At 43.0% G+C, this 144,179-nt stretch overlaps 5 protein-coding genes across 5 annotated transcripts; all 5 read right to left on the minus strand.

Annotated features, from left to right (window-relative positions):
- Window positions 1-8,684: 8,684 nt before the first annotated feature.
- Window positions 8,685-17,068, minus strand: LOC140909302 (interstitial collagenase-like). Its single transcript, XM_073338295.1, has 10 exons — window positions 16,845-17,068; window positions 15,741-15,985; window positions 15,250-15,398; window positions 15,030-15,155; window positions 13,417-13,578; window positions 12,876-12,993; window positions 11,955-12,088; window positions 10,430-10,589; window positions 9,268-9,371; window positions 8,685-9,031 (listed from the first exon to the last, which is right to left on the minus strand). The coding sequence occupies exons 1-10, from the start codon at window positions 16,947-16,949 to the stop codon at window positions 8,931-8,933; spliced, it is 1,404 nt and encodes a 467-aa protein (XP_073194396.1). The 5' UTR covers window positions 16,950-17,068; the 3' UTR covers window positions 8,685-8,930.
- Window positions 17,069-24,838: 7,770 nt separating this feature from the next.
- Window positions 24,839-34,174, minus strand: LOC140901115 (stromelysin-1-like). Its single transcript, XM_073319423.1, has 10 exons — window positions 34,022-34,174; window positions 33,619-33,863; window positions 33,152-33,300; window positions 32,932-33,057; window positions 30,612-30,773; window positions 29,621-29,765; window positions 28,201-28,334; window positions 27,449-27,608; window positions 25,272-25,375; window positions 24,839-25,081 (listed from the first exon to the last, which is right to left on the minus strand). Exons 1-10 carry the CDS (start codon window positions 34,127-34,129, stop codon window positions 24,978-24,980), a joined length of 1,437 nt encoding a protein of 478 aa, XP_073175524.1. The 5' UTR covers window positions 34,130-34,174; the 3' UTR covers window positions 24,839-24,977.
- A 16,541-nt stretch (window positions 34,175-50,715) lies between these two features.
- LOC140909315 (interstitial collagenase-like) lies at window positions 50,716-54,707 on the minus strand. Its single transcript, XM_073338337.1, has 4 exons — window positions 54,577-54,707; window positions 53,046-53,205; window positions 51,224-51,327; window positions 50,716-50,987 (listed from the first exon to the last, which is right to left on the minus strand). The coding sequence occupies exons 1-4, from the start codon at window positions 54,683-54,685 to the stop codon at window positions 50,887-50,889; spliced, it is 474 nt and encodes a 157-aa protein (XP_073194438.1). The 5' UTR covers window positions 54,686-54,707; the 3' UTR covers window positions 50,716-50,886.
- Window positions 54,708-65,847: 11,140 nt separating this feature from the next.
- Window positions 65,848-74,640, minus strand: LOC140909305 (stromelysin-1-like). The gene is made up of 10 exons (XM_073338310.1): window positions 74,474-74,640; window positions 73,184-73,428; window positions 72,923-73,071; window positions 71,783-71,908; window positions 71,129-71,290; window positions 70,785-70,941; window positions 68,932-69,065; window positions 68,196-68,355; window positions 66,637-66,737; window positions 65,848-66,140 (listed from the first exon to the last, which is right to left on the minus strand). The coding sequence occupies exons 1-10, from the start codon at window positions 74,570-74,572 to the stop codon at window positions 66,040-66,042; spliced, it is 1,434 nt and encodes a 477-aa protein (XP_073194411.1). The 5' UTR covers window positions 74,573-74,640; the 3' UTR covers window positions 65,848-66,039.
- Window positions 74,641-79,476: 4,836 nt separating this feature from the next.
- On the minus strand, window positions 79,477-88,447 carry LOC140901166 (stromelysin-1-like). Its single transcript, XM_073319555.1, has 10 exons — window positions 88,297-88,447; window positions 87,894-88,138; window positions 87,427-87,575; window positions 87,207-87,332; window positions 84,700-84,861; window positions 83,706-83,850; window positions 82,495-82,628; window positions 81,730-81,889; window positions 79,860-79,963; window positions 79,477-79,669 (listed from the first exon to the last, which is right to left on the minus strand). The coding sequence occupies exons 1-10, from the start codon at window positions 88,402-88,404 to the stop codon at window positions 79,566-79,568; spliced, it is 1,437 nt and encodes a 478-aa protein (XP_073175656.1). The 5' UTR covers window positions 88,405-88,447; the 3' UTR covers window positions 79,477-79,565.
- Window positions 88,448-144,179: the final 55,732 nt, after the last annotated feature.

Genomic DNA, 144,179 nt, shown 5'->3' on the forward strand with positions numbered 1-144,179 from the left:
GCAGGAGCTTATGAGAGCACCTAGTAAGGGATGACTCCTCTACCCCATGCCCCATGACGGGCTAGGAGAGGACAAAAAGTAGAAATGTGAGCTGGCGACGAGTTATAGCTCCTTGATTCTTTGTGTCAGGCCCAGCGCAGGTGAGAGTTGCCGCAACAGTGCTCTAATTTGTGCCAGCCCGCTGTGGTCCCAGTATCTGGGTACGTAACAACATGTATACTAAAATAGAAAAAAGAAAAGGAGTACTTGTGGCACCTTAGAGACTAACAAATTTATTTGAGCATAAGCTTTCGTGAGCTACAGCTCACTTCATGAAAGCTTATGCTCAAATAAATTTGTTAGTCTCTAAGGTGCCACAAGTACTCCTTTTCTTTTTGTGAATACAGATGAACACGGCTGCTACTCTGAAACTAAAATCAAAAACACCCTATCAAAACTAGACGCCACTGCACACACTTCTCCCCAATATGTTGCCTGCATCTGGGGCTGCCCAGAGAGGACCAGAATCAGACTATGCTGTGAGTGAACCTTACTTCAGTATCAGGAAAATTAGTTAAAAAAACAATTAAATATAAAAACACCTAGATGAACTTGATGTGATAGGGACAAATGAATATGAATTCTGCAAAAGAAAATCATGCCACTCCAATCTACTAGAATTTTTGGGGTATAGTCAACAAACACTGGATTCTGGAGAAATGGTTGAAACAATTTATTTGAACTTTCACAAAACTTTTGGCAAAATTCTTCCTAAGAGACTCTTGAGTTATTGAAAGGTTTCAGTGGTATCTGTGTTAGTCTGTATCAGCAAAAAAAAAGAAGAGTCCTGAGGGCACCTCAGAGACTCTAAGCCCTGGTCTACACTAGGACTTTAGGTCGAATTTAGCAGCGTTAAATCGATGTAAACCTGCACCCGTCCACACAATGAAGCCCTTTATTTCGACTTAAAGGGCTCTTAAAATCGATTTCCTTACTCCACCCCTGACAAGTGGATTAGCGCTTAAATCGACCTTGCCGGCTCGAATTTGGGGTACTGTGGACACAATTCGATGGTATTGGCCTCCGGGAGCTATCCCAGAGTGCTCCATTATGACCGCTCTGGACAGCACTCTCAACTCAGATGCACTGGCCGGGTAGACAGGAAAAGAACCGCGAACTTTTGAATCTCATTTCCTGTTTGGCCAGCGTGGCAAGCTGCAGGTAACCATGCAGAGCTCATCAGCACAGGTGACCATGATGGAGTCCCAGAATAGCAAAAGAGCTCCAGCATGGACCGAACGGGAGGTACGGGATCTGATCGCTGTTTGGGGAGAGGAATCCGTGCTATCAGAGCTCCGTTCCAGTTTTCGAAATGCCAAAACCTTTGTGAAAATCTCCCAGGGCATGAAGGACAGAGGCCATAACAGGGACCCGAAGCAGTGCCGCGTGAAACTTAAGGAGCTGAGGCAAGCCTACCAGAAAACCAGAGAGGCGAACAGCCGCTCTGGGTCAGAGCCCCAAACATGCCGCTTCTATGATGAGCTGCATGCCATTTTAGGGGGTTCAGCCACCACTACCCCAGCCGTGTTGTTTGACTCCTTCAATGGAGATGGGGGCAATATGGAAGCAGGTTTTGGGGACGAAGAAGATGATGATGATGAGGAGGTTGTAGATAGCTCACAGCAAGCAAGCGGAGAAACCGGTTTTCCCGACAGCCAGGAACTGTTTCTCACCCTAGACCTGGAGCCAGTACCCCCCAAACCCACCCAAGGCTGCCTCCTGGACCCAGCAGGTGGAGAAGGGACCTCTGGTGAGTGTACCTTTTAAAATACTATACATGGTTTAAAAGCAAGCATGTGAAAGGATTACTTTGCCCTGGCATTTGCGGTTCTCCTAGATGTAGTCCTAAAGCCTTTGCAAAAGGTTTCTGGGGAGGGCAGCCTTATTGCGTCCTTCATGGTAGGACACTTTACCACTCCAGGCCAGTAACACGTACTCGGGAAACATTGTAGAACACAGCATTGCAGTGTATGTTTGCTGGCATTCAAACAACATCCATTCTTTATCTCTCTGTGTTATCCTCAGGAGAGTGAGATATAATTCATGGTCACCTGGTTGAAATAGAGTGCTTTTCTTCAGGGGACACTCAGAGGAGCCCATTCCTGCTGGGCTGTTTGCCTGTGGCTAAACAGAAATGTTCCCCGCTGTTAGCCACAGGGAGGGGGGAAGGTTGAGGGGGTAGTCATGCGGTGGGAGGAGGCAAAATGCGACCTTGTAACGAAAGCACATGTGCTATGTATGTAATGTTAACAGCAAGGTTTACCCTGAAAGAGTGTAGCGACTGTTTTATAAAATGTGTCTTTTTAAATACCGCTGTCCCTTTTTTTTTCTCCACCAGCTGCATGTGTTTCAATGATCACAGGATCTTCTCCTTCCCAGAGGCTAGTGAAGCTTAGAAAGAAAAAAAAACGCACTCGTGATGAAATGTTCTCCGAGCTCATGCTGTCCTCCCACACTGACAGAGCACAGACGAATGCATGGAGGCAAATAATGTCAGAGTGCAGGAAAGCACAAAATGACCGGGAGGAGAGGTGGCGGGCTGAAGAGAGTAAGTGGCGGGCTGAAGACAGGGCTGAAGCTCAAGTGTGGCAGCAGCGTGATGAGAGGAGGCAGGATTCAATGCTGAGGCTGCTGCAGGACCAAACCAGTATGCTCCAGTGTATGGTTGAGCTGCAGCAAAGGCAGCTGGAGCACAGACTGCCACTGCTGCCCCTCTGTAACCAACCGCCCTCCTCCCCAAGTTCCATAGCCTCCACACCCAGATGCCCAAGAACGTGGTGGGGGGGCCTCCGGCCAACCAGCCACTCCACCACAGAGGATTGCCCAAAAAAAAGAAGGCTGTCATTCAATAAATTTTAAAGTTGTAAACTTTTAAAGTGCTGTGCTTAAAGTGCTGTGTGGCATTTTCCTTCCCTCCTCCACCACCCCTCCTGGGCTACCTTGGTAGTCATCCCCCTATTTGTGTGATGAATGAATAAAGAATGCATGAATGTGAAGCAACAATGACTTTATTGCCTCTGCAAGCGATGATTGAAGGGAGGAGAGGCGGGTGGTTAGCTTACAGGGAAGTAGAGTGAACCAAGGGGCGGGGGGTTTCATCAAGGAGAAACAAACAGAACTTTCACACCGTAGCCTGGCCAGTCATGAAACTGGTTTTCAAAGCTTCTCTGATGCGTACCGTGCCCTCCTGTGCTCTTCTAACCGCCCTGGTGTCTGGCTGTGCATAACCAGCAGCCAGGCGATTTGCCTCAACCTCCCACCCCGCCATAAACGTCTCCCCCTTACTCTCACAGATATTGTGGAGCACACAGCAAGCAGTAATAACAGTGGGAATATTGGTTTCGCTGAGGTCTAAGCGAGTCAGTAAACTGCGCCAGCGCGCCTTTAAACATCCAAATGCACATTCTACGACTATTCTGCAGTTGCTCAGCCTGTAGTTGAACAGCTCCTGACTACTGTCCAGGCTGCCTGTGTATGGCTTCATGAGCCATGGCATTAAGGGGTAGGCTGGGTCCCCAAGGATACATATAGGCATTTCAACATCCCCAACAGTTATTTTCTGGTCTGGGAATAAAGTCCCTTCCTGCAGCTTTTGAAACAGACCAGAGTTCCTGAAGATGCGAGCATCATGCACCTTTCCCGGCCATCCCACGTTGATGTTGGTGAAACATCCCTTGTGATCCACCAGAGCTTGCAGCACTATCGAAAAGTACCCCTTGCGGTTTATGTACTCGGCGGCTTGGTGCTCCGGTGCCAAGATAGGGATATGGGTTCCGTCTATAGCCCCACCACAGTTAGGGAATCCCATTGCAGCAAAGCCATCCACTATGACCTGCACATTTCCCAGGATCACTACCCTTGATATCAGCAGATCTTTGATTGCGTGGGCTACTTGCATCACAGCAGCCCCCACAGTAGATTTGCCCACTCCAAGTTGATTCCCAACTGACCGGTAGCTGTCTGGCGTTGCAAGCTTCCACAGGGCTATCACCACTCGTTTCTCAACTGTGAGGGCTGCTCTCATCTTGGTATTCATGCGCATCAGGGCAGGGGAAAGCAAGTCACAAAGTTCCATGAAAGTGCCCTTACGTATGCGAAAGTTTCGCAGCCACTGGGAATCGTCCCAGACCTGCAACACTATGCGGTCCCACCAGTCTGTACTTGTTTCCCGAGCCCAGAATCGGCATTCCACAGCATGAACCTGCCCCATTAGCACCATGATGCATGCATTGGCAGGGCCCATGCTTTCAGAGAAATCTGTGTCCATGTCCTGATCACTCACGTGACCGCGCTGACGTCGCCTCCTCGCCTGGTATCACTTTGCCAGGTTCTGGTGCTGCATATACTGCTGGATAATGCGTGTGGTGTTTAATGTGCTCCTAATTGCCAAAGTGAGCTGAGCGGCCTCCATGCTTGCCTTGGTATGGCATCTGCACAGAAAAAAGGCGCGGAACGATTGTCTGCCGTTGCTCTGATGGAGGGAGGGGCGACTGACAACACGGCTTACAGGGTTGGCTTCAGGGAGCTAAAATCAACAAAGGGGGTGCCTGTACATCAAAGAGTATTTCAGGCAGGACTGCATGGAGGGTTCCAATAAGAAATGGTGCACCTAAGTTATCGTTGTTATTGGAACAAGGAGGTTAGCCTGGCCTCTGATTGATACATGGCTAGATTTACCTCGCTGCACCTTCTCTGTGAGTGACTGCAGTGTGATCTAGAGGAATGAGTCCCCTAGACAGGGGAGGAGGCAAATGAGTACAAAACAAATCTGGTCTATTTCTTGTTTTGATCCACTCCATCTATCTTTTACATCTTTGGCTGGCAGCAGACGGTGCAGAAGGACTGCATGCCATCCACATCTCATGGCTGCTCGGCAGAAGATGGTACAGTACGACTGCTAGCAGTCCGTATCGCCTGCCCGCTCACCATAAGACGGTTCAATAGGACTGACTGCAGGACTAAAGAGAATGACCTGGTCAAGTCACTCCAAATTTAGTCCCTGCGCCCATGTCTGCCCAGGCGCTCCCAGCCGACGTGGCCAGGAGCACCTCGGACATGACGATGACGGCTACCAGTCGTACTGTACCGTCTGCTGCCACAAGGCAAGGGGTTGCTGCTACTGTGTAGCAATGCCGTACCGCGTCTGCCAGCACCCAGGAGACATAGGGTGACGGTTACCTGAGTGGGCTCCATGCTTGCAGTGGTATGGTGTCTGCACAGGTAACTCAGGAAAAAAGGCGCGAAATGATTGTCTGCCCTTGCTTTCACGGAGGGAGGGAGGGAACGGGGGCCTGACGATATGTACCCAGAACCACCCGCAACAATGTTTTAGCCCCATCAGGCATTGGGATCTCAACCCAGAATTCCAATGGGCAGCGGAGACTGCGGGAACTGTGGGATAGCTACCCACAGTGCAACGCTCCGGAAGTCGACTCTAGCCTCGGTACTGTGGAAGTGCTCCGCCGAGTTAATGCACTTAATGCACTTAGAGCATTTTCTGTGGGGACACACACACTCGAATATATAAAACCGATTTCTAAAAAACCGACTTCTATAAATTCGACCTTATTCCGTAGTGTAGACATACCCTAAGGTGCCACAAGAACTCCTCTTTTTTTGAGTTATTGAAGTAGTCAGTGGCTGTGAGTTAAAGTACTGTCATGGGTTAGATTTGACTAAGACAGACAACAAAGAGTAAGAATAAATGGTTAATTTTCAACATGGAAAGGTTAGCAGAGGGGTGCCTGAAATTCCATAGTAGGACCCGTGAGTTTTCTTTATTAATGATCTGGAAAGGGTGGGTGTGCTAGTGATTTGGTAGAACTTGCACAAAATTATTTAGAAAAGACTAAAAGAAAAGGAGTACTTGTGGCACCTTAGAGACTAACCAATTTATTAGAGCATAAGCTTTCATGAGCTACAGCTCACTTCCTCAGATGCATATCGTGGAAACTGCAGCAGGCTTTATATATACACAGAGAATATGAAACAATACCTCCTCCCACCCCACTGTCCTGCTGGTAATAGCTTAGAGCATAAGCTTTCGTGAGCTACAGCTCACTTCCTCAGATGCATATCGTGGAAACTGCAGCAGGCTTTATATATACACAGAGAATATGAAACAATACCTCCTCCCACCCCAGCAGGACAGTGGGGTGGGAGGAGGTATTGTTTCATATTCTCTGTGTATATATAAAGCCTGCTGCAGTTTCCACGATATGCATCTGAGGAAGTGAGCTGTAGCTCACGAAAGCTTATGCTCTAATAAATTGGTTAGTCTCTAAGCTGCCACAAGTACTCCTTTTCTTTTTGCGAATACAGACTAACACGGCTGTTACTCTGAAACCTTAGAAAAGACTGTCAGGCATGTGAGAAGGACTTTTCAATGCTAGAAAAACAGGCAGCAAAGTGGCAGATGAAAGTAATTGTGAATCAGTACAAAGTAGCATAAAGAATTAACTGTTGACAAAGTATCCTGCATTGGAATAAATAATTCCACACACAGATAGATTCTGAAATCCTGGTTCTACTAAAATCAGTGGAAGTTTTGTTATTGACTTCAGTGAGGCCAGGATTTGATCCCTGGCCAGCAGTACTGGCAGTTCAATATCCTCTTCTTAGTGTGAAGCAGTGGCCAAAAAATTAAATAAAATATTAGGGTGCATAAAACAAGATGGAAATTAATATGGAAAAATATAGTATAAGATAAATCAGTCATTAAATATGTACTTGGGTTAATGTGTGGTATTTGTGTTTGAAATCCAGAAAGTAAGGCAATTTTGAACTGAGTTGATACTTTAGTAAGCAAGTAACAGTTTACATTTCTGAGTTTTTAAAATAACTTTTGGTTTAATCGTTAATGAGATTTTTTTATAATATTTGTTGATTTGCAAATTGATAAAGATCTCTATTAAGGATCCATAGTTAGACCTAAATCAACTCCTCAAGACAGGAGAGAAATAGGATTAAAATAAATTTACATCTTTGTGATAAAGGGCTTTAATTTATTGCAGTTTGATAAGTTTTTACATACTATGTTAAATTAATTCATTAATATTTTTACACACTTGCAGATCACTATCTTTGTTTTGATTTCTGTAATTTCTTTTTTATTTCTAAATTCTATTTTGATTAATGAAAACATGTAAATCTATGAGAATTCTTTTAATGTGAAACTCGAAAAATCCTTGAGAAACATACTATAGATAGCTGAGTAAATAAAGCTGCTTAACCAATCTATGTTTTACTCACTTAACAGTACTGTTCTCAAAGGAAGAAGAACATCCATTTTTACAATGTATTTTAAAAAAATATAGCCCTCATGCTTCAGGACATATGGCAGTCCCAAGCTGCCTGAAATTAGGAAGAAATTCATCTTATGTGCAACTTATTCCATAAATGAGACATGAATCACTACTTTGATTTGGTGTAGTAATTCCTACATGTCTTATGTTTATAAGTAGAACTGGTAAAATACTGCAAATTCAGTGAGTGTTCCCTCAAATGCTGAGTGACTGTTCATTTTCACTAAGGCGGGTCGAAAACTTCCATCTAAACTATTTTTCAATGGAAAACTGGCCTTTCAATTACATAACATTTTTAATGGAAAGCGATTTTTCACAGAAAGTGGCTTTTGGCTACAAATTCACAGTTTTTTGACCAAAACAAAGAGAAGAAATTTGCACTTGGAAAAAGCTCCTATTTTCCAGTCAGCTCTAATTTCAACCATTTGTTATTTATTTGCTAGCGTTCTTGTGCAAGATTTCACTCCTATCCAGGAGGAACGGCTACTCTTTTTATGAATACTCATAGTGCATGCAAAGAAAAGTATGCATGTAAACAAGAATATTAACTATTTATTCATCATCTGTTATTCATTACTCTCCCATTTTAAAAATTACATATGCAGTTTTGAGGGCAACTATATCACAGAAACATCTTCTGTAGCCCAGTATTGTAGAATTAGGCTCTGGGCCACTTGGTTTGCCTGAATTGGCTACTTTTGTGACTTTTCTGTGGAATCTTCTCCTCCTATTGCTTTATGTCTGTCCAGTGCTTAAATCCCATCACTGATATGCTCTCCAACTGAATCAAGTTTAAGCTACTGGTTCTCCCTTTCATGCCTTTGCACATCTCTGTTTCACCTTAACTGGAAAATGAATGGATGAATGTGTAATATGTAGGTGGCTATACAGCATCAAGCTCTCCAGTTATGTTGCCATTTTGTTTTCTAGTTTTAAAATGTGGATTCTCTTAGGAATTAATTCTGAGCTGTAAATCTTCCTGAATGTAGAAGGAGTAATGCAGCTCCACTGTAGGACAAAAAGGATGCTATAAAGTTCAGAGAAGCAGAGCTCAGCAGATGGCCATGGAGAGAAATCTGGGTCTTGGGTGGGCTGGGAAGGGGAGAGGTTTGAGTATGACTAATGGATTGATGAGAGAGGGGATATATTGGCTCCACAGAAATTTTCCAGTGGGCCATGGATGGTAATGCAGCCTAGAGCAATGTGGCTGCTCCATTCTCTGCTTTTGAGTTGGGGGAAGATTTTTATACCTTAAGACTCCGTGTAATTTCCTTGTGCACAGTCCATTTACTCAGCTTGTGCTTGGGAGCAGAGTGTAGCTCTTGAGAAGTGGCAATGATCACAAGACACAGGAAGTGGTAGGACAAATATAATATACTTTATGGGTAATTGAAAGTCCAGCCTATAATAATACAATAATTTACATCATGACAGTACTATAACATTCTGTAGTTATTCAGACAGAACTCCCAGAGGATCAGGCCAGAGAACAGTACAATTTTTTTGATTTTTTAAGATCTATTAATAGATTAATAACACTGCATATAAAACAATTGCAACACGCAAGAAGGAAATCAATGGAATTAATCAGCAATTAAACCAGCTATTGCTTTTCATGACACTGACAACTCTCTTGATGTTAGGATCAAACTGGAACTGTCTTGTTCCTTGGAAGAAATAGATATATCCTAGAAATAAAAATAAATTGAATGTTATATTTTATAGGTGAAATGTTTTCCAACAAATATTTCTATAAAGCAAAATATAACATTGACAGTACCTACATATTCATTTGTGTTAATTTCTGATCTTAGTACAGTAGTGAAAATATGAATAATGATTGTCTTTTAAAAGATTTCTTCAACCTAGAGAAGCACAAATATTCTAGCATAGTAAACTGTTTTTAAAGGTTTGTTTTACTTACTACCATGCTGGAAAGCAGCATCAATTTTTTTGCTAATTCCTCGGAAGTCATTGATTATCTTCTTTGGATAACCCTGATCCATGGACCGACTGTTTTCATCGTATCTGAACAGAAGAAATATATTTATAATGTATGGTAAATAAATGACATTTAAAAAGTCGAAAACAAACCCTGACACATAAATGAGTCTATTCTTGGTAGAAAATCCATTAAGAATGAGCTAAACTAACTGAACTCTTAAAATCCTTGCTATTATGTTTTCAGGTTTGCGTGCATATGAGAGAGTCTAGAGGTGGAAATTCTGGCCCCATTGAACTCAGTGGCAAAACTTCCATTGAGCTTTCACCTCAGGAGTGTGTGTGTGCACGTGTACAGGAGTTTTGGCTGAATGGGCAGGGACAGGCAGGAACTGCATGTGTGGTAAAGATAAGCTAGAGACTGAGCTGGTGAGTTTGCTGGACAGTTTTGCAAGGCTGCCCCAAAGGAATAAAACTCTTCTTGCCTATATACAGCTTTGGCCACCACATCCTAGCCAATCAGTGTTTCCTGGGAAAGTGGAGCTCCAGCACGGGGAAGCAGAAGCCCTGTATGTGTAACTCTGAAATCATATTTGTCTTAGTGTCAACTGCTCAACAGATATATAATTTATTAATTAAAAGTCTTCTGTATCTTTGAGGGGTTTACTGTTATATTATGCAAGGGTGGCACCAGCTCCCAGTGGAGGGGCTGAGGTGGGCCAAACAGAAAATTGCCTCAAGGCCCTGCCCCCTCCGTGGCACTGCCCTGGGGCCTGGTCAGAGGCTGGAAGCCAGAGCTGGGCAGTGCAGGGTGCTGGCTGCTCGCAACTGGTAAGAGCTGCCCAGGCAGGGAACCCAGCTCGGGGGCTGGCAGAGCCCTTAGGGAGCAGCAACTGTGGGGGGCTGGAAACAGAAGCCCAGGCCAGAGCGGTTCAGTCTGGGCTTCTGTGGGGTTCAGTCTGGGGTAGCTCTGTGCAGCGTGCCCCAGCAGGCAGGGACACAGGCTGGGGACTGCTCTCAGGCACCCCAGTACCCCTCCAGGGCTTACTTCTCCGCTGCTGCTGGAGCTATTTTATGTTTCCATATTAACCCTCCAAGCCTAAAGAGAGAAATATATCTTAAGTCTGTTGAACATTAAATCTTACCTCCAGTACTTGTCACTTACAAAGAAGTATGTTTTCCCTGTATTCTCATCACTGAAAGCTGCATTAATTCTCTTAACATTTTTTGGGAAGCCAAAGTCATAGATGCTTTTTGGGCGGTTATACACTAAGTCATACCCACTGAGGACCCAATACTTGTTCTCTGCGAAGAAAAAATAGAATTAAAGTTTTCACCAGCAGCTTCTGCTCATACTAAACAACATCTGATCATGGCTTCTGGCTTAGTACTTTCATTACAATGATGATAACAAAGCAACTTCATTTTCAACAGACATGTACAGCTGAGATTTCATTCTCCCCTTTACTTCCAGTAAAATAAGGAATGGCACTGATCGTTGTATTTTAAACATAGTGTAAAGCCCAGAGGAGATGTCCTTCATATTTCTGAATTAGACCTTGGAGCAATGAGTCCAAGAAGAACCCTTCCCGTACACTTATACACTTTATACATTTTGGGAGAAGACTCCTTGAATTCTACAAATTGTTAAGTAATCCACCAAGAATTGTTTACTGGGATGCAGAAGATTAACAATACTTGGGTTGTGTTCAGATACTTTGGTGATGGAGGCGTATACATGTCTAAATAGTTAGATGTATATACAGAAATTTAACTATTAATAAGAGCATATGTCTTATCTAAATGATTAGGTGATCTTATGTAGATAACCCTGTTCTTTTCTCTCTCTCCCTCTCTCCACTTCAGTATATAGTTACAAGAGCTGGTTGAACTATTTTGAACAGACAGTTATTTTCATCAACAAACGGCCTATTTATGAAAACAAAACTTTTCACAAACGAGTGTCAGCATTAGCAACATTTTGGGTGGAAAATTTTGTATCCCTTTTGATATTCTTATCAAAATTTGTAACACAAATAGTATTGAAATGCTTCTTAAAATGTTTGCTTACCAAAAGTGATCTCTCTTAAACACTTCCAAAGAGAAACAGTTTTTAAATTTTTCACATACATAGGTTTTCATTTTTTAACTACCTCCAGTAATTACCCCCATCTGTATGTCCTGTCTTCACCTAGATTCTAAGATCTCTGGAGGTCTTTTGTTCCCTGTGTTCCAAAGGTGCCTGGCAGACCTTCGGATGTGTCATCAATAATTAACCAATACTCTGCTGAATGCTTTTCAAAACAGCTGCTAGTTCTTTGACTTAATACTGATCATTAGTGTATTAATTCAAGGCCGCTAGTGATCTAGTCCACAGCAGATTTTGAATCTAGTCAAAGTTCTTCTTAATAGCCATATGTTATTTCCTATGATAAAACTGGATTTGACAGAAAAGTGAAGCCATTTTCATATCTTGCTTTTCAGAACATTTACATTAAATAGATAAGCGACCTTTAATTTCGCTATTCACACATTTTGGGGGCTTTTGTAATTTGAACATTTGAGTTGTTTCATGCAGTGTCATCTAAGGAGAATTGCACGTTCTGTGGAGCAAAGTATTCCCAGTAAATTCATATGTCAGAAGAACTAACACATTTTGGATTCCATTACCTTTAAAAAGAAAAACTTGATCCCTTTCAACATTTTCATAAGCAGCTTGAATTCCAGATGGCAGATTTGGCCAGAATAAAGAAATGAAATTGAGGTCGACCTCTGTCATCTGAGGATGCTTGCGCCAGAAATACCTGGTTTAAATAAAATTGGCATATTATAAACTGTTCCTGCACATGCCATAAATGTAATACAAAGGTGAAGTGTGTCTAATTCTGTCTCCCTTTAGAGTTTGATCCACAGTGAGGAATTGAGTCTGCTATGACTGATACCTACTAGAGCTAATCTTTTAGTAGTTTTGGTGCCGGAGGGCACAGGTTCTATCCCTGCCAATGAGCTACAATGTGGTGGGGTCATGACAAAGGAGTGTCCCAGTGTGTCACATAAACATACCAATTGCAAAACATGAGTTTGCAGCTGCCCTCTTTTTAACTGAATGTAGAGTGGTAACAAACCTATCATTCCACTGATTACAGCGGCAGAGTAGTTGGAATAGAATCTAGGGGGCAGTCCTGACTTACCTTCACCAGCCTTAGCCAGTAGACCACAAACATTTAAGTTCCTCTCCTCTGATCAGAGCTGCGTATAGCAGAATCTGGGTCAGAGTTCCCATTGAAAAGAATTAGAATTCCTTAGAAACTACAGTACAATGGTTGGTGCCCTATAGCCATCTCACCATTTGATGCAGCCACTTTGGAAACAGCTAAAGCATTTTGTCATGCCTGAGAGAAATGTTAGGTAAAGCTAGGCACCCATCGTCAGAGAATTTGGTCCTCCTTTTGTATGTGATTTTTATTGTTAGCGCTACATTTCTAAATTACTGTTTCTCCTCATGTCTCATGGGAATTAAATGATCTGAAATATTGTTTCCTTTTAAGTACTGCAGTTCAAAGAAGTAACTCAGAAGTTCTTTGCTGTTACCTGCCCTTAAAGAACAGCAGTTCTCCACGCATGGTAGCGACGGCATCAAAAGTCAATTTGCGGTCACAAGTTACTGGCGTTGTGGGTCCGGTTGGTTGAATGGGGTTATCTGACTGTCCTGCATGAAGATTAAAGAAAAATTGGCATTGTATAATATGGAGAAATACAGCTGAAAACCAACGTTATGAAGGACTTGGTGGACACACAAAACCTTCTCCTGAAAAACTGTGCTGGTGGTCATTAATCAGGGTTCTACTAGGTAACTTCAGGTCTGTAACGCTCCTAAACTCAGCAGAGGTGAGGCTCTAACTACTAAAGTCTGCAAGAATGGGCATGCAGAGGAGCTGAACTTCAGTGAAACCACCTTCAGGGCCATTGCACACCTCTAGTTAACAGGAGCTCAGCAAAACTGGAATTGCTCTGTGCAGCAACACTAGAATGTTTCTAGAATTAGTAGAATGTTTCGTAAAATACACATGTATTATTGGCTAATCAGCATTCTGCATAACCCAGCATATGACTAAACATTTATTTTTCTTACCATAGACCTTTTGAATGCCGTTAATGTCATCCTGAGGAAGATGAAATTCCTTCGGCTCAGTGTAGGAATAGGTGGGGTACATCAGGGCACCAGGATCAGTAGAATGAGACAGACCCAGTGAATGACCAAGTTCATGGGCAGCGACAAAGAACAAGTTGTATCCTGAGGAATTAAAAAAAAATGTACATTTAATATAAGTGAACTGTGTTTGAATCTATAATACATCTGTCTAAGTAGGAAATACCTATACATGCCAGCCCAAAGCACATTAGAGACACTCATGATTCTTTCAGTAATTCTGCAAAAATAATATGAAGAAATGTAGAAAGAGAAGATTTTTTATATGGACATACAGACCAATCAGGCCCCAGTCACTGCTTCCTTTGCCCTTATTGTAACCCCCCAACCCTTCAAAAAATGCCCCAAATTTCCTTCTTAGACTGCTGTAAATCAGGAATAATTCCATTGAAATAAATGGAGAGTCACTGACTTTAATAAAATTATTCCTTATTTACATGAAAACATATGAGAGGAGAATTGCAGTGGTCCCCAAAGACCCCAGTCAGTATCAAACCCATTGTGCTCGTCCTGGGCACAGAAAGGCACTGTCCCTGTCCTGAAGAGTTTGTGATAATTTCAGCATGGACTGATGTTTCCTCGCTGCCAAAGAAAACTAACTTTTCTAAGCACCACAATTTCTTTCGCAAAACCCATCATAAAACGTGCCAGACTGAAACAACCCAATCTGAACCTCACCAAAACATGTCATCCTACAGAGTCGTTTCCCTCAGATACGTTTGTTGAAGAAGCGAGGGAGGAAAAACCAGTCAGAGTGCCAGATTCGGCTACCCTCATTCACACAGGGTAATACCTGACATCAAAGGAACAGCTCGTGGAGTAAGGCTCAGGTCCATGTAAGGACTTAGGTGCCTAATTCCCACTTTAGAAATCTAAATGTCACTAGGATCCTCAAAATCCCTGTTCAGCTGCCACTTAACTCTGTAGGCACCTAAGTTCCCCCAGCACCTAGATTTTCACTGTAAAAGTCCCCCGGACAGCCAATGTTTCTACCTCTGGGCAGGCACAGTACTGCCTCAGGCAGGTGCCCAGACACTTGTTTCACATCTAAGCCCCAAGCATGATCCTTAAACAGGTGAAACTAGGTGTTCCTCCACCAATCCAGTCTGTGGGGGCCAATCCAGTAGATGTGCTCAGAACATGCCTAATGCCACACAAAATGGCCAGCGAGAGAGGAGGAGGCAGAATCTTCCCAGAGAAGTTTTATCCCTGTGATTAGGGCATTCACTCAGGAGGTGAAAGATGCTGATTCAATTCCCTCCTCTGCCTGATGAGAAGGGATTTGAACATGGGCTTCCCACCTCTGTGGTGAGTGCCTGAACCACTGGACTGTAGTCATGCTCCTTCACCCTCTCACCCAATTAATATTTAATTATTTATACACAGTGGATCATCTTCAACAGGGGAGATTGAAAGAGAGTCAGAATATCCTATAACCCAGTCTTTTGTGGGTCTGAGCCTAAGTTACAACTTAGCGTGAGCAAAGATTGCACAATGTGATCCTGTATAAACAGGGGTAGTAATGAATCTCCTACCATTTGAGCCTTTTGTCCAATTTTCCTCCTCATCAAAGTGGACATCTCCACCTATACCATTGCCAGGCTGAAAGGCATGAGCCAGGAGTCCATTAGGTCCATCAAAGGGAGAATTGTCACGATGATCTAAAAATAAAAAAGGATAATTAACTTAATTCTTATTGCAAAGCTCTTCTATAACTGATGATGGCTAATATTTGTATTTGTATAACGTTCTTACCTCCAGTTTCAAAAGACATCATTATATCTGCATTGCCATCATAGATCCTTTTGAATGTTAGTGGTGACACGTTGCTCCAAAGTTTAAACGCCTTTTGGATTGCTTTGTCCACATCTGCTGGATTCATATCTGGTGTGTAGTTCACAATCCTAAAATAACCCATAAAGTAAGATACACATTTTGGTATCTACACTTGTAGTTTATGTAGAATATATTGGTTTAGGCAAAAATATTTCAAATTTGGTGCCTAAAGTTAGACACCTTAAAGCCACATTTTGGCAGCATATTAAGTGACTTGATTGTCAAATTCTGAGTATTTACAACTCCCACAGACTTTAACGTTGGTTGCATACTCCCTTTAAAAACAGAACACTTTTTAATCTTGGTGCCTAAATATGGAATTAAGTGTCTAACTTTGGAACTTTTGGCAAATCATATGAAAATTTTGGCCTTAACTCTTTTGCTCAATAAATTCTTTAGAAAAATGTTACCTGTACGTCAGATTCTTTCTTTCCCATTTTGGATTCCCATCAGTGAGGACATACTGACCAATATCAGGTACACCACACCTGGGCTTCTTCATCACCTCCAAAGTGTCAACATCTGGTTTCCCAGTCACCTTCAGCCCAAAGAATGCCTGCATTTCCTTGAGTTTTTCAGTTACAGGGTCAATGTTTTTATTCTTAAAGAGAGACTCCTTGTCTGTTTCAAGCTTGTAGAAATTTCGTAGATAAGTCTGACAAAAACAAGAGCAGAGCTTTGGGTCATTTGTATTCATTAAGTCATGCAAAACAGTTTAAACATTTACAATATTACACCCATGTGCCTGGGGTCTGTGTTTTCCAGGAGTCAAGACAGATCGCTTTCTGCAGGGATTTATTTAAACAGTAAGAGATAATATAGTATAGTTTTCCTACTGACCTCTAGATTTCCTGTTTTACAATGAAAGCTTTTGCAAAATGTATCTTTAAAAATCTAAAATTTACTCTTCAGTTATTTACTCTAAATTGGTATATTGCAACGTCTTCCCACAGCCCTTTATTATATGAGTAATCCAATTGACTTCTCCGGGGCTGCTCAAATCAGTAAAGGCTAATAAGATCTGTCCCTCCGCCACTACTCAGTTATGATTCTCAGTGAAACCAATGGAGGATTCTGGATGCTCAGCACTTTTGAAGCCATCTATTTATCAACCAAATATGGATTTAGAAGCCTGACAATGAGACTATTTATGAGCTTAAAGTTAGGTACAGAGTTAAGTACCTTGCTGAATTGGGGCGTACATTTTTATAGATCAACACAATCTGGTTGCTAGATAACATAATTAATGCCATGTTTCTGTAGTATTTTATTACTTTATTATATCGTTTCTGACAGTCATTATCATAATTCAGACAAAACTAAACTGCTGCCAAAGGGAAATATTTCCCTTAAAACTTCTGCAACTTGATACCTCTTAACATCAGGACTGTTTCTAAAACATAAGAAATACAACTGCAGTTTGACAATTATAAGGTAAAATTTTGTAAAACTGATAAGAAGGCTCCTTCTTGCCATTTAATTTAGAGTGTCTGAAATTCATAGTAAATATTTACCTCCACAAACTGGACGTTTTTGTCTTCATCTTTTGTCTCTGGAGCCAAAGGAAAAGCAGAGGAGGATGCTACATATAATAACAGCAGAAGCAGAAGGGTCTTCATTCCTATTGTCACTTCTGTGCCTTGTTACACTAACACTGCTTATTCTATAGCTGCTACATACATGTCTCTCAGATAGCCCTGTTTATATAGCAGCTGTGGACATCAGTTATGATCTGACTCATTGTGTAGAACTTCCCCTGATTAGCAAGAAAACCGATACCTAACAATAGTTTCATCATCAAGGGGTGACACAACTAACAGAACTCCCTCCCCCTATTTTCACAATCAGATAATATGATTAATAAGAAAGGAAGAGGTTTTCAAATGAAAGAGTATGATGATTCCAAATTCCTTTCCTTCCTCATTTAGATTGTGTCCCATCCAAGTGCTCCCACTTTTTCAGAAAATTCAGAAAAACATTATAGTAGCCCTAGTTATGAAAATAAACACAGCAACCTCCATCTAGAACAGTGGTGGGCAAACATTTTGGCCCGAGGGCCACATCTGGGTGTGGAAATTGTATGGAGGGCCATGAATACTCATGAAATTGGGGCTGGACCCAGGGCCTCTTCCTCTCAGGGGATCCTGCCCTTTCTCCCCCCGACCCCCCGCCTGCAACATCCCGACAAAACAAGGCAGGAGAAATTCCTCAAGGGCAGCCACATTGGGGTTTCCTCCTTCTGCGGGTTTTCCTTCATGAGGGGGAAATTTGGCCCGTAGTTTTTCCATTTATACCATTTTTTAGTACTATGAAAATTAAGAACAATAATTTGCAATTCAAAGAGCTGGTTTTAACAATTTCAGCATTTGCTGTGGCAAGAGCTATAGTCAGTTATACCTTTCCACCAGTAGGTGGCACTAGCAAGTTCTGTATTTGTTCTAAGAGGACAAATTGTACCTTTATGTGCAAACATCTTGCACTGCCATTTGTTCCCTAACGGGGTCTGCTTTTCATCTCTTCTGAAGCAATAAAAAGTAATGTCTTCATGCAAAATAATGTTATGCTGAAACAAGCTTTTTTGCTAATGAGTCACTTTTTTATGCACAAAGTTGAACACAAAAGCCATACACTGTGCTATTGTATATCAGTGTTGTATATCATGCTTTCTTTAACCGCTAGAAAATTCACACTGGGGCCCTGCACATTTTGATACTAACTTGAGAAAAAGGAGGCCTCCCCATGAAATTTGTCTCTTTAAGACTTCATACAAGCTCTTGATGTGTGTTATCGTAAATGAGGTGATAGCTAATGTTGGACATTTTCTTTAACCAAACAGTGTAGATTCTGCTTTAGGAGAATTATCTATCAATCAATCAATCAATCAGATAAAACAAACAAAATGCCCAGTTTCACCCAAAAGTCATGACTTCTGTGACGTCGGCTCAGGCCATCAGCAAAGCCAGGAGGCTCATATTCCCTCAATTCAGAGAGGTGAGGAGAGGGCAGGGGAGGAGGGATAAATGCTGAGTTAGTATAATTAGTCAGTTGTATTTAAACAGTAACACTCTGACAGGTGATAGATGGGGCCAGCTCCTGAGTTACATCTCAGTGACTTGCCCAGTCTCAGACGTAACGTCATCAACTGAAATCAGTTGGATTCTATTTTAAGGATAGGCAAAGGAGTGCCACCTTTAGAAGCCAATAAACTGTTTCCTGAGTACAAAAACAATATGGGACAGATTAATCATTCTTGCAGGCACACCGCTCTGTGCCAGCCTGGACTGCTGAATCCCAGGCTGGAAGTTACTTGGGAAGGGAAGACTGGTTGGGATCCCCTGGTGCAGTTTCCATCAGAGTCATACACTTTGTTTGCCACTCCGCTTCACAGATATCCCCTGATTTGTATAGATTCCAGGGAATCTACAGGAAATATGAGCCACACTCTTTATCTATTACTCCCTCTGGAATACCCACTGCATCAAAAAGAAGATCACTGCCATCTCTCTGAGATCTGGATAACCTTCTGTGAGCCTGCATCTACACTTACTGATGTGATACTTCTTTTCCTTACATCCCTAACCCGAAATCATCCCCAAAGAACTACAATAGGGGCCACTTGACTCCTCCCATCCCTCCTCCACTCCATTTGACTCTAACCTCCTGACAGCTTCTCCAGTCAACATCTCTGCACCTTTCCCTACCACATCCTCAAAGCCCTTCCTGAGCTGGTCTGCAAAGCTGAAATTTTATGTGTTGTTTAGGAAAATGTAAAGCATTGTAAAATGTTGACATTTAACTCATTGTCATTAGGCTTCAGAGTTAATCTCTATTGAGTCAAATGACAGCAATATATTATCTTTTAGAGCTACTGCTTCTGCCCATAATTATATTCAGACAGGTCTGCACTGGGTTCCATCTGGGAGGTCTTCTTCACCAGCAGCAAGGCCAGAAAAGGAATTTTAATTACAACTTAAATCCTATAGACAGTGAAGGGGCCACCAAACCATTCATGAACGGCATATTGGCCAATACTGACTCAACCATACACATTCCTTCTATAGGGGAGAATATACAGTGTGAATCCCTGACCCACTCAGGTCAATGGCAAATCTTTCATTAACTTCAGCGGGGCCAGGATTTCATCCTTAATAGTGAGTACTTTTGAAAATCAAAATGGTTACTCAATTTATGTTCTTGTTTTCTTTTTTCTTGCTTCTATGATGAATGTAGACATAATTTAACATTGCCATGAACAGATGCATTTGATTGTCAGCACAATCGACAAAGGAAAAATACTATTTTATGTTGGGTTTTTAAAATTGTTTTGGTTGTTGCAGTAAATCATCATTGCAAGTTAGTGTTTGAATGGACAAAGGTGCAAAATAAGACCAACCTTTTTAATAGTGCGGGTGTTTTATCCCTGGAACAGTTTACCAAGTAAAGCGGTCAATGCATCCTCAGCTGGAGTCTTTAATTCAATGACTGGATGTCTTTATCAAAGGTATGGCCTACTTCAGCCACAAGTTATTGTGCCTAATAGTGCTCAGTTATGTAGTAGGAAACATAATTCCCTCCATTGCAGCATAAACTGGGTAAAATGTTATGGCCTGTGTTATGCAGGAGGCAAACTAGATGATCACAGTGGTTTTGCATCCAAGGATCGCATTAGTCCTTTTGGCCAAAACGTCCCACTGGGAGCTCGTGTTCATTTCCCCAAATCTTTTTTAAAGTCACTGTTTTCTCGGATAAAGTCCTTGGAATATAGACTACATTCTTTGTTCCAACATGTATAGCTTTACATTTAGTCATATTAAAACACATATTGTTTGCTTCCTCCCTGCTTACCAAGCGAGCCAGATCACTCTGAATCAGTGACTCGTTCCCTTGATAATTTACCACTCTCCCAATATTGGTGTCATCTGCAAACTTAATCAGGGATGGTTCTATGTTTTCTTCCAGGTCATTGATAAAAACAGTTAAATAGCACAGGACCAAGAACCGATCACTGAGACCCCACTAGCAACACACCTGCTCAGTGATAATTCCCCATTTACAATTACATTTTGAGATTTATCAAGCTTTTAATCCATGCCATGTTAATTTTATCATTCTACTTTTTTAATCAAAATGTCATGTGATACCAAGTCAAATGCCTTAGAGTTGTCTAGAGAGACAAGATGGATGAGGTAATATCGTTTTTTGGGTCAACTTCTGTTGGTAAGAGACGCAAGCTTTTAAGTTTACACAGAGCTCTTCTTCAGGTCTGGGAAATGTACTCAGGGTATGGCTACACTTGCAGACGTAGAGCGCCGGGAATTAAACCAGCCCTCAGAGACAGCAGCAGGGGAAGCGCTGCCTTGTGTTTACACTGTCAGCTTGAAGCTCACTGGCATGGCCACATTAGCAGCTCTTGCACACCACAGAGAGCAGTGCATTGTGGTAGCTATCCCAGTGTGCAAGTGGCTGCACCGTGTTTTTCAAAAGGGGGGGCGGAGTGTGACAGGGAGTGTGTTGTGTGTATGTGGGGGAGAGACAGTGTGTTTTGGGGAGCAGAGAGTGTGTCAGCATGCTATCTTGTAAGTTCAGACAGCAGCAGGGGGAAACTCTGACATGAGCACCCCCGCCCTCCGCACACAAGCCTGCCTCCACAGCAGCAGCATTCCACAGTAATGGTTTCCTTTGTCCCGGAGCAACTAAGCAGCTGGCTGTCAGAAAAGGAGCTTTGGAAGGGGATATCCGCATACCTGCAGCCGAGTTCAAAACAATGACAAGAGTGGCCACTTGCAGTAATGCAACACGTCGTCCACACTGTCACCCAGGTGTTTCAGCCGGGGCGGAGCAAGCGTTATGCCTCTCGTGGAGGTGGATTACCAGGATCGCTCCAGCTGCAGAGTCCAGGCGCTCCAAGTACCTTGCCAGTGTGGACACCTCAGGAGTTAGGCCATCCAGGGCTGATTTAATGTGCTCTAACTTGCAAGTGAAGCCAATGCCTCAGAGTGTAACAGCTAAATACAAGGTGGAACAAATTATTTAATGTAAGTAGTTAACACATATTTGAAGGGACCATTCAAGGTAAAGTGGCCTCTTAACACCTCTCTAGTCATAGGGGGAAAAGGGAGAAAAAAAATCTGTTCCAGGTTATTTTTGTAGACAACTGAAACAAGTGTCTTCCACAGTCACATGGATTTTGGGAGAAATCTCATTGTTACTATAGTGCCATAATCTGCTCACCTTACCCATTGGAATAGTCCTTGTGCGGTAAGACACTGAAAAATCAGTGCTGACTATTTGCATCACTTCCAGGTTATCTTTAATAAGGTTCTTAGCTCTATTGGAACCACCCATGCCTCTCTCCGCCCATTGCTCCTACCTGTACTACCAAGCAACAATCCTACGCAGCAATTAAAACTTGATTCTCAGGCCTGGTTAAGCTAAACTGAATGCAGGAATTGGGGATGGGGTAAAGGACTGTTGCACCACAATCTTAATTCTGGAGACAGCGAAGGAACAGAACAATAAAAGCTAGAACAGTCCTTAGGAGCTGGTCTATCTTACACTATGCTGAACATTGTACAGAATAGCAGGAATGTACTGTGCTCTGACTATATCTCTCCTTCAACATGTCCCCCCATAATCCACCACCACACCCCTGGTGCTCCCTTACACTGGGGGCTGTTAGGGGAGTGATATGGGAATGTCCTGCTGGCTCTATTTTACCAGAATCTCCCTTATGCCAGGGGTGATGCCCAAGTGGCCAGTTCTGCCTCCTTTGTGGCCCTGGTGTACCAGCAAAGCCCAAGTACTGAGCCACCACAGAGCCCAGAATCCGGGCCTAGCTCTTATGCTTTGGATAATATGTTCTCCACTATTGGTCAGGAAACTTTCTCTCTGCTTCATATGGCGCATGCACCAATCAGCAGCAGCATCCTGGATATTGGGCATGAGGCCTTAGAAAGTCCCCCCAAAATTCATAAGTTCAAATTCTTCACTAATGGTTTAACACCATCATTTCCACCTCAGAGTGGAGAATTATCTTTTCTTTCATTCTCCATCACAAGGGGCACAGGCTGCCACAGGAAGCAGGCAGAGGGACCTCCATTCAAAATATAGTGAGGGATGGCAATAGCAGAGATTTCTGAAAGGAGAGGTACATACATTAGAGAGACATTTGCTGAATTATTTCCCTTTGGGACACATCAATGGAAACCATCAGAAAGGAGCCCCAGGAGATAGCTGTCATGATGAAGTCTCAAGTATCTGCTTTCTCCCCCCTGGATGGTTGGTTGGTCTTGTTGAAACAGGACACAGGACGGAGATTCAGGAGGAAGCAGACACTTGGTCATGGGGCCTAAATTTTCCATACTCATCATTGTTTGTATTTGAGTGCTCATCCACAGGGGCACTGGGAAGGTTTTAGTGAGGTTGTTGTGGTTCTTCGATTGGCAGGACTCAGCAACATTGTCAAGTATGCCCTGTTGCTAACTTTTGCCATCTTATTCTGTTCCTTCTTCCCCCCTCCCTCCCCCCCAGTTTCTTGGTGCTGTCGATCACCCACTAAAATCATTCACTTTTCTTAGTATATCATCCCATGTAGAAACTTTCATAGCCGCAGAGGTGTTTTTTGAAGCCTTGCCCATGAAGAGATCGAACCTAGAAATGATCTCCATAATGAGAATCTCTTGTTCTTCCACAGAGATTTGACTTGCTGATTGCTACACCCTCCTTTCTCAAAGCCTCTCTCTCAGGAAAGTCTCATACCATTGTCTGGCCCTTGCTATGCCAGGGTTGATAACCCCACAGGCAGCATTCCCTTGGCCAGAGCCCCTAGTAGGAACACCAGAAGAAGACATCATCCTCCTGTGGGCACAATGCTGAGTAGAAATCTCAAAATTTGACCCCTGAGGCTAGTGTGTATAAATATGGAGCCATAGGTATGTATGATGTTGCTGAGGATGCCAGCCGCAGGGGGAGAGGCTTGTACCCCTTTTCTGACAGCTGCATAATGACAACTCATATGAATCAGATAGTCTTTGTTTAATGGCAGGGCTTGCTGTCTTAGTTGTGCTTTCTGTGTGGCTCCTGGTGGGTCTCCCTTCCTTTCCAGCCTAGGGTGTGTGTTCCTCCCAGAAGCCTAATCTACCATAATTTCCTCTTCGACAATAAGGATGCTGGATCCACTAACATCCCTTTGTGCAGGAATCACTTCCAGGTCAGACTCAATTCATTTGAAAATCTCCATGCATGTGTGTCTATCTAGAGAGGGGACTGAACACTGCCAGGCGGGGCAACGATGGAGCTGAATTTCCAAATCCTCTGAACATTCATCTCCTATTCAGGCCATGCGAGAGCATTCTTTTCTCCAGCAGGGAGGTCCACACTGCACCTCCTCTGGAAATTGCCTGCTAGGAGCATTATAACTTGTGTTTCTCTTTCCTATGAAGCAACACATTGGCCACTGCTGCATACTGGACTATACTGAACAATGATCTGATTGTTGATGGAAAATCTCGACTGTGTACACGCATTTGTGACAGTAATAAGCAATGAGATACATTCTCACAGTGTGTGTTTATTCAGGGCCTGATACTACTCTGAATGCAGTCATTAGGTTTGCACATAACTTTTGGCATCAGTGAGAGCAGGGTTGGGCTCACACACCATAGCTGAGATTTTCAAATGTGATTGGTGATCGTGGGTGCCTCGGATTTTGGGTGCTCAATTTAAGACACCATAAAGGGACCTGATTTGGGTAAGGGCTCAGTGCTCTATCTATGAACAATTTGCACCTGGTGCTGACATAGCTATATCCAGTTCCAGTCACCAACAATTGAATCATAGAATCATAGGACTGGAAGGGAACATGGGTGTGACTGCCCTCTACTGGATGGAATCAGGACTACTCAACTGCTTGTCATAGGCCCTGTAGAAAATAGCTCATGTAGTCGAAATATGCTTTAGGAGTAAACATACTTGTGCGCTATCACCAGAGCGCAGTGAACTTCCACATGGTCAGTGTCCAGCATAATGCATGACAATGTCTTAGATGGCTTATAGGTATCTTAGAACTATCAACTCTTATGAAGCAGGGAGTGAACGTCTAGTGCTGTGCTTTTATCTTCTTCTTCTTCTAATATCTATCCCCTTCCCTTAAGATCATTTCCCCTTGCTTCTACCCTGGAGCTGCCCATTTACTTCTGCCTCCTGCTCTGCCTCTCCTCTACAGTGAATGGAGTCTCTTAAAGTCATCATATTGTCTGAAAGGCTGAGCTGGGAGTTCAGACTGCAGTGCAATTAAATTAAATGGCCCCTTCACTCGTACTGCTGACCAGAAAGACCATGAGTCTGGACCAAAAGAAACAAAGACTGTTATATACACAAACATAAAATAGCTTTATTGCTCAGTGACAAATAGATTAATAAATAGCCTAAATACAATATGAAGATAAGTTAAAACTATATATATTATATTTAACATTTTTCTGTTATTTAAACTAATATTTATCCGGGATTGCAGCTCTTATGTGACTCTGACATAAAGTAAAAGATGAATAACACTGATTAAAAACAAAAAATCTATGAAACGCCATCTGTAACGCATACAAAATTGGGTTCTGTTTCTTTTGCACCATCACCTTGTGTGTCTGCTCTTATTTGCAACCAAACCAACTATTGCTCTTCATTTCACGAATAACTTTCTTGGACTTGGTGTCTATTTCATACTGCTTTGATCCATGGAAAAAATAGAAATGTCCTAGAAATAGAAACAAAATGAATAATTACTTTGTACAAATGAATATTCATTCTCTTTCCACAAACACTGCTGCAAATTAAAATGTGTACACCTAAAGAAACACCCTTACTAATTTCTGTAATGATTCTTGAGTCTATGGAAATGCAAATTTTCCAGTATATTCAACTATCAATGTATTTTTTTTATTTACCTTTTTCCTGAAAAGCAGCATCGACCTTATTGCCAATTCTTGGAAAGTCAACTGATATGCGTCTTGGATAACCCTTTTCCATGGATTCAGTGACTTCATCATAACTGAATGAAGAAAGGAAATGAAAATAATACATGAACATGTGATATTTAATATTGAGTCCAACTGACCTTTACAACAAGTAAGTCCTGCCCTTAGCTAAAACTCACTAACCATGAGCTACTGTAACTCATTGAATTGTTTAAATCCATACTATATGAATACTTCCACCTTGACTAATCGATGCACAGTCGTCCTCAGCTAGTCTGACTAAAAAGTTTGTTTTTCCTACTTGATTGCTGTAGGAGGAGTGGTGTGGGGCCCAAGTGTGCAACCTTGACATCTGGGCCCTCATCCTGCAAAGACATTTCTGTACATGACTTGCTTTATGAGTTGTCAATGGGACTAGTCACGTGAGTGAAGCTAAGCATATGCATAAGACTTTGCAAGTGAGCCCTTAGTTATGTGATAACTTCTTCACCCAAGAAGAAATAGGGGTGCTTTGGGGGGGGGAGTGGTTACAAAACCCGTCTATTTGTAGAACTATTTTCTTAATTTAATTTTAGAAACTGCTTGAGTGCAGTTCCCCACTGCACGGGACAGCAGCAGTGCTGTAAAGGCCAGCCTTGCCCCAGCCCTGATCAGGTAGGGGTTGAAACAAGAGGAGGGGCTGGTCTTTCCACCCTCACACAGCTACTGGTGGCTATAGAGCTGATAGGAAATCCCACCTGCTACTGTAACACCGACAGGCCCTGGTCATAGGGATCAAACCTGAGACCTCTGGAGCTAAATGCATGAGTCTCTACTGCATGAGCTAAAAGCCACGTGGCCCTTAGCTAAGGCTGTAGAGCAAACTCATTGATCTCTCTCTAAGTGGTCTCAGTGCCACTGGATGCACCCGGGAGGTGTGTGGGTTACATACTTCTCCTAGCTGAGGAAGCGCATCCTGAGCTTCAGAGACTTCCCAGCTGAAATCCCAGATGAGCCCCACCCTGTAATACCAACAGACCCTGGTCGTCAGTGGGTGGGATTGAACCTGGGACCTCTGGAGCTAAAAGCCATATGGCCGTTAGCTAAGGCTGTAGAGCAAACTCATTGATCTCTCTCTGCGAGGTTCGGTGCCGCTCAATGGGACAGAGCACCACACCCAGGAGGTGTGTGGGTTACATTACCAGCTCTCCTACCACTGGAGGTGGGGCATACCACCTGGGGGAGACCGCTCACGGTAGTCATGAGCTGCAGGGACACCAGAGGCACAAACAGAGAACTCAGCCAGGGCTGGGTGATGGGCACAAGGAGCAGCCAAAACATGAGGTCCCTACAGGCCTGCATCACACACAAGAATCAGCCAATGCTCAAAAGGAGGGGGGTACCTTAAACTTGGACTAAGAACAGAGACTGGAAGGGTAGTCGAGATTTTTACTGCTGGGTTTATGATGCTCTCCTATTAACTGTTCTTTGCAATGACACCAGGGCTCAGCGTCTGCTAATAAAGGTGCTGGGATGGAACTTTGCGTAGAGCATTGGTCACAAGAAAGAGAAAACAAAAATGACAAGAAACAAGTGTGCTGCCTCCTCCCTCAGGTGCCACCCCCGCAGCTCCCATTGGCCAAGGTTTCTGGCCAATGGCAGCTGCGGAGCAGGCACTTGGGGTAGGGCAGGGGCAGAGCACGGAGCTACCTAGCTACGCCTCCACGTAGGAACAGTAGGGACAGGTTGCTACTTGTGAGGAGACGTCTGAGGTGAGTGCCCTCCGGATCCGGCACCCCGCACCCCCTCCCGTGTCCCAGCCCCTCACCCTCTCCCACACGCAAACTCCCTTCCTCTTAGTTAACTGGAATTTTTCACTTACCACACCCCCCATTCCCCCAACATGCTGGATAAAAAAGCTTTTACTGTACTAGCAACGAATGGAAAATTTTCTGTAACTTGAGTGTTTTAAGGAAGAGGAAAGGAAAAGGAAGAGCTGAGTTCTACCTCTGTTGTCATTGACATTCAGCTTACAATGGGGTGTGCAATAGATGAGTCATGAAATCCTACTCAAGGGAGCCACACATTTGTCCTAATTCCAAATGTAAAGGGTTAATAAGGCTTTAAAGAAGCTGCATGGATTATTTGCTGGGAGAATTTAATCTTACCTCCAATACTTGTCACCTACAAAGAAGTACGTTTTTTTGGTATTCCCATCAAAAACAGCGGCATCAATTTTCTTAACGTATCTTGGAAAGCCCAGGGCATGGATGTTCCTAGGAAAACCTGGCTGTACAAACTCTCCTTTGACAACCCAGTATTGGTTGCCTGTCAAGAAAAACAAGATAGAAAAGCTTGATAGGGACTTCTGATGAGATTAAGCAGTATTTAATTGAAACTTTAAAGGAAACTTTTATGTTCCCTGCGGGGTGAATTCCATTAGATAGCATTGAATTTGAAGACATTCCTTTCCTGCAAGGCAGCTGGAATGTTTAATGTTTCAGGACATTTGGATCTTTTGCTTTATAAATTCATTACAGTAGTTAAAAAAAAAAACATTTTCCCTCCATGGGAGCTGGGATTGTTCAGCACCTCTGAAAATCAGGCCACTTAGTTAGGTGCCTAAATATGAATTTAGCTGACTAAATGTAAGCACTCCATTTTAAACACTTTAGCTCAAATATATAACTGATCCTCTCCTCTACCTTAAGCACATCAGTTAACTTCACTCTCAGTTTTCCTGATTATGAAATAGGCATATTTCACAGGACTGTTGTGAGGTTTATTTAGTTAATGACTGTGAAACAGCACTTTGAAGGTGAAAAGTTATGTCAGTGCTAGGTGGTGGTGTTGTTATTAATAATAATTGCTTCTTCATTTCCACATGTAAGAAGAATATCTAGAAATTCAATAGAAATACCTTTAAAAAGAAACACTTGATCCTTCTTGTAAATTTCATAAGCGGCTTGAAAGCCAGATGGTAGAGTTGGCCAGAAGGAAGAAATTAAATCCTGCTCAATACCTGGGAAATAAGGACTCTTGCGCCAGATGTACCTGATTGAAAAGACAAGTTGCTTGTTTATATAATTATATGTTACCATTAATTCATGAGATCATCAACAGGGAAATTTAATAAAAATTCCTACTACATGAGCTGTACATTTGTTCACTAGCTGCTGGCGGTGGGACATGCCCCCAACCCACAGATCAGGTCCACTTGGAGATGCAATGCCCATTTGGTAGTGCCCTCTTCAGTGCTACAGAGAAATCCTGTCCCATTTATTTGCACTGGGGTTCTTCCACCCTGCCCTTTTACCTCACTCTTTCCCTCCCATTCCTTTGGTCTCCAGTAAGGCACAGGGAAGAGCTGGGTCAGGAGGAATCCTTTTGCCCACCATGTAAATGCAGCCATCTCTTCGGTGCAATGTGTCAGCTCTTTGGTAGTGCACAGCAACACTAAACTGCACTTTTTAGGAGGGAAATTTAAGAGTAATTTCTTCATTTGAACCTTCAGGGGGCATTTATGTAGGCAGAATGTCATTCCCTGAGTTGGTATTTGCTCAAAACCCTGGGGATGCCGCTTTTATTCCATCTTCCAAGAAGTGCATTGGGATCTTTAAATGACCCATTAAAGAGTTAAGTATCAGATGTCATTGAAAAGATGGGTTTCAGAGTAGCAGCCATGTTAGTCTGTATCCGCAAAAAGAACAGAAGGACTTGTGGCACCTTAGCAACTAACAAGTTTATTAGAGCATAACCTTTCGTGAGCTACAGCTCATCCGATGAAGTGAGCTGTAGCTCACGAAAGCTGCTGCTCTAATAAATTTGCTCTAAGGTGCCACAAGTACTCCTATTCTTTTTATCGAAAAGATGGCGCCTCTAACAGTAGAATGTCGCCAAGCACTGCAGCTGGGGCCTGGGTTCAATGCTCTCTGGAGGCTAGGAATGCCACCTACTGAATCACCAACAACACTTTTTATAGCCCCATAGTTTTCCCTTTCGATCTGCCATCCATAGCCTGACACCAGTCTGTCAAGAACAATGCTTCATGTGATATGGCTGCAGGCCAAAGTGCTCTGATTGCTCTGATTGCACAATTGCCATGGAAATGTAACAGACCGTGCACAGGATGACTAAGGATGATTTAAAATATTATTATTTACTCACCCTCAGAAAGCCCAGTTACTTCGCCCAGGTTGCATGGGCAAGTAGAAATTTGTGAGGTTGTGTTGACTATACATTTGGAAGGAAATCCCCCTTCTTGAACTAATTGTCAAAGCATTGCCATTACAAGTGTAATCTAAGCAAAACTTGATGTTGACAAAACAGAAATAATTTACCTGTCTTTAAAGAATATTATTTCCCCACGGAGAGTGGTGATGGCATCAAAAGTCATGTGAGGGTCACAGCTGTCTGTTGCTGATGTTTCTGTTGGTGTTTCTGTGGATGGTATGGAAGCTGGTGGCTCAGTAGAGGTTGGGGGTCCTTAGGGAAGAGGTTAAAAGCAGAATTGGAAGGTCAGTTAGTATTGCTATTACAGAGCTTGGAGAACAGCATTACTGGGCCAAATTCTCAGTGGGTTTGAAACAGTGTTTTCCCATTCTATCAAGGTAATTATATATATGGCCACCACAGCCATATTATCTGAGCTCTTCACAGTCTTTAATGTATATATCCTCACAACACCCCTGTGGGGTAGGACAATGCTATTATCCCCTTTTTACAGATGAAGGAACTGAGAGGATAAGTGACACAGACGCTCTATGGCAAAGCAAGAAATTGAAGCCGGGTTTCTGGAGTCCTAGCTTAGTGCCCTCACCAATGCCTCTCTGAACTCCTCCTTGACATTAATGGAGCTGTGCCAATTCACATCTGCTCAGGAGCTGGCACAAGACCATCACAAAGTTTCATACAGAAACATATTTAAACCTTTCGGATTAGTGATGCCCAGGAAGCACTCACCTCTACAGGGAGGGGGGTGCCTAATATGCATGAAGAAGGGGACACACTATGTACTCCTCGTCACAGGTAGCCAGCTGAGCTGGCTCGTGCAGATGGAGATAGAGTGAGCCATGGCCTTACCTGCTTCTCATCCCTTTCGCTATGATTAGCACCCAAACGGACAGAAGAGGGAACACAGTCCCTGTGTAAAGGTAAGAGCAAGGACTGCAATTACAGCCAGCCCCTGTACACTGCTCTAAGGGTGAGGCTCCTTACCCCCTTCACACCCCACACAAGTCGGCCACAGTTGATCTTGATTACAAATTCTCATCAAATTTTTTGTAACCTGTAGGAGAGAAACTTTAAAAAAAAGTGATGTTTCCTCCTTACCATATAGGGTCTGAATGCCATCAACATCATCCTGAGGGAGCCTGTAGTTTCTGGTCTCTGTCTGCAGATAGGCTGGATACATCAAGGAGCCGAGGATATTTGAATGACCAAGACCCAGTGAGTGGCCAAACTCATGAGCAGCAACAAGGAACAAGTTGAATCCTAAAAATATAAAAAGCATAGCATGCATGTAAATTAAATACATGTCCCCGTAAAACAACAGGAAAGGACAGGTGAGGTCCCAGAGGAGTGGAGAAGGGCAAACATAGTAGCTATCTTTAAAAAAGGGAAACAAAGGGCATGTCTACACTGCACTGTAAATTTGGCTCTGTAGGACCTGGGACTGAGAATGCAATGTCGCCAAGCCCATGCTTAAGCATCCATTCTGCATTGTAAACCCAGGTCTCACAGCCATATTAGCGCATCCATATGGCACTACACACACCTTCTGACTCTGGTCTGCAACTTGAGCTGTGTTCACACTGCAAAATGTCAGGGCTTGGATCCAGGTCACAGTGGGACTCAGGCTCTGAACCACCACCACCCCGTCTCCTCCCACCTCCTCCCCTCCGCCACACACAGCAGAGTCCTAGGACCCAGTCCTGGAGCACGCACGGGGAAAATTTGGTGGGTGCAGAGAACCCACCGGCAGCTCCTCGCCCCAGCTCACCTCACCTCCGCTCCGCCTCCTCCCCTGAACGTGCTGCCCCGCTCTGTTCTCCACACCCCCACCCCCGGTTTCCCGTGAATCAGCTGTTCTGGGGGGAAGCCGGGGAGGGCTGAGAAGCAGGCGGCGGCTTCCCACTCAGGCCGAGGGTGGCGGAGGTGAGCTGGGGCGGGGAGCGCTTCCCCTGTGACCCTTCCCGTTTACCTGCTGTGGCATGGGCAGCCCTTCTCGTGCCCCCGCCCCAGCTCACCTCCGCGTCCCTGGGCCTGAGCGGGAAGCCGCGGCCTACTTCTCAGCCTGCCCCGGCTTCCTGCGCGAACAGGGGGAAGCGGGGGGGAGGGGTGGCAGAGAAGCAGAGCGGGGAGGCGTGTTCAGTGGCAGAGGCGGACCAGAGTGGAGCTGGGGCTGGAGCTGGGGCTGGGGCTGGGGTGCTCTGCACCCACCAAATTTTCCCCTTGGGTGTTCCAGGGCTGGAGCACCATGGAGTCAGCACCTAAGGCACCACTTTTGGCCTGTTAAATTTAGTTTGGCCTGTTTAGTTTTTTTAATTTGGCCTGTTAAATTGTCCCTCGCGGAACAACCGGTTCTGAAAGGGCTTCTAAATTTAACAACCGGTTCTAGCGAACCGGTGTGAACCGGCTCCAGCTCACCGCTGGTCATATGTAAGACACAAGAGGGAATTGTGCTTCTTGTGAGGCATCAGCTGGAGTACTGTGTCCAGTTTTGGGTGCCACAGTTTAAGAAAGATGTGGAAAAATCAGAAAGCATCCAGAGCAGAGAAACCAAAATGATAACAGGTTTACAAAACATGACCTGTGAGGAAAAGTTAAAAAAAGATTGTGAAAAGAATTCCTTTTGGACTATGTAGGCCTGGTTATTACTTTTTTTTTCCTTCAAGGAAACAAATCTGAGGCCAGCCACCATGAAAGCATCTGTTCATACTGCAGAAATATCCCTCCTTACATATAATCAAGGTTTTGTTAATATTGATGAGTTCAGAGGCCAGAAGAGGCTATTATGATTGTCTCGACTGACTTTCTGAATAACACAGGCCATGGAATTTCACTCCGTAATTCCTGCATTGAATCCTATAGCTTGTGATCTCACAATATATTCCACGATAAAGCACATTAGACAGAAGCACTCAACATGCACCACAAATACACTCATCCACTGAACACACATGGTTTTCCCTGCACAAGGTCGTTAAAAGTTATCATCACTTTAATACTTTTTTTTATTTAAAACGTGGTGAGTTCAGTATTTTACAACTGCTAAGAGCCTCACCCTGAGGGCACAGTGTCATGCCATATTGTCTAACTCAGTAATGCCTATTGTCTAACTCAGTCAAACCAGTCCACTTCCAGGGTAATTCCAGTCACTCCACGGGAGCCACAGTTGTAGTCAGTGCATTGACTTCAGTGGCATTACTATGGATTGTCATGGGTGTCATTGAGACCAGAATCTGAACCACTGATTTCAAGGAGAACTCTGCTGAGAAGTACAGCAGGTTCCCACCCTGTATATGTAGTTATTGCTAAGCTGCATTACTTTTGCGCCCCCATCTCTTTCCAGTGTAAAAATGAGCAAATAGCTCTTAAAATCAAATACTGCACAGTGGAGAATGCTAGTGAAATAGTAAGGGATTCCTACCTTTCAAATCTTTTGTCCAGTATTCATCCTCATCAAAGTGGGCATCTCCACCAATACCTTCGCCAGGTGCATAGGCATGAGCGAGAGTTCCACCCACTCCATCAAAGGAATAGAAGTCACCATGAACTAGAAAAGGATACATAAAAAGTATGATTCTTCTCAATTGGGACTGTAAGTAAATGTGTCAATACTTATCATGGACATATGGGGATTCTCTTACATCCAGCCACAAAGGAGATCATTATATCTGCGTCGCCTTCGTAAACTCTGGTGAATTTCAGTGGGGTCACGCTGCTCCAGACGTTCCAAGCCTTCTCAATCGCTTCATCTACATCAGCGGGTGCCATGTCTGGTGTATAGTTCAAAATCCTTTAAATACATAATAAGGAAATAAAGGTAGGCAATTAAAAATGCAACTGAGAAGACATGTACTTCAAGTTAAACATTTTGCTTCCTTGTTGTCTGTATATTACTATTTGTATCTCTTGTCTTTTTAGGCAATATACTCCTTGATACACAACATATGTCTATCTCTGTGTTTGTTTAGTACCTACTACAATAGGGCTGTGATCCTGATTCAGGCTCCTAGGTGCTACCATAATGATAAGAATAAATAATAATAAACATAGAAAACTAATTCCTTCTGTAATTCCCAGTGGCACTCAAGGAAACACACTGAAATATTACCTATATTTCAGATCTGTTTTTGTCCATCTAGGAGACCGTGGAAAGGTGCTGAACTGACCGACATCAGGTATTCCACACCTGGGCTGCTTCATCACCTCCAGAGTATTGGAATCCAGTTCCCCAGTCACTTTCAGCCCAAAGAATGCCTGCATTTCTTGGATTTTGTCACTTATGGTTTTTCTGTTCTTCATTTTAAAGATAGGTTCCGCCTCTGTTTTAAGTTTATAGTACTTTTCCAGATATTTCTGATGGGAAAAAACACCCACATTTTATGACATTCATGTTTCTTTTAGAATGTATAGAATAATCTTAATAGTTATACAATTATTCCTGTGATCTTAATATAATAAAAGACTAATTCTTCCTATCAGCTTTAATCATATATACTGTCTACAACCGTTACCTCAGCAAATTGCATGTCTTCTTCATTTTTCTTCTCCATTTCTGGAACTACTGGAAAAGCATAAGAAAATGCTACACAGAGTAAGATCTGGAATGCAAGATTCTTCATTTTCAACGTCACTTCTTTATCCTACCACTAGTTTAACAAAACCTCTCAGTCTCTAGCTTTTCTGTGCATGTCTCTTCAGTGTCGCAGTATATATATCACTTGGGTGCTCTGTAAAGTCAACAGTGACATGACTCACAGTTTATAACATCCTCTGATTTTCCACAAAACATACACAAAGCTACTTTTAGCAGACGTATGACACACTACAGGTGACCTCGTCTGAAACCCCCTGATTTTGCAATATTGTCAGAGGCTGTCCGGGATACTTTCCTGTTCCTTTCCTTCCCATTTTTCCCCCTTTCCTTCCTAAATTAGGCCAACATTTTCAAACTTGAGTTCAGCACCAAAAGTCATACCTAGGTATTTGCATAAAAGTAGTCTGATTTTTCAGAGGTGCTGAAGTGTGAGAAAAAACATTATGTTAGCAAATGTTAGACTTGTCTTAATCAATTAAATTGTTCCAGTTTGTTGTCAGTAGTTGTCTTGTTTCATAAGCTAAAATTGTAATATGAAATTGTTTTGCTTTAAAATCATTTTGTATTGTTACAAGTCTTGTCTGCTTGTTAAAAGATTGTTTAACTGTTCCCTTTGCTGTTCCCTTTAATTGCTCGTTAGAACATTGTTTAGCCTTTCTTTGTGTGAGTGAGGATGCAAGTGTGTGAGTAAATAAGAAGAGATGCCAGCAGCAGATGGGCATAATCACCAAAGAGGGAGTGAAGAAACAAAGACGCCAGTATTATCTTGTCCTCACGGCCAAAAAGTGCAGATTAACAACCCTAAAGTACAAAGGTATCCACCCAAAAACAAGAACAAAATGCCATAGGAAAAGATGATTATGTATACAGCCAGCCTTAGTCTTTGCTATTGATTTCAGCAATAGAGGCTGCCACGCCAGTTAAGCTGCGTGTGCGTACATGGCCCTTAGCATACAGTCTGGGGCAGATGTGCCTGGAGTCTGGGGGAGAGGAATCCTCTCTCGGGGTATCCCTACACAGCATTTTGGAGCAAGCCTCCCTGCCTGCATCAGCTGACTCGAGCTAGCAGGCCTTGCAATAGCGCTCTAAAACAGTGGTATAGGGAGCATTTTGAAATTGCAGCTCAGGGATCCTAAGCCCGCCCCTCTACCTAGGCCGAAGATCCCGAGTTCCAGTTCAAGCTGCCACTTCAAAGCACTGTCTGTACAGCAATTTTTAGAGCGTGAGCATGAGCCCCACTAGTCCGAGACTCTTGACGAGGTTGGGTGGCTTGCTCCATAATGCTATGTAAACATACCCTACGGGGGCTTCAGCTAACCCAAAGGCTGGAGTAGACTCTGCTGCCCCCTTTTGTGGCAACAGTGAATTTTTGGCTCTGTCTCCTGGCCCACCCATATCCCCCCCCACACACACCCCTCACACACAATGACATTTAAGGGGCCTCAGCAGAGCACCCCAGAACCACACTGGCCCCCTGCCCAGGGAGTCTCCACGTCTATGGAGGAAGGGACTGATGAGCTGAGTGAAAAATCTGTGTGTGCTCAGTATGTGGTTTTCAAATGTGCCTAACTAGGTCAAATCAAGACCAGTTTCCTTCGGAACAAGCCAGATGTCAGCTTGCAGATCTCAGCCACTGTGGTATTAGGATTGTTTTTAAAAGGCTGTAAGAAATTTGCTGTTGCTGAAAAAGTGTTTCCTTTCTTTCTTTCTCTCTCTCCCCTTTCTCCCCCCCCATTCAAAAATGGCTAACTTGTTTTTCAGATCAAATTTCCACTCCCACCCTCTCCTTCCCAAACCATGTTTGTGCACAAACTAACTACGGGAAATGTCAGCTTCCAAAAGGGAACGTTTCAGAAAGATGCAAGCAACTAACGACAGGACTAAAATGGAAATCGTTGTGCAACATTAACTCTGGAGCAACATGATTGGCACCCCACTATAAATAATTATATCCCCTCTGGAAGGAGCAAGCATGTCTAATAGTGGGTGTTGCCACAGTAGGCTCTGGTATGAGTATCCATATCATAATCTTATCCCAGTTTGATTGCTAATACATGGGCCCTACCATAGGACTTTATGAGGGAGAGTAGGACTGTGACCTCACTTTTTTCCTGCCTCTCCACAATGCTTGAAATGCTGTATCTCATTCAATGGCATTTGACACATGGGACCATAATGTTCTTATCTGTAAACTTCAGTCCATAGGATTGGCAACTGAACATGTTAGTAACTAAAAAATTACAGACCAGATTGTGCCTGGCTCTCGCCCAGGGCTCTCAGAAGGGTGAGGTAGGGAAATGAACAAGTTCAGTTGCCAAACCCTGCAGATTTACAAGCTTACAGATAATGATTTTATGGTTCTGCATATCATTTGTGATGAACTGAGAATCGACATGACTGTGAAGGCCAGATATGCAAGCCAGGTCAAATTTACAGCCACAGAGGTGAGTTCTGCAGGTTGTCAGAGAGCAGTTCACACATTTCTAAGTAATTGTACAGGAACCATGACAGGGGTATTCAGGAGGCATTGTGACTCAAATCATCTCTCTGAGGCAGTGGTTTTCAAACTTTTTTTCTGGCAACCCAGTTGAAGAAAATTGTTGATGCTCGGAACCCAGTGGAGCTGGGGATGAGGGGTTTGGGGTGTGGGAGGGGCTCAGGGCTGGGAATGAGGGGTTCAGGCTGTGGGAGGGGGCTCTGGGCAGAGTGTTGGGGTGTGGGAGGGGGTCAGGGCTCTGAACTGGGGCTGCAGGCACTGGGGTGGGGCCGGGGATGAGGGGGTTGGGGTACAGGAAGGGGCTCCAGATTTGGGAGTACTCAGGGCTGGGGCAGGGGATTGGGCAGCCGTGACCCAGTGCCTTCCATTCCACAACCCAGTACTGGATCGCAACCCACAGTTTGAAAACCCCTGCTCTGAAGCACAGTTCCTTCTTTGCTTTCCCCTTGCTCTGGGAGTAGACAGGGAGAGATAAGAAATCTGCTACTGGCCTATACCAATAACACCATTACAATTGACTGCACTGCCTGGTGTGTGTGTCGGGGGTGGGGGGGAAGCCCAGGAGCCACCCACCTGCTCCGGATGGGAGATATACATTGTTTAAAACATATATTTGTATAATATAGAAGTGAAAAAGCAGAAATCCCTACAGCATCAGTGACAGGCTTTCAGGAAGCAGTGCCCACTGCTACAGAAGGGACTTTCAGTGATCTCGCTCAGTTACTTATATTAATCACTAGAGTGACTGAACATCTCACAATCCTTAATATATTCATCCTCCCAGCACCCCTCTGAGGTAGAGAAATGCTATTATCCTAATTTGATAGATGGGGAACTGAAGCACAGAGAGGCTAAGTGACTTGCTCACGGTCTGTAGCAGAGCTAGGAATTAAACTGAGGTCTCCTGAGTCCTCAGGCTAATGTCCGAACTGCTGGACCATCATTCAGCTCTCCTGCACCATCCTTCCAGTATTGTGGATCACCACTAGTGCAACATATTTCTCCAGTCCAATTCACATGGTTGTCTGAGGTCTCAAAATGTCACTTTTAATTAAATTTCAACAGTACTAAATTTTTCTGCAGATCATCAACATCCCAGTGCTAGCTGGAAATTTTGTGGTTTCTTAATTACAGATATTTGAAATTCTACCCAGAAGTAGAATTTGGCACTTCGGCAATTTTGGTTTATGGAGAGAAGGAAAGGAAAGATAAATTAACAATCGGAAACAATCACACTCACAATCACACTCATATCTTGACTTTAGTAAGGCTTTTGATACTGTCTCGCATAATCTTTTCATAAACAAACTAGGAAAATACAACCCAGCTACTATAAGGTGGGTGCATAACTTGTTGGAAAACTGTTCCCAGAGAGTAATTAGTGATTCACAATTAAGCTGGAAGAGCATATCAAGTGGGGTCCTGCAGGGAACAGTTCTGGGTCCAGTTCTATTCAATATCTTCATCAATTATTTAGATAATGACATAGAGAGTACACTTATAAAGTTTGTGGATGATACAAAGCTGGAAAGGGTTGCAAGTGCTTTGGAGGATAGGATGAAAATTCCAAATGATGTGGACAAACTGAAGTAAATAGGATGAAATTCAATAAGGACAAATGCCAAGTACTCCACTTAGAAAAGAGCAATCAGTTGCACACATACAAAATAGGAGATGGCTGCCGAGGAAGGAGCACTGCGGAAAGGGATCTGGGGATCATAGTGGGTTACAAGCTAAATATGAATCAACAGTGTAACACTGTTGCAAAAAAAGCAAACATAATTCTGGGATATATTATGCGTGTTGTAAGCAAGATATGTGAATTAATTCTGCTCTATTCCATGCTGATTAGGCCTCAGCTGGAGTACTGTGTCCAGTTCTGGGCGCCACATTTTAGGAAAAAGAAAAAGCAATAGAAGAATCATAGAATCATAGAATATCAGGGTTGGAAGGGACCCCAGAAGGTCATCTAGTCCAACCCCCTGCTCGAAGCAGGACCAATTCCCAGTTAAATCATCCCAGCCAGGGCTTTGTCAAGCCTGACCTTAAAAACCTCTAAGGAAGGAGATTCTACCACCTCCCTAGGTAACGCATTCCAGTGTTTCACCACCCTCTTAGTGAAAAAGTTTTTCCTAATATCCAATCTAAACCTCCCCCACTGCAACTTGAGACCATTACTCCTCGTTCTGTCATCTGCTACCATTGAGAACAGTCTAGAGCCATCCTCTTTGGAACCCCCTTTCAAGTAGTTGAAAGCAGCTATCAAATCCCCCCTCATTCTTCTCTTCTGCAGGCTAAACAATCCAAGCTCCCTCAGCCTCTCCTCATAAGTCATGTGTTCCAGACCCCTAATCATTTTTGTTGCCCTTCGCTGGACTCTCTCCAATTTATCCACATCCTTCTTGTAGTGTGGGGCCCAAAACTGGACACAGTACTCCAGATGAGGCCTCACCAATGTCGAATAGAGGGGAACGATCACGTCCCTTGATCTGCTGGCAATGCCCCTACTTATACATCCCAAAATGCCACTGGCCTTCTTGGCAACAAGGGCACACTGCTGACTCATATCCAGCTTCTCATCCACTGTCACCCCTAGGTCCTTTTCCGCAGAACTGCTGCCTAGCCATTCGGTCCCTAGTCTGTAGCGGTGCATTGGGTTCTTCTGTCCTAAGTGCAGGACCCTGCACTTATCCTTATTGAACCTCATCAGATTTCTTTTGGCCCAATCCTCCAATTTGTCTAGGTCCTTCTGTATCCTATCCCTCCCCTCCAGCGTATCTACCACTCCTCCCAGTTTAGTATCATCCGCAAATTTGCTGAGAGTGCAATCCACACCATCCTCCAGATCACTTATGAAGATATTGAACAAAACCGGCCCCAGGACCGACCCTTGGGGCACTCCACTTGATACCGGCTGCCAACTAGACATGGAGCCATTGATCACTACCCGTTGAGCCCGACAATCTAGCCAGCTTTCTACCCACCTTATAGTGCATTCATCCAGCCCATACTTCCTTAACTTGCTGACAAGAATACTGTGGGAGACCGTGTCAAAAGCTTTGCTAAAGTCAAGAACCAATACATCCACTGCTTTCCCTTCATCCACAGAACCAGTAATCTCATCATAAAAGGCGATTAGATTAGTCAGGCATGACCTTCCCTTGGTGAATCCATGCTGGCTGTTCCTGATCACTTTCCTCTCATGCAAGTGCTTCAGGATTGATTCTTTGAGGACCTGCTCCATGATTTTTCCAGGGACTGAGGTGAGGCTGACTGGCCTGTAGTTCCCAGGATCCTCCTTCTTCCCTTTTTTAAAGATTGGCACTACATTAGCCTTTTTCCAGTCATCCGGGACTTCCCCGGTTCGCCACGAGTTTTCAAAGATAATGGCCAATGGCTCTGCAACCACAGCTGCCAATTCCTTCAGCACTCTCGGATGCAACTCGTCCGGCCCCATGGACTTGTGCACGTCCAGCTTTTCTAAATAGTCCCTAACCGCCTCTATCTCCACAGAGGGCTGGCCATCTCTTCCCCATTTTGTGATGCCCAGCGCAGCAGTCTGGGAGCTGACCTTGTTAGTGAAAACAGAGGCAAAAAAAGCATTGAGTACATTAGCTTTTTCCACATCCTCCATCACTAGGTTGCCTCCCTCATTCAGTAAGGGGCCCACACTTTCCTTGGCTTTCTTCTTGTTGCCAACATACCTGAAGAAACCCTTCTTGTTACTCTTAACATCTCTGGCTAGCTGCAGCTCCAGGTGCGATTTGGCCCTCCTGATATCATTCCTACATGCCCGAGCAATATTTTTATATTCTTCCCTGGTCATATGTCCAACCTTCCACTTCTTGTAAGCTTCTTTTTTATGTTTAAGATCCGCTAGGATTTCACCATTAAGCCAAGCTGGTCGCCTGCCATATTTACTATTCTTTCGACTCATCGGGATGGTTTGTCCCTGTAACCTCAACAGGGATTCCTTGAAATACAGCCAGCTCTCCTGGACTCCTTTCCCCTTCAAGTTAGTCCCCCAGGGGATCCTGGCCATCCGTTCCCTGAGGGAGTCGAAGTCTGCTTTCCTGAAGTCCAGGGTCCGTATCCTGTTGCTTACCTTTCTTCCCTGTGTCAGGATCCTGAACTCAACCAACTCATGGTCACTGCCTCCCAGATTCCCATCCACTTTTGCTTCCCCCACTAATTCTACCCGGTTTGTGAGCAGCAGGTCAAGAAAAGCGCCCCCCCAGTTGGCTCCTCTGGCACTTGCACCAAGAAATTGTCCCCTACGCTTTCCAAAAACTTCCTGGATTGTCTATGCACCGCTGTATTGCTCTCCCAGCAGATATCAGGAAAATTAAAGTCACCCATGAGAATCAGGGCATGCGATCTAGTAGCTTCCGTGAGCTGCCGGAAGAAAGCCTCATCTACCTCATCCCCCTGGTCCGGTGGTCTATAGCAGACTCCCACCACTACATCACTCTTGTTGCACACACTTCTAATCTTAATCCAGAGACACTCAGGTTTTTCTGCAGTTTCGTACCGGAGCTCTGAGCAGTCATACTGCTCCCTTACATACAGTGCTACTCCCCCACCTTTTCTGCCCTGCCTGTCCTTCCTGAACAGTTTATAACCATCCATGACAGTACTCCAGTCATGTGAGTTATCCCACCAAGTCTCTGTTATTCCGATCACGTCATAGTTCCTTGACATCACCAGGACCTCCAGTTCTCCTTGCTTGTTTCCAAGGCTTTGTGCATTTGTATATAAGCACTTGAGATAACCTGTTGATCGCCCCTCATTCCCAGTATGAGGCAGGAGCCCTCCCCTCACAGACATTCCTGCCTGTGCTTCCTCCTGGTATCCCGCTTTCCCACTTACCTCAGGGCTTTGGTCTCCTTCCCCCGGTGAACCTAGTTTAAAGCCCTCCTCACTAGGTTAGCCAGCCTGCTGGCAAAGATGCTCTTCCCTCTCTTCGTAAGATGGAGCCCGTCTCTGCCTAGCACTCCTCCTTCATGGAACACCATCCCATGGTCAAAGAATCCAAAGCCTTCTCTCCGACACCACCTGCGTAGCCATTCGTTGACTTCCACGATTCGATGGTCCCTACCTAGGCCTTTTCCTTCCACGGGAAAGAGCAATAAAAATAATTAAAGGTCTAGAAAACATGACCTATGAAGGAAGATTGAAAAAAAGGGGTTTGTTTAGTCTCGAGAAGAGACGATTGAGAAGGGACTTCTTGTTACAAGGAGGAGGGAGAAGAATTGTTCTTCTTAACCTCTGAGGATAGGACAAGAAGCAATGGGCTTAGCTTGCAGCAAGGGCAGTTTAGGTTGGACATTAGGAAAAACTTCCTGTCAGGGTGGTTAAGCACTGGAATAAATTGCCTAGCAAGGTTGTGGAATCTCCATCATTGGAGATTTTTAAGAACAGATTAGACAAACACCTGTCAGGGAGGGTCTAGATCAGGGGTGGGCAAACTTTTTGGCCTGAGGGCCGCATCGGGTTTCAGAAATTGTACGGAGGGCCGGGTAGGGGAAGCTGTGCCTCCCCAAACAGCCGGGTGTGGCCCGGCTCCTGCCCCCTATCTGACCCCCTTGCTTCTCGCCCCCTGTCGGCCCCTCTGGGACCTCTGCCCCATCCACCCCCCCGCTCTCTGTCCCCTGACCACCCCCAGATCCCCTGCCCCTAACTGCACCCCACCGCCCATCCAACCTCTGCCCCCCTCCATCCTGACTGCCCCCCGGGACCTCTGCCCCATCCACCCCCCCTGCTCTCTGACCGCCCCAGGAACTCCTTACCCCATTCAACCCCCCTGTTCCCCGACTTCTGACTACCCTGACCCCTATCCACACCCCTGCTCCCTGCCTCTTTACCGTGCTGCCTGGAGCACCGGTGGCTGGTGGTACGGCTGTACCACGCAGCACAGAGCACCGGGTCAGGCTGGGCTCTGCAGCTGCGCTGCCCTAGGAGCTCGCAGCCCCGCTGCCCAGAGCACTGTGCTGGCGATGCAGTGAGCTGAGGCTGAGGGTCGGGGGAGGACAGGACGGGACGGGACAGCCTCCTGGGCCAGGAGCTCAGGGGCCAGGCAGAATGGAGTCCCACAGTCCGGATGTGGCCTGCAGGCCGTAGTTTGCCCACCTCTGGTCTAGATAATACTTAGTCCTGCTATGAGTGCAAGGGACTGGATTAGATAATGTCTTGAGGTTCCTTCCAGTCCCACAATTCTATGATTCTATGATTTGTAATTTATTGTATACACAGATGCACATCATGTCCAGTGGGCATAGGAAAGATCAAGAGCATATGCACTCTAGTTCCTCTTCTGGAAATGCTAAAGCGATCTATTATGGCTCCTGCCCTCCTTTCTTCACCCTTTATCCCCCACCCTAGGATCTGGCTAACACAGAGAGCCAAGCTGAAGAATCAAGGCCTTGGCAGGCCTAAGGATGGCAGAAGTAGCTCGGTCTTTTCACTCTGTAGGAGCAGGTGGTGGTCTATATGAGGACAAGTTCCCATTGCTTTAGTGTTGTTTCTACTTACTGGGTATGGGGTGAAATCACACAGGTTTTGAATGACCAGAAACTCTGGCTGCCCACCTGGTGAGACAGACCCATCCTGCCATTATGCAGCCAGATTCCAAAGACCCTGCAGATGACTGAGGTGTCCAAAAGGACAGGGACAATTTTTATGTTTATTGGAACCTATAGAGGACCTCCACCAGGTCTCACAGTTCTCTCTCTACACACAATCTCCTCTACCCTATATAATGGTGTCTTCCTGCCGGGAAGGTGGACTATCACCTTCTTCTGTATCTTCTTTGGAGCAAGGACTGTGCTTCCCTCCAAAGTTTTTGAGAAATGCTAAGCAGGACCACTGCCCGCCTACAATCCCAAGGGATGGAGATAATCTGCTCTCTCCACCAGACTGCAGCCTGAGGGAAATGGATCACCCTACCACCACCACCAACCATTGTTGCTGGCTATTTGAGAGAGAACACACTAAATGCAGCCACTCCATCAGAGGAAATGAATCAAAATGTCTTTATCTATTTGTCCTGCTGACTGCGTAGGGTAGACTCACCCAGTCAGGAAAACAGAGCCAATACCATGCGGCAACAATGAAGACCAACTAGCCCAGTGCAAAATTTGAAAAAGCAGTCTGAAATTTTGTTTCTAGTGCACAGAAATTTTCAAGTTTCTGAAAAATGGCTACTCATTTGGTAAAGGTTCCATAAAATTCAAACACAGATACATCTTAATAAAACAGTCTGATGTCAAAGAGACTACAGCTGGAAAAATCATCCACTGTAAGTAAATTACCTGATGAATTAAACACTTTTTCTGTGTGTTTGAGAATTTTGTGTGAACAAATTCTGATTTCTGCAAATATTTTAGCTATTCACAAATATGACCCAAAGAGGTGGAATTAACATGTGCCAGGCTATGGCTTGCTTGCAAACCCTTCATTTTAACTACCCATTCCTTGTCATGTGAGACTGGTCCGCTGTCACATGGCATCATTTCAGCTTCCTAATTGGTTGACTGAGACTTTAATGGGGCAGTGTTTCTACCCACCTGAAAAGAGCTGAAAATCACTGAGAGCTGAAATCACTTAAGACAGGGTAGCGTTTCTGCCCAGTCTGCAAAGAGCTGAAAATCATTAAGAGGCTGATGTATACCACTCACAGCAGAAAGGCAGGTGGCAACAGAAGGTGACTGACAGTCAGCCGGCAAATGAGTGGCTGGAGAGACGCAGCGAGTGGCCAGCAGGGCGGCTGGTGGAGAGGCACAGGGAGTAAAGTGCCTCCTTATTTCCACCCAGGGTGGGAGGTGAACTCTGCAGCTGTACCTCTGAACTCTAGCTCCACACTGACCAAGGTCTCTCTCACCAACAGAAGTTATTCCAATGAAAGGTACTAAGTTAACCACCTTGTCTCTCTAATTTCTTAGATAGTCATCATTAAAAAAAGTTGAAGAATGAGTGAGGATTTTGTTTCTCTACCCACACAGAGCTAGGATGAAGAACAAATCCATGACTTTTAGCTTCTATTATTGCACATGCTTCAAAGTAGCCAAAGAATATTTGTTAGGGTGATTTTTGTGGCTGAAGAAAGCTGACTCACTTTCTGTCTGTCTGTGGTACTGTGACTATCCCAAAATTCAGCCTCAAATTAGTATTGGTCTGAATTCCAGCCAAAACTCGAACACCCAGCTTTAGGTAAATACATTTTTCAGCACCTGTTTGAAACTGAATAGTAAGGAGGTAGCACAACTTAGTCCCTGTGAAGACTAAGAAAGGAAGCTAGCAGACTGAAAGGAAGCTGTGTGGGAGGGGAAAGAGACTATTTGAAATGGAAAGATGGCCTATGATAAAACCAATGGTGTGGAAGTCAAGATCTGGGCTCCATTTCTGCCGAACTGCCTGCATCACCATGGGCCACTCTCTCAGTCTTTCTATGCATGGATTCCCATGTATAAAAGGGGGATAATAATAATTCCTTTCTCTTGCAAGCATTTGCGGACAGGAACTATATTTTACTATGGATTTGTACTTCCTCAATGATAGCTTGAGCCTCTCAATGCCATTCTAATAGTAAAGAGCGATATTAATGTTTTGTATGTTTTCAAATTCCAGTGGGCATATAGGCCAGGTTTCATTGTAATGAAACATAGAAAAATGATCCACTTGACTATCAGTGGCTGATCTCAATTATTAGGGATGAATTCCCAGCATTGTCTTGTAAAGTCAGTTTCCTCTCCTCAAATGACAGCAACAGTAACAAAGATTAAAGCAGTTCCATATTTGTATTTAGTGGACATGTATAAACAAATTACTTTAGCCACATTTCATTTCCCAGCAGGAATGTTTAATCAGGAGGTTTTTTTCCCCAAATATGTGATCTTAAGTAGTTTTATAATTTGTTGTGATTATGTCATGACTCTTAAAACCAGAGATAGGCCTAAGCAAAACACCCCACAAGTTTGAGGAATGTGGGAAGGAAATCTAGATCCAAATTTTGAAACTTGAGACCTTCTCAAGAGAGATTTTCTGTAAAAAGATCCTGTCATTCATTTCAGGAGATCAGTTTATTGGAGCTAGGTATTCACTTTAGGAACCACCCAGAGTAATGGGTAGTGCAGAAAAGCAACAGGTGTCACCTCTGAGACACAATTCATTTGCTGCTTCCTTCTTGCTCTGCTGGCCTCTTCTAGTTTCAAATTGTGACACCCTCCCACCAAACCAGTTCAACTTCTCTGGCCACCAGCTGTGGGGTGCGACCAAGTCACTACCCCTCTTCTCCAGCAGATGCAGGGAGTAAGTAAACATGCAGCACCCATTTAATTTTATATACATGAATCTGGGTAGCCTGTATAGATGAGTAAGGTGAGTTCTTACTTCCCCTCAATCCCTTGCATAGGTGTTTAGTCTGAGTCACAATCTAGCCCGCAGTGATTTCTGCTGATGTAATCCACACACCTCCTGGGTGTGGTGTTCTGTCCCATCTAGTGGCACTGAGACCAGTTAGAGAGAGCTTATGACTCTGCTCTACAGCCTTAGTTAACATTGGGCATGGGGAAAGAAAGTGGGAGGTTCTGCAAATGTGGACAAGAGAAAATTATCGGTCTCATTGGTCTTATACAGGACATTTCTTATTTTGGGTATTCAGGGAATCTTACCAGGGACCCCGTGTCACCGTGCCTCAGTGGATCACAACTGAGAACACCAAATTCAGGACAAACTGCTGAGAAATAGGGCAGACACACTCCAAAACTGGTGGGTAGTCTTCCATAAAATATACTACCAAACCAGCAAGAAAAGTAAACTTCTGTCTCAGCACACTGGCTAACAAGAAGTCAGAAATGCAGCCTCCTTAGGTATTCCAGTCCTGGATTCAACACTAGACTTAATGATGAGTGGTTATTCAAAACCAATGTAATCAAACAAAGGGTTCTTGTGATCCCAAAGGACCAACCACAAACCCAGGTCAATATATAACTCAGATCTTACCCAATAATCACGCTGTTGCCAATCTTTTAGTATCTAAAGGTTTATTTATAAGAGAAAACAAAGAGGTGAGCGTCCATTAGGTGGGGATGGGCTTCTCCCATGGCCCATTGTGTTCATTGATGGGCCGTCAACTTAAACATTCCCTTCACAATGTGCTGGCTAGACTGTATGTAAATACCTTGTGGGTGTTACCAGGACCAAACACATTTGAAATACAGTTACATAGTCAATATTCATAACTCCAGATACAAAAATGATACATGCATACAAATAGGACAATCACATACATCAGACCATAACTTTTCCATTGACACCTTACATGGCATACTTTGTACAAGATTTATTGCAATTGTATAACAGTGGTAGATCCAATGAGCTACATGGTCATATTTTACTCTTGTAAGGTCACACCTTGCTCTTAGATTCATATTGTTTAATGCAAAACTGGTAACTGATACAATTCCCACCATCTGTGATTTAATCATTGATATGGTCTTTAACTCAATGGCCCCTGAGTACTGGTCCATGACTGAAGGGCCTAGGTGCTAACACGATATACATACCTAATAATGATCAGTGGCTGGTGAGTTGCACCCTTGTCCTTGGGGCTAGTGACAGGAAGTGGAGGAAGCATTGGGCCCACTTGTTCCTGTAAGGGGGTGCTAATATCAGCAATAATCGTTGACATTAATACTTCTCTTCAGGTGGCTATTTCCCTGAAATGAGCAGCAGTTAGGGCATTATTCAGGAAGCCATTACTGGATGCTGGCAATTTTGCCAGTTATTGCCCTGTTTTTAATCTTCCTAACTGGGGGAAGAGTACTGCGTATTGATAACAATAGTTGTCAGCTGAAGCCCTCAGATTTCCTTGAGCAGTTTCAGTCGTATTGCAGCTCTGGGTATGGGACAGAGACCATATTGGTCTTGTTGTTTGTAGTTCTCCATGTGGTGGTCCACATTCACCCTTAGAGAACTGTCAGTAACCTTTTATACCACTGACCATGGATAACTCACGCACAGTCCCCACCTCATAAACAGGACCTCTTTAGAGTGCTGCTGTCCTTTTACCTCTGACAAGGGTCCGAGGGCTGCTTTAGGCTGCGGTTCTATTTTAAAGGCTCTGTTTTGTGAAATGCTGCAATGGTCTGTTTTGTATATGAGAGCACCAGGGGAAACAGTGAGACGTTCTGGGCCGGGCTGTCGTCAGCACACAGAAGTGGTGGCGCACAGCTCCATACCTTGTCTCCATCATACTTGGATAGTGCACTGTCTGTGCTTCCCTTAGTGCCTGGCTAAGATTGGGACTTCCAAGATGGCAGAAGAAGAGGGGAGCCTGCGACTGTGCTGAAAGTGGAGTTAGAAAGTGCTAAATGAAATTCAACTAATCATTAAGAAACATACTGTAGATAGCTGAGTAAATAAAATTACTTAACCAATATGTGTTTTACTCACTTAATAGTACTGTTCTCACAGGAAGAAGAACATCCATATTTTACAATGTATTTTTAAAAAATTATAACCCTCATGCTTCAGGACATATGGCAGTCCCTAGCTGTCTGAAATTAGGAAGAAATTCATCTTATGTGCAACTTATTCCATAAATGAGACATGAATCACTACTTTGATTTGGTGTAGTAATTCCTACGTCTTATGTTTATAAGTAGAACTGGTAGAATACTGCAAATTCAGCGAGTGTTCCCTCAAATGCTGAATGACTGTTCATTTTCACTAAGGCCGGTTGAAAACTTCCATCTAAACTATTTTTCAATGGAAAACTGGCCTTTCAATTACATAACATTTTTAATGGAAAGCGATTTTTGACAGAAAGTGGCTCTTGGCTACAAATTCAGTTTTTCTGACCAAGAAAAAAAAGAAAAGAAAAAAGAAGAAATTTGCATTGGGAAAAAGCTCCTATTTTGCAATCAGCTCTAATTTCAACCATTTGTTATTTATTATTTGCTAGCATTAGTGTGAAAGGGTTTCACTCCTATCCGGGAGGAACGGCTACTCTTTTTATGAATACTCATAGCGCATGCAAAGAAAAGTATGCATGTAAACAAGAATGTTAACTATTTATTCATCATCTGTTATTCATTACTCTCTCATTTTAGAAATTACAAATGCAGTTTTGAGGGCAACTATATCACAGAAACATCATCTGCAGCCCAGTATTGTAGAATTAGGCTCTGGGCAACTAGGTTTGCCTGAATTAGCTACTTTTGTGGCTTTTCTGTGGAATCTTCTTCTCCTATTGCTTTATGTCTGTCCAGTGCTTAAATCCCATCACTGTTCTGCTCTCCAACTGAATCAAGTTTAAGCTACTTGTTCTTCTTTTCATGGCTCTAAACATCTTTGTTTCACCTTATGACGGGTTCTGTCACAGAGCTCCCCTTGGGACAGTCACCTGATGTGCTGAGACTAACTCTGAGCTCATTTTCTCTGCCAATTTGGGCCTCCAGAATCCTGCCTTGTTGAGCCAGACATGCAAGCTTGCTGCAACACAGATCCAGGGTCTGAACCATACCCCCAAAACTGCAGACTTAACTGAAAACAATTAAGTGCTCCTTATTCCACCCAAATACCCAGCTCCCAGTGGGATCCAAACCCCCCAAAAAATCCCTTTGACTCTGTATAAAGCTTATACAGGGTAAACTCATAAATTGTTCACCCTCTATAACACTGATAGAGAGATATGCACAGCTGTTTGATCCCCCAGGTATTAATCACTTACTCCAGGTTATTAATAAACAAAAGTGATTTTATTAAGTATAGAAAGTAGGATTTAAGTGGTTCCAAGTAATAACAGACAGAACAAGGTAAGTTACTAAGTAAAATAAATCAAAATACACAAGGTTAACTTAATACACAGTAAGGATCTAGTTACAAATACCAACTTCTCACCCTAGATGTTATCTCAGGTACAATCCTTTTCGGACCAATGTTGTAGTTTATGGCCTGGGTCCAGCAATCACTCACACCCCCGTAATTACAGTCTTTTGTTCCAGTTTCTCTCAGGCATCTTTTTGGGGTGGAGAGGCCATCTCTTGAGCCAGCTGAAGACAAAATGGAGAGGCTTTCAGGGCCTTTTATATTCTCTCTCTTGTGGGTGGAAACCCCACTGTTCGTCTGTGCAAAATCACAGCAACAAGATGGAGTTTGTAGCCACCTGGGCAAGTCACATGTCCATGAATGATTCAGCTTTTTGCAGGCCAACACCATTGTTTACATGTTAATTTGAACATTCCCAGGAAAGCTCAGATGTGGATTGGCATCTCCTAAAGTCCATTGTTAGTTAAGTACTCCCAATTACTTAAATAATCCTTTCACATATAGGCCAAACCTTCCCTATGTGTTTTCTACAGCAAACACTTTAAATACAAGCATAGAGCCAACGCTCATAACTTCAGATATAAAAATGATAGATGCATACAAGTAGGATGAATATATTCAGTAGATCATAACCTTTGCAAATATATGTTACATGGCATATCTAACGTAAAGCATATTCCAGTTATGTCATATTTCCACTCATAAGCATATTTCCATAAACAGTGCAATGTCACACACCTTAATTGGAAAATGAATGTGTAATATGTAGGTGACTATACAGCATCAAGCTCTCCACTTATGTTGCCATTTTGTTTTCAAGTTTTAAAATGTGGATTCTCTTAGGAATTAATTCTGGGCTGTAAATCTTCCTGAATGTAGAAGGAGTAATGCAGCTCCACTGTAGGACAAAAAGGATGCCATGAAGTTCAGAGAAGCAGAGCTCAGCAGATGGCCATGGAGAGAAATCTGGGTCTTGGGTGGGCTGGAAAGGGGAGAGGTTTGAGTATGACTAATGGATTGATGAGAGAGGGGGTATATTGGCTCCACAGAAATTTTCCAGTGGGCCATGGATGGTAATGCAGCCTAGAGCAATGTGGCTGCTCCATTCTCTGCTTTATACCTTAAGTCTCCATGTAAGTTCCCTGTGCACAGTCCATTTACTCAGCCTGTGCTTGGGAGCAGAGTGTAGCTCTTGAGAAGTGGTAATGATCACAAGACACAGGAAGTGGTAGCACAAATATAAAATACTTTATGGGTAATCGAAAGTCCAGCCTATAATAATATAATAATTTACATTATGACAGTATTATAACATTCTGTAGTTATTCAGACAGAACTCCCAGAGGATCAGGCCAGAGAACAGTACAATTTTTTTGATTTTTTAAGATCTATTAATAGATTAATAACACTGCATATAAAACAATTGCAACACGCAAGAAGGAAATCAATGGAATTAATCAGCAATTAAACCAGCTATTGCTTTTCATGACACTGACAACTCTCTTGATGTTAGGATCAAACTGGAACTGTCTTGTTCCTTGGAAGAAATAGATATATCCTAGAAATAAAAATAAATTGAATGTTATATTTTATAGGTGAAATGTTTTCCAACAAATATTTCTATAAAGCAAAATATAACATTGACAGTACCTACATATTCATTTGTGTTAATTTCTGATCTTAGTACAGTAGTGAAAATATGAATAATGATTGTCTTTTAAAAGATTTCTTCAACCTAGAGAAGCACAAATATTCTAGCATAGTAAACTGTTTTTAAAGGTTTGTTTTACTTACTACCATGCTGGAAAGCAGCATCAATTTTTTTGCTAATTCCTCGGAAGTCATTGATTATCTTCTTTGGATAACCCTGATCCATGGACCGACTGTTTTCATCGTATCTGAACAGAAGAAATATATTTATAATGTATGGTAAATAAATGACATTTAAAAAGTCGAAAACAAACCCTGACACATAAATGAGTCTATTCTTGGTAGAAAATCCATTAAGAATGAGCTAAACTAACTGAACTCTTAAAATCCTTGCTATTATGTTTTCAGGTTTGCGTGCATATGAGAGAGTCTAGAGGTGGAAATTCTGGCCCCATTGAACTCAGTGGCAAAACTTCCATTGAGCTTTCACCTCAGGAGTGTGTGTGTGCACGTGTACAGGAGTTTTGGCTGAATGGGCAGGGACAGGCAGGAACTGCATGTGTGGTAAAGATAAGCTAGAGACTGAGCTGGTGAGTTTGCTGGACAGTTTTGCAAGGCTGCCCCAAAGGAATAAAACTCTTCTTGCCTATATACAGCTTTGGCCACCACATCCTAGCCAATCAGTGTTTCCTGGGAAAGTGGAGCTCCAGCACGGGGAAGCAGAAGCCCTGTATGTGTAACTCTGAAATCATATTTGTCTTAGTGTCAACTGCTCAACAGATATATAATTTATTAATTAAAAGTCTTCTGTATCTTTGAGGGGTTTACTGTTATATTATGCAAGGGTGGCACCAGCTCCCAGTGGAGGGGCTGAGGTGGGCCAAACAGAAAATTGCCTCAAGGCCCTGCCCCCTCCGTGGCACTGCCCTGGGGCCTGGTCAGAGGCTGGAAGCCAGAGCTGGGCAGTGCAGGGTGCTGGCTGCTCGCAACTGGTAAGAGCTGCCCAGGCAGGGAACCCAGCTCGGGGGCTGGCAGAGCCCTTGGGGAGCAGCAACTGTGGGGTGCTGGAAACAGAAGCCCAGGCCAGAGCGGTTCAGTCTGGGCTTCTGTGGGGTAGCCCTGGATCCTCCACCTGCCCTGTGCAGCGTGCCCCAGCAGGCAGGGACATGGGCTGGGGACTGCTCTCAGGCACCCCAGTACCCCTCCAGGGCTTACTTCTCCGCTGCTGCTGGAGCTGGGCACCCGGCCAGCAGCTACCACTCTCTCCACTGTGCCTTCAGAGCTGGATGGCTGGAGAGCAGCAGCAGCTACGGGGTGGCTGCCGGGGAATAAAGGCAAATTTTGGAGTGGCAAGCCCCCACTCCCGCCCTTCCAGCGCTGCTCCTGATATTGGGATTCCAAGAGCTCCATTCAACTGAATTCTAAACTGTTTTCAGAGGAGAAGCCAAAGAGCCATTGCAATGTGATGCAGGTATTAGTTCAGCGAGGTAGTTTATTGTAAAAGTTTACTGAGCTCCTATGAAATATAAACAAACCGTAACCACAAACTACTGCATAATCAAACCCATTTGACTGTTCACACCGAAGGAACAAAAATCCAGTATATTAATAGTTCTGTTAGCTTGAAGTTTGAGAGACCCAGGAGTACAATTTCAGAACCTTACATCCTTTGCATAATTCTTAAAGAACTTACTAGGTTTCTACAGGTTTTGTGTCTCATCCTCTAGAATGTAATTACATCCCTGCCACAGATTTCTACCGGATGATTGGGAAAAACCTATAGAAGAAAGGTTAGCGTTTTCTATCAGACTCCCTAGGTTTTAAAACTAACTTCCATCGAACCCTATTCAGTTTTGCGGAATCCAATTTGTTTAATCCCTATTACATGTTATTTTATGTTTCCATATTAACCCTCCAAGCCTAAAGAGAGAAATATACCTTAACTCTGTTGAACATTAAATCTTACCTCCAGTACTTGTCACCTGCAAAGAAGTATGTTTTCCCTGAATTCTTGTCACTGAAAGCTGCATTAATTCTCTTAACATTTTTTGGGAAGCCAAAGTCATAGATGCTTTTTGGGCGGTTATACACTAAGTCATACCCACTGAGGACCCAATACTTGTTCTCTACAAAGAAAAAATAGAAGTAAAGCTTTCACCAGCAGCTTCTGCTCATACTAAACAACATCTGATCATGGCTTCTGGCTTAGTACTTTCATTACAATGATGATAACAAAGCAACTTAATTTGCAACAGACATGTACAGATGAGATTTCATTCTCCCCTCTTTTTTCAGTAAATTAAGGAATGGCACTGATCGTTGTATTTTAAACATAGCATAAAGCCCAGAGGAGATGTCCTTCATGTTTCTGAATTAGACCTTGGAGCAATGAGTCCAAGAAGAACCCTTCCCGTACACTTATACACTTTATACATTTTGGGAGAAGACTCCTTGAATTCTACAAATTGTTAAGTAATCCACCAAGAATTGTTTACTGGGATGCAGAAGATTAACAATACTTGGGTTGTGTTCAGATACTTTGGTCATGGAGGTGTATACATGTCTAAATAGATGTATATACAGAACCTTAACTATTAATAAGTGCACGTCTTATCTAAATGATCAGGTGATCTTATTTATAAAACCCTGTTCTTTTCTCTTTCTCCCCTCCCCACTTAAGAGTATAGTTGCTTGAGCTGGTTGAACTATTTCAAACAGACAGCTATTTTCATCAACAAACGGCCTTTTTTACTAAAACAAAATTTTTCACAAACGAGTGTCAGCATTAGCAACATTTTGGGTAGGGAATGGGGATTGTGGAAAATTTTGTAACCCTTTTGATATTCTTGTCAAAATTTGTAACACAAATAGTATTGAAATGGTTCTTAAAATGTTTGCTTACCAAAAGTGTTCTCTTTTGAACACTTCCAAAGAAAAACAGTTTTGAAATTTTTCACTCAAATAGGTTTTCATTTTTTAACCACCTCCAGTAATTACCCTCATCTGTATGTCCTGTCTTCACCTAGATTCTAAGATTCTAAGATCTCTGGAGGTCTCTGGAGGTCTTTTGTTCCCTGTGTTCCCTAAGGTGCCTAACAGACGTTTGGATGTGGCATCAATAATTAACTAATTCACCAATACTCTGCTGAATGCTTTTCAAAACAGCTGCTAGTTATTTGACTTAATACTGACAATTTGTATCTTACTTCAAGGCCAGAAGTGATCTAGCAGATTAATAGCCGTACGTTATGTCCTATGATAAAACTAGATTTGAAGGAAAAGTGAAGCCATTTTCATATCTTGCTTTTCAGAACATTTACATTAAATAGATAACCGACCTTTAATTTCACTATTCACACATTTTGGGGGCTTTTGTAATTTGAACATTTGAGTTGTTTCATGCAGTGTCATCTAAGGAGAATTGCACGTTCTGTGGAGCAAAGTATTCCCAGTAAATTCATATGTCAGAAGAACTAACACATTTTGGATTCCATTACCTTTAAAAAGAAAAACTTGATCCCTTTCAACATTTTCATAAGCAGCTTGAATTCCAGATGGCAGATTTGGCCAGAATAAAGAAATGAAATTGAGGTCGACCTCTGTCATCTGAGGATGCTTGTGCCAGAAATACCTGGTTTAAATAAAATTGGTATATTATAAATTGTTCCTGCACATGCCATAAATGTAATACAAAGGTGAAGTGTGTCTAATTCTGTCTCCCTTTAGAGTTTGATCCACAGTGAGGAATTGAGTCTGCTATGACTGATACCTACTAGAGCTAATCTTTTAGCCAATGAGCTACAATGTGGTGGGGTCATGACAAAGTAGAGTTCCAGTGTGTCACATAAACATACCAGTTGCAAAACATGAGTTTGCAGCTGCCCTCTTTTTAACTGAATGTAGAGTGGTAACAAACCTATCATTCCACTGATTACAGCGGCAGAGTAGTTGGAATAGAATCTAGGGGACAGTCCTGACTCACCTTCACCAGCCTTAGCCACTAGACCACTAACATTTAAGTTCCTCTCCTCTGATCAGAGCTGCGTATAGCAGAATCTGGGTCAGAGTTCCCATTGAAAAGAATTAGAATTCCTTAGAAACTACAGTACAATGGTTGGTGCCCTATAGCCATTTCACCATTTGATGCAGCCACTTTGGAAACAGCTAAAGCATTTTGTCATGCCTGAGAGAAATGTTAGGTAAAGCTAGGCACCCATCGTCAGAGAATTTGGTCCTCCTTTTGTATGCGATTTTTATTGTTAGTGCTTGTCATAAATATAAAGGGAAGGGTAAACCCCTTTAAAATCCCTCCTGGCCAGAGGAAAAATCCTCTCACCTGTAAAGGGTTAAGAAGCTAAAGGTAACCTCGCTGGCACCTGACCAAAATGACCAATGAGGAGACAAGATACTTTCAAAAGCTGGGAGGAGGGAGAGAAACAAAAGGGTCTGTGTGTCTGTCTATATGCTGCTTTGCCAGGGATAGAACAGGAATGGAGTCTTAGAACTTTTAGGTTTCAGAGTAACAGCCATGTTAGTCTGTATTCGCAAAAAGAAAAGGAGTACTTGTGGCACCTTAGAGACTAACCAATTTATTTGAGCATGAGCTTTCGTGAGCTACAGCTCACTTCATCGGATGCATGCTGTGGAAACTGCAGCAGACTTTATATATACACAGAGAATATGAAACAATACCTCCTCCCACCCCACTGTCCTGCTGGTAAGTAATCTAGCTAGGTATGCGTTAGATTATGATTTCTTTAAATGGCTGAGAAAAGAATTGTGCTGAATAGAATAACTATTTCTGTCTGTGTGTCTTTTTTGTAACTTAAGGTTTTCCCTAGAGGGATTCTCTATGTTTTGAATCTAATTACCCTGTAAGGTACCTACCATCCTGATTTTACAGGGGTTATTCCTTTACTCCTATTTACTTCTATTTCTATTAAAAGTCTTCTTGTAAGAAAACTGAATGCTTTTTCATTGTTCTCAGATCCAAGGGTTTGGGTCTGGTCACCTATGCAAATTGGTGAGGATTTTTACCAAACCTTTCCCAGGAAGTGGGGTGCAAGGGTTGGGAGGATTTTGGGGGGAAAGACGTGTCCAAACTACGTTTCCCAGTAAACCCAGTTAGAGTTTGGTGGTGGCAGTGGTTATTCCAAGGACAAAAGATAAAATTAATTTGTACCTTGGGGAAGTTTTAATCTAAGCTGGTAAAAGTAAGCTTAGGAGGTTTTCATGCAGGTCCCCACATCTGTACCCTAGAGTTCAGAGTGGGGGAGGAACCTTGACAGTGCTACATTTCTAAATTACTGTTTCCCCTCATGTCTCATGGGAATTAAATGATCAGAAATATTGTTTTCTTTTAAGTACTGCAGTTCAAAGGGGGCGGAGGGGGGTGAGAAAACCTGGATTTGTGCTGGAAATGGCCCAACTTGATTATCATACACATTGTAAGGAGAGTGATCACCTTAGATAAGCTATTAGCAGCAGGAGAGTGGGGTGGGGGGAGGTATTTTTTCATGCTTTGTGTGTATAAAAAGATCTTCTACACTTTCCACAGTATGCATCCGATGAAGTGAGCTGTAGCTCACGAAAGCTTATGCTCAAATAAATTGGTTAGTCTCTAAGGTGCCACAAGTACTCCTTTTCTTTTTTCAGTTCAAAGAAGTAACTCAGAAGTTCTTTGCTGTTATCTGCCCTTAAAGAACGGCAGTTCTCCACGCATGGTAGCGACGGCATCAAAAGTCAATTTTGGATCACAAGTTACTGGCGTTGTGGGTCCGGTTGGTTGAACGGGGTTATCTGACTGTCCTACATGAAGATTAAAGAAAAATTGGCATTGTATAATATGGAGAAATACAGCTGAAAACCAATGTTATGAAGGACTTGGTGGACACACAAAACCTTCCCCTGAAAAACTGTGGTGGTGGTCATTAATCATAGAATCATAGAATATCAGGGTTGGAAGGGACCTCAGGAGGTCATCTAGTCCAACCCCCTGCTCAAAGCAGGACCGATCCCCAATTAAATCATCCCAGCCAGGGCTTTGTCAAGCCTGACCTTAAAAACTTCTAAGGAAGGAGATTCCACCACCTCCCTAGGTAACGCATTCCAGTGTTTTACCACCCTCCTAGTGAAAACGTTTTTCCTAATATCCAACCTAAATCTCCCACACTGCAACTTGAGACCATTACTCCTTGTTCTGTCATCTGCTATCACTGAGAACAGTCGAGATCCATCCTCTTTGGAACCCCCTTTCAGGTAGTTGAAAGCAGCTATCAAATCCCCCCTCACTCTTCTCTTCCGTAGACTAAACATCCCCAGTTCCCTCAGCCTCTCCTCATAACTCATGTGTTCCAGTCCCCTAATCATTTTTGTTGCCCTCCGCTGGACGTTTTCCAATTTTTCCACATCCTTCTTGTAGTGTGGGGCCCAAAACTGGACACAGTATTCCAGATGAGGCCTCACCAGTGTCGAATAGAGGGGAACGATCACGTCCCTCGATCTGCTGGCAATGCCCCTACTTATACATCCCAAAATGCCATTGGCCTTCTTGGCAACAAGGGCGCACTGTTGACTCATATCCAGCTTCTCGTCCACTGTAACCCCTAGGTCCTTTTCTGCAGAACTGCTGCCGAGCCATTCGGTCCCTAGTCTGTAGCGGTGCATTGGATTCTTCCCTCCTAAGTGCAGGACTCTGCACTTATCCTTGTTGAACCTCATCAGAGGTTCCCTAATCAAACTAAATTTCTCTGTATCTTTTTGCATTCTAGCCACTGCAGACTAATACATCTTCTGTGAGGTAAACTATGAGAAACTGGCACAGGAAGTTGCAGAAATAGGGAAGCAACACATGACGGATCTCCTTTTCAGCCAGACATATCTTCAGTCTCAAGATTCATCATCCAAAGAAACACAATTTTTGATTATTCTTGTTTCATCATCAATTTCAGGAACCAACAAACAGTGGTACGTATATCAGACACAACTCCCATGACATGATATGTTCAAAGTTGTCATGCTCAAAGCCAATGGAACTCTGGCATCGACTTCAGTGCCCTTAAATAGCAGCAAACATTGTGCTCGAAATAAAAAAAAAAATAGGTGGAGGGATAGCTCAGTGGTTTGAGCATTGGCCTGCTAAACCCAGGGTTGTGAGTTCAATCCTTGAGGGGGCCATTTAGGGATCTGGGGCAAAAATTGGGGATTGGTCCTGCTTTGAGCAGGGGGTTGGACTAGATGACCTCCTGAGGTCCCTTCCAACCCTGATACTCTATGAATGTTCTATCTATGCTCTTATTCATCCACTTGGGGCTGAAAAAGCTGTCCTTGTTTATCTAGTCTAGTCCTGTTTATGAAAAAGAGACTTTTCCATAAACACTTCTCCTTCTTGTGTTTTATACAGGCTATTGTATTTTTAGCTTTGCTCAGCTACCCCATGGGTAACAGTGCTTTGCCTTCTTCCTTTCTTTTATCATTTTGTCTTTATTTGGTTTTTGAAGGAAAGCTAAACACATTTAAAAACACACATACATGCAGCACAAAGGACAGACAAATATTAATGAAAAATAATGTCAGTTATTAACTTACAGGGTATTAGCAAATCATGGTGCATCCTAGATTGCATGAAAAGACCCATACATATGAGATTTTGGCACAAGATTCCTGGGTAAACATCAGCTCAGGCCAGATTTTAAAATATTATGAACAAAAGGATCATGACCAATGCAAAGGGAGAGAAGAAGACATGAATATTTTCCACAAGGCCCTAAATAGGTGATTTTTTTCATGCAGTTTTCACAGCTCACTTAAATGTTTCCAGTAGCGCTATAGATTCTGAATATGTCACCCTTACTCACAATGAGCAGCATTTTACCATACAGGTAGTCTCAGTGAAAACTGTTACATGACTAGGGCAGTAAGGTACTGCTGAGGATGAGTAAGAGTAGCAGAGTTGGACCCATAAAGAATAGCTCACGTAACCAGAATAACTAGAGGGGATTTGCATTTTTCATTTCCTAAGCATTCTCCGTTTTCTCACTAATATTACAATCAAGAACCATTTTATATGGTTAACTTTCCACCAGTAACTCTTATTCCATATGCCACATTTATATCCTATTATATCTGCATACCTTTTCATATGAATGACTTTCACAGACTTCATTTGTCTGCTATATGCAGGATATTACACCATGCTACAAAATGCTACACATGCATATCCGAGGTTGTAGAAAATGTTATATAATAATAATGCAGTATTTGAGAAACAGGGTGTGATGAAAGACTGTGTTATGATGCATACAAACACTGGATGGATTTGTGGTTGCTCATTATGGAACTTGTCTTCCAGCTTGCTCTTGTTCAAGTCCCATTCTCAACTGGGCAGAAAGCAGGGCTGGCCCGAAAACATTTTATGAAATGTTTTGAAGTTTTGAAATAGGTGGAACAAAACAGACCTTTCAAAATTAAAAACAGAACAAAACAAAAGCAAGAGAGAGACCTACTCAAGAACAGCCAATACACTGATATTTAGGCACTCCCCAGTGATGTGGGAGACACAAGTTCAAGTCTATGCACTACACAGTTCAGAGCGGGACCTTAAACCCACATCAGAGGTGAGTGCCCCAACCTCTGGACTATTGCCTCTTCTGGAGTGGGGCTTTCTCTCTCTCATTGAAACTAATACATTTCCACACAAAGTTTGTCTTCAATGAATCAGCATTTTCCACTGATTAAAACATTTAATCAAAACATTTATGACCATCCTGAGCAGAGTTTCACTTAGTCTGTCCCCAGACAGTTCAGAGTCCCCTCTCCATATTTAACATTGATCTTACCTGAGACATACATTTCCTCATTTACAAAATGGCACCTCTGTTATGCATATCTAGGGCACAGCTCTTTAACTGGACCCATTCTTGCTGCATTAGCTTCTTATTCTTGATATGTTAGGACCCCATCTACATTGGAGCTCAAAATTGTTTGAATCTGCAGGCTACTTTCCTTTGTTCCTTATTTGTAACTGATAAAATCTTTAAATGTTCTAGTGATTTTCATCCCCAAAGGGCTGGACCCAGGGCCTCTTCCTCTCAGGGGATCCTGCCCTCCCCCTCTCCCACCTCCGTAGCCCCCCGACAAAACAAGTCAGGAAAAATTCCTCAAGGGCAGCCACATTGGGGTTTCCTCCTTCTGCGGGTTTTCCTTCATGAGGGGGCAATTTGGCCAGTAGTTTTTCCATTTATACCATTTTTAGTACTATGAAAATTAAGAACAATAATTTGCAATTCAAAGAGCTGGTTTTAACAATTTCAGCATTTGCTGTGGCAAGAGCTATAGTCAGTTATACTTTTCCACCAGTAGGTGGCACTAGCAAGTTCTGTATTTGTTCTAAGAGGACAATTTGTACCTTTATGTGCAAACATCTTGCACTGCCATTTGTACCCTAACGGGGTCTGCTTTTCATCTCTTCTGAAGCAATAAAAAGTAATGTCTTCATGCAAAATAATGTTATGCTGAAACAAGCTTTTTTGCTAATGAGTCACTTTTTTATGCACAAAGTTGAACACAAAAGCCATACACTGTGCTATTGTATATCAGTGTTGTATATCATGCTTTCTTTAACCGCTAGAAAATTCACACTGGGGCCCTGCACATTTTGATACTAACTTGAGAAAAAGGAGGCCTCCCCATGAAATTTGTCTCTTTAAGACTTCATACAAGCTCTTGATGTGTGTTATCGTAAATGAGGTGATAGCTAATGTTGGACATTTTCTTTAACCAAACAGTGTAGATTCTGCTTTAGGAGAATTATCTATCAATCAATCAATCAATCAGATAAAACAAACAAAATGCCCAGTTTCACCCAAAAGTCATGACTTCTGTGACGTCGGCTCAGGCCATCAGCAAAGCCAGGAGGCTCATATTCCCTCAATTCAGAGAGGTGAGGAGAGGGCAGGGGAGGAGGGATAAATGCTGAGTTAGTATAATTAGTCAGTTGTATTTAAACAGTAACACTCTGACAGGTGATAGATGGGGCCAGCTCCTGAGTTACATCTCAGTGACTTGCCCAGTCTCAGACGTAACGTCATCAACTGAAATCAGTTGGATTCTATTTTAAGGATAGGCAAAGGAGTGCCACCTTTAGAAGCCAATAAACTGTTTCCTGAGTACAAAAACAATATGGGATAGATTAATCATTCTTGCAGGCACACCGCTCTGTGCCAGCCTGGACTGCTGAATCCCAGGCTGGAAGTTACCTGGGAAGGGAAGACTGGTTGGGATCCCCTGGTGCAGTTTCCATCAGAGTCATACACTTTGTTTGCCACTCCGCTTCACAGATATCCCCTGATTTGTATAGATTCCAGGGAATCTACAGGAAATATGAGCCACACTCTTTATCTATTACTCCCTCTGGAATACCCACTGCATCAAAAAGAAGATCACTGCCATCTCTCTGAGATCTGGATAACCTTCTGTGAGCCTGCATCTACACTTACTGATGTGATACTTCTTTTCCTTACATCCCTAACCCGAAATCATCCCCAAAGAACTACAATAGGGGCCACTTGACTCCTCCCATCCCTCCTCCACTCCATTTGACTCTAACCTCCTGACAGCTTCTCCAGTCAACATCTCTGCACCTTTCCCTACCACATCCTCAAAGCCCTTCCTGAGCTGGTCTGCAAAGCTGAAATTTTATGTGTTGTTTAGGAAAATGTAAAGCATTGTAAAATGTTGACATTTAACTCATTGTCATTAGGCTTCAGAGTTAATCTCTATTGAGTCAAATGACAGCAATATATTATCTTTTAGAGCTACTGCTTCTGCCCATAATTATATTCAGACAGGTCTGCACTGGGTTCCATCTGGGAGGTCTTCTTCACCAGCAGCAAGGCCAGAAAAGGAATTTTAATTACAACTTAAATCCTATAGACAGTGAAGGGGCCACCAAACCATTCATGAACGGCATATTGGCCAATACTGACTCAACCATACACATTCCTTCTATAGGGGAGAATATACAGTGTGAATCCCTGACCCACTCAGGTCAATGGCAAATCTTTCATTAACTTCAGCGGGGCCAGGATTTCATCCTTAATAGTGAGTACTTTTGAAAATCAAAATGGTTACTCAATTTATGTTCTTGTTTTCTTTTTTCTTGCTTCTATGATGAATGTAGACATAATTTAACATTGCCATGAACAGATGCATTTGATTGTCAGCACAATCGACAAAGGAAAAATACTATTTTATGTTGGGTTTTTAAAATTGTTTTGGTTGTTGCAGTAAATCATCATTGCAAGTTAGTGTTTGAATGGACAAAGGTGCAAAATAAGACCAACCTTTTTAATAGTGCGGGTGTTTTATCCCTGGAACAGTTTACCAAGTAAAGCGGTCAATGCATCCTCAGCTGGAGTCTTTAATTCAATGACTGGATGTCTTTATCAAAGGTATGGCCTACTTCAGCCACAAGTTATTGTGCCTAATAGTGCTCAGTTATGTAGTAGGAAACATAATTCCCTCCACTGCAGCATAAACTGGGTAAAATGTTATGGCCTGTGTTATGCAGGCGGTCAAACTAGATGATCACAGTGGTTTTGCATCCAAGGATCGCATTAGCCCTTTTGGCCAAAACATCCCACTGGGAGCTCATGTTCATTTCCCAAAACTTTTTTAAAGTCACTGCTTTCTCGGATAAAGTCCTTGGAATATAGACTACATTCTTTGTTCCAACATGTATAGCTTTACATTTAGCCATATTAAAACACATATTGTTTGCTTCCTCCCTGCTTACTAAGCGAGCCAGATCACTCTGAATCAGTGACTCGTTCCCTTGATAATTTACTATTCTCCCAATATTGGTGTCATCTGCAAACTTAATCAGAGATGGTTCTATGTTTTCTTATAGCTCAGTGGTTTGAGCTTTGGCCTGCTAAACCCAGGGTTGTGAGTTCAATCCTTGAGGGGGCCATTGAGGGATCTGGGGCAAAAACTGGGGATTGGTCCTGCTTTGAGCAGGGGGTTGGACTAGATGACCTCCTGAGGTCCCTTCCAACAATGATGTTCTATGATTGATAAAAACAGTTAAATAGCACAGGAGCAAGAACTGATCACTGAGAGACCTCACTAGCAACACACCTGCTCAGTGATAATTCCCCATTTACAATTACATTTTGAGATTTATCAAGCTTTTAATCCATGCCATGTTAATTTTATCATTCTACTTTGTTAATCAAAATGTCATGTGGTGCCAAGTCAAATGCCTTAGAGTTGTCTAGAGAGACAAGGTGGGTGAGGTAATATCTTTTTTTGGGTCAACTTCTGTTGGTGAGAGACCCAAGCTTTTGAGTTTACACAGAGCTCTTCTTCGGGTTTGGGAAATGTACTCAGAGTGTAACAGCTAAATACGAGGTGGAACAAATTATTTAATGTAAGTAGTTAACACATATTTGAAGTGACCATTCAAGGTGAAGTGGCCAGTTAACACCTCTGTAGTCATAGGGGGAAAAGGGAGGGGGAAAAAAAAAGCTGCGGGGGGGACACTAGTGTGTTATGGATTGTTGTAATAAACTATAAATCCTATGTGTCTCTATTCAGTCCGTGATTTTTAGTGTCAGCCAAAGTTATGACAGGTTCATTTTTTGAAAATGTTGTGCAGGTTTCCTTTGAGCCGGGTGAGGACTGATAGGTCAGATACAGAGTGATTGCCTTGTGAAAAGTGTTCACCCACAGGTGATAGGTGTTCTTTGCTTTTATCATTTTCCTGTGTGGGTTCATTCAGGAGTGTAGTGATTTCTTGATTTCACCCATATAGTTGTTTTTGGGGCATTTAGTGCACTGGATGAGGTATACCACATGTTGTGATAGGCTTGTGTAGGACCCTGGATCTTAAAATGTGTGTTGTGGGGGCGGAGGGGTGTTGATCATTGTAGAAGTGGAGATGTGTCTACAGGTTTTGCATCTGTTGTTCTGGTGCCACGTTGAGCTGGTGTGTCTTGGTCTGTGGGGAGCTTGATGATGAGCTTGGAGAGGTTGGAGGGCTGTTTGAAGGCCAGACGTGGGAGTTCAGGAAAGGTTTCCTTCAGGATGTGGTCTCCATCGAGTATGGGTGGTAACTGTTTGATGATACCCATATGGGTTCCAGGCCTTGTCTACATTGCCACTTTACAGCGCTGAAACTTTCTCGCTCAGGGGTGTGAAAAAACACCCCCCTGAGCGATGCAAGTTTCAATGCTGTAAAGTGGCTGTGTAGACAGTGCACAAGCACTGGGCACCGTGCTCCCAGCACGGGTAGCTACTCCCCTCATGGGGGTAGGTTTTTTATAGCACTGGGAGAGCTCTCTCCCAGTGGTGCCATGGCTACACAGCCATGTTAAAGCACTTCCGCGGCAACGCTTTAACGTTGGCAGTGAAGACATACCCCCAGTGTGGGGTGGTTGGTGACAACTAGGGGTGTGCAGTTGGAGAGGCTAAGTATATTACACCAACATAATTACCTTTATCGACCAAATTAGTAATCTCATCAAAATGAGGTATCAAATTAGTTCGATAGTGTCTATTTTCCGTAAACCCATGTTGACTGGCATTAATTCTATTACACTCCTTTAATTCTTTATTAACCTAGTCCCATGTCAGCCGCTCCATCAGCTTGCCTGGGATCAATGTCAGACTGAGAGGACTATGATTATCCAGGTCATCCCATTTATCCTTTTTAAATATTGGCACTTCTTGAGGCTTTCTTTCAGTCTTCTGAAACCGTTAGTGTTCCAAGACTTATTGAAAATCAGCATTCATGGGCCAGTGACCACCTCAACCAGCTCTTTTAAAACTCTTGGATGCAAGTTATCTGGGCCCACTGATTTAAAATGTTTAACTTTAGTAGGTGCTGTTTAACATTCTCCTGAGATACTAGTGTAATGGAAAGAGTGTTATTATATGTTAGGACTACATTATCTGTTTTTTCCCAAATATAGAACATACATTTTGACTGAACACTTCTGCCTTTTCTGCGTTCGTATTGATAATTCTACCCATCTAGTAATGGGCCAATACCATTATTAGGATTTCTTTAGTTCCTAATATATTTTTTAAAACTCCTTATTGTCCTTAAGTTTGCTGATCATAGATCACTTCTTGTTTCCCTTTGCTTCTTTTATCAATTTGCTAGAATTCCTACCTTCTGATTTATATTTATTAGTATCAACGTCCCCTTTTTTCCATTTGTTATATATATATATATATATATATATATATATATATATATATATATATATATATAATTTTTATAGCTTCCTTCACTTCCTCTCTAAACCAGGTGGGTTTTTTTTTACCAATCGTCCTTCTTCCTCAGTTATGGGATTTGGGGTTTTGGGTATCTAGTAAAGTGTTCTTAATCAACCCCCAATTATCTTTCTCATTTTTGTGATTAAATTCTTCCTCCTAGCTGATCTGGCTCATAACTGTTTTCAGCTTTCTGAAATTGGCCCTTTTAAAGCACAGTATACATATTACTGGTCTGGACTTTATTCTATTTGCATATTATAAATGTGATGAAGTCATCAGTATTTGTACCTAAAATACCATTCATTTTTAGTTCTATGAATCAGTTCCTCTTTATCTGTCAAGATGAAATCTAATATAGAATTCCCATGTTGGGTGCAACACTTTTTGAGTTAGGAAATTATCATCTTTAGCAAGTAAATACATCTATCTGGCAAGTAAATACAAAATATCTATATATGATATATATTTATTTATATATACACAGTCATGCTAAGTAGTGCATTTCTGTTATTTACAGAACTGCAGATTTTACAAAAGCTATAGTTTGAATTGTGGACATACGCTGAAACCTAAAGAATCCTGACTAGATGTTTTAGAAATTAATTAGTGAAAAGTAATCCCTGGTGTATTTACAGTATTGTTTACTTCTTTTATACATCTTCCAGGACTTCATGTTCTTAACATGGAAACCAGAAGTTAGTCCTTAGGACACGAGTAACTTTCTTGGCAATAGGATCAAACTCAAACTGCCGTGATCCACGAAAGAAATAGAAGAACCCTAGGAATAAAAGCAAGTTGAATTACTGTATTGCACAAATAAATATTAAGCGGTTACAATAAAGGTTGGAAAGGGCTGGAAAAGTCTATTTGAGTCACCCACTCCAGCAATTTGCAGAACTGTTTTATCTAAATAATACCCTATCTGACATAGGAAAAAAAAACACCTATTCCTGATCATTATTCTCAACACTGTAACTTTATTGTCTTAGGGCCAGACTGCGATATCCTTATTCATGTTGAGCAATACCTTACTTCACAAGTGGTCCCATTGACTTCAGTGGAACTACTTATGGTAGAAGGTACAATACAACATGAGTAAGGGTATCCCAATCTGTCCCTTAGTACCGATCTTTTCATAGCGCTGTCCAAACATTAATTAAGCCAGTATTAATATGCAGAAGTTTCTGGCTCTCAGTAGTGTGCACCCCATTTAACCATGCCTCTTATCACTTCTGAATCATTTAATGCTTCCTTACCTGAGAGTTTCCACTTACTTTTATACTGGAAAACAGCATCAATCTTCCCATTAATTCCTGGAAATTCATCTTTTATTAGCTTTGGCTTCTTGTCCATGGACTGTCTCCTTTCATCATAACTGAGGAAAGTTAAAAACAATAAGAAGACACTTGAAAATAAGCCAAATGGCACGTAAGCCAGCCCCACTCTTTACAGAGAGCCCATTAACAGTGAACTAAGCTCACTGAATACTTAGCTATTCTTAAACCAGATGCATAGGTGACATAAATCAGGACACCTCCCATGACCTCAGTTGAGCTACATCAAATTACACCAGCTAAGGAGCTGGCCCCTTGTGTTAATTACATGTGCATCTTTGAACATCATTACTAATTTACTACTAACTTACTAATTACTAAATTACTACTATCATTACTAATAACCATTACTAATCATTACTAATCTGCAAAAATTATTATGTTTATTTTTTTTTTTGCCTAATAGGCAGGATGTAGAGAAGTGAATTATCAGCTATTGTATGGGAAACAGGAGACTATAGACTTACCCTTAAAAATGTATCGTTGCAATGTTCGCTGTCCACAAGTAGTGTTTATCAGGAGATAATGATAATGATCCCTGTGGGATCATTGTTATATCACATACATTGAGGTGCTATATGGCTACCATCACTGTGCTACCATCACACAGGCTATAACAAAGTGTTTGCTGTAATATTTTTACTCAACGTAGAAATTAAATCACAACCAACTGTGTTCAAACAAGATGAATGGCTTGACCAAAGCTCTCCAAGCAGTGAGTTTTAGGAGTGGAGGATCAGATTGAATCCTTTACTCACCCGATACAGTTTACAAACTGTAACAAATCTGAAATCTCTGGGAGCTAGGCACCTAAATAGCTTTCAGGATCTGAGCAATCGTCACTTCACAGTGATCACTGTGCTGCACACCGTGGCCACTTAGAACTATTCCACAGTGATACAAGTCACATCATTGTGCTCCACATATATAGGTCACTATTACTTGTGCTAAAAGAGAATCTCCTTTATCTGTTAGAAGTATATGGGTTATGACACATAAAGATGAGCAGTTTTGATTGCATCCAATAGAGACAATGATGAACATGCACACAAGCCAATTCACCGCAATATATGGCACATGCTTTGTGGCATAATAATGCCATCTCTTGGTAACTGGACAGAGGAATTGAGGATAATAATCTGAACCTTTTTTTAACCCCAAGAAAAGGTTCTGATAAAAGCATTGTGCACACTTACGACTCAGTATAATTAGGAATTATTGTTTGTTTTAAAATGTGCAGTAAAGCTTTAGATATCTTTTTTCTCTATGTAAGTAAAATTTAAGCAAAACTTTATGTATTTTGAAAAGAACTGTTTCACCGGCCTTTCAAGAATATTATTTTTCTACAGGCAGTGGTGACAGTGTAAAAGACTGGCTAGCAAGTACGCTACTAAAGCATCATAAGGCAAATTAAGGGTAGAGTTATTGGTGATGTGGGTTTTGTTTGCTCAGTGGTCCCTATTACCAGAGACTCAAGAATGTTGAACATGAAATCTTACCTCCAATACTTGTTAGACACAAAGAAGTAGGTTTCCCCTTTATTTGCATTATAAAGAGCTGCATCAATTTTCTTCACACCCTTTGAGAAGCCCAAGTCATGGATTTTCTTTGGGTATCCAAACAGTATAGTATCTCCTTTGACAACCCAGAATTCATTTCCTATCAAGAAAAGTTGTTGAAAACATTTTGCCTGGAACTTCTGTTGAATTATACAACATTTGTGTAGGGTCTTTAACTGTATACTACAATCAAACCAATCTTTTTACGGACAAATGTAGAGATCAAAACATGCATTCCTTGCTATAAGACAGTCCTTCCTGTGGCTACAGTAAACAATGGACCATCACCTTCTGTTGTATTTTAAACACATCTGGCAAAATCCATCCCTCATGTAACTCTTCTGAATGCTAAGGATGAATTTGGGCTTCTATTTTTAATTTAGACAAGTAGTTTTACAGAAAAAAGTGCCATTTCACATTTCCTTGGATAGAGCTTGATTTGTTCGGAAAATTTAGCTTCGTTAACATTAATCAAATAAGTGACATGCATTTTGATGCCGAGTGTGGTTTTTGTTAGCAATTTAATTGCAAAACAACAGCAGTACACTGGATTAGCGCCGAGTTAATGAAATCCCATTAAAAGAGTACAAGGTTCAATTTCCTTAACTATTTTCAAAGCAGGTAAATTCCATTCGTGTCACATGTAAGAAGAACATAGAGAAACTCAAATTCTTACCTTTAAAAATAAATGTCTCATCTTTGTCCGTAATTTCATAGGCAGCATCCAAGCCAGATGGCAGAGGTGACCAGAATGAAGATATTAAATTAAAGTCAACTTCTCTGCTTGTAGGGTGTTTCCGCCAGAAGTGCCTGATCCAAATACAGTACAACTTGCATATTAAATCATATCTTTATACGTAACAATATGTGGGATTTTAACCATGGCAATAAGAGTTTACAACTTCTACAGCCCAGAAAGTATTGTATATTGGCACACATACAAATTCCAATGCCCCCAAATCCTATCTTCTATGCATTTACTTAGCTTTTTGACTTTTGAATCACTTAGAGCTAAAACCTGCCTTTACCACTGAGGTTAGAGAGGGTTCCCTGACATGGAACAAATGCAGTTCTGCTACACAAAAGGGAAATGGGACTCAGTTCTGCAGCACACCACTGAGAAAGGGAGGTGGTAGAGTTGGGTGTCACCAGAGGATTCCCACTTCCCCCAGGTGTCCCCCCAATATCTACTCCAGATACTCATGCTAGGCTCTGGGCTGAGAGAGTTTATCTCTGGAAAAATCTCTGGATTTCAGAGAAAGCAGATTTCACAATACTTACTTGCCTGCTCTCCCGGCATTAGTATATTTTGAATGTGAGAATACAACATTATAAACTCCTTTAGACTGTGAAGTCTTTAGGCAGGAGCAATCTACACCTTTGTACAGCGCTGAACAAATGATAAAATATAACAATAGTAATTGGTTTCATTATCCAAAATCATTGTTGCAAAGGGTGTGCATGTAGACTTGGTGTTTGGGATGGCAAATGTTCAAAGTTTTACAAGGCTGCAGTTAAAGATGGGTAAATGGCTAACTTTAGAGTCCCAAGTAGTGGGTTCAGAGGCCAAAACTGAGTTCTCCTGAATTCTGAATGTTGGGACCTGTTCTAATATAAAACTTATCCATGTCTTTTAAGGCACCCTTTCTAACTCTCTCTCTCTCTGTCTTCTCTGCATCCTTCCCTCTTCCTCTCCCTGCCTTTTCTTAATGCAACCAGATCTCTCTCTTTACCCACCAATACTTACCTCTTTCCTTTTCCCAACCCCCCTTCCCTACCATATCATATCCCAGGTCTCCACTAGGGACCTCCTTTTACCCCACATTCCTCTTTTGGGGTCCTCAGAATCCATAGTCTATTCTCTTTAACACGTTGAGAGCACCAAGTTTTAGTGATTTTCCATGGAGGAATGCTTCAGATTTGGCACACTTACTGCTAATCTCTGGTCAGTTGTTTCAATCAATGAATTGTCCTGGGAATACTGCAGCACCCAAGTAGCCAAGTAAAACTTGCCAGTGTTAGATGTCATGTTAGAGTCCAGCATATAGAGGTCACAATGAAGAAGTCAGAATTTGTCAACAGTTACCACAGTGTTATCTACATTTGACAAGTTTTCTCCTATGATTAGAATGGGAAATAAGTGTGGCAAGTGTGTGGTGTTGTTGTTGTTGTTATTAGAATTTATCATTTGCATTGTCGTAGTACCAAGGACCCCACCTATGGACCTGTTGTCCTAGGTACTGCATAAATGTCCAGAAGAGAGAGAGCGCCCCTGACCCAAAGAGCTTACAGTCTAAGGAAATATCCCTTAATGATCACCTCTGTGCTGAGGTAAGTAGCAGGTCGGTTGGCACTTGGGAAGAGAGATTGGTGATATTTATCTGAACCTTCTTTGAGCATAATAAAAGGTATTGGTTTGATTAACATGCTGGACAAAATTCTGAATATTTCTTATTTTTCCAAACTATTGTGCCATTAAAGGAAGATTTAAGCAAAAGATGTGATGCTGCTTTAAGACAGTCAGCTTACTTGTCTTTAAAGAACATTATTTCTCCACGGAAAGTGGTGACAGCATCGAAAGTCAGTTTAGGGCCACAGGTGTTTGGTGGTAGAGGTTCTGTTGGCTCCATGGGTTCTATGGAGACCGTAGATTCTGTTGGATCTTCAGGGGGGTTAGATGAAGGTCCTAAGGAAAACAATTTAGAGAAGAAAATAAAACTAGTATTTGATATTATAAAATTCAGATAACTTCAGTGGATCTGTCATTTTTTTTCAAGCTATAGTTAATACAACCATTCAACATGGATTTCATTAAAAGTTATTTGAACTTGTGAGAGGCTATAAACATTGAGCAATTAATAATGTTTGATTACCATAGAGGTATTGAATGCCATTAATATCATCCTGATGAAGACGGAAAGTCTTGGAATCAAAGTATCTGTAAACTGGGTACATCAGTGAATCAGGGTGTCTAGAATGGAAGAGTCCCAGTGAATGGCCAAACTCATGCGCAGCCACGAAAAACAAATTGGAACCTAAAACCAGCAAACAAAATGTACAAAAGAAAGTTACGTCTTTTCATGTTCTTGCCCATCAATGTGAAATACAAGCCAGCCAATTGCACTCAATACAATAGAGGTTTTTAGTGCTTATAGTAAACTCAGATATAGTTGAAATACAACTAAGTACAATGAAAATACATTGAAGCACATCAAAAGTGCAAAGGTGCGGTGCTTATAGGCCTGATCCAGCACCCAACAACTTCAGCAGAGATCAATGTGGGTGACGGAGTCCAGATGTTGTGATGCCTTTGGAAAACTGGGGCCTGAAGAAGCTAATTATGTGGGATGGTTTTCAAAAGTGCTGAGATCCTAACTTTGTTGGGCACTGTTGGTTGTTCAACGCTTCTGAAAATCAGCCACTCACTTAGGCATCTAACTATGGATGTAGGAGTCAAACTTTAGGTGCCTAGTTTTGAAAATCCTACCAAGCCCAGGTATGTAATATTAAGAGTTGGTTTTACGTACCCTGTGAGCCTTTGGTCCAGTCTTCATCCTCATCAAAGTGAGCATCTCCACCAAGACCATTGCCAGGTGCATAGGCATGAGCAACAGTCCCACCAGGACCATCAAAGGGATTGAAATCATTGTGAACTAAGAATGGAATAAGGTGCAATAGAACTCTTTGTTAGTTTGCAACACTCCAAATTCCTCTTACATGCAATTTTGACAACCCCATTATTTGTTAATTTTTACTGATAAGCAGAAATTTTTGACTTTCTAGTAGATCTGCAGACACTAAACAATTGGAAGTGAAACAAAAATCTGTCAAAATGGAAGTGAGATCATGAAGCAGTGGGAACTGGGCAAAGATTGGAGATGGGCATGAATGCAGGTACAATGGCTTGGTGGGAGGAGAAATGCAGAGGAAAGGAAGGTAAATAAAAATAATGGCAAGCTGTTGTACAACTTGTATTTATAAAGTCGAACCGCAAGACAAGCATGTGAGAAACCAAAAGAATCACGTGACCTTTTATTGTTCCCTCCACCATCCTCCGCTACTTTCTGTTCTCTTTACCCACTGCATCATGTCTAATGATGATCCTGCTACCTCCTATGCACATAGAAGAGAGCTTTGGCGGGAGAAATCTCCCTGAGGAGCCACCCACATCAGCCCAGTAGGGGGTGGAGTTTGCCCTCCTCCACCACAAAAAAGCCCTCGAAGGGGAGCCAGCCCCAAGCACTGAGCTCTGTGGCCCCTATCTAGCAAAGCACTTCAACCTGTGCTTAACTATAAGCATGTGAGTAGTCCCAGTGACTTACATGGAACTACAGCCATGAGTAAAGCTATGAGTAAGACCCACAAGCCCAGATTCTGTGCAGATGTCTGCCCAGGCTGAATATTATACACTATGCGCAGTCCTGTTGAACTACACACAGTGTGTAAAGTTATGTACAGATACAAATCTTTGCAGTATCACAGCCTTAGATTGTAAACTCTTTGGGGTTGGGACTGTGTTTTTGTATGTGATTGTATAATGCCGAAAACAATGAGATCCCCATCCTAATACAAATGATAATAATGAATAATAATTTCAGGACAAATCTTTCACAGACCTCTGGATGGTAATATTTACAATGATTCTATATATATATATATATATTTACCTCTGGCTGCAAAGGAGATCAATATATCTGCATCACCTCTGTCAACCCGGGTAAATGTCAATGGGGTCACTTTGCTCCAGACTGTAAAAGCTTTCTTGATGGCTGCATCTACATCAACTCGGGCCATGTCTGGTGTATAGTTCAAAATCCTTTCAAATTTAATATAGAGAAACAGCTGAGTTCTTTACAATATTTACCCTCTACTTGGAGCAACTTATCTCCCTTTAATGCAAGAAAACCCCTCTATTACTGACTAGTTACCTGTATGTTAGATTTCTTTTCCCCCATTTTGGTTGTCCTGCAAAGGTGGAGAAATCAGCAATATCAGGGACTCCACACCGGGGTTTCTGCATCACCTCCAAAGTGTTAGAATCCAATTTCCCAGTCACCTCCAATCCAATGAATTCCTGCATTTCTTTGATTTTGTTGACCATAGGACTATCACTTTTCCATCTTAAAACAGGCTTCCCATCTGTCTTAAAGCTGTAGTAATTTTCCAGGTACTTCTGATGAAACAGATAGCTATTAAGACACTAGATTCTTTTTTAGATCTTGCAAAATAATATTAAATATTATGACATGACATCTACCCTGGGCTTCTGCTGCTTGTTCCTGTGTCTTAGGAACTCACTTTGTTTAGAAACTTTGTAAAACTGAAATTAGTTACCATTTTCCATTTATATTAATACCTTGATGTTATATTGTTCTGTGATAATGTGGCAACAAGAGTTCTGCATGAACATTTTGCAAAAGTACAATAGGATTAATGCTCAGAACACATTCAGAATAAACATTTGCCCTGTAAATGGAACATTTTGTGACAAAACACCTTAGGCTCACTATCTGTTCCAGCACTCCAGGCAGTATTTAAAGACAGACAAAAAACAGATTTTTGAAGAACATGATTGAAAGCATGATTTTCCAATAGCATTACATGTTATCATGTGCAATGATTTGGACAAAATGAAGATCCTGATCTTACAACCACTTATGCATGAGACTATCTTTACTCCCCCAAGAGAGCCAATAAGATTACTTGTGTGTAAAGTTATTCAGATATTTAAGTGTTTGCAGTATCAGGTCCTCAACTGGTGCACTGTAATTTTAAAATGCTTCCCGCAAAATAGTGCAAACCAAAATAATAATAAGATGCTTCCCCTGGCAAATTTCTAAGGTTCATGATGACAGGGCTGAATTATTCTTCAGAAATATTGCCTCACTTTGAGCATTGCACATCCATTAAAACAGCACCCAAGGCAAGCAGTTTCCAAGCTTTTGAAACCAAGCACCCTCTTCAGGAAAATGAAACAAGTCATATCCACCCTTCCACCCCACCATTTTAGAAGGGCAGCCTTGGGGAACCTTTCACAGCCAGTATGGCACACCCCTCGGGGGGGGGCATGCTTCTATTCTTTGGGAAATACTGAACCAGACTATTCACCCCATCAGCATGTATAGGGTCAGATCCTCAGCTGGTGTAAATCAGCATAGCTCCATTAACTTCAATTAACTCCAGCTCAGGATCTGGTCCTTTGTGTCTGCAATCATTACCTGAACAAGCTTCGTATCTTCTTCTGCTTTCCTTTTTGGATGTATAGGAAAAGCACAAGATGCTGCACATAGTAACAGCAGAAACGGAAGATTCTTCATTCTTTTGCTTCTATGTCTTGTCTTTATGAAGATCTCAATCTCCGCCCGCTACATACAAGTCTCTCACATATCCCTGTTTATATAGTACTTGTGTGCTTCATAAAGCTGGGGTAGCCTGACTCACAGTTTAGAACAGCCTCCAATTAGCAACAGAAGATATGCAAATAACTGGTTTAGGCATGAAAAGCTTGACAGATTTCATGTAAACTGTCTCCCATCCCACTCCGCCCCTTTGCAAATTTTGCAATTGGCAAGATGATTAATGCTCAGGAAATAGGTTGATATTCCTTTCCTTTAGAAACTCACTGTTATCTTTAATAAGGTTCTTAGCTCTGTTGGAACCACCCATGACTCTCTCTGCCCATTGCTCCTGCCTGTACTACCAAGCAACAATCCCACGCAGCAATTAAAACTTGATTCTCAGGCCTGGTTAAGCTAAACTGAATGCAGGAATAGGGGATGGGGTAAAGGACTGTTGCACCACAATCTTAATTCTGGAGACAGCGAAGGAAGAGAACAATAAAAGCTAGAAAAGTCCTTAGGAGCTGGTCTATCTTACACTGTGCTGAATATGGTACAGAATAGCAGGAATGTACTGTGCTCTGACTAACCAATTTATTTGAGCATAAGCTTTCGTGAGCTACAGCTCACTTCATCGGATGCATCTGATGAAGTGAGCTGTAGCTCACGAAAGCTTATGCTCAAATAAATTGGTTAGTCTCTAAGGTGCCACAAGTACTCCTTTTCTTTTTGCGCATACAGACTAACACGGCTGTTACTCTGAAACCTGTGCTCTGACTATATCTCCTCCTTCAACATGTCCCCCCATAATCCACCACCACACCCCTGGTGCTCCCTTACACTGGGGGCTGTTAGGGGAGTGATATGGGAATGTCCTGCTGGCTCTATTTTACCAGAATCTCCCTTATGCCAGGGTGATTCCCAAGTGACCAGTTCTGCCTCCTTTGTGGCCCTGTTATACCAGCAAAGCCCGAGTACTGAGCCACCACAGAGCCCAGATCCGGGCCTAGCTCCTATGCTTTGGATAATATGTTCCCCACTATTGGTCAGGAAACTTTCTCTCTGCTTCATATGGCGCATGCACCAATCAGCAGCAGCATCCTGGATATTGGGCATGAGGCCTTAGAAAGTCCCCCCAAAATTCGTAAGTTCAAATTCTTCACTAATGGTTTAAGACCATCATCTCCACCTCAGGGTGGAGAATTATCTTTTCTTTCATTCTCCATCACAAGGGGCACAGGCTGCCACAGGAAGCAGGCAGAGGGACCTCCATTCAAAATATAGTGAGGGATGGCAATAGCAGAGATTTCTGAAAGGAGAGGTACATACATTACAGAGACATTTGCTGAATTATTTCCCTTTGGGACACATCAATGGAATCCATCAGAAAGGAGCCCCAGGAGATAGATGTCATGAAGAAGTCTCAAGTATCTGCTTTCTCCCCCTGGATGGTTGGTTGGTCTTGTTGAAACAGGACACAGGACGGAGATTCAGGAGGAAGCAGACACTTGGTCATGGGGCCTAAATTTTCCATACTCATCATTGTTTGTATTTGAGTGCTCATCCACAGGGGCACTGGGAAGGTTTTAGTGAGGTTGTTGTGGTTCTTCAATTGGCAGGACTCAGCAACATTGTCAAGTGTGCCCTGTTACTAACTTTTGCCCTCTTATTCTGTTCCCTCTTTTCTCCCCATTTTTTGGTGCTGTCGATCACCCACTAAAATCATTCACTTTTCTTAGTATATCATCCCATGTAGAAACTTTCATAGCCGCAGAGATGTTTTTTGAGGCCTTGCCCATGAAGAGATCGAACCTAGAAATGATCTCCATAATGAGAATCTCTTGTTCTTCCACAGAGATTTGACTTGCTGATTGCTACACTCTCCTTTCTCAAAGCCTCTCTCTCAGGAATGTCTCATACCATTGTCTGGCCCTTGCTATGCCAGGGTTGATACCCCCACCAGCAGCATTCCCTTGGCCAGAGCCCCTAGTAGCAACACCAGAAGAAGACATCATCCTCCTGTGGGTACAATGCTGAGTAGGAGTCTCAAAATTTGACCCTTTTCAACTGTGTCCATGCATGGAAGTTGCCAATCAGCATATGTAAATGCTATTTTAAATTGTACAAATACAAACCTGAAAGGAAGAAGATAAGACTGGGGGTGACACACAGCTTGCCTGTGAGGTAATGAGTAAGGTTTGTTCTGAAAATGCTTCACACACCCAGCCCTGTTCTGGCCACAGTGTACTCTGGCAGCAATTTGAGCGCCACAGGTTAACGTACAAGATTGAGGACGCACACACGAGGAGCTTCTGAGCTGTAAAACTGCAGCTCTGGCTGTGCCAGTGTTGAGTGGCGTCTAACCGAGAGATGTATACATCTCCCGCCTGGCTGCGTAGTTTACTGCCAAACCCTGAGGCTAGTGTGTGTAAATATGGAGCCATAGGTATTTATGATGTTGCTGAGGATGCCAGCAGCAGAGGGAGAGGCATGTACCCCTCTTCTGACAGCTGCATAATGACAGCTCATATGAATCAGATTTCAGAGTAGCAGCCGTGTTAGTCTGTATCCATAAAAAGAAAAGGAGGACTTGTGGCACCTTAGAGACGAACAAATTTATTAGAGCATAAGCTTTCTTGAGCTACAGCTCACTTGAAAGCTTATGCTCTAATAAATTTGTTCATCGCTAAGGTGCCACAAGTACTCCTTTTCTTTTTATGAATCAGATAGTCTTTGTTTAATGGCAGGGCTTGCTGTCTTGCTTGTGCCTTCTGTGTGGCTCCTGGTGGGTCTCCCTTCCTTTCCAGCCTAGGGTGTGTGTTCCTCCCAGAAGCCTAATCTACCATAATTTCCTCTTCGACAATAAGGATGCTGGATCCACTAACATCCCTTTGTGCAGGAATCACTTCCAGGTCAGACTCAATTCATTTGAAAATCTCCATGCATGTGTGTCTATCTAGAGAGGGGACTAAACACTGCCAGGCGGGGCAATGGTGGAGCTGAATTTCCAAATCCTCTGAACATTCATCTCCTATTCAGGCCATGCGAGAGCAATCTTTTCTCCAGCAGGGAGGTCTACACTGCACCTCCTCTGGAAATTGCCTGCTAGGAGCATTATAACTTGTGTTCCTCTTTCCTATGAAGCAACACACTGGCCACTGCTGCATACTGGACTATACTGAACAATGATCTGATTGTTGATGGAAAATCTCGACTGTGTATACGCATTTGTGACAGTAATAAGCAATGAGATACATTCTCACAGTGTGTGTGATTATTCAGGGCCTGATACTACTCTGAATGCAGTCATTAGGTTTGCACATAACTTTTGACATCAGTGAGAGCAGGGTTAGGCTCACACGCCATAGCTGAGATTTTCAAATGTGATTGGTGATCGTGGGTGCCTTGGATTTTGGGTGCTCAATTTAAGACACCATAAAGGGACCTGATTTGGGTAAGTGCTCAGTGCTCTATTTATGAACAATTTCCACCTGGTGCTGACATAGCTATATCCAGTTCCAGTCACCAACAATAGAATCATAGAATCATAGAATCATAGGTCTGGAAGGAACCTCAAGAGGTCATCTAGTCCAGTCCTCTGCACTCAAGGCAGGACTAAGTATTATCTAGACCATCCCTGACAGGTGTTTGTCTAACCTGTTCTTAAAAATCTCCAATGACGGAGATTCCACAACCTCCCGAGGCAATTTTATTGCAGTGCTTAACCACCCTGACAGTTAGGAATTTTGTCCTAATGTCCAATCTAAACCACCCTGGCTGTAATTTAAGCCCATTGCTTCTTATCCTATCCACAGAGGTTAACGAGAACAATTTATGTCCCTCCTCCGTGTGACAACCTTTTATGAACTAGAAAACTGTCCCCTCTCAATCTTTTCTTTTCCTGACTAAACAAACCAAGTTTTTTCAGTCTTGCCTCATACCTCAGACTGACCTGAGCTGCATTCAGATTAGAGGCCTGAAGGATATAACCCATTGTCACTCCCTTGAGCCACCAAATCTCCTGCCTTTGCCATCCTACATCCCCCATCTTTAGCAATGCCATTATCTAAGGTTATGTCAGTCTCTTCTGCTTCATTACAAAAGACACAAAGAAATTATAACAGTTCAGGTAGTGTGTGATGATGGGATCAGTTGTTTAGAATAATAGTGTAATGAACAGGGGTGTGACTGCCCTTTACTGGATGGAATCAGAACTACTCAACTGCGTGTCATAGGCCCTGTGCAAAATAGCTCACGTAGTTGAGATGTGCTTTCAGAGTAAACATACTTGTGTGCTATCATCAGAGCACAGTGAACTTCCACATGGCCACAGTGTCCAGCATAATGCATGACAAGGTCTTAGATGGCTTATAGGAGTCTTAGAACTATCAACTCTTATGAAGCAAGGAGTGAACGTCTAGTGCTGTGCTTCTATCTTCTTCTTCTTCTAATATCTATCCCCTTCCCTTAAGATCATTTCCCCTTGCTTCTACCCTGGAGCTGCCCATTTACTTCTGCCTCCTGCTCTGCCTCTCCTCTACAGCGAATGGAGTCTCTTAAAGTCATCATATTGCCTGAAAGGCTGAGCTGGGAGTTCAGACTGCAGTGCAATTAAATTAAATTAAGTGGCCCCTTCTCTCGTACTGCTGACCAGAAAGACCATGAGTCTGGACCAAAAGAAACAAAGACTGTTATATACACAAACATAAAATAGCTTTATTGCTCAGTGACAAATAGATTAATAAATAGCCTAAATACAATATGAAGATAAGTTAAAACTATATATATTAAATTTAACATTTTTCTGTTATTTAAACTAATATTTATCTGGGATCGCAGCTCTTATGTGACTCTGACATAAAGTAAAAGATGAATAACACTGATTAAAAACAAAAAATCTATGAAACGCCATCTCTAATGCATACAAAATTGCGTTCTGCTTCTTTTGCATCGTCACCTTGTGTGTCTGCTCTTATTTGCAACCAAACCAACTATTGCTCTTCATTTCACGAATAACTTTCTTGGACTTGGTGTCTATTTCATACTGCTTTGATCCATGGAAAAAATAGAAATGTCCTAGAAATAGAAACAAAATGAATAATTACTTTGTACAAATGAATATTCATTCTCTTTCCACAAACACTGCTGCAAATTAAAATGTGTACACCTAAAGAAACACCCTTACTAATTTCTATAATGATTCTTGAGTCTATGGAAATGCAAATTTTCCAGTATATTCAACTATCAAAGTATTTTTTTTATTTACCTTTTTTCTGAAAGGCAGCATCGACCTTATTGCCAATTCTTGGAAAGTCAACTGATATGCGTCTTGGATAACCCTTTTCCATGGATTCGGTGACTTCATCATAACTGAGTGAAGAAAGGAAATGAAAATAATACATGAACATGTGATATTTAATATTGAGTCCAACTGACTTTTACAACAAGTAAGTCCTGCCCTTAGCTAAAACTCACTAACCATGAGCTACTATAACTCATTGAATTGTTTAAATCCATACTATATGAATACTTTCACCTTGACTAATCGATGCACAGTCGTCCTCAGCTAGTCTGACTAAATAGTTTGTTTTTCCAACTTGATTGCTGTAGGAGGAGTGGTGTGGGGCGCAAGTGGGCAACCTTGACATCTGGGCCCTCATCCTGCAAAGACATTTCTGTACATGACTTGCTTTATGAGTTGTCAATGGGACTAGTCACCTGAGTGAAGCTAAGCATATGCATAAGACTTTGCAAGTGAGCCCTTAGTTATGTGATAACTTCTTCACCCAAGAAGAAATAGGGGTGCTTTGGGGGGGGGAGTGGTTACAAAACCCGTCTATTTGTAGAACTATTTTCTTAATTTAATTTTAGAAACTGCTTGAGTGCAGTTCCCCACTGCACGGGACAGCAGCAGTGCTGTAAAGGCCAGCCTTGCCCCAGCCCTGATCGGGTAGGGCTTAAAACAAGAGGAGGGGCTGGTCTTTCCACCCTCACACAGCTACTGGTGGCTATAGAGCTGATAGGAAATCCCACCTGCTACTGTAACACCGACAGGCCCTGGTCATAGGGATCAAACCTGAGACCTCTGGAGCTAAATGCATGAGTCTCTACTGCATGAGCTAAAAGCCACGTGGCCATTAGCTAAGGCTGTAGAGCAAACTCATTAATCTCTCTCTAGGTGGTCTTGGTGCCACTAGAGGGGACAAAGCACCACCCCCAGGAGGTGTGTGGGTTACATACTTCCCCTACCTGAGGAAGCGCATCCCGAGCTTCAGAGACTTCCCAGTTGAAATCCCGGATGAGCCCCCACTTGTAATACTGACAGACCCTGGTCGTTAGCGGGCGGGGTTGAACCTGGGATCTCTGGAGCTAAATGCATGAGCCTCTACTCCATGAGCTAAAAGCCATGTGGCCATTAGCTAAGGCTGTAGAGCAAACTCATTGATCTCTCTCTATGTGGTCTCGGTGCCACTCAGTGGGACATGGGAGGGGCTGTGGGATGCCAGATCCAGGGGGTGCTCACCTTGGGGGGCTCGCAGCAAGTGATGACCTCTCCCTACTGTTCCTAGGCAGAGGCACAGTTGGTGGCTCTGTGTGCTGCCTTCTCCCGCAGGTGCCACCCCCGCAGCTCCCATTGGCTGCAGTTCCCAGCCAATGGAAGCTGCGGAGCCAGTGCTCGGGATAGGGCGGGGGCAGAGCACGGAGCTGCCTAGCTGCATCTATACCTAGGAACAGCAAGGACGGGTCACTGCCTGTGGGGAGCCGCCTGAGGTGAGCGCCCCCTGGATCCGGCACCCCGCACCGTCTCCCACATCCAAACTCCTTCCCTCTTTGTTAACCAGAATTTTTCACTTACCAGCACCCCCCCATTCCCACGACATGACGGATAAAAAAGCTTTTACTGTACTAGCAACGAATGGAAAATGTTCTGTAACTCAAGTGTTTTAAGGAAAAGGAAGAGCTGAGTTCTATCTCTGTTGTCACTGACATTCAGCTTAACAGATGGGGTGTGCAATATACCAGTCATGAACTCATACTCAAGGTAGCCACACATTTGTCATAATTCCAAATGTAAAAGGGTTAATGAGGCTTTAAAGAAGCTGCATGGATTATTTGCTGGGAGAATATAATCTTACCTCCAATACTTGGCACCTACAAAGAAGTACGTTTTTTTGGCATTCTTATCATAAACAGCGGCATCAATTTCCTTAACATATCTTGGAAAGCCCAGGGCATGGATGTTCCTAGGAAAACCTGGCTGTACAGAGTATCCACTGACAACCCAGTATTGGTTGCCTGTCAAGAAAAACAAGATAGAAAAGCTCATTAGGGACTTCTGATGAGAGAAAACAGTATTTAATTACAGTCTTGGAGCTTCCCCAAGGAAACTTTTACCTTCCCTATGGGGTGAATTCCATTAGATAGCATTGAATTCCTGTAAAGAACACTCCTTTCCTGCAAGGAATGTTTAAGGTTTCAGGACAATGGATTTTTTGCTTTATAAATTCATTACAGTCGTTAAAAAAACATTTCCCCCCACCATGGGAGCTGGGACTGCTCAGCACCTCTGAAAATCAGGCTACTTAGTTAGGTGCCTAAATATGAATTTAGCTGACTAAATGAAAGCACTCCATTTTAAACACTTTAGCTCAAATATATAACTGATCCTCTCCTCTACCTTAAGCACATCAGTTAACTTCACTCTCAGTTTTCCTGATTATGAAATAGGCATAATATCTTATGTCACAGGACTGTTGTGAGGTTTAATTAGTTAATGACTGTGAAACTGAACTTTGAAGGTGAAAAGTTATGTCAGTGCTAGGTGGTGTTGTTGTTATTAATAATAATTGCTTCTTCATTTCCACATGTAAGAAGAATGTCTAGAAATTCAATAGAAATACCTTTAAAAAGAAACACTTGATCCTTCTTGTCAATTTCATAAGTGGCTTGAAAGCCAGATGGTAGAGTTGGCCAGAAGGAAGAAATTAAATCCTGCTCAATACCTGGGAAATAAGGACTCTTGCGCCAGATGTACCTGATTGAAAAGACAAGTTGCTTGTTTATATAATTATATGTTACCATTAATTCATGAGATCATCAACAGGGAAATTTAATAAAAATTCCTACTACATGAGCTGTACATTTGTTCACTAGCTGCTGGCAGTGGGACATGCCCGCAACCCACAGATCATGTCCACTTGGAGATGCAATGCCCATTTGGTAGTGCCCTCTTCAGTGCTACAGAGAAATCCTGTCCCATTTATTTGCACTGGGGTTCTTCCACCCTGCCCTTTTACCTCACCCTTTCCCTCCCATTCCTTTGGACTCGAGTAAGGCACAGGGAAGAGCTGGGTCAGGAGGAATCCTTTTGCCCACCATGTAAATGCAGCCATCTCTTCGGTGCAATGTGTCAGCTCTTTGGTAGTGCACAGCAACACTAAACTGCACTTTTTAGGAGGGAAATTTAAGAGTAATTTCTTCATTTGAACCTTCAGGGGGCATTTATGTAGGCAGAATGTCATTCCCTGCGTTGGTATTTGCTCAAAACCCTGGGGATGCCGCTTTTATTCCATCTTCCAAGAAGTGCATTGGGATCTTTAAATGACCCATTAAAGAGTTAAGTATCAGATGTCATTGAAAAGATGGCACCTCTAACAGTAGAATGTTGCCAAGCACTGCAGCTGGGGCCTGGGTTCAATGCTCTCTGGAGGCTAGGAATGCCACCTACTGAATCACCAACAACACTTTCTATAGCCCCATAGTTTTCCCTTTCGATCTGCCATCCATAGCCTGACACCAGTCTGTCAAGAACAATGCTTCATGTGATATGGCTTCAGGCCAAAGTGCTCTGATTGCTCTGATTGCACAGTTGCCATGGAAATGTAACAGACCGTGCACAGGATGACTAAGGATGATTTAAAATATTATTATTTACTCACCCTCAGGAAGCCCAGTTACTTCGCCCAGGTTGCATGAGCAAGTAGAAATTTGTGAGGTTGTGTTGACTATACATTTGGAAGGAAACCCCCCTTCTTGAACTAATTGTCAAAGCATTGCCATTACAAGTGTAATCTAAGCAAAACTTGATGTTGACAAAACAGAAATAATTTACCTGTCTTTAAAGAATATTATTTCCCCACGGAGAGTGGTGATGGCATCAAAAGTCATGTGAGGGTCACAGCTGTCTGTTGCTGATGTTTCTGTTGGTGTTTCTGTGGATGGTATGGAAGCTGGTGGCTCAGTAGAGGTTGGGGGTCCTTAGGGAAGAGGTTAAAAGCAGAATTGGAAGGTCAGTTAGTATTGCTGTTACAGAGCTTGGAGAACAGCATTACTGGGCCAAATTCTCAGTGGGTTTGAAACAGTGTTTTCCCATTCTATCAAGGTAATTATATATATGGCCACCACAGCCATATTATCTGAGCTCTTCACAGTCTTTAATGTATTTATCCTCACAACACCCCTGTGGGGTAGGACAATGCTATTATCCCCTTTTTACAGATGAGGGAACTGAGAGGACAAGTGACACAGACGCTCTATGGCAAGGCAAGAAATTGAAGCCGGGTTTCTGGAGTCCTAGCTTAGTGCCCTCACCAATGCCTCTCTGAACTCCTCCTTGACTTTAATGGAGCTGTGCCAATTCACATCTGCTCAGGAGCTGGCACAAGACCGTCACAAAGTTTCATACAGAAACATATTTAAACCTTTCGGATTAGTGATGCCCAGGAAGCACTCACCTCTACAGGGAGGGGGGTGCCTAATATACATGAAGAAGGGGTCACACTATGTGCTTCTCATCACATATAGCGAGCTGAGCTGGCTCATGCAGATGGAGATAGAGTGAGCCATGGCCTTACCTGCTTCTCATCCCTTTCGCTATGATTAGCAACCAAGAGGATACAAGAGGGATCACAGTCCCTGTGTAAAGGTAAGAGCAAGGACTGCAATTACAGCCAGCCCCTGTACACTGCTCTCAGCGTGGAGGTTCCTTATCCCCTTCACACCCCACACAGGTAGGCCACAGTGTGGCTCTTGGTTACACATTCTCATCAAATTATTTGTAATCTGTATGAGAGAGACTTTAAAAAAAAGTGATGTTTTCTCCTTACCATATAGGGTCTGAATGCCATCAACATCATCCTGAGGAAGCCTGTAGTTTCTGGTCTCCATCTGCAGATAGGTTGGATACATCAAGGAGCCAAGGACATTGGAATGACCAAGACCCAATGAGTGGCCAAACTCATGAGCAGCAACAAGGAACAAGTTGAATCCTAAAAATATAAAAAGCATAGCATGCATGTAAATTAAATACATGTCCCCGTAAAACAACAGGAAAGGACAGGTGAGGTCCCAGAGGAGTGGAGAAGGGCAAACATAGTAGCTATCTTTAAAAAAGGGAAACAAAGGGCATGTATACACTACACTGTAAACCTGGCTCTGTGGGACCTGGGACTGAGAACGCAATGTCCCCAAGCCCATGCTTAAGCATCCATACTGCATTGTAAACCCAGGACTCACAGCCGTATTAGCGCATCCATATGGCACTACACACACCTTCTGACTCTGGTCTGCAGCTTGAGCTGTGTCCATACTGCAAAATGACTGAGCTTGGATCCAGGTCACAGTGGAACTCAGGCTCTGAACCACCACCACCCCGTCTCCTCCCACCTCCTCCCCCCCGCCACACACAGCAGAGTCCTTGGACCCAGGTCCTTAGTGCTTGCTGATCTAGATTAGACTGATTTGTGCGTGGACAGAAGTGGGGCTTGGGTGCAAATCTGAATAAGAGCCTGGGCTTAGTGTGCAGTATTGACATACGCAAAGAGGACCCGGGGAATTACAGATCAGTCAGTCAAACTTTGAGTTAGGTACTCAAAAAATTCTTAAACAATCACTTTGTAAGCACCTAGAGAATAAGAAGGTTATAAGGTATAGCCAACATGGATTTGTGAAGAAGAAATCATGCCAAACCAACATCATTTCCTTCTTTGACAGAATTACTGGCCTAATGTATAGGAAGCAGTGATATGTCTTGATTTTAGTAAGACTTTTGACATAGTCCCACATGACATTCACATCAACAAACTAGGGAAATCTGGTCTCGATGAAATTACAATAAGGTGGGTGCACAATTCGTTGAAAAGCCATACTCAAAAGTAGTTACAAATAGTTCACTGTCAAACTGGGAGGATGCATCTAGTGGGGTTTGTCCTGAGTCTGGTACAATTCAATATTTTCATTAATGATTTGGACAATGGAGTGGAGAGTGTGCTTTTAAAATTTCCAGATAACATCAAGCTGGGATGAGAGATAAGCACTTTGGAGGAAAGATTAGAATTCAAAATGACCTTGACATATTGGAGAACTGGTTTAAAATCACCAAGATGAAATTCAATAAAGACAAGTGCAAATTACTACACTTAGGAAGGAAAAATTAAATGAACAACTGCAAAATGGTGGATAACTGGCTAGGCAGTAGTACTGCAGAAAAGGTTCTGGGGTTATGTTGGATCACAGACAGAACATCAGCCAGCAATGTGATGTAGTTGCGAAAAAGGCTCATATGATTCTAAGGTGTATTTACAGGAGTGTCATATGTAAGACACAAGAGGGAACTGTGCTTCTTGTGAGGCATCAGCTGGAGTACTGTGTTCAGTTTTGGGTGCCACAGTTTAAGAAAGATGTGGACAAATCAGAAAGCATCCAGAGCAGAGAAACCAAAATGATAACAGGTTTACAAAACATGACCTGTGAGGAAAGGTTAAAAAAAGCTGGGCATGTTTAGTCTTGAGAAAAGACTGTGAAAAGAATTCGTTTTGGACTATGTAGAGGCCTGGTTATTACTTTTTTTTTCCGTCAAAGAAGCAAATCTGAGGCCAGCCACCATGAAAGCATCTGTTCATACTGCAGAAATATCCCTCCTTACATATAACCAAGGTTTTGTTAATTTTGATGAGTTCAGAGGCCAGAAGAGGCTATTATGATTGTCTCGACTGACTTTCTGAATAACACAGGCCATGGAATTTCACTCCGTAATTCCTGCATTGAATTCTATAGCTTGTGATCCCATAATATATCCCACGATAATGCACACTAGACAGAAGTACTTAACATGCACCACAAATACACTCATCCACTGAACACACATCGTTTTCCCTGCACAAGGTTGTTAAAAGTTATCATCACTTTAATACTTTTTTTTATTTAAAAAGTGGTGAGTTCAGTACTTTACAACTGCTAAGAGCCTCACCCTGAGGGCACAGTGTCATGCCATATTGTCTAACTCAGTAATGCCTATTGTCTAACTCAGTCAAACCAGTCCACCTCCAGAGTAATTCCAGTCACTCCACGGGAGCCACAGTTGTAGTCAGTGCATTGACTTCAGTGGCATTACTATGGATTGTCATGGGTGTCATTGAGATCAGAATCTGAACCACTGATTTCAAGGAGAACTCCGCTGAGAAGTACAGCAGGTTCCCACCCTGTATATGTAGTTATTGCTAAGCTGCATTACTTTTGCGCCCCCATCTCTTTCCAGTGTAAAAATGAGCAAATAGCTCTTAAAATCAAATACTGCACAGTGGAGAATGCTAGTGAAATAGTAAGGGATTCCTACCTTTCAAATCTTTTGTCCAGTATTCATCCTCATCAAAGTGGGCATCTCCACCAATACCTTCACCCGGTGCATAGGCATGAGCGAGACTTCCACCCACTCCATCAAAGGAATAGAAGTCACCATGAACTAGAAAAGGATACATAAAAAGTATGATTCTTCTCAATTGGGACTGTAAATAAATGTGTCAATACTTATCATTGACACATGGGGATTTTCTTACATCCAGCCACAAAGGAGATCATTATATCTGCGTCGACCTCGTAAACTCTGGTGAATTTCAGTGGGGTCACGCTGCTCCAGACGTTCCAAGCCTTCTCAATCGCTTCATCTACATCAGCGGGTGCCATGTCTGGTGTATAGTTCAAAATCCTTTAAATACATAATAAGGAAATAAAGATAGGCAATTAAAAATGCGACTGACAGGACATGTACTTCAAGTTAAACATTTTGCTTCCGTGTTGTCTGTATATTACTATTTGTATCTCTTGTCTTTTTAGGCAATATGCTTCTTGATACACAACATATGTCTATCTCTGTGTTTGTTTAGTACCTACTACAATAGGGCTGTGATCCTGATTCAGGCTCCTAGGTGCTACCATAATGATAAGAATAAATAATAATAAACATAGAAAACTAGTTCCTTCTGTAATTCCCAGTAGCACTCAAGGAAACACACTGAAATATTACCTATATTTCAGATCTGTTTTTGTCCATCTAGGAGACCGTGGAAAGGTGCTGAACTGACCGACATCAGGTATTCCACACCTGGGCTGCTTCATCACCTCCAGAGTATTGGAATCCAGTTCCCCAGTCACTTTCAGCCCAAAGAATGCCTGCATTTCTTGGATTTTGTCACTTATGGTTTTTCTGTTCTTCATTTTAAAGATAGGTTCCGCCTCTGTTTTAAGTTTATAGTACTTTTCCAGATATTTCTGATGGGAAAAAACACCCACATTTTATGACATTCATGTTTCTTTTAGAATGTATAGAATAATCTTAATAGTTATACAGTTATTCCTGTGATCTTAATATAATAAAAGACTAATTCTTCCTATCAGCTTTAATCATATATACTGTCTACAACCATTACCTCAGCAAATTGCATGTCTTCTTCATTTTTCTTCTCCATTTCTGGAACTACTGGAAAAGCATAAGAAAATGCTACACAGAGTAAGATCTGGAATGCAAGATTCTTCATTTTCAACGTCACTTCTTTATCCTACCACTAGTTTAACAAAACCTCTCAGTCTCTAGCTTTTCTATGCATGTCTCCTCCGTGACCCAGTATATCTAGCACTTGGGCGCTCTATAAAGTCAACAGTGACATGACTCACAGTTTATAACATCCTCTGATTTTCCACAAAACATACACAATGTGACTTTTAACTGAAGTGTGATACACTACAGGTGGCCTCGTCTGAAACCCCCTGATTTTGCAATATTGTCAGAGGCTGTCCGGGATACTTTCCTATTCCTTTCCTTCCCATTTTTCCCCCTTTCCTTCCTAAATTAGGCCAACATTTTCAAACTTGAGTTCAGCACCAAAAGTCACATCTAGGCATCTGCATAAAAGTAGTCTGATTTTTCAGAGGTGCTAAAGGGCTGCAGTGTGAGAAAAAACATTATTTTAGCAAATGTTAGACTTGTCTTAATCAATTAAATTGTTCCAATTTGTTGTCAGTAGTTTTCTTGTTTTATAAGCTAAAATTGTAATATGAAATTGTTTTGCTTTAAAATCATTTTGTTTTGTTACAAGTCTAGTCTGCTTGTTAAAAGATTGTTTAACTGTTCCCTTTGCTGTTCCCTTTAATTGCTCGTTAGAACATTGTTTAGCCTTTCTTTGTGTGAGTGAGGATATAAGTGTGCGTGTAAATAAGAAGAGATGCCAGCAGCAGATGGGCATAATCACCAAAGAGGGAGTGAAGAAATGAAAACGCCAGTATTATCTTGACCTGATGGCCAAAAAATGCAGATTAACAACCCTAAAGTACAAAGGTATCCACCCAAAAACAAGAACAAAATGCCATATAAGAAGATGAAAGATGGTTATGTATACAACCAGTTCTGTGATAAACAATGCAAGCATGACACAGCAAGACCCATAGACTTGCCTGAGAACTAACTACTATAAAAGATGTGTGAGAACCACAGGGCTTTGAGTTCATTCTGCAATAACAATGGAGCATCAGACACGTCCAATTTGAGGCCTAGATCCCTCCTTGTGTTCAGTCTAGCTGGCCACTAGGCTGACTCAAGCAACAATAAAGACTGGTAACTCTAACACTAGCTGCAGAACCTTTGTGGGGTGTGTGTGTGTATGTATATGCATATACTGATTTTGAAACTTGTTTAGCGTTTTAAATAAACGTGGCGTATTGCCTTGTCCCCTGGAAAAGATTCTATGAGTTTTGATAAGAATAACAGCAGTTCCCACGAAGGTGCATCAGAGCAGGATTTTCTCCTGTGCACAGTACAATATCTGCAGAAGTTGTTCCTTGACCTCCTTATGCCCTACAAGATTGACCCAGGCCTGAGGATACGGCCTCTGTGCATCTTGAAAAGTCAGTAGGCTCCCTTCCCTCAATCTCAGTTGTTGCCATTGATTTCAGCAATAGAGGCTGCCACGCCAGTTAAGCTGCGTGTGCGTACATGGCCCTTAGCATACAGTCTGGGGCAGAGGTACTTGGAGTCTGAGGAAGAGGAATCCTCTCTCGGGGTATCCCTACACAGCATTTTGGAGCAAGCCTCCCTGCCTGCATCAGCTGACTCGAGCTAGCAGGCCTTGCAATAGCGCTCTGAAACAGCGGTATAGGGAGCACTTTGAAATTGCAGCTCAGGGATCCGAAGCCCGCCCCTCTACCTAGGCCGAAGATCCCGAGTTCCAGTCCAAGCTGCCACTTCAAAGCACTGTCTGTACAGCAATTTTTAGAGCGTGAGCATGAGCCCCACTAGTCCGAGACTCTTGACGAGGTTGGGTGGCTTGCTCCATAATGCTATGTAAACATACCCTACGGGGGCTTCAGCTAACCCAAAGGCTGGAGTAGACTCTGCTGCCCCCTTTTGTGGCAACAGTGAATTTTTGGCTCTGTCTCCTGGCCCACCCATATCCCCCCCACACACATACCCCTCGTACACAGTGACATGTAAGGGGCCTCAGTAGAGCACCCCAGAACCACACTGGACCTCTGCCCAGGGAGTCTCCATGTCTATGGAGGAAGGGACAAGATTTGCCCTCTGATGACCTGAGTGAACAAATCTAAGTGTGCTCAGTATCTGGTTTTTAAATGTGCCTAACTAGGTCAAATCAAGACCAGTTTCCTTTGGAACAAGGCCTTGCACTGTTCCTCAGGCCAGATGTCAGCTTGCAGATCTCAGCCACTGTGGTACTAGGATTCTTTTTAAAAGGCTGTAAGAAATTTGCTGTTGCTGAAAAAGTGTTTTCTTTCTTTCTTTCTTTCTTTCTTTCTTTCTTTCTTTCTTTCTTTCTTTCTTTCTTTCTTTCTTTCTTTCTTTCTTTCTTTCTTTCTTTCTTTTCTCCCCCCTCACATTCAAAAATGACTAACTTGTTTTTCAGAGCAAATTTCCACTCCCACCCTCTCCTTCCCAAACCAAGTTTGTGCACAAACCAATGATGGGAAATGTCAGCTTCCAAAAGTGAACGTTTCAGAATGATGCAAGCAACTAGTGACAGGACTAAAATGGAAATAGTTGTGCAACCTTAACTCTGGAGCAACATGATTCATGATAATAATTATATCCCCTCTGGAAGGAGCAAGCTTAGCTAATAGTGGGTGTTGCCACAGTAGGCTCTGGTATGAGTATCCATATCATAATCTTATCCCAGTTTGATTGCTAATACATGGGCCCTACCATAGGACTTTATGAGGGAGAATAGGACTTTGACCTCACCTTTTTCCTGCCTCTCCACAATGCTTGAAATGCTGTATCTCATTCAATGGCATTTGACACATGGGACTATAATGTTCTTATCTGTAAACTTCAGTCCATAGGATTGGCAACTGAACATGTTAGTAACTAAAAAATTACAGACCAGATTGTGCCTGGCTCTCGCCCAGGGCTCTCAGAAGGGTGAGGCAGGTGAATGAACAAGTTCAGTTTCCAAGCCCTGCAGATTTACAAGCTTACAGATAATGATTTTATGGTTCTGCATATCATTTGTGATGAACTGAGAATCGGCATGATGTGAAGGCCCAGATATGCAAGCCAGGTCAAATTTACAGCCACAGAGGTGAGTTCTGCAGATTGTCAGAGAACAGTTCACACATTTCTAAGTAATGGTACAAGAACCATGACAGGGGTATCCAGGAGACATTGTGACTCAAATCATTCCTCTGAGGCAGTGGTTTTCAAACTTTTTTTCTGGTGACACAGTTGAAGAAAATTGTTGATGCCTTCAAACCAATGGAACTGGGGATGAGGGGTTTGGAGTGTGGGAGGGGCTCATGGCTGGGGCAGAGGTTTGGGGTGCAGGGGTGGGGGCTACGGATGTGTGGGGGTGAGGGCTGTAGGAATCAGGGGTTCAGGCTGTGGGAGGGGGCTCCGGGCAGGTGGTTGGGGTGCAAGAGGGGGGTCAGGGTTCTGGGCTGTGGGTGCAGGCTCTGGGGTGGGGCCAAGAATGAGGGGTTTGGGATGCAGGAAGGGGAGGCCGGGTTTGGGGGAGGCTCAGGGCTGGGACAGGGGATTGGGCCGCCATGACCCAGTCCCTTCCATTCTGCGACCCAGTACTGGGTCACAACCCGCAGTTTGAAAACCCCTGCTCTGAAGCACAGTTCCTTCTTTGCTTCCCCCTTGCTCTGGGGGTAGACAGGGAGAGATAAGTAATCTGCTACTGGCCTATACCAGTAACACCATTACAATCGACTGCACTGCCTGGTGAATGTGTGTGTGTGTGTGTAGGGGTGGGGGGAAGCCCAGGAGCTTTATCTATTTGTCCTGCTGACTGCAGACCAATGAAAACAATGAAGACAAACTAATCCAGTGCAAAATTGGAAAAAGCAGTCTGAAATTTTGTTTCTAGTGCACAGAAATTTTCAAGTTTCTGAAAAATGGCTACTCATTTGGTAAAGGTTCCATAAAATTCAAACACAGATACATCTTAATAAAACAGTCTGATGTCAAAGAGACTACAGCTGGAAAAATCATCCACTGTAAATAAATTACCTGATGAATTTAACACTTTTTCTGTGTGTTTGAGAATTTTGTGTGAACTAATTCTGATTTCTGCAAATATCTTAGTTATTCACAAATATGACCCAAAGAGATGGAATTAACATGTGCCAGGCTATGGCTTGCTTGCAAACCCTTCATTTCAACTATCCATTCCTTGTCATGTGAGACTGGTCCGCTGTCACATGGCATAATTTCAGCTTCCTAATTGGTTGTCTGCGACTTTAAAAAAGGAATAAAAAGTAACAACTTTGAATAACAAACAGTGAATAATGAATAATGAAAAGAGGACAGTCTTGGACACACATGTGAATGTGTACATTTGTATGAAGAACAGACATTCATATGAACAAAAGCTGCTCATGTGAATGTTCCTGAATAGCAGTTACTTATGTAAGAGTCTAAATGAACTGAAAAGGAGTACTTGTGGCACCTTAGAGACTAACCAATTTAAATAATAAATTTAAATAAATTGGTTAGTCTCTAAGGTGCCACAAGTACTCCTTTTCTTTTTGCGAATACAAACTAACACGGCTGTTACTCTGAAACCTGTCATAAATGAACTGAATGAATGCTTCCCTGACAGCTAGCTGGGTCGGGGAGAGATAGAGCAGTGTTTTGCTCAAAGTAATCAACTTTGGCTTGTGTTGGGTTACAAATCACTTTAGTACTAAATGCAGGGGTAGTGAAATGCTGTATGTTGTAATGCCAATGTTGTAATTATTATAGGAATACAGGGAAGCAGGACTGTGCTAACCTTGTCCCAAATAAGGGGGCCACCCTTTGCTGAAAGGACCTCATTTAGCCAGGGGCATGAATGCCAGAGCCCTGTAAAGGTAAGAGGGGTGGGGACAGGTGTCTTAGTTATGAGGATTGCAAACCCGCCCCAAGGGTTCCCCCTGGAATCATAGAATATTAGGGTTGGAAGAGACCTCAGGAGGTCATCTAGTTTAATCCCCTGCTCGAAGCAGGACCAATACCCTGGTCTGGTTTAACCTGTTCCTCCTCACTCTTCAAAGAAAGAGCTAACTAGGCTTAATTAGGAGTCTCTTTTGTTATTTTAAATGCTCAGTCACAGCTGAAATCACTTGAGATGGGGCAGTGTTTCTGCCCAGCCTGAAAAGAGCTGAAAATCATTAAGAGACTGATGTACACAGCTCACAGCAGAAAGGCAGGTGGTGAATGAATGGCTGAAGAGGCACAGCGAGTGGCCAGCAGGGCGGCTGGTGGAGAGGCATAGGGAGTAAGGTGTCTCCTTACCTCCACCCAGGGTGGGAGGTGAACTCTGCAGCTGTACCTCTGAACTCTAGCTCCGCACTGACCAAGGTCTCTCTCACCAACAGAAGTTGTTCCAATAAAAGGTACTAAGTTACCCACCTTGTCTCTCTAATTTCTTAGATAGTCATCATTAAAAAAAGTTGAAGAATGAGTGAAGATTTTGTTTCTCCACCCACACAGAGCTAGGATGAAGAACAAATCCATGACTTTTAGCTTCTATTATTGCACACGCTTTAAAGTAGCCAAAGAATATTTGTTAGGGTGATTTTTGTGGCTGAAGAAAGCTGACTCACTTTCTGTCTGTATTTTTGTTGGTACTGTGACTATCCCAAAATTCAGCCTCAAATTAGTATTGGTCTGAATTCCAGCCAAAACTCGAACTCCCAGCTTTAGGGAAATACATTTTTCAGCACCTGTTTGAATCTGAATAGTAAGGAAGCAGCACAGCTTAGTCCCTGTGATAACTGCACCATGGGTCTTTTCCTGATGGCAAGGTCAGCCTGGTTTGGGTGAGGAAAGGAGGCTCTGTTCTCTTTTGGTCTCTCCTCACATCACCAACTATTTCTTCTCCCCTTCTCCTTATTGTTTATTAATGACAGCTCCCCTATTGTGCTGTTCCCCTGTCCCATTCAGGCACTTCTTCCCTTCTCACGGTTACTGCCATCCCACTTTCTTCCCCAGTGTCAGATTGCTCCCTACTTGTGAGCCAGGCAGACTGAAAGGAAGCTGTGTGGGAGGGGAAAGAGACTATTTGAAATGGAAAGATGGCCTGTGTCAAGGTTCCTTCCCGACTCTGAACTCTAGGGTACAGATGTGGGGACCTGCATGAAAGACCCCCTAAGCTTATTCTTACCAGCTTACGTTAAAAATTCCCCAAGGTACAAACTTTGCCTTGTCCTTGAACCCTATGCTGCCACCACCAAGTGTCTTACACAAAGACCAGGGAAAGAGACCACTTGGAGACATCTTCCCCCAAAATATCCCCCGAGCCCTACACCCCCTTTCCTGGGGAAGGTTTGATAAGAATCCTCACTGATGTGTACAGGTGAACACAGCCCAAACCCTTGGATCTTAAGAACAATGAAAAATCAATCAGGTTCTTAAAAGAAAAATTTTAATGGAAGGAAAGGTAAAAGAATCACCTCTGTAAAATCAGGATGGTAAATACCTTACAGGGTAATCAGATTCAAAACATAGAGAATCCTTCTAGGCAAAACCTTAAGTTACAAAAAGACACAAAACCACAAATATACATTCCATCCAGCACAGATTATTTTACCAGCCCTTAAACAAAAGGAAATCTAACACATTTCTAGCTAGATTACTTACTAACTAACAGTTGTAAGGCTGCATTCCTGATCTGTTCCCAGCAAAAGCATCACACAGACAGACGAACCCTTTGTTCCCCCCACTCCACAAGCATTTACGGACAGGAACTGCTTCAATGATAGCTGGAGCCTCACAATTCCATTCTAATAGTAAATAGTGATATTAATGTTTTGTATTTTTTCAAATTCCACTGGGCATATAGGCCAAGTTCCATTGTAATGAAACATAGAAAAATGATCCACTTGACTATCAGTGGCTGATCTCAATTATTAGGGATGAATTCCCAGCGTTGTCTTGTAAAGTCAGTTTCCTCTCCTCAAGTGACATCAACAGTAACAAAGATTAAAGCCGTTCCATATTTGTATTTAGTGGACATGTATAAACAAATTACTTGAGCCACATTTCATTTCCCAGCAGGAATATTTAATCAGGAGGCTTTTTTCCCCCAAATATGTGATCTTAAGTAGTTTTATAATTTGTTGTGATTATGTCATGACTCTTAAAACCAGAGATAGGCATAAGCAAAACACACCACAAGTTTGAGCAATGCGGGAAGGAAATCTAGATCCAAATTTTGAAACTTGAGGCCTTTTCAAGAGAGATTTTCTGTAAAAAGATCCTGTCATTCATTTCAGGAGATCAGTTTATTGGAGCTAGGTATTCACTTTAGGAACCACCCGGAGTAATGGGTAGTGCAGAAAAGCAACAGGTGTCACCTCTGAGACACAATTCAGTTGCTGCTTTCTTCTTGCTCTGCTGGCCTCTTCTAGTTTCAAATTGTGACACCCTCCCACCAAACCAGTTCAACTTCTCTGGCCACCAGCTGTGGGGTGCGACCAAGTCACTACCCCTCTTCTCCAGCAGATGCAGGGAGTAAGTAAACATGCAGCACTCATTTAATCTTACAAAATTATCTGTCCCATTGGTCTTATACAGGACATTTCTTATTTTGGGTATTCAGGGAATCTTACCAGGGACCTTGTGTCACCGTGCCTCAGTGGATCACAACTGAGAACACCAAATTCAGGACAAACTGCTGAGAAATAGGGCAGACACACTCCAAAACTGGTGGGTAGTCTTCCATAAAATATACTACCAAACCAGCAACAAAAGTAAACTTCTGTCTCAGCACTCTGGCTAACAAGAAGTCAGAAATGCAGCCTCCTTAGGTATTCCAGTCCTGGATTCAACACTAGACTTAATGATGAGTGGTTATTTAAAACCAATTTAATCAAACAAAGGGTTCTTGTGATCCCAAAGGACCAACCACAAACCCAGGTCAATATATAACTCAGATCTTACCCAATAATCACGCTGTTGCCAATCCTTTAGTATCTAATATCTAAAGGTTTATTTATAAGAGAAAACAAAGAGGTGAGCGTCCATTAGGTGGGGATGGGCTTCTCCCATGGCCCATTGTGTTCATTGATGGGCCGCCAACTTAAACATTCCCTTCACAATGTGCTGGCTAGACTGTATGTAAATACCTTGTGGTTGTTACCAGGACCAAACATATTTGAAATACAGTTACATAATTAATATTCATAACTCCAGATACAAAAATGATACATGCATACAAATAGGACAATCACATACATCAAACCATAACTTTTCCATTGACACCTTACATGGCATACTTTGTACAAGATTTATTGCAATTGTATAACAGTGGTAGATCCAATGAGATACATGGTCATATTTTACTCTTGTAACGTCACACCTTGCTCTTAGATTCATATTGTTTAATGCAAAACTGGTAACTGATACAATTCCCACCATCTGTGATTTAATCATTGATATGGCCTTTAACTCAATGACCTCTGAGTACTGGTCCATGACTGAAGCGCTAGGTGCTATCACTATATACATACCTAATAATGATCAGTGGCTGGTGAGTTGCACCCTTGTCCTTGGGGCTAGTGACAGGAAGTGGAGGGAAGCATTGGGCCCACTTGTTCCTGTAAGGGGGTGCTAATATCAGCAATAATCGTTGACATTAATGCTTCTCTTTAGGTGGCTATTTCCCTGAAATGAGCAGCAGTTAGGGCATTATTCAGGACGCCATTACTGGATGCTGGCAATTTTGCCAGTTATTGCCCTGTTTTTAATCTTCCTAACTGGGGGAAGAGTACTGCGTATTGATAACAATAGTTGTCAGCTGAAGCCCTGAGATTTCCTTGAGCCCTTTCAGTCGTATTGCAGCTCTGGGTATGGGACAGAGACCATATTGGTCTTGTTGTTTGTAGTTCTCCATGTGGTGGTCCACATTCACCCTTAGAGAACTGTCAGTAACCTCTTATACCACTGACCATGGATAACTCACCCACAGTCCCCACCTCGTAAACAGGACCTCTTTAGAGTGCTGCTGTCCTTTTACCTCTGACAAGGGTCCGAGGGCTGCTTTAGGCTGTGGTTCTATTTTAAAGGCTCTGTTTTGTGAAATGCTGCAATGGTCTGTTTTGTATATGAGAGCACCAGGGGAAACAGTGAGACGTTCTGGGCCGGGCTGTCGTCAGCACACAGAAGTGGTGGCGCACAGCTCCATACCTTGTCTCCATCATACTTGGATAGTGCACTGTCTGTGCTTCCCTTAGTGCCTGGCTAAGATTGGGACTTCCAAGATGGCAGAAGGAGAGGGGAGCCTGCGACTGTGCTGAAAGTGGAGTGGTAATTGGGATTGTTTGAATTTTCTGCAGTCTCCATCCTCACCAAAGGATATTTTCAAAACCTGCCCATACTGAATTCAATGACATCCAGCAATTCTTCCTATTTAGATGCTGTAAGAATCACCAGTGGATCGTGGCTCTGAAGTTGCCACTCCATTGGACAGGAATGCCTCTGCCACGTAGGCATACCCTGTGCTCCAGCCAGCCCTCAACCAGCTAAGAAATCCCCTAGCACAGGGGTTTTCAACCTTTTTCTTTCTGAGGCAACCCACAACATGCTATAAAAACTCCAGGCCCAGTGAGGAAGGGGGAGCTCTGGGTTGCGGGGGTGGCGTAGTTTGACTTCTATTTTGGGTGGGCAGGGCTCAGCAGAGCTCAAGCTAGCTCCGCATGGCAGGGTCCGGGAAGGGAGCACCACCTCCACCCCCGACTCACCTCAGCAGGCCACTCACCTGTCTGGGCTGTAGCGGGGTGGCGCAATCAAAAGTTATAACTCAAAGGTAGGGGGCTCAACTCAAAAAGTTTGAAAACAGCTCAGGGTGCAGGGAGAGGGGTACCTCAGGACTATGTGTGGGCAGGGGGGTAGCTCAGGGTACAGGGAGGGGGTAGTTAGGGGCTGTGTGCGGGCAGAGGGGTAGCTCGGTGCAGGGAGAGGGGGTAGCTAGGCACTGTGTTCCGGGAGGGCTCCCCTGCGGTCCCTGTTCCCCAAGGGCTCTGCCAGCTGGGTCCCCCAACCCGGGTGGCTCTTACCGACTGTGTGAGCAAAGAGGGCTGGGAGCTGAGGAGCAGCTTCAACTCCCTGCACCAGCAGCAGCAGCAAGAGAGGAGGGAACGCCGTGGCTGCCTGCTCCATGGCACCAGCCAGAGCAGCAGCTGCCCCGCACTGCCTGGCTCTGGCTTCCTGCCTCTGACCTGGCCATGGGATGGGGAGAGAAGGAGTTGGAGAGGGGTGTGTGAAGCTTCCCCGGGACTGCCTGCTCTTGCACTGTTGCTTGGGGTGAGGGGGGGAACACCCCCTGGCCCCCCAACTCTGCCTATGGGCTCAGGAATTCAGCCCAGCTGCTCTCAACTGCAGCCCCATGGGGGGCACCGGAGATCAGGGCTTCAACCCCACGGAGGGGTCGGGTGCCAGAGATCGGGGCTTCAACCCTGTAGCTCCAACCCCAAGGCTCCTGGCTTTAGCCCCACGGGAGGTGGTGGGGTTTGGATCTGAGTTTTAGCCATGGGGCCTTACAGCCCCCCTGAAAGGGTTTGCACACCCCCAGGGGTCCGCGGACCCCCTGTTGAGAACCACTGCTCTAGCAAAGGGGAATCCTCAGCTAAAGTGGTTCTGCCTGCCAGCATAGAAGAATCCTTGGCTGCTGCCTTGGGGCTGCTCTAAGTTCCCATTGCCACACTGCAACAGCATAAAAGGGATGTAGGAGGACTGAGTGTCTGGTCTATTGTCTTTATAATAATACTAAAAAGTAAACTATTCTAGAGCATCAAACCGAAGCGGTGATGTGGACAAATGCCTCTGTTGGGAAACAAAATTTGCTCAAATTGTTCAGCTAACATTATTGGCATTGATATGACTTGAGGAGAGGAAAATAACTTAACAAGTGAGTGCTGGAAATTACATCTCAGAGAACTGTGGTCAGCAAAAGCACCAGATGATAGCAAAGAAGATTGTTTACAATGTTTTGGCTATTTATCACTGGTTGATTATACTCATCTAAAAAAAAAAGTTCTGCACTCATGCAAAATGGACTTTGGCCAACATTTCAAACTTGTGTGGCCTGATTTTCAAAGATGCTTTAATGTAACAAGAGTGTTCTCTGTCCAGTTATTTGTTAATAGCTAGGTAATAGAAAATGTGCGGCTCTTTACATCAGGTAATTAGCGTGTAGCACCACTGAAAATCAGGCCAGAGTTTAGTAACCTGCCTGATATTAGGACTCCAGTTGGAACAGTTCCAAGCTGAGTTTGATTAAATACTAAAAAATAGTAATTTCATAGTCATTGTCATTTCTGTGCATGACTGGCATATATTCCTCATATAAGCTTGACCCTATGCCTACTGCAGGTAAAGGAAAAGTGCCCATTGATGTCAATGGTATAGGATGAGACCAATAGTAAGGCATAAATCTAAGTGTTTCTGTTATTTTTCCATTTTAGAAATGGCAGGAACTTGATTTAATCTGATTACTTGAAACACCAAATGCTATTAAGAAATATCAAGTTTGTCACATTCATGATACAAAGAATGACACATTTTCAAACTAAAAGACAGTTAAAAATATGCCAGATATAGTCATTTGATTTCTTATTTATTATAAAAATTATGGATAGTGTCAACAAATGAAGAACCAAATCTTGTCCATTTTACATTCATGACTTAGAGGTGTATGATGTGTATAACAAAGGGCAGAATTTGATCCTTAATATTAAATGAAACAATCTTTTTACACTGACAGTGGTTTCTGGGAATCTGACCTAAATTAGTGTTACAATGGTTATTCAATATGACTTTGACAAACAGTGGCTTCCACCTAATCACAAGAGTACAAGCAAGCCTCATCAGGATATTGCATCACTTCAGGTTTGTAAGGCCTGATCACAGTCTCATCCTTCTTTCTCCTAGCTGCAAAAGCCCATTTGGATGACTCTTCACACATTAGAGACCAATTAATTTGCTCTCAGAGATATGTAGACTAATTTGTGGTAGCAGACTATAAATCTAAGGCAAACTATTGAGGTTAGTCATGGACATTAGTATCCTGAAACAACAAACATTTACTGAGTTCACAATGACTGATCCAGTTACCCAGGAAGTAAAGTATTTTATTTTATGAATCAAGCATTATTGTTCTCAATACTTACAAACTTTGTATTCTTACCTGTTCCTCTTTTAATAAAGCATGTACAGGCATGCAGAAAAAGCTTTCTTACTCTGTCTATGATATATATGTATTTTAGCAATAATAATTTTTTTGCTTAACTTCCTCTTTAGTGACAATTGTTAAGGCTTAAAAATAAGTAATTTTTACATTTGCCTCTTGGATCGTGACAAATAAGGTGTGTCTTTACTTGTTTGTTTTCATTTATTCCATTTGCTTATAAATCAAAGAGAGAAAATATAAAAATAATTACTATGAAATAAAAAAATAGACTCTTTGGAGGAAAAGACTTGTTCATGTAACATACATGTGTCTTACAGAACTGTCAGTGGGCCCGGGGAATACACTGTACCATTATAAGTTATTGGGCTCAATACAGTGGTAAATGGGTGAAATTCTATGACCTGTGTTACAGACCACCGAACCAAACTAGAGAACAGGATGAGTTAATCCTTAAGCACCTGTGTGTAATGTATACAAAGAAGCATTGTATTGGTATGGGGGACTTCCGCTAGGGAGACAATTGCTGGAGGTGTCGTGCAGCCAGTAGTAAATCATCATTAGAGTTTCTAAAAGTTAGAGATGATACTTTTCTAACACAAAATATATTGAACCAAACTCTCCTTTGAACCTCATTATGATGGATAAAGATGGATTAATCACTGGACTAGAAATTGGTGGTTGCCTAAGGACCAGTGATCATGATTCAATTGCATTCAATATGGGCAGAGGACAGTCCTAACTAGTAATATATATACTTGGTGCTTCAAAAGGACTAATTTCCAAAAGCTGAGGAAAATTGTTAGCAAAATTAATTGGAAGAAAAAATGTAGACAGAAAAAATGTGAATGAAAATTGGGAGTTCTTTAAGAAGAGTGTATTAGGTAGCCAAAAAACCACAATTCCCTAATCAAGAGAGAGGACAATTTGGCCCAACTTGCAACATGGGTGAAGTGAAGGCAGTAATTAGAAATAAAAAGCAATATATAACAAATGGTAAAAAGGACAAATAGATAGCAATCAATATAAATTAGAAGTTAAGAAGTGAAGAAAATTTGTAAGAGAAGCAAAAGACATCAGGGAAAGATAGATGGCTGGAGGGCTAAGGTCAATAAGAATTTTTTAAAAAGTATATTACAACAAAAGAAACCCTAGCAGTGATATAATCCCATTACTAGATTTAGATGGTAAAATTGTTAATGATAATGCAGAAGAGGCAGAAATAGTCAAATATTTCTGTTCTGAATTTGGAAACAAGCAGGATGATATGTTTGTATCTTGTGAAGTTAATGAAATCCATTCCAGTCCATTAGAAACTAAGGGGGATGATAAATGACATTTGCTAGAGATAAACATTTATAAATCAACAGTTCTGGGTAACTTTCATCCAAGAATCCTCCAACAGCTGGTAAAGAAGATCTCTAGCAGGGTGACCTTCATTTTTAAGAAATTTTGGAATACTGAGGACTTTTCAGAAGACTAGAAGAGTCATAATGTTATGCTAATATTCAAAAAGGGAAAGCAAATCCCCTGCTAAAACTCATTACCTGTGTAATGTGAGTTGCAAGTTGATCAAAATAAAGAAAGAACCACAAATAGTAATAATAGCTTGCTTTCCTCTCCTCTTGATTTGCCAGTGCATCCTGTCCTCCTCTATATTTGCATTTTAGAATATGAGCTCTTCAGAGCAGGGAACTGTCTTTCGGTTTTCATTTTGCATAGGACCAAACACATCTTTAGCATTTAACAAATTAATAACTACCAGCAACAATAATAATAAGCGGTCACCTACCCCTCAGACTTAATTTGCTTTGTGGTAATAAATGTAAAAGACCAGAAGGAATAGATGGTAGCCTGCTTTCTCACATTTTTATTTCACTTTTTCAATATGTTTGTGTTTCTTGATTTAGTCACTAACTTTGGATAAGACTCAAGGCTTCTTTTCATGACAGGGGTAAGTCGACCTAAGTTACATGACTCCAGTTATGTAAATAATGTAGCTGGAGTTGACTTAGCTTCGGTCGACTTACCCCGGGTGTCTTCATGGCGCTGAGTCGATGGGCGATACTCTCCGGTCAACTTCCCTTACTCTTCTCAGAGAGCTGGAATACTGAGGTCGACCGGTGCTCTGCCATCGATTTAGTGGGTCTTCACTATACCTGCTAAATTGGTCCCTGCTGCATCGATTGTGGAGACCAGCCCATAGTGGACATCAGCCCTTGGGAAATGGGCATTAAAGCACAGATCTAGAGTGAGGTGGGAATATCCTCACAAGAGCTAATATTGTATTATTAATTGTCTTATGGGGATATTGCAACTGCCTTGGAACATCCACATTTGGGCCTGTCATAGACAAGGGTGATGATCTGAGAAATCTGTCATTGTACAGCTTATGAATACTTATTAATTTTATGAAATTGCAGTTCTATTGAATGCCTCAGTACGTAATACTCAAACATGGGCTGACATTGTCCCTGACATGCATCACCCACCCTATTTGGAAAAAAACTAGAGAACAATTAAAAAAACATTATTAACTTTAATGACTGTGCTCTCGCCAAACAATGGGTATGCTAAGGTGGGTGCCTGAACCAGAAATCCAATTTGACCAAGTTTATCTGCAAAGAGGGGGACGTGGAGACTGGAAAATCCCCAAACAGGAGGTCAAAGGGGGAAATGTGACAGAGAGGGAGTTCAAAAAGACAAATTAAGTTTAGGCAGGAGAGAAGAACAAAAGAGCATACTTTGGTTGCAGTGTGAACCTTTTCTGACTGAGGGACCAGCCAAGTTTTAAAATGCTGGCTGGAGGGGAGAAACCAGAGCAGCAGGTGAGAGAGAGACACTCAATGATTTGGAGCAGAAACCATGTGCAAAAGTGGATATCCTAGAGGATTCTGACCAAATTCCAAAGAACACTCAAGGGTGGTGAAACAAACCGAGGCAGGGGATGGCATACTGTTGTTTTACTGTTTTTACCTAGTTCTGTATATTTCTTGTGCTGTCTAAAGTAAACAGTAACTGTGTTAGGAACCTTTACAAAGCTTGTGTGTTATGTGCTCCAACCATCACATATCTTGAAGAGGTAGACTGTAAACCAGATTGTGTATGGGTTGGAGCCCTGGAAAATGATGTGCTTAAGCAACTGCGGTGTTTTGGAGGTCAGTACTTGTCTTGGGGCCTAGAGCGGTTGGGCTGTGGGGTCTACTTGTGTGAAGGGATCGAAGACAGAGAGCCTATACTCAGGAAGTGTGATAGAGAGGTCAAAGAAAAAAGTGCAGGAGTCTACTCAGACCCAAGGATGCTTAAGAGCACATGGGTCCAGCATGGCGGGACCTAAAGACAACAGCCTGATGAGTGTCCAGCCAGGGCTGTGGCAACAGGATACTGGAGTAAACAGAGCATTGGTCTGTTCCAATAATGTTCATGTCCCTGTATCTGCTTTTCCTTTTACCCTGTGCATATACCTTATATTTATGTGCTTTGAGATCTACTGATGAAAAGTGCTATGTAACAGCTAGTTATTATTATGACTTCTTTCAGATGACATAAAAATCTTATAAAAAGAAAAGTATCTGTTTCCCACATATGTTCTGGAAAAATACACAATTTGAGCCATGCAAATAATTCTTTGACATATTCATGGGATAGTTTATTCAGTACATTTCATAACATTTTCTAATAAAATATTCAATAATATATTTTTTAATTATTTGCCCAGTGCTGGCAAAGGAAAAATTAATTCACAGTGAATTTTTACCAAATATTTACAAATAAGTTTTCTCTGCATCACTTGTGCATTTCCTCCCCTTCATATGAATATTTAAGGCCAGATTTGCCTCTTACCCTGGTGTAAAATTAGGAGCAGCTCTACTGAAGTCAATGGAGTTACACTTATATAAAACCAGTTTAAGGGAGAGAAGAATCTGGCTCTTCAGTCCCACTAGCATCAATCGGAAATTCATTTTTGCAAGAGGGAAGAACAGATTCCTAAAAATGAGAGAGAGAAAATATATTCAACTATAATCGCAATAATTCCTGAGCAAATAATGAAAAATATTGTTAGCCATTTGAAAAATATCATGCAATTGGTCAAAAGTCATTTACTGAACGTGTTCAGATTAGATATGCAAGATGACTAAAATGTTGTGTGAGGATTCTTCATTAATTGTCTCTCTCTTTCTCTCTCACACACACACAGAGTGAAAACTGTTTGGTGGCATCTCTGTATTTTTCTTTTCTCAGCCAATGCAGTTTCCTCTCCCAGGAAAGTTAAACAGCCAAATGTGTGCAAAATTCCCCAAATATATTTTTGCCTTCACCACTGTATATCACTTAATTTGCCTTGAAAAATAGCTCATTTGTGCTAGATTTAGAACCACTTGAAAATCATGGATTCTAGATAGAGACCAAAATTCAAAACACTTGAGGTAAGAATTCTGGCTGATTCTGGCAAGTCATGATTTCTGGGATTCTACACACATTTTTATTTTATTTTCCTGTCATAAATATAAAGGGAAGGGTAAACACCTTTAAAATCCCTCCTGACCAAAAGAAAAACCCTTTCACTTGTAAAGGGTTAAGAAGCTAGGATAACCTCGCTGGCACCTGAGCAAAATGACCAATGAGGAGACAAGATACTTTAAAAGCTGGAGAGGGGGAGAAACAAAGGCTCTCTCTGTCTGTGTGATGCTTTTGGCAGAAACAGAAAGGAATGGAGTCTTAGAACTTAGTAAGTAATCTAGCTAGAGATGCGTTAGATTCTGTTTGTTTAAATGGCTGAGAAAATAAGCTGTGCTGAATGGAATGGATATTCCTGTTTTTGTATCTTTTTGTAACTTAAGGTTTTGCCTAGAGGAATTCTCTATGTTATGAATCTAATTACCCCGTAAGGTATTTACCATCCTGATTTTACAGAGGTGATTCTTTTACTTTTCCTTCAATTAAAATTCTTCTTTTAAGAACCTGATTGCTTTTTCATCGTTCTTAAGATCCAAGGGTTTGGGTCTGTGTTCACCTATGGAAATTGGTGAGGATTTTTATCAAGCCTTCCCCAGGAAAGGGGGTGTAGGGTTTGGGGAGGATTTTGGGGGGAAAGACGTTTCCAAGCGGGCTCTTTCCTGGTTATATATCTGTTAGACACTTGGTGGTGGTAGCGAGAAAGTACAAGGACAAAAGGTAAAATAGTTTGTACCTTGGGGAAGTTTTAACCTAAGCTGGTAAAAATAAGCTTAGGGGGTTTTCATGCAGGTCCCCACATCTGTACCCTAGAATTCAGAGTGGGGAAGGAACCTTGACATGGTGGCAGAGCGGTGGGATTAACTTGAAATCCTTTTGAGATCAATTTGAGATTTTTTGAACCAGAAGCACAGATTTTAAAAGGAATTTTTTTTTCCTTTGGGCTGCTGGAAAGCAGGTTTTCGGCTGAAAGCAGTTAGATTTTTTTTTTGTCTCTGCTTGGGGGCCAGAGCAGAGACAAAAGAGAATTGTCTTTTGTGAGCTGGAGTTTTCTCTACCTAAAGGCAGCGTAGTTAACCTCCTGCAGGGAAATTCACAAGTCTTCACATACCTGAAATTGTTTTTTACCTAAGAGCAACTAGAGGGGTTTTCTGCCTATTTACCTGGAGACAAAGGTGTTAGGGTTTTGGGGGTTTTTTAAAGGATTTTTCTGTAGGCTGACAATCACTATCAGAAAACATAGGTATCCGGATAACACAGCAAAATTTTACAAGCCAAGGTTTTTTTTTGTTTTCTTTCTAACTCGTGGGTGTAAAGTTAGTTAAAAACAGAGAGATTAGGATGACAGACTGCACTGTTCAACAGAAGCTGGAATTAGCTAGATTTGAGGCTGAGGAAAGACAAAAGGAACATGAAAGATTGGTACAGATGGAGATGGATGCACAAGTGGCCAAAGAAAAAAGAAATGGAGGCTGCCCACAGGAGAGAAATGGAGGCAAGGGAAAAAGAAATGTAGGCAAGGGACAAAGAACTGGAGGAGAAGGAAAAGGAGAGGAAGCATGCACTGGAGATGGAGAAGGCAAAGGTTCAGCAGAATATACCAACAAACACTAGCAATCCTTCTCCAGGTACCACTTCCCATCCCAGAAAGTTCCCCACCTACAAGGCAGGCGATGATACCAAGGCCTTATTAGAAAACTTCGAAAGGGCCTGCCTTGGGTACAGCATCTCTACAGACCAATACATGGTAGACCTGAGGCCGCAGCACAGTGGACTCTTAGCTGAGGTGGCAGCTGAAATGCCTAAGGAACACATGAACCAGTATGAACTGTTTAAAACCAAGGTGAGAGTCAGAATGGGGCTAATACCCGAGCATTCCCGTCGGCGGTTCAGAGCCCTAAGGTGGAAACCAGACATGTCATTTACCCGACATGCCTACCACATTGTGAAACATTGGAATGCCTGGATATCGGGAGCAAGTGTTAAATCTCCAGAAGAGTTGCCCTTCCTAATGCAAATGGAGCAGTTCTTAGAGGGTGTTCCTGAGGAAATAGAAAGATACATCCTAGATGGGAAGCCCAAAACTGTAATTGAGGCGGGGGAGATTGGAGCCAAATGGGTGGAGGTGGCAGAAAAGAAAAAAACTGGTCGCAGTTGGAGCGTATACCAGAAGGGACAACCTCAGACCACACCCTACTACCGGGGGCAGCCCAAGGCCCCAACTACCCCCCAAGTAACCCTCCAGACACCTTATCGTCCCGCCACACTGTTCTCCAGCAACCCACCTCGCCCCGGTGACCCGTCAGCTGGACAATGTTTTAAATGTAATGAGCCGGGGCATGTAAAGGCCAACTGCCCCAAGAATCCCAACAGATTACAGTTCATTGCACCAGAATCACACCAGAGGTCCTCAGGCCCAGACACCTCCCAGATACCCTCAGAGCGGAGGGAAACTGAGTGTGGGAGGGAAGAAGGTCACCGCATGGAGGGACACTGGAGCACAAGTGTCGGCTATCCATGCTTCCTTAGTGGACCCCAATTTAATCAACCCAGAGATCCAAGTGATGACTAAACCCTTCAAGTCAAACTCTTTTAATTTGCCTACGGCCAAGTTGCCTGTCCAGTACAAGGGCTGGTCAGGAACGTGGACTTTTGCAGTCTATGATGATTATCCCATCCCCATGCTGTTGGGGGAAGACTTGGCCAAACAGATGAAGCTAGCCGAGAGGGTGGGAATGGTCACCCGCAGCCAGGCTAAACAAGCTGTCACTCCTCGCTCTATTCTGGAAACTTCTACCAGGACCCGGTCAGAGGTGATGGAATCAGACCCCAGGCCAACATCTGCAACAGAAGTAGTGGATCCAGTCCCAGAGACCCAGACAGAGCCAGTCCCAGAACTGAAACTGGGGAAACAACCAGCACTGGACCCATTGCCAGCACTGAATCCAGTACTTGCAACCCAACACCAGAGGGCCCCACCAAACCTGAACCAGCAGCAGCTGATAACCCTACACAAGAGGCTCAGCCAGAGCCTGAACCCCAACATAGTGCACAAGCAGAGAGCGGTTCACAGTCATTGGAAACAGCCGCATCCCCTACATCGCTTCCAGAGGGACCAAGCATAGGTCCACAATCCCATGAGGAACTGATGTCTCCAGGATCAAGGGAACAGTTCCAGACCGAACAGGAAGCAGATGAAAGCCTCAGGAGAGCTTGGACGGCGGCACGGAGCAACCCACCGCCTCTCAGCTCTTCTAATCGATCCAGGTTTGTTGTAGAGAGAGGACTTTTATACAAGGAAACTCTTTTTGGTGGACACCAGGAAGACTGGCATCCTCCGAGACAGTTGGTAGTTCCAACTAAGTACTGGGTCAAGCTCTTGAGTTTAGCCCACGATCATCCTAGTGGCCATGCTGTGGTGAACAGGACCAAAGACCATTTGGGGAGGTCATTCAACTGGGAGGGAATGGGCAAGGATGTTTCTACCTATGTCCGGTCTTGTGAGGTATGCCAAAAAGTGGGAAAACCCCAAGACCAGGTCAAAGCCCCTCTGCAGCCACTCCCCATCATTGAAGTTCCATTTCAGTGAGTAGCTGTGGATATTCTGGGTCCTTTTCCAAAAAAGACACCCAGAGGAAAGCAGTACATACTGACTTTCATGGATTTTGCCACCCGATGGCCGGAAACAGTAGCTCTAAGCAACACAAGGGCTAAAAGTGTGTGCCAGGCACTAGCAGACATTTTTGCCAGGGTTGGCCCTCCAACATCCTCACAGATGCAGGAACTAATTTTCTGGCAGGAACTATGGAAAGCCTTTGGGAAGCTCATGGGGTAAATCACTTGTTTGCCACCCCTTACCATCAAGCAAATGGCATGGTGGAGAAGTTTAATGGAACTTTGAGGGCCATGATACGTAAATTCGTAAATGAGCATTCCAGTGATTGGGACCTAGTGTTGCAGCAGTTGCTCTTTGCCTACTGAGCTGTACCACATCCCAGTTTAGGGTTTTCACCATTTGAACTTGTATATGGCCGCAAGGTTAAGGGGCCATTACAGTTGGTGAAGCAGCAATGGGAGGGATTTACACCTTCTCCAGGAACTAACATTCTGGACTTTGTAACCAACCTACAAAACACCCTCCGAACCTCTCTAGCCCTTGCTAAAGAAAACCTACAGGATACTCAAAAAGAGCAAAAAGCCTGGTAAGATAAACATGCCAGAGAGCGTGCCTTCAAACTAGGAGACCAGGTCATGGTCTTAAAGGCACTCCAGGCCCATAAAATGGAAGTGTTGTGGGAAGGGCCATTCACGGGCCAGGAATGCCTGGGAACTGTTAATTATCTCATAGCATTCCCCACCTCCAACCAAAAGCCTAAGGTGTACCATATTAATTCTCTAAAGCCCTTTTATTCCAGAGAATTAAAGGTTTGTCAGTTTACAGCCCAGGGAGGAGATGATGCTGAGTGGCCTGAAGGTGTCTACAAAGGGAAAAGTGCTGGTGGTGTGGAAGAGGTGAACCTCTCCATGACCCTTGGGTGAATGCAGCGACAGCACATCCAGGAGCTGTGCACTAGCTACGTGCCGACATTCTCAGCCACCCCAGGACTGACTGAACGGGCATACCACTCCATTGACACAGGTAATGCTCACCCGGTTAAAGTCCAACCTTACCGGGTGTCTCCTCAAGCTAAAACTGCTATAGAATGGGAGATCCAGGATATGCTACAGATGCGTGTAATCCACCCCTCTGGCAGTGCATGGGCATCTCCAGTGGTTCTACTTCCCAAACCAGATGAGGAGATACGTTTTGGCGTGGACTACCATAAGCTAAATGCTGTAACTCGCCCAGACAACTATACAATGGCATGCACAGATGAACTATTAGAGAAACTGGGATGGGCCCAGTTCATCTCTACCTTGGACTTAACCAAGGGGTACTGGCAGGTACCACTAGATGAATCCGCCAAGGAAAGGTCAGCCTTCACCACACATGTCAGGCTGTATGAATTTAATGTACTCCCTTTCGGGCTGCGGAATGCACCTGCCACCTTCCAAAGACTTGTAGATGGTCTCCTAGCGGGATTAGGAGAATATGCAGTCGCCTACCTTGACGATGTGGCCATATTTTCAGATTCCTGGGCAGAACACCTGGAACATCTACAAAAAGTCTTCGAGCGCATAAGGGAGGCAGGACTAACCTGTTAAGGCTAAGAAGTGTCAAATAGGCCTAAACAGAGTGACTTACCTTGGACACCAGGTGGGTCAAGGAACTATCAACCCCCTACAGGCCAAAGTGGATGCTATCCAAAAGTGGCCTGTCCCAAAGTCAAAGAAACAGGTTCAATACTCTTAGGCTTGGCCAATTATTACAGGCGATTTGTACCGCAATACAGCCAAATTGCCGCCCCACTGACAGACCTAACCAAAAAGAAACAGCCAAATGCCGTTCAGTGGACTGAAGAGTGTCAGAAGGCCTTTAACCATTTTAAAGCAACACTTATGTCTGACCCTGTACTAAGAGCCCCAGACTTTGACAAACCATTCCTAGTAACCACAGATGTGTCCGAGTGTGGTGTGGGAGCAGTTTTAATGCAAGAAGGACCGGATCAAGAATTCGACCCTGTAGTGTTTCTCAGCAAGAAGCTGTCTGAGAGGGAAAGCAACTGGTCAGTCAGTGAAAAAGAATGTTACATCATTGTCTAAGCTCAGGAAAAGCTACGCCCATATGTTTGGGGATGGCATTTCTACCTGCAAACTGACCATGCTGCACTATAGTGGTTTCATACTGCAGCAGGAAATAACAAAAAACTTATTCAGTGGAGTTTAGCTCGCCAAGATTTTGATTTCGACATCCAACACATCTCAGGAGCTTTTAACAAAGTGGCTGATGCACTCTCCCATGAAAGTTTCCCAGAATCAACTGGTTAAAATCATTCTTGAGATGTGGAAAATATTGTTAGTCTTTATACAATTGGTAGTATATTTCGAGGTGCATGTGTCTTATTAACTCTGTTTTCTCCTAGAGCTCCAGGAAGAAATCACAGTCGGCGTTTCACCCTACCTGTGATTTGGGGGGCATGTGATAAATATAAACGGAAGGGTAAACACCTTTAAAATCCCTCCTGGCCAGAGGAAAAACCCTTTCACCTGTAAAGGGTTAAGAAGCTAGGATAACCTCCCTGGCACCTGACTAAAATGACAATGAGGAGACAAGATACTTTAAAAGCTGGAGAGGGGGAGAAACAAAGGCTCTCTCTGTCAGTGTGATGCTTTTGCCGGGAACAGAAAGGAATGGAGTCTTAGAACTTAATAAGTAATCTAGCTGGAGATCTGTTAGATTCTGTTTGTTTAAATGGCTGAGAAAATAAGCTGTGCTGAATGGAATGGATATTCCTGTTTTTGTGTCTTTTTGTAACTTAAGGTTTTGCCTAGAGGGATTCTCCATGTTTTTAATCTAATTGCCCTGTAAGGTACTTACCATCCTGATTTTATAGAGGTGATTCTTTTTCTTCTATTAAAATTCTTCCTTTAAGGACCTGATTGCTTTTTCATTGTTCTTAAGATCCGAGGGTTTGGGTCTGTGTTCACCTATGCAAACTGGTGAGGATTTTTATCAAGCCTTCCCCAGGAAAGGGGGTGTAAGGTTTGGGGAGGATTTTGGGGGGAAAGACATTTCCAAGCAGGTTTCAGAGTAACAGCCGTGTTAGTCTGTATTCGCAAAAAGAAAAGGAGTACTTGTGGCACCTTAGAGACTAACCAATTTATTTGAGCATAAGCTTTTGTGAGCTACAGCTCACTTCGTCGGATGCATACTGTGGAAAGTGTAGAAGATCTTTTTAAACACACAAAGCATGAAAAAATACCTCCCCTCATCGCACTCTCCTGCTGGTAATAGCTTATCTAAAGTGATCACTCTCCTTACAATGTGTATGATAATCAAGTTGGGCCATTTCCAGCACAAATCCAGGGTTTAACAAGAACATCTGGGGGGGGGTAGGAAAAAACAAGGGGAAATAGGTTACCTTGAATAATGACTTAGCCACTCCCAGTCTCTATTCAAGCCTAAGTTAATTGTATCCAATTTGCAAATGAATTCCAATTCAACAGTCTCTCGCTGGAGTCTGGTTTTGAAGTTTTTTTGTTGTAATATTGCAACTTTCATGTCTGTAATCGCGTGACCAGAGAGATTGAAGTGTTCTCCGGCTGGTTTATGAATGTTATAATTCTTGACATCAGATTTGTGTCCATTTATTCTTTTACGTAGAGACTGTCCAGTTTGACCAATGTACATGGCAGAGGGGCATTGCTGGCACATATCACATTGATGGATGTGCAGGTGAACGAGCCTCTGATAGTGTGGCTGATGTGATTAGGCCCTGTGATGGCGTCCCCTGAATAGATATGTGGGCACAGTTAGCAACGGGCTTTGTTGCAAGGATAGGTTCCTGGGTTAGTGGTTCTGTTGTGTGGTGTGTGGTTGCTGGTGAGTATTTGCTTCAGGTTGGGTGGCTGTCTGTAGGCAAGGTCTAGCCTGTCTCCCAAGATTTGTGAGTGTTCCCTCAACCCACCCAGCAATATTGTTAACCTATCCAACTATACTCTTAGCCCAGCAGAAGCAGCTGTCCTATCTCAGGGCCTCTCCTGCTGCCCCTCCACCCCCACAAACATGATACAGTTCTGTGGTGACCTAGAATCCTATTTTCGACGTCTCTGACTCAAGGAATATTTCCAACACAGCTCTGAACATACTAATCCACAGAGACCTCCCTACCAACACTACAAAAAGAAGGATTCTAGGTGGACTCCTCCTGAAGGTCGAGACAGCAGACTGGACTTCTACATAGAGTGCTTCCGTCAACGTGCACGGGCTGAAATTGTGTAAAAGCAGCATCACTTGCCCCGCAACCTCAGCCGTGCAGAACACAATGCCATCCACAGCCTCAGAAACAACTCTGACATCATAATCAAAAAGGCTGACAAAGGAGGTGCTGTTGTCATCATGAATAGGTTGGAATATGAACAAGAGGCTGCTCGGCAGCTCTCCAACACCACTTTCTACAAGCCATTACCCTATGATCCCACTGAGAGTTACCAAAAGAAACTACAGCATTTGCTCAAGAAACTCCCTGAAAAAGCACAAGATCAAATCTGCACAGACACACCCCTGGAACCCCGACCTGGGATATTCTATCTACTACCCAAGATCCATAAACCTGGAAATCCTGGGCTCCCCATCATCTCAGGCATTGGCACCCTGACAGCAGGACTGTCTGGCTATGTAGACTCGCTCCTCAGGCCCTACGCTACCAGCACTCCCAGCTACCTTCGAGACACCACTGACTTCCTGAGGAAACTACAATCCATCGGTGATCTTCCTGATAACACCATCCTGGCCACTATGGATGATGAAGCCCTCAACACCAACATTCCACACAAAGATGGACTACAAGCCGTCAAGAACACTATCCTCGATAATGTCACGGCTAACCTGGTGGCTGAACTTTGTGACTTTGTCCTTACCCATAACTATTTTACATTTGGGGACAATGTATACCTTCAAATCAGTGGCACTGCTATGGGTACCCGCATGGCCCCACAGTATGAGAACATTTTTATGGCTGACTTAGAATAACGCTTCCTCAGTTCTCGTCCCCTAACGTCCCTACTATACTTGCGCTATATTGATGACATCTTCGTCATCTGGACCCATGGAAAAGAAGCCCTTGAGGAATTCCACCATGATTTCAACAATTTCCATCCCACCATCAACCTCAGCCTGGTCCAGTCCACACAAGAGATCCACTTCCTGGACACTACAGTGCTAATAAACGATGGTCACATAAACACCACCCTATACCGGAAACCTACTGACCGCTATTCCTACCTACATGCCTCCAGCTTTCACCCTGACCACACCACACGATCCATTGTCTACACCCAAGCTCTGCGATACAATCGCATTTACTCTAACTCCTCAGACAGAGACAAACACCTATAAGATCTCTATCACGCATTCTTACAACTACAATACCCACCTGCGCAAGTGAAGAAACAGATTGATAGAGCCAGAAGAGTTTCCAGAAGTCACCTACTCCAGGACAGGCCTAACAAAGAAAATAACAGAATGCCACTAGCCGTCACCTTCAGCCCCCAACTAAAACCTCTCCAACGCATTATTAAGGATCTGACAACCTATCCTGAAGGATGACCCAACACTCTCACAAATCTTGGGAGACAGGCCTTTGGTACTTTAAATAGAATAAATACAAATTAATGACCACAAAACATACACAATTAAAACCGCAATTCAAATCAATATAAAACCATAAATAAAATCAATTACACCAGAGGCTTCCCTGAAATCTCCAGAGTCTAACAATCACTTCCCATCAGAGCACTGGGGAGCTAGACACTCAGAAAGGTGTCTGTGATTCTACCTATGAAAGGTTTTAAAGTTAAGAGCAGGCCCGCCGACATGGGGTGGGGGGGCAAAGGGGGCGATTACCCAGGGGCCCAGGAAATTTAAAAGAGCCTGGGGGCCCCCAGCTCCTGTCGCGGTAGCGGTGGTGGTGGCCGGGAGCCCTGAGCCCTTTTAAATCACCCGGGCAGGCTGCAGGGCTCCCAGGCGCGTGTGGGGTGGTACCAGCAGCGGCAATCCCTTTCTAGGGGACCCACTGACTGTTCTGCCCTGGGGCCCGGAATTGCTGTCGGTGGGCCTGGTTAAGAGGAAAACCTTAAACTCAGTCTAGGCCCACACAGGCAGCTCCACAGCTCTGTGTGGCAGTGGGTGAACAGCATGAGCCTCTCAGGGCAGCAAGTACAATGGGTGTTTATTTTTCTGTGTGTGGAGTTTGAATCCCATTTACCTTAAACCTTTTTAAAAAATTAATAACAATTCTGGGGTTGGTGTGGCGAAAGGGGCTCTGAGGAAAGCCTGTTTATGGGTGAAGTTAGCAAGTGGAGGAGATTCCTCCTTCTCACTAGCAGAACCAGCCTGGTGAAGGAAGTAACTGGAAGTCCCTCTTCTGTGATCAGAACTGCTGTAGGGGGTGGAATTCGGCAGTTGAAACCATGTTCCCCCTCAGTAGCTCTTAGTCTCAGGCCAGCACAGCAGGACCATGGCTCTAATACTGAGAGCCATCTGTATGGTCCTAACATGATAACAATTCCACAGCCCCCTCTTATTAAAAGACATGGAGGCAAGTATGATGGGCTGTTGTGGAAGCTACAAACACAGTACAGTGTAAAGAATTCCAGCATAGGGACTGGCAAACATGGAAAAATCTGGTTACATGCGTAGAGATTAGAGCAACCCAGGGCACCGTGGTTGGGGATGAATGCCAGACTTATCTTTATTTCCTGTTCACACAGACTCATACCTCCTTACTATATATATGCCCTCAAGTGGCCACCCTGAAGAGTGCCTCGAAAGGTCCAAAACTAACACCAGACTATGTGCCTTTCCTGCACAACATATGTACAAATGTAACTGATCCACACATGGTAGTGGGAGGTTCATTATTAGGAATATAAAGGTAAACTGAAGGGGCCAGGCAAATGGAGAAAAGACAGCATGGCCACTTTTTATGGAAATTGAATGCAGAGGGCACAGTCGGCCTTACATCAGTATATTACATGCAGCAGTTGTCAGTGTGACTATGACAACAATATGTTGGGTACATTCATCAAGAGATGTTATCAAAAGAAAATTCCCCAGTGTAGTAACTGTTAACAGATGCCAATGGTTGGACTAACTTGTCTATGTTAGTGCCTCCTCCCAGGAGGCATTCCCAGAAAGAGATTGTCTAAGTTAAGGCATGTTTCTGCAAAATTAGTTTGATTCAGTGGTCCGTAGCCAGATTACTTGTACCTGGAGCTAATAACTCTTTAAGATCATCGACATGACACATGACTCATATGTTTTTGGTTAATTTAGCAGAATGATTAAATGATTAAGACCTGCTTGGGGCTCTAGTATTTAGCAAATACCGTTGGCAGGAATGTGCTTTTCCTTACAGCAGTCATGTCCCCACCTTCCACACATGGCAGAGTTATGCAGAGGGACACTAAGCAAAGAGACAGGAAACACAGCTGGGACAAGGGAATACTCGGGCAATACCATGGTCTTCTCTCACAGATAGAAAAGGAGTACTAGTGGCACCTTAGAGACTAACCAATTTAGAAGTAATAACTAGACAGCTGATACATGCCGTGTACTGCAAGAGAGAAAACTTTCTGAGCGTAGTTGATCAGATGCCTCCGATGAAGTGAGCTGTAGCTCACAAAAGTTTATGCTCAAATAAATTGGCTAGTCTCTAAGGTGCCACAAGTACTCCTTTTCTTTTTGCGAATACAGACTAACACGGCAGCTACTCTGAAACCTCTCACAGATAGTTTAGCATGTGTCTCTATTGAACAGAGCCATGCTAGGAATCAGCTCAGTGGTGTGGGCTCCATTATAGGTCTTCTGAGCCTCAGCTGTGTTAGGGGTGAGGAGGAACCGGGGTACTGCTTAGCAGCCATGCCTGGAGGTGTTAAGCGTTTGCAAAGTATATACTTCCTGGGCAGTACAGGGAGACATACCTTTGCTAAACCTTTGACAGCAATGTCAGTTCACAGCTAGGGCATGGAAATGATCCCTGCCCAGACAGGTCCCTCTGTGACCATTAGCAGCACAGCCAACAACACTAGCTGCCACTCGATCCTCTGAGCTCCCCTGTCCAATGACCAAGTGAAGCTGCCCTTTACACAGAGATACAATAAGGAAGGATTTGCTACAGCTTCTCCCCCTGGAAGGCGGTTAAGCTGCAGCTCGTATAAATTGGTCTCCACTCCAGCATCAGAGTCATCAACCCCCGCAAAGCAGCTGCCATGTGACACTGTCATGTAAATTATGCAGCCTTCCACAGACCTAAAACATGCTTGAGGAAATTCTTGAGCCCCCACCCCCATATTTAAAGCTCTTCCCCCAGCCTTTCCATAAGAGCTATTAATCTTAAGAAGGCTGATCACTACACTAACCCCAATGGGTCAAATTCTGGTCCCATTTACACCCCTGTGAAAACTCAGAGTTACTCCAGATGTAGTCAGAAAGCAGAGTTTGGCCTACTTTATCGAGGGCCAGTGGCAATGGCTATAGAAGAAAAAAACAGGAGCTTTAAAATAAATGGAATCCAATTCAGATTTCCCTACCATCGACCTGCCTTTCTCTACTCCCTTCCTTACTCTCAACACACAGCAAGTATTTCCCTCTTCTCTGAATTTTCCCACAATCTTGCAGTGTTTGTGCAAGAATATTCTCAGGCCACAGAGCCTTCCTGTATTTTTTCTGCCTTGTCAGCTTCTAACATCTTCAAATTACACTGGAAGATGTATATGTAATATACCAGTGAGCACATGTCACAGTTTCCATTTTCCACACACACACAGCCCCCATGCCCAATACGCAGGCGATTAACTTATTATAGCCCCTACCTATAGTGCTCAAGCTGTACTAGTTCATGCTTTTAGCTGGAGAGGTCTGCTGTTCAGTCTCTCATGTGTTGGTCAAAAGGGGTGCTGTCCCATACGCAAATTGGAGACTTATCAATTCACACCAATATACTGCCTGGGACTACAATGTTCTTTTCCTCTTTACCATGTATTATTCACTTTATACCTTCTGATCAACTATGCTCAGAAAGTTTCCTCTCTTGCAGTACACTGCTGAGTTTCAGTAGTTCACATCTGGAGCTTATCCTTGTAGATGAGGCTCATCTATAACCTTGGAATGCGATCCAGGATAGGTCTCCACATACTCATGCAGGAAGTTCCTACATTCAGTAGTACACCACTATGTTTTTTCATATGAAGCAATAACTGCTAATGCTTCAATCCAGGGTGGTTCATTATCTATCCAGTGTCTATGAATGACTATTTCGGCCACCCATTAACAACACTAATATCATCTAGCATTTATATTATTTGTTCAGCCTTGTCAACTGGGGCCCACTAGTATCAGCTGTCTAGTTTTTACTTCTAAATTATCCTCTAATATTGAATGTGGGCATCAATGATTTAGATTATGGCATAGAGAGTACACTTATAAAGTTTGCGGACGATACCAAGCTGGGAGAGGTTGCAAGTGCTTTGGAGAATAGGATTAAAATTCAAAATGATCTGGACAAACTGGAGAAATGGTCTGAAGTAAATAGGATGAAATTCAATAAGTACAAATGCAAAGTACTTCACTTAGGAAGGAACAATCAGTTGCAGATGCACGAAATGGGAAATGAGTGTCTAGGAAGGAATACTGCAGAAAGGGATCTGGGGGTCATAGTGGACCACAAGCTAAATATGATTCAACAATGTAACGCTGTTGCAAAAAAAGCAAACATCATTCTGTGAAGTATTAGCAGGAGTGTTGTAAACAAGACACAAGAAGTAATTCTTCTGCTCTACTCCGTGCTGATTAGGCCTCAACTGAAGTATCGTGTCGCGTACTGGGTGCCACATTTCAGAAAAGATGCGGACAAACTGGAGAAAGTCCAGAGAAGAGCAACAAAAATGATTAAAGGTCTAGAAAACATGACCTATGAGGGAAGATTGAAAAAACTGGGTTTGTTTAGTTTGGAGAAGAGAAGACTGAGAGGGGACATAACAGTTTTCAAGTACATAAAAGATTGTTAGAAGGAGGAGTGACAAAAATTGTGCTTCTTAACCTCTGAAGATAGGACAAGAAGCAATGGGCTTAAACTGAAGCAAGGGCAGTTTAGGCTGGACATTAGAAAAAACTTCCTAACTGTCAGAATGGTTAAGCACTGGAATAAATTGCCTAGGGAGGTGGTGGAATCTCCATCATTGGGGATTTTTAAGAGCAGGTTGGAGAAACACCTGTCAGGGATGATCTAGATAATACTTAGTCCTGCCTTGAGTGCAGGGGACTGGACTAGATGACCTCTTGAGGTCCCTTCCAGTTCTATGATCCTATGTGACCAGGTCTGTCAGGTTCTCTGCCGCCTGCTGGAGGTGTCAGTGCCCTGACATCCCCCTGCTCAAGGAAAACCCATTCAGTCCAGGCTATCAACAAGACTTAGCCTCCAAAAGCCTAGAAGGGTCAGGAGGCAACACTGACCAATTGGGAGCCAACAAACCAGTTAAGAAGGCTTGCTTGCTTCTTCTCAGGGCAGTATGGGGTGAGACTGGTTCTTGATATATCTTTCTCTGCAGGATTGAAAAACCCTCCATTATCAGATTTCTGTTTTCCCTGTAGGTACTTACAGAATGTGATCAAGTCACCCCTTGACCTTCTCTTTGTTAAGCTAAGATGACTGAACTCTTTAAAGCCTGTTTTCACTCCAAGAGCTGTTTTCAAATCCATTAATCATTCTTGTGGCGCTTTTCTGAACCCTTTCAATTTATCAGCATCCTTCTTGAACTGTGGGCAGCAGCAATGGACACTATTCCAGCAGTGCCAGCACCAGTGACAAATACAGAGGCGATATAACCTCTCTACACATCCTCAAGCTTCCTCCATTTATACATCCAAGCATTGCATTAGCCCTTTTGGCTGCAGCATCACACTGGGAGCTCAGGTTCAGGTGATTAGCCATCAGGACCCCTATGTCTTTTTTCAGAGTCACTGCTTCCTAGGATAGACTCCCCCATCCTATAGTACAGCTGACAGTCTTCGTTCCTAGATGTCTGACCTTACATTTGGCCACACTGAAATGCATATTCTTTGCCTGTGCCCAGTTTAGCAAGAAATTCGGATCGCTCTGTATCAGTGACCTATCCTCTTCATTATTTACCACTTCCCCAATCTTTGTGTCATCTGCAACTTTGTCAGTGTTTATTTATGTCATTTTCCATATTATTGATTAAAAACATTAAATAGCATAAGTCTAAGAGCCAATTTGTGAGGGAGCCCAGTTTCTTGGTGATAATTCTCCATTTAGAATTGCATATTGAGACTTCTTATTTCACCAGTTTTTAATCCATTTAATATATGCCATCTTGATTTTAGTTTATTAATCATCATCATCATGCAAGTTGCCTTACAGAAGTCTAGGTATATAACACTGACATGTTTACCTTTATCAACCAAACATATAATCTCATAAAAAAAGATATCAAGTTAATTTGTCCGGTCCTGTTTTTCATATACCCATGGTGATTGGCATTAATTATATTACCATCCTTTAATTTTTTATCAACTGAGTCCTCTATTAGCTGTTCCAATATTTTGCCTGGGATCGACATCAGGCTGACAGGCCTATAGTTGCACATATCATCCCATTTACCCTTTTAAAATAATGATACAACATTAGTTTGTTTGTTTTTTCCAGTTCTTTGGAATGTCCCTAGTGTTCCAAGACTTATTGAAAATCAACATTAACGGTCCAGTTTGCTCCTCAGCTAATGTATCATGTTGGAATGTAACATCAAAGATGATAACTAACGTGCTCCAAAATCAAGAAACCAAAAGTTCAGCTCTCTGCCACATCCTGCAAATGCAGCCACAAGCATTTTGTACTCATTTGCTTTTTGTTATTTCATTGATCCTGTAGTGAGGCAGTTACCCCGCTCCAAGAGAAAAGGCTGATTGGGGAAGCAGCCACAGCTGGGGCCATGCCCCAATCAGGCCACACCTGGCCCTGTTATAAGGGCTCAGGGAGGAGCTAGGTCAGTCTCTAGCAGTGGAGAGAGAAGGACCTGGCTGCCTGGGAGAGATGAGTACCTGAGGCAGAGCAGTGCTGGGGAAGGGTAAAGGGAGCTGGGGAGCTCCAGCCTGGTAAACCCTCAGGCTGCTGGCCTTGTTAAAGGCCTACAGAAGGCACTGGGGCTGCAGAGGTACAGCCTGGGGATAGGCAGAGGCAGCTGGTCCTACCCCATTGCCAATGATGAGTGGCCATTACAGACTGCAATCTGCCCCAGTGAGTGGGGGCTAGATGATTACTCGCAGTAGCCACTGAGGCAAGGGGGGGATAGAGGGTTGGGGGTTCCCCTGGGTGGGGAGACCCAGACTGTGGGGTACTGCTGGGGCAGAACACTGAGGTAAAGGGCACTGGGGTCTGGGAGGGACATGGGGGCCTGAGGCAGGTGAGCCATCAGCCTGCAGAGGGCATTCTGGGCTGGAATCAAGCTAATTCCCAGGACAACCAGCAGGAGGTGCCGCACCTGTCGGTCTTTGCTTCGCTACAGATACCAATGAGTGTAAAGGCCATGCAGTGTGACTGCATTAACAATGAAGAAGATGCCTTAATCTTTAGAATGTTCTGACTTTGGGCGCTTGATTTTTTTTCAACCTGAATGTGTTGCAGTAGCACTAGTTTGGACTGGATGTAGGGCTTGATTGTCTCAGGGACCAAAAATTCCTTCTGAAGTCAGTGTCAGGCCTTTTATGTAGATACTGAGCAACATTCTTCCCTTGGTTATACATGTGCAACTCCATTGCCAATGTCATTACATACATGCAAATGAGAGCAGAATTTGGCCCATTTTATTTACTCTAAAACAGCAGTTCTCAACCTGTGGGTCAGGAACCCATAGTGGATTGCGACCCCATTTTAATGGGGTCATCAGGGCTGGTGGTAGACTTGCTGGGACTGAAGACTGAGCCCCACAGCCTGGGGCTGAATGACAAGGGCTTCAGCCCTGGGTGGCAGGGCTCAGGCTTCAGCTTCAGGCCTGGGCGGCAGGGCTCAGGTTACAACCCACCCCCCCCCTCCGGGGCTGAAGCCTTTGGGCTTTGACCACACACCCTCCTCCACGGCTGGGGCAGTGGGATTTGGGCAGGCTCAGGCTTTGGGCCCCCCTCCTGGGGTCTTGTAGTAATTTTTGTTGTCAGAAGGGGGTTGAGGTGCAATGAAATTGGAGAAGCTCTGCTCTCAAGGAAAATGTCTGAATTGCCTTTTCTCTTTAAGAAGATTGTTTTTATGGTATAAGTAATTTGTAAAGCATCAGAAATAACTTGCACCATACCTTTTTCACAAGAAAATGTACTGTAAACAGTTCAAGTACATTTTCTGTGAAATATCATCTGCTTATTTTCCTGCCTAGTTGCATAGGATAGCCAGAATCAAGTTTTGCAGTTATGATATTGGTGACATAATTGATTTGATCACCATAAACTGGCAGCTCTTTGGCCATTTTAAAGAGACATCTTGGTAATTATCCACTTCCATTTGAATCACTAGTATAATCATCATCTGGTTTTGGTGAGAGCAAGACATATGAAAGAGCAGAATTTTTAAAATAAAAACAAAGTATGAAATTCTGGAATCAACAGCATATCTAAACTCAGTAGTGCCTCTGTTTTTACTTTGACTTTTGAAATATATCCCCAGAATAAACGGGCTTTTTCTAAAAGGTCTGTGAAATTGCAACATTTGGAAAAGCTTGAAAATGAGTGAGAAGCAGCATTGTGAATTGGATCAGCATTTATTCCAGATAGGTAGGGCCCTACCAAATTCACAGCCATGGAAAAGGCATCATGGACCGTGAAATCTGGTATCTCCCTGTGACATCTGGTCTTTTGTGTGCTTTTACCCTGTACTATACAGATTTCATGGGGGAGGCCAGTATTTCTCAATTAGAGGACCTGACCCAAAAGGGAGTTGCAAGGTTATTTTAAAGGGGGTCACCGTATTGCCACCCTTACTTCTGCGCTGCCTTCAGAGCTGGGTGGCCAGAGAGCGGTGACTGTTGGTCAGGCTCCCAGCTCTGAAGCCAATGCCCTGCCAGCAGCAGCACAGAAGTAAGAGTGGCAATACCATACCAGGCCACCCTTACTTCTACATTGCAGCCTTCAGAGCTGGACGGTTGGAGAATGGCGGCTGCTGACTGAGGACCCAGAAGTACAGGTTGCAAAACCATACCAGGCCATCCTTACTTCTGCGCTGCTGCTGGCAGCGGCTCTGCCTTCAGAGCTGGGCTCATGGCCAGCAGTCTCCGCTCTCCAGCTGCCCAGCTCTGAAGGCAGATCTGCTGCCAGTGAAGAAGTAAGGGTAGCAGTACCACAACCCCCCTTACAATAACCTTGTGCCCCCCCCCAGCTCCTTTTTGGGTCAGGACTCCTACAATTACAACACTGAGATTTATGATTTTTAAAATCCTATGACTATGAAATTGACTAAAATGGACCGTGAATTTGGTAGGGCCCTACAGATAGGCCTTAAGTCAAACAAGGTATGCCAGCCTAGACTGTGTACAACCAACAATTAAGTGTGGGGTTGATTGTACACAGTCCAGGCTGGCATACTTTGCTGGTATATCCTGAAAGAGCTAACCACATGTCCTTGATTGCATATGTGACCTAGATAGGTTTAAAAAGCCCTGTAGGAACATAAAATTCTGTACTGCAAGGCTGACTCACTTTTAAATTGATGCTGTTATATTTGTGGTGGAAAACATTGACGTACAGTGCCAGATCTTCAACTGCTCGAAATCAGCATGGACTTCAGTGGAGCTACATTGATTTAGAGCAGCTGAGGATCTGGCCAATAACTGCTCATGGACAGGAAGTGATGGATTCTTGATATGTTTCCCTGTTTGGAATGTTTCTCAAGAGATATTCATCAATGACAGACACTTGATATACTGTGCTAAATGTACTGAGTAACCACAGTCCTAACTAAACATCCATTGCCCAGACCTATGCTTTCCTCTTTTTTTTTTTTTTTTCCCCAGAGACAGTGTCACAGAGAGCCATGGTAATAACTTCAGACCAAAGAGAAAAAGAATACTACTGTTTCTAGGTACAGAGTGCCATACTTGATGGGGAAGCTGAGATCTTGAGCGTGGCATACCAAGCACTGGAACATGCTACTTGTACAGTATTTTATACAATCAGAGAAAGTGTCTAAGTTCAGAGTAAATGAATACAGAAAATAGCTTTGCAAGCACAGACAGAATCAGTACAGTTAATATCATTTGCCTCTGTTCTCATGCACTGTTGTGTATGGTGTTATTTGTGCCTTAGTTGCAGCTATTCTAAAAATGCTTCCTATGGAGATGTTTTGTATATTGAAAATGGATAGTATGGTAAGAAATGTGAATATAAATACATATGAAATATTTTTCTAATGGAGTTATATGTTCATTCTAGGCCTAATCCTGCAGTCTATCTTCAAAACTCTTACTGAAGTCAATGGGAAACAACCAGAGTCAGTCTTGCAGATTTGGACGACTGTTGACTTGTTGATACAAATGATACATGGCTACCGGAAATTACACCTGCTCTGGGAAGTATTTAGTAACCACTCTTGTTTGCACTGTAATTATCACTCATTCATGTGTCATAGCTGTACTCAGTCTCACCTCACAATCTCACCTGTTTACAGATGGCTACACCCAGAGAAAAGGGAAGCTCTTGGGATAGTATTGCATCATGATAGTATTGACATTTCTGAACTTCGTGGCTGAAATCCTGGCTCTGTCAAGTTAACGGCAAACTCCCATTGGCTTCAGAAGTGCCAAGATTTTACCTAATTTTCTCTATACAGAGTCAGGGAACTCAGGGGGTGGAGGAATGTAAACTAAGTGCTAACATTTGGATTGGTTTTCAAAACCGGAGGCTGTAAGCATTCTGCTGCACTAATATGTTAGGTGCCAGAGACAAAGTCCTTGTTCTGAATATCAGACATTTGACTCTAACACTGTTGGGTTGGCAACCCGGTAAAAATACACTATGAACGAAGAGAAAAATCTGTTGAAAAAATGGACCAGAGACTAGGCACAAAGAACAGATACAGGGAGGCTGTGACAATAGCTGTAGAGATGGGGAGAAAGAAAATTTAATTAAAAATAAATACAGCTCCTCAGTTGATGTAACTCAAAGCAGCTCATGAAATAGAGCAATGCCAGTTTACACCAGCTGAGGCTCAGGCCCACTGTGTATAATGTACATGAAGGACCCAGCTGTGGTAGCCTCACTTGGGGGATTCAGCTAACCCCACCACAACGCACCATCTTCTTTTTTGGTAAAGACACATGGGAGACTGAAGTGCCTAGCAAAAAATTGATTTGCCCTTCAAAAAAATCCTGTAAGCCAGCCTGATTCTGATCCAACTTATAACACTGTAAACTATTGCAAAACTGGGTTAACTGAGAAAAGAATTAAACCTTATAGGTTAAAATCACTTCAGAGGTTTTGTAATCAAAAGCTGAGAACCCTAGATGTAGTTTGAGAGGTTTTACAAACCCTTGAATATCATGAGGCTCACCCTCAGTCTTCAGTATATACAAATGTTTGCATTATTTGAAATTATTTGTGTGGATCCAGTTCAACCAGTGTTCCTCAGATCAAAGGACCTACTCGTGGAGTACTGTATTAACTCAGGGCTTATCTACACTACTACTTTGCTCAGGGGTGTGAAAAAGCCACACACCCACACCCCTGAGTGACGTAAATTACATCGATTTAAAGCAGGGTCTACATCAAACTATGTCGTTGGGAGATGCTGTCCTGCTGACACACGTTCCACCTGTCACTGAGGTGGAGTAATTAGGCCAACCATAACCAGAACACTCTCCAGTCGGCGTAGCACATCTTCACCAGATGTGCTGTAGGGCCGCAGCTGCATTGGTGCAGCTGCGCCAATGTAGCATGGTAGTGTAGACGAGCCTTCAGTGTGATGAAAGTTGGCAGAACTGGGCTCTATGGGTTTATCAGAATGCAACATAACTGCAAACATGTTTGGAATTTCCCAGAGAAAATTATTCAAATAAGCCAGGGATTCTCACCCATTGGTGGGGTATAGAAATTCCTGATTCATGCACAAACTCATTGTAATTTTGTGTGCAAATGTAGGCACATAATTGCACACACGTGGGTTTGTGTACAAAGCTAGGATTCAGTGTCTATGCATTGTAAACAGCCTCACTTGTAAAGATCTCATTCAAAACATCCTTAATATCACCTTAAAGTTTGTATGCATGATGCTTTACAGATAAAGACAAGATGCCTTTCCTTGGAATCTCACGATCTAGGACCCAAATCCTCCATCTTGGAAACATGAAAGGGATATGATTCAGGAGATCTATCCATTTGGAAGGTGATTCTTAGCCTCATCCAAAAATTGATAAAATAAATAAACAATTAATTTGTTCCCAAAATCAGGTCTGCTGTTCCAGAATGCTTATCCCCCAATGCAGTCAGTTTTTCTTTTCTCCAAATCCACCAGTTCTTCCTAAAACTCATTAAAATTAGCTCTGATATTTCAGTATGTTCTTGTAATATAAATCCCAGGATCATCTACAGTCCAATTTAGGGAAACAGGTGAACGGTATAAATCCAGAGCTGACTTCATGGATGGAAAAAGCAAGTTGCTATTCCAGTCTGGTTTAAAAACTCAGTGTCTCATTGTCATTTCAGTTTCCTCTCTTCTAGTTTGAGATGAGCAGCTTCACAATTTGTTCTGTAGAGCTATGGTACAGACCAATTCCTTCATTGACACCATATTCCAAGCTTATTTATCCTTTTTTAATGAAACAGACCCAGGGCCCTTTAAACATTCCACTCTGGCCGAATGAAATGAACATTTATGTAACTTTAGGGCAGGTTGTGTTGTGAGTTTGTACCTTCTTGTTGAGCCCTGAAGGCTCTCCCATGTCTTAAAAAAAAAATCTGTTCTAAACAGCCAGGCCATTTCTGTTCCAAGCACCCTTTATCAACCACCATGAGCTGCACTTTCTCCATAGCCTTCATCCCCAAAAGATTTGGCAATCTTTTCAGAATGATCCCACTGACTTGTCCACTTCCTTACTTTGAATCTTTAGTTATTTCCCTCAGGTTTCTTAGATGTTGCTATATTTCCATTCGCTTCCACTGCTCACCTCTTGGGTCTCTGTGCTAACTCGGGAATCCCATGCCATTTGCTGTGTCCATTAGTCCTGTTGTGCGTTGTGACACTTAACTGTTAGGTGCCTTGCCAGCCAGTGAAATGGACAGCTCTGAGTCAGGTGCCCAGGTTCTCTATACAATGAATGGGGAGCGTTAGGTGCCCCAGAACGGGATTAACAAAAGATAGAAAGCTGAGTGGGAGCTGTCAATACTAGGTAGTAGGAAATGCCAAGGAGAGGGGCCTAAGTCCCAACCCTTAAAGAATCTTAGGTGCTTAACTCTAGACTGGAGGGAGGCATTCATTTCCACTTGGGATTCTCAGTTGTGAATCCCCTCCTGCATTTTACGTGCTTAAACCAGGTCAGCCCTTTCTTGCAAAGACGCACTGAAAAGGTGCCCTTACCTTGTGGTCCTGGGGTTACAGAACTCACCAAAGATGTGCCATGTCCAAGTCCTCACTCTGCCTGATTTGGAGCAGGGACTGGAACTTGCATTTTTTTACCTCCCAGGTGAGAACTGCCATGCTGTAGGGTATTCTTGGGTAGATCTTTTGCAGGCTCACCTGTTGAAGCTGTTCCACTTTGTACAAAATCATTTAATATTCATGGAAGTAGGGACTGGAAACTGGGTCTCCCAGGTGAGTGAACTAACCACTTGGCTCTAGAGTCATTTTTACTCTCTCAGCTGGTGAAAAGTGAAGTATTTCATATGAAGTGAAACAGCTTCAACAGGAGTGAGATCCACCACAGAGGACTGGGTACTCAGCTGGGAGGTAGGAGTTCAACTCCCTGTTCTGAACCAGACCAAGTTCAAGTCCCTGTTCTGAACCAGACGGAGTGATGACTTGAATGTGGGTCTCCCACATCCTGGGTGAGTGCTCTGGGCATAAGGACACATGACCACTCTCACGGCAACAAATTCTTGCAGGATTTAGGTGGCTTTGTGCAGGTCCACTGGTAGAAATTTAGGCACCATGGGACTTTAATGGCAGAAACATACATGCCTACAAGGCTAGGCAGCTGCTGAGGAGAGGTTTTGAGGACCTAAATTTTGGACTTAGGCACCTAATTCTCTTTGTCAATCTAGCCCATTGTAGCTGCAGGAGAAGAGCAATGTTAAGATTCCAGGACTCTAAGAAAGACTCTAAGAAAGGTGGATATAAAGCTGGCTAGGTCGTCAGGCTCAATGGGTAGTGATCAATAGGTACTAGGTAAGGTTACCTAGGGAGGTGGTGGAATCTCCTTCCTTTGAGGTTTTTAAGATCAGGCTTGACAAAGCCCTGGCTGGGATGATTTAGTTGGGGATTGATTCTGCTTTGAGCAGGGGGTTGGACTAAATGACCTCCTGAGGTCCCTTCCAATCCTGATATTCTATGAAAGTGAGTGGAGAATGATGTGGCTACAGAGAGAAATGGGGTTATATGTAAAACAGGCCTGGCAAACATGCACTATTATGGCAGTGTCCAGGGGCCCCACTCAGGATCAGGATTCTATTCTGTTACACCTTGTCCAAACACAGTTCCTGCCACAAAAAGCTAAGAATATAGGGCAGAAATTTTTTCACCCTGAGCAGAGTAGTTATTCTTTTCTCTCGGCACCAAGCTAGTCTTATCACTATGCTCCCATAATTGCTGTGCAAGTTTTAGCAAGTGTTGCTTCCTGTTACATAATAGCCTAATGCTCTGGTACATCTTTTCTTTTACTGGGTGTGTCAGGGCTCTCACGGTCCTAGTTCTTTAACCCTTTCCTCTTGAGCAGGGAATAACTACAACTGAAGAATACTGACCGTCTTTCTCTCCGCCCTACCTCATATCAGATACGATGCCTTAAAGGTGGTCATTTGAGGAGAATGTTTTTCATTCTGCACATCACAGGCCACAGAATGTTTTTCATCCCATCTGAAACAGGATTGGCTGACAAAGTAAATGACAGGGGATTCCTGGGGTAGCAAGAGACCAAAGTGGTAAGAAATGGAAGAGACTGGTACTATAGCAACTTCTAAGCAGACTGAAGAAAATAACTAATGATTCAAACTAAGGAAGTGGACACATCAAGTGGATCATTCTAAACGGATACAACACCCACACAGACAAAGCTGGGATATTCCCTACGTACAAGTTGAAAGCAATAGTTGCTTATGCAGCTCTCCAGTATTAGAAAATATTCAGGAAAAGTAGAGAGGAATCTACTTGGTGTTTAACTCTGTAAGACTTAGACTCAGAGTTTAAGGCCAGAAGGGCCCATCTAGATAATGGATGATCTAGTTAATACTTAGTTCTGCCATGAGTGCAGGGGACTGGACTAGATGACCTCTCGAGGTCCCTTCCAGTCCTATGATCATGATCATCTCTGACATCCTGCACATCACAGGCCACAGAATCTCACCCACGCAGTCCTGTAATAGATGCATAACCTCTGGCTGCATTACTGAACTTCTCAAATCTTGATTTAAAGACTTCAGTTTTCAGAGAATCCACCATTTACTCTAGTTCAAACCAGCAAGTTACCCAGGCCCCATGCTGAAGAGGCAGGCAAAAAAGCTTTGCATAACACTGATAACAGGTTCTGTACAAGGTTACATTGATCAGGTGCTAGCTGACTTGTATTTATGTAGTCAAACAGCAGCTGAAAAAGCCAGCCTGGGGGCTTAAACTGGGTAATAAAACATTGCTGGAGGGAAGCAAGGCAGTGTGGGAAATCTACAGGCCATATATCATTAAAAATGTAGTTCATGCATAATCCCATTACTGATTTAGTTATTAATTAGGGCTGTCAATTAATGACAGTTCTCATGATTAACTCAAAAAAATTAATCACGAGTAAAAAAATAAAGCGCGTAGTTTTAATCGCATTGCTAAACAACAGACTACCAATTGAAATTTATTAAATATTTTGGATGTTTTTCTACATTTTCATATATATTCTATTCTGTGTTGTAATTGAAATCAAAAAGTGTACAAAAACAAAACAATGCAAAACTTCATAGCCTACAAGTCCACTAAGTGCTCCTTCTTGTTCAGCCAATGGCTAAGGCAAACAAGTTTGTTTACATTTAAAGGAGATAATGCTGCCCTCTTCTTAGAATCATAGAAGATTAGGGATGGATAACCTCAGGAGGTTATCTAATCCAACCCCCTGCTCAAAGCAGGACCAACCTCAACTAAATCATCCCAGCCAGGGCTTTGTCAAGCCGGGCCTTAAAAATCTCTAAGGATGGAGATTCCACCACCTCCCTAGGTAACCCATTCCAGTGCTTCACCACCCTCCTAGTGAAATAGTTTTTCCTCATATCCAACCTAGACCTCTCCCACTGCAACTTGAGACCATTGCTCCTTGTTCCGTCATCTGCCACCACTGAAAACAGCCTAGCTTCATCCTCTTTGGAACCCCCACTTCAGGTAGTTGAAGGCTGCTATCAAATCCCCCCTCACTCTTCTCTTCTGCAGCCTACAGAAGCCCAGTTCCCTCAGCCTCTCCTCATGAGTCATGTGCCCCAGCCCCCTAATAATTTTCATTGCCCTCCGCTGTACTCCCTCCAATTTGTCCACGACCTTTCTGTAGTGGGGGGCCCAAAACTGGACAGATGTGGCTTCACCAATGCCGAATAGAGGGGAATAATCCCTTCCCTCAATCTGCTGGCAATGCTCCTACTTTCAGAAGTCTTAAAAGAGCAACATTCCAATGTGGAAACTACAGAACCTGAACTACCAAAAAAGAAAATCAACCTTCTGCTGGTGGCATCTGACTCAGCTAATGAAAATGAACATGCATCAGTCCACACTGCTTTAGATTGTGATCGAGTAGAACCCATCATCAGCATGGATGCATGTGCTCTGGAATGGTGTTTGAAGCATGAAAGGACATATGAATCTTTAGCATATCTGGCACGTAAATATCTTGCAACACCGGCTAGACAGTGCCATGAGAATGCCTGTTCTCACTTTCAGGTGACATTGTAAACAAGAAGTGGGCAGCATTATTTGCATTATCAGTCAGCTTAACTTCTGCAGCTGGAAAGATAATGGAGCAAATAATTAAGCAATCAATTTGCAAACATCTAGAAGATAATAAGGTGATAAATAACAGTCAGCATGGATGTCAAGAGCAAATCATGTCGAACCAACCTGATAGATTTCCTTGACAGGGTAACAAGCCTTTTGGACGGGGGGAAGCAGTAGATATGGTATATCTTGACTTTAGTAAGGCTTTTGACCTTCTCATAAACAAACTAGGTGTGACAGGTTTCAATCGGTCCACCGAGCCTCTAGGATGGAGAGCTACTGTCCCACTGGCAGGCCTTAGTCACACCTTTCGGTCACTGGGGAATTAGCAGAGAAGGTGTGCCAGCCAGAGTCTGCAGCGCACCCCTCAGGCAGGGGAGCGCCAGCACGAGTCTGCGGCGTGCCCCTCAGGCAGGGGAGCGCCGGCAGGAGTCAGTGGCATTCGGGATTCTGCTACCCAAGGCAGGTTGGCCGGGGTAGGGGAACGCAGGCTCACCCAACTCTACTGCGTTCCAGCCCAGGGCCCTGACAGTGGCGGGAGGAGAGGGTCCCGCCGCTGGGTCAGCGGGGAATCATCCGTGCCACGCTGACCAAATACACCCACCACATGGTGCAGTTCTGCCCCTGGGCTACTTCCTACCCGGTCTCAGAAGCGGGTCTCTCCAGTCCCTCCAGCTCGTCCAGGTATTCAGCTGCTGGCAGCTCCAACTCCCCCTCGGTGTCACACTGTCCCGGTTAACAGCCTGGCCCCTCCAGGTCCTCCGGGTACTCGGCGGTGGGCAGTCCTGGTTGCCACAGTCTTTCCTTCCGATCAGGTTCCTCCTGGCCCAGGGCCTCCCCTGGATCGGCAGCAGGGTCCGGAGGGAACAGCCAGCAGCCTGTGTCTGTCTCCCTCCCTGGTGCTGCCCTCACTGGGCAAAGGGCCCCGCCCTTTGTACTTCCTGTCCCACCCCTCCCCTTCTGGGGATTGAAGTAAACTTGGTCTGGCTCCGCCCACTCAGGCTGAGAGGGTGGCTCTTTACCCTCTGATTCGGAGGGAAGCCACCCTGGCTCCCTACACTAGGGAAATACAACATAGATGGAGTACTATAAGGGGGTGCATAACTAGTTGGAAAATTGTTCCCAGAGAGTAGTTGTCAGTGGTTCACAGTCATGCTGGAAGGGCATAATGAATGGGGTCCCGCAGGGATCATTTCTGGGTCTGGTTCTGTTTAATATGTTCATCAATGATTTAGATAATGGCATAGAGAGTATACTTATAAGGTTTGTGGATGATATAAGCTGGGAGGGGTTGCAAGTGCTTTGGAAGATTAAAATTCAAAATGATCTGGACAAACTGGAGAAATGGTAAATAGGATGAAATTCAGTAAGGACAAATGCAAAGTACTCCACTTAGGAAGGAACAATCAGTTGCACACATACAAAATGGGAAATAACTGCCTAGGAAGGTGTACTGCCCCTTTCTGGGGGTCATAGTGGAATACCCTCTTTCTGGGGGTCATAGTGGATCACAAGCTAAATATGAGTCAACAGTGCAAAAAAGCAAACATCATTCTGGGATGAATTAGCAGAAGTATTGTAAACAAGACACGAGAAGTAATTCTTCTGCTCTACTCCGCAATGATTAGTCCTCAACTCAATCTTGACCTGCTGCTCACAAACCGAGAAGATTTAGTAGGGGAAGCAAAAGTGGACGGGAACCTGGGAGGCAGTGACCATGAGATGGTCAAGTTCAGGATCCTGACACAAGGAAGAAAGGAGAGCAGCAGAATACGGACCCTGGACTTCAGGAAAGCAGACTTTGACTCCCACAGGGAACTGATGGGCAGGATCCCCTGGGAGAATAACATGAGGGGGAAAGGAGTCCAGGAGAGCTGGCTATATTTTAAAGAATCCTTATTGAGGTTGCAGGAACAAACCATTCCGATGTGTCGAAAGAATAGTAAATATGGCAGGCGACCAGCTTGGCTTAACAGTGAAATCCTTGCTGATCTTAAACACAAAAAAAGCTTACAAGAAGTGGAAGATTGGACAAATGACCAGGAGGAGTATAAAAATATTGCTCAGGCTTGCAGGAGTGAAATCAGGAAGGCCAAATCACACTTGGAGTTGCAGCTAGCAAGAGATGTTAAGAGTAACAAGAAGGGTTTCTTCAGGTATGTTAGCAACAAGAAGAAAGCCAAGGAAAGTGTGAATGAGGGACACAACCGAGTGATAGAGGATGTGGAAAAAGCTGAAGTACTCAATGCTTTTTTTGCTTCGGTCTTCACAGACAAGATCAGCTCCCACGCTGCTGTCCTGGGCAATACAGTATGGGGAGGAGGTGAGCAGCCCTCAGTGGTGAAAGAAGTGGTTTGGGACTATTTAGAAAAGCTGGACATGCACAAGTCCATGGGTCCAGATCTAATGCATCCAAGGGTTCTAAAGGAGTTGGCGGATGTGATTGCAGAGCCATTGGCCATTATCTTTGAAAATTCATGGTGATCGGGGGAGGTCCCAGAAGACAGGAAAAAGGCTAATGTAGTGCCCATCTTTAAAAAAGGGAAAAAGGAGGATTCGGGGAACTACAGACCAGTCAGAGTCACCTCAGTCCTTGGAAAAATCATGGAGCAGAGCCTCAAGGAATCAATTCTGAAGCACTTAGAGGAGAGGAAAGTGATCAGGAACAGTCTGCATGGATTCACCAAGGGCAAATCATGCCTGACTAACCTAATTGCCTTCTATGATGAGATAACTGGCTCTGTGGATGAGGGGAAAGCAGTGAATGTGTTATTCCTTGACTTTAGCAAAGCTTTTGACACAGTCTCCCACAGTATTCTTGCCAGCAAGTTAAAGAAATATGGGCTGGATGAATGGACTATAAGGTGGATAGAAAGCTGGCTAGATTGTCGGGCTCAATGGGTAGTGATCAAAAGCTCCATGTCTAGTTGGCAGCCAGTATCAAGCGGAGTGCCCTAAGTGTCGGTCCTCAGGCTGGTTTTGTTCAATATCTTCATTAATGATCTGGAGGATGGCATGGACTGCACCCTCAGCAACTTTGCAGATGACACAAAACTGAGAGGAGTGGTAGATACGCTGGAGGGCAGGGATAGGATACAGAGGGACCTAGACAAATTAGAGGGTTGGGCAAAAAGAAATCTGATGAAGTTCAACAAGGACAAGTGCAGAGTCCTGCACTTAGGGCGGAAGAATCCCATGCAGTGCTACAGACTAGGGACCAAATGGCTAGGCAGCAGTTCTGCAGAAAAGAACCTAGGGGTTACAGTGGACAAGAAGCTGGATATGAGTCAACAGTGTGCTGTTGTTGCCAAGAAGGCTATTGGCATTTTGGGCTGTATAAGTAGGGGCATTGCCAGCAATGATCATTCCCCTCTATTTGACATTGGTGAGGCCTCATCTGGAGTACTGTGTCCAGTTTTGGGCCCCACATTACAAGAAGGATGTGCAGAATTGGAAAGAGTCCAGCGGAGGGCAACAAAAATGTTTAGGGAGCTGGAACACATGACTTATGAGGAGAGGCCGAGGGAACTGGGATTGTTTATTTTGAGGAAGAGAAGAATGAGGGGGGATTTGATAGCTGCATTCAACTATCTGAAAGGGGGTTCCAAAGAGGATGACTCTAGACTGTTCTCAGTGGTACCAGATGATAAAACAAGGAGTAATGGTCTCAAGTTGCAGTGTGGGAGGTTTAGGTTGGATATTAAGAAAAACTTTTTCACTAGGAGGGTGGTGAAACACTGGAATGCTTTACCTAGGGAGGTGGTGGAATCTCCTTCCTTTGAAGTTTTTAAGATCAGGCTTGACAAAGCCCTGGCTGGGATGATTTAGTTGGGGATTGGTCCTGCTTTGAGCAGGGGGTTGGACTAGATGACCTCATGAGTTCCCTTCCAACCCTGAGATTCAATGATTCTAATGTGTCCAGTTCTGGGTGCCACGTTTCAAGAAAAATGTGGAGAAATTGGAGAAAGTCCAGAGAAGAGCAACAAAAAACATGCCCTATGAGGGAAGATTGAAAAAATTGGGTTAGTTTAGTCTGGAGAAGAGAAGACTGAGAGGGGACATGATAACAGTTTTCAAGTACATAAAAGGTTGTTACAAGGAGAAGGTAGAAAAATTGTTCTTCTTAATCTCTGAGGATAGGACAAGAAGCAATGGGCTTAAATTGCAGCAAGGGCGGTTTAGGTTGGACATTAGGAAAAACTTCTTTACTGTCAGAATGGTTAAACACTGGAATAAATTGCCTAGGGAGGTAGTGGAATCTCCATCATTGGGGATTTTTAAGAGCAAGTTGGACAAACACCTGTCAGGAATGATCTAGATAATACTTAGTCCTGCCTTGAGTGCAGGGGACTGGACTAGATGACCTCTCGAGGTCCTTTCCAGTTCTATGATTATATCCCCTCAAGCTTGTGGGGCTCAAGCTGCACTGTGTAGACATTTGAGCTCAGGCTCCTCCACCCTCATATGGTCCCAGAGCTTGGGCTCCAGCTTGAGCTCAAACGTCTACACAACAATTTTTCAGCCCCGGAGTTGAGCCCCAAGAGCTTGAGTCAGCTGACCTGGGCCCACCATGGGATTTTTATCCCTGTGTAGCCATTGTGTAAGGCCTCCCCTCCTTCCGCTGTCCTGCCCCTACTAAGCCTTCCTCATCTCATCCCCTATACTGAGTTGGGGGAGGGGTGACATGAAACCAACCCTGTCTATACATCAAACCCAACATGTTTCTGTGAAATATTTCAGGATTGATGAATCAGCATTTTCCCACAAAACAGGCAAAACTCCTGAGCTGCTCCAGTTCTGGTGCACTGGTGACACTGGACCAGTGAAGCCAAATAGGGGTTTTGCCATTCATTTTTAACTGGCTCAGGAGAAGGCCCTTATTAGCAGTGTCAACAGGAGGTATTACTAAATATGATAAATTAATTCTCACACCACAGATGCTGTGTGCTTATATCCTGATTAGACACATATACAGTTTGTTCACACACAGTCATCAGAGACAGAGGAAGTTAGGTTAGTTCTGTGGTTACATTGTACATAAGAGGGTATGTTTTGCCAAGGGAACTGATCTAGCAAATGATCTCAGAAACCAGTTCTTAAAAACAAATTACCATGCTTGGAAACATCAAAAACTGCTCTGATTCTATCATCTCAGAGAGTCCAAACATTATGTGAAATGTATATATAGCGGTACCATTTCTGCAACTGTTGTTAAGGTTATATAAAACCATTGATCTGGACTGAAGTTGGGTGCATCATGGCCTAATCCGGGAGGTGACGCATGGTTTAATCTCTCATTGAAACGGAGGGTGCTCAGTTCATAGAATCTAGGCCCAGCTCCTCAAAGGTATTGAGACCCCTAACTTCCATTGACATCAATGGTAGTTAGGAGTCTAAATACCTTTGTGGTTCTGGCTTCTGGTCCTTAGTTTCCATAGGTGGAGCATATTTTTTTCAAAAACCGGTTTGGCACTTCTCACTGATGGAGTTTTGCTTCTGTAAGGGTACAAGTGTTCTATCATTTGAGGAGCTCAGCACTGGCAAAGCTTGCTAGTGAACATAGCACCCCCATTTCTCCTGAGGCCACACCTCATTCCTGTGCTGCACCCCAAAACCTGCAGTCTGAACACCCTCTAAATTTGTACCCCAACATGAACTGGAGCTTATTTCCAAAGGGCTTCACTGCTTGCCATGTGTCCTTTCAGACAGGATTGTCTTCTTTTCCTCTTCCTTGTCATGGGAGCATAATATCAAAATCTGGTTTCACGGAAGCTCAGTAAGTTTGAGCTACCCTGCCTGTGTGTCTGTCTGTCTGTCCAGGAAGTTCTGCCATTTCCTGTATAAAGACCAGGGATTATCATCCCACAGGACCTCCCCTGGGTTCTTCTGATCAAACCATTGGGTCACAAGCCTCTCACCCCAGCTGCATTGTCCAGTCTCGTTAGGTGTTGTCCTCTAACTCTTGGCAACTTTTGAGGCTCTCCTTTTAGGGTCCTGTTTCTGAATCATGTCCAGTAGTCAGTGTTTTTCCCAAATAAGGAACATTGAGGGACTAATAGGAGGTGATGATTCCAGCAAGATGATCTCAACCCTTTGTGTTTAGGTGAACAGCTGAGACTTTTCAGTGGCATCTCGACTAGCGGGGCCTGTCATATTCATGGCCACAACTCATGTCCCTTTGTCCTTAAACTTACAAATGTACAAAACTACTTCCTTACCCACTCACACTTCTCCTTCTTACACTTCCTCAAGATGGACAAGGCCGCTTAAATAATATAAGAATTTGCAGAACTGTCACCACATCTGGGATGCTGGGTGAAAGGTTGCTTCAGTCTATCAAGGCTCAAACTCAAGCTGCATCAAAGCTACTTATTAATGCCATTAACATAAAGCTCAGTGTCTCCCTGACTATATGCCTATATGTCCTACACAGGTCTTCTACATGGCAGTAAAGAGCATGCTACTTGGTCACTAGGCCAGGGCAGTCTTTCGTCTCATTATCCTAACAACTCTATGGTTGCTGTTGACATGGGGCAATGGTTGTCTCTGATCCTCTCAAGTCATGAACGCCCATTTGTGATTTTTATGGACCTTGGGAGGGGGACAGAGTTGTCCTCAATTGTTTGCTCTTTACTGTGAGCATTTAACTAGATATCCTTTTTCTAAGTGGGTTTACCAATATTTCAGCTTTATGGGGGGGGAACTGAGTTTTTTTAAGTGAGTTTTTTATTTGTTTTTGGCATCTATCATGTTTCAATCAGATCTTTTCTTGTGCTTTCTTTAGGCATTTGACTTTGTCCTTTTCCCAAGCATTGCTTTTCGTATTTAATTCTGGTAAGATTGGGCCCAGTGTGTGGAATAAGGGCCTGCTCTTCATAGATCATAGATTTTAAAGCTAGAAAAGACATCATCATCTAATGTGACTTCCTGTACAACACAGGCCATAGAATTTCACCCAGTTACCTCTAAATTGAGCCCAATAACTTGTGTCTGACTAAACTATATCTTCGAAAAAGACATTCAGTCTTGAGATGAAGACTCTCCCAGTTCTGTAATGCCCCACTGTTCTGGAGGCTGTTGGGTCAGGAGAACAAAGGAAGGAAGCAGCATAAGTTGGCGGCTCAGAAATAGCTTTGTGGTGTTTAGAATGTGTGTGTGGGGGGGGCAGTGTTTAAAAAAAGTGGAGAGCCTGAAACATCTGCTCTGGGAGCAAGGGGTCTGGAGAACTCCAAGGTCTCTGAGGTAGCTGAAGTGGGCTGAGTTTGAGCTTTGGATGGTTTTGGGGGGAAAGAAGAAAAGAAAAAAATTAGCAGTAGCTTCTCCTCTCCCCACAAAGTGCTGCTGTGACCAAGCCAAAAGCCAGTGATGGAAATGGCTGGTGGAGTTTGGAGAGAAGCTGCATGGTACTGGGAGAGAAAGAGGCCAGAAGCAAGCAAGGCAGCAGCTGGCACCAGTGAAGAAGGGACACAGAAGGAGGCCAGTGGATATGGACCCCAGCGGCTGAGTTGTGGCATTGGAGAGGCTGAAAGGGAGAAAATCCAGGTCAGGAGTGACAGGAAAAACAGAAATAGTAGGAACAGTAGGGATAGTAACAAAAGGGACTGTAGCTGGAAAGAGGAAAGGCAGTAGTATAAGAAGAAAAGAATCATAGACTCATAGACTTTAAGGTCAGAAGGGACCATTATGATCATCTAATCTGCCAACGCAGGCCACAGAATCTCACCCACCCACTTCTGTAACAAACCTCTAACCTATGTCTGAGCTATTGAAGTCCTCAAATCGTGGTTTAAAGACTTCAAGGTGCAGAGAATCCTCCAGCAAGTGTCCCATGCCCCACTCTGCAGAGGAAGGCAAAAAAATACCCCCAGGGCCTTTTCCAATCTGCCCTGGAGGAAAATTCCTTTCCAACCCCAAATATGGCAATCAGCTAAACCCTGAGCATGTCAGCAAGACTCACCAGCCAGACAGCCAGGAAAGAATTCTCTGTAGTCACTCAGATCCCACCCCATCTGACATCCCATCACAGGCCATTGGACATATCTACCGCTAATAGTTGAAGATCAATTAATTGCCAAAATTAGGCTATCCCGTCATATCATCCCTTCCATAAGCTTATCAAGCTTAGTCTTGAAGCCAGATATGTCTTTTGGCCCACTGCTTCCCTTGGAAGGCTGTTCCAGAACTTCACTCCTCTGATGGTTAAAAATCTTCATCTAATTTCAAGTCTAAACTTCTTGATGGCCAATTTATATCCATTTGTTCTTGTGTCCACATTGGTACTGAGCTTACATAATTCTTCTCCCTTCAAGGTATTTATCCCTCTGATATATTTATAGAGAGCAATCATACCTCCCCTCAGCCTTCTTTTAGTTAGGCTAAACAAGCCAAGCTCTTTGAATCTCCTTTCACAAAACAGGTTTTCCATTCCTCGGATCATCCTAGTAGCCCTTCTCTGTACCTGTTCCAGTTTGAATTCATCCTTCTTAAATATGGGAGACCAGAACTGCACACAGTATTCCAGATGAGGTCTCACTAGTGCCTGGTATAATGGTACTAACACCTCCTTATCTCTACTAGAAATACCTCACCTGATGCATCCCAAGACCTCCTTAGCTTTTCTCATGGCCATATCACATTGGCGGCTCATAGTCATCCTGTAATCAACCAATACTCCGAGGTCCTTCTCCTCCTCTGTTACTTCCAAGTTATGTGTCCCCAGTTTATAACAAAAATTCTTGTTATTAATCCCTAAATGCATGACCTTGCACTTTTCACTATTAAATTTCATCCTATTACTATTACTCCAGTTTACAAGGTCATCCAGATCTTCCTGTATGATATCCCGGTCCTTCTCTGTATTGGCAATACCTCCCAGCTTTGTGTGATCCGCACACTTTATTAGCACATTCATGCTTTTTGTGCCAAGGTCAGCAATAAAAAGATTAAATAAGATTGGTCCCAAAACCGATCCCTGAGGAACTCCACTAGTAACCTCCTTCCAGCCTGACAGTTCACCTTTCAATGTGACCCGTTGAAGTCTCCCCTTTAACCAATTCCTTATCCACCTTTCAATTTTCATATTGATCCCCATCTTTTCCAATTTAGCTAATAATTCCCCAGGTGGAACCATATCAAATGCCTTACTGAAATCGAGGTAATTGTATGATATCTTTATCATACTCTTATTTCAGCAAGATAAACAAAGGAATGGAGCTATCAGTACATTAATGGCCCTGTAAGACACACTGTCTTTTGTCTTATGGTAATATACACCTACTGTTCTTTTCTCATTCGGCTTTGTTACATTTCACATAGTGACTGGATTTTTCTGTTGACTCACTCTATTATCAGGTGTTGGAAGATGTTGATTGGTTCATCTTGACTCACTATGGCAAGTGTAGCTGGTTAACTCCACTCTGGATATAAAGAAGGTTATGTGGAGTCTCAGCAGAAGGAGCTAGGCACCTGGGAATAGAGGGTGGAACAGCCTAGCCTGGGATTTATGTTGTGTTCTTATATACCTTGTTTGAAAAAAACAGCTGAACCCCAGGAGGTGGGTGAGTTTGACTGTTTACAGCGTGTGCAGACATTATTGAGAGCAGAGTGGGAATACCACCTGCTTTCACACATACACACAAGATAGATATATGGTATATGAAATAGCAAAGTTGATATAAGGAAAATGATACCACTCCCTAGGTTGCCCCACAATTTATAACCAGGCACAAAAAAAATTCTTGGAGAGCAGAAACTAGGGAAATTGTTCTCTTAAGCCAGTTGGGAATTAACTTCAATTACTGAGAGTTACAGAACGTGAAGAAGTTGTCATTTCAGCGGGAGCCGTTTGGGAGAAAAGTATCTAATAAATGGAAGTCCTTTAGTATTCCCACCATGCAAGTACTGAGGTACAGGAAAAAGACCAGCTTTCAATATTTCTATTTCATAATTTCTTCCCCGAGACATTAAATGGGCTGTAAACCATGTAAATTGAAATATAAGAATCACAAAACCTCGAGTCTGCACACCACCCTATTTGAGGATAAATGCCACTTGGAAGATTTAAACTTGAAGGTGATCACAAAATCTTTTTCAAAGAAAAATGCAAAACTGTTTAGGAAGATCTCAAATTGTTATGAAAAAAACAAATATTTTAAAATCATCCTCTCTTCAATTCACTTGCTGAGACCCGAATTCAGGATTCTATTAGTGGTTTTCTATGTGTGACCCACACACCTCCTGGATGTGATGCTCTGTCCCGTCTAGTGGCACCAAGACCACTTCTTACAGATTAATGAGTCTGCTACAGCCTTAGCTAAAAGCCATGTTGGCTTTTAGCTCATGCAGTAGAGGTTCAAGCACGAAGTTTCAGAAGTCCGACGTTCAATCCTGCCCACTGACGACCGGGGTCTGTCGGTGTTATATGTGCAACAACCAGTTCCCCATTCTTGCCAAATGAAGGATGGCAGAAAACTGCATTACTTAGGGCTACACTTATTTTTCCCTAACAACTCACAGTTCAGTTGCTGTTTTTACTATCTGCTTTAAAAGATGATGGTTAATATGTTTAGTGTTTATTCCAATTAAGCTTGGCATCTATTCCATTCTCTTATTATCTTATACACTGGGTTAAATATGTCATTGATTTTTAATAAGCCAATGGCAAATAGAAAAAAATTCTCTAAGTAATAAGGGTCATCTACTTGGCTGTCATTTGTTGATCTGTTATTGTAGATGAATATCCAGTACCCTGTTCTCTACGATAATTTCCTCTCATCAAGTGATATCAACAACAAAGGTTAAAGTCGGTTCCTTAACATATAGCTATCTAGGAACAAACTACAGAGTTACGATGTATAAAGAATGAGCCTGACGATAAAACTGGAAATATTATAGGAGTTGTAGTAAGATAAGGCCATGAAACATAAACCCTGGTATCAGAGGCCCGTTATGAGGCCTTAGGCCTGAACTAAAGTAATGGTCAAGACTGTTAACATAAAGCAAAGTTAAACTGTGAGCCGAGGCAGGCCCTGCTCACAGAAGCTGGCAAGAAGAAGGCTGATATTGCACGTATACACATACCTAAAAGATACTAAGCACTAGTAAGATAAATATGTGCCAGGATGGCACCAGAACATTCCGGTACTAACACATTCCACATAGATAATAAGGAACAGGCTGACCCATCCTAAAGACACGGTCAAAAGGCTAATATGATGGATAGAGTTGTTTTGTTCGAACCAACATGTACTAGGAGAGAGGCAGCACCCTTACACGTAGAGGGGTTGTACCTCAATACATCAGGAGTGATGTGTAACTTGTTTGTACCTGTGTATAAGAATGCACCCCTAAGGAGTTGTCTTTGTCTTGCCTAGAGGACAGTGGAAAATCCTGCCACTGACTGAGCTGGTCCATTGTCAGGGAGCACATATGTACTAGCAGACCTGTAGACATCTGATCCGGGTAGCTAGAGACGGTGTTTCATTTGGCAGTAAACCTGGCCGGGTACCTTAGTGCCTTATCAGAGTCTGTGGTCCTTGGGGTTTCTTTCGGGGTCTGCTGTGCCAGCTATCTGCGCAGAGCCGGGGCAGCACACAGAGGGAACACATGCACGTAGCCGACTGTGGGGGCAATTCCTATGTTTCTAACTTTGATCCTTAGAATTCAGGCTGAAACTGCACATTTCACACTGTATTGTGCAAGATGTATTGTAGCAGCATGACACATAAGTCAATGTTTGGAATCCATCAAAAAATTAAGTGCAAAGAGAACTAAGAATGTAGTGAGAGGCAACCTTGGCACTATTATCCATGAGGTTTCCAGGGTTTACTCAGGGCTGAGTCCACAGCACTGCATTTGTCAAGACTGATTTTCAGAAAATATTTCTGTTCTTTAGTTAATGCTTGTGCAGTCTCATATGCACGTGTTAAACCCACATCCGATATTTATTTTGTATATCATGTGAATCACTTTCGGAGTCTGTAACTCATAATGCTAAATCCAAAGTACATCATGCAGAAAATTCCCAAATGCAAAGTAGTGAGTTATAAGTTTCCTTAGCTGTGTCCAACATAATGCTGCCAACCTGCTTCTGATTTCATCTGTTGGGGATACTTAAATGTCCCCTGGGACCAGTGGCATTGCTGCATGGCATGCCAACAAAATTCATACAACCTGGTGACATTCCTCAGCAATCTGCTGTTAAAGGTGAGGCTGCCCATCTGCAAGGAATGCAACCTATTCTCACTCACCACTGAACCAAAGCTCACTGAAGTCAATGAAAAAACCCCCCAATGATTTCAGTCGGTTTCGATCAGGCCCTTAGATGCCTCCTAGGTGATTAGTTCTTGCATTGTGCCTAGAAGGTTAGATGTTCAGGATAGTCATCGCCTTGATTGGTCGGTCCTCGTACAGATTGCACCAATCACAACATGTCTTCCATTCTTCTTGTATCCTGGCCTTCCTTCTCCATGTGCAGCATATCTTTTCATGATAAAATCTTCCCATCTCTTTGGAGGTGGGCCGAGTGGTCATTTCAGTTCCCGTGGGTACCACTCAGTGACAGCTGTAGTTCATCGATCATCAGCGAGCCTCGTTATAGCCCCGGCCCATCACATTTTACTATGCCTGCTCTCAACAACAATGTCCTGCACTCCACTCTGCTGTCTGATCACTTCATTGGGGAATCGGTCACAGATTGAAATTCTTCTTTCCATCTCCTGCTCCGTGACAGACAGTTGCTGCTCCTCTGTCTTCATCAGCGTTCATGTACAACATTGCCGGCAGTACTGTTGACTTGAAGAGGCTGGCGCGTGTTGCCTTGCTGATTTTTCTTTGGACGACATCCTTGATAGAATTAAGTGCACACCAACCTGCTTTTTTTCTTCAAGAGAATTCACCTTCCTGATTGTGGTGCATGTTAATTTCTTTGTCTCAAATAGGCGTATTGCTCAATTTCTTCTATTTGTTCTCCCTTGATTGTTATTTGGGCTTTTGGCAAGGTATCAGACCGCATAAATTTCCTTTTGGAGCCATTAATTTTCAGTCTGACTTGGCTGCTTTTTGTGTCGAGTTCTCGCAGCATTTTCTGTAGTTTGATAGTATTTTAGGCAATCATCACAATATCGTCCACAAATCTGAGATGGTTTTACTGCCCTCCATTGATGTTGATTCCACCCTTCCAATTCATCCACCTCATTACCATTTCGAGGCAGGCAGTGAAGAGTTCCGGTGAAACCATGTCTCCCTGTTTCACACCTTTCTTAACTGGGATGCGAAGGGGAGTATCAAATAAAGTTATATCTGTAGTTCTGTCAGAATTTGCTTCCTTTAATAGTTTGATGTAGTTTGTGTCGATGC

The sequence above is a fragment of the Lepidochelys kempii genome, chromosome 1 (assembly GCF_965140265.1).
Source record: "Lepidochelys kempii isolate rLepKem1 chromosome 1, rLepKem1.hap2, whole genome shotgun sequence".
NCBI classification, from domain to species: Eukaryota; Metazoa; Chordata; order Testudines; family Cheloniidae; genus Lepidochelys; species Lepidochelys kempii.

Bases quoted from the DNA above. Each gene is read 5' to 3' on its own strand.
- LOC140901115 (XM_073319423.1), bottom strand. From the start codon at position 34,129: ATGAAGAATCTTGCATTCCAGATCTTACTCTGTGTAGCATTTTCTTAT. The intron at 30,774-32,931 runs GTAGGAATCCCT...TTATATTTTTAG, and splicing joins CTGGACAAAAGATTTGAAAG to GATTCAACTTGTTCCTTGTT. The intron at 25,082-25,271 runs GTAAATAAAAAA...TTCTATTTCTAG, and splicing joins TGCTGCTTTTCAGGAAAAAG to GACATTTCTATTTTTTCCAT.
- LOC140909315 (XM_073338337.1), bottom strand. From the start codon at position 54,685: ATGACAGAGGTCGACCTCAATTTCATTTCTTTATTCTGGCCAAATCTG. The intron at 51,328-53,045 runs GTAAGATTTAAT...TCTTCTGTTCAG, and splicing joins GCAGGTGACAAGTACTGGAG to ATACGATGAAAACAGTCGGT. The intron at 50,988-51,223 runs GTAAGTAAAACA...TTTTATTTCTAG, and splicing joins TGCTGCTTTCCAGCATGGTA to GATATATCTATTTCTTCCAA.
- LOC140901166 (XM_073319555.1), bottom strand. From the start codon at position 88,404: ATGAAGAATCTTGCATTCCAGATCTTACTCTGTGTAGCATTTTCTTAT. The intron at 87,576-87,893 runs GTAATATTTCAG...ATGTATTTAAAG, and splicing joins AAAACAGATCTGAAATATAG to GATTTTGAACTATACACCAG. The intron at 83,851-84,699 runs GTAAGGAGAAAA...CTCTTCCCTAAG, and splicing joins TGGCATTCAGACCCTATATG to GACCCCCAACCTCTACTGAG.
- LOC140909305 (XM_073338310.1), bottom strand. From the start codon at position 74,572: ATGAAGAATCTTCCGTTTCTGCTGTTACTATGTGCAGCATCTTGTGCT. The intron at 70,942-71,128 runs GTAATCAAACAT...TGTTTTCCTTAG, and splicing joins TGGCATTCAATACCTCTATG to GACCTTCATCTAACCCCCCT. The intron at 66,141-66,636 runs GTAAGTGGAAAC...TTTTATTCCTAG, and splicing joins TGCTGTTTTCCAGTATAAAA to GGTTCTTCTATTTCTTTCGT.
- LOC140909302 (XM_073338295.1), bottom strand. From the start codon at position 16,949: ATGAAGACCCTTCTGCTTCTGCTGTTATTATATGTAGCATCCTCCTCT. The intron at 15,399-15,740 runs GTAACATTTTTC...GGGTTATTTTAG, and splicing joins AGAAAGAATCTGACGTACAG to GATTGTGAACTACACACCAG. The intron at 12,089-12,875 runs GTAACAGCAAAG...TATTTAAACCAG, and splicing joins CTGCTGTTCTTTAAGGGCAG to GTATTTCTGGCGCAAGCATC.